The sequence below is a fragment of the Chlamydotis macqueenii genome, chromosome 5 (genome assembly GCF_036417535.1).
Source record: "Chlamydotis macqueenii isolate bChlMac1 chromosome 5, bChlMac1.mat, whole genome shotgun sequence".
In the NCBI taxonomy this organism is placed as follows: domain Eukaryota; kingdom Metazoa; phylum Chordata; class Aves; order Otidiformes; family Otididae; genus Chlamydotis; species Chlamydotis macqueenii.
The window spans coordinates 16969399-17113577 of NC_141560.1; the positions used below are offsets into that span (position 1 = coordinate 16969399).

General features: G+C 39.0%; 4 protein-coding genes across 6 annotated transcripts in view; 3 read left to right on the forward strand and 1 right to left on the reverse strand.

The window, feature by feature from the left end:
* The first annotated feature begins 4862 nt into the window (after positions 1 to 4862).
* LOC104479247 (alpha-1-antiproteinase 2) lies at positions 4863 to 12459 on the forward strand. Its single transcript, XM_086748639.1, has 5 exons — positions 4863 to 4932; positions 7781 to 8446; positions 9412 to 9682; positions 11496 to 11643; positions 12211 to 12459. The coding sequence occupies exons 2-5, from the start codon at positions 7798 to 7800 to the stop codon at positions 12403 to 12405; spliced, it is 1263 nt and encodes a 420-aa protein (XP_086604765.1). The 5' UTR covers positions 4863 to 4932; positions 7781 to 7797; the 3' UTR covers positions 12406 to 12459.
* A 20531-nt stretch (positions 12460 to 32990) lies between these two features.
* SERPINA10 (serpin family A member 10) lies at positions 32991 to 39012 on the forward strand. The gene is made up of 4 exons (XM_010119842.2): positions 32991 to 33784; positions 35243 to 35516; positions 36194 to 36341; positions 38802 to 39012. Exons 1-4 carry the CDS (start codon positions 33076 to 33078, stop codon positions 38991 to 38993), a joined length of 1323 nt encoding a protein of 440 aa, XP_010118144.1. The 5' UTR covers positions 32991 to 33075; the 3' UTR covers positions 38994 to 39012.
* Positions 39013 to 41528: 2516 nt separating this feature from the next.
* Positions 41529 to 117683, reverse strand: PPP4R4 (protein phosphatase 4 regulatory subunit 4). Of its 2 annotated transcripts, XM_086750247.1 has the most exons (25): positions 117505 to 117683; positions 116935 to 117008; positions 92168 to 92270; positions 84093 to 84240; positions 83341 to 83414; positions 80488 to 80594; positions 78680 to 78787; positions 73657 to 73778; positions 70985 to 71107; positions 68412 to 68581; positions 67264 to 67383; positions 65599 to 65676; positions 64015 to 64098; positions 62524 to 62706; positions 61654 to 61759; positions 60702 to 60849; positions 56416 to 56560; positions 55483 to 55524; positions 55317 to 55391; positions 52935 to 53010; positions 52448 to 52528; positions 52014 to 52107; positions 51467 to 51537; positions 50531 to 50669; positions 41529 to 42626 (listed from the first exon to the last, which is right to left on the reverse strand). In XM_086750247.1, exons 1-25 carry the CDS (start codon positions 117619 to 117621, stop codon positions 42602 to 42604), a joined length of 2613 nt encoding a protein of 870 aa, XP_086606373.1. In that variant the 5' UTR covers positions 117622 to 117683; the 3' UTR covers positions 41529 to 42601. The 2 variants fall into 2 exon arrangements, with proteins under 2 accessions (XP_086606373.1, XP_086606375.1); XM_086750249.1 differs by lacking the exon at positions 55317 to 55391.
* Positions 117684 to 130101: 12418 nt separating this feature from the next.
* The window catches only part of DDX24 (DEAD-box helicase 24), a 17448-nt gene continuing 3370 nt past the window's right edge, over positions 130102 to 144179 (forward strand). The window contains exons 1-7 of one of the 2 annotated variants that reach the window (XM_086749702.1): positions 130102 to 130227; positions 130663 to 131409; positions 134409 to 134786; positions 136475 to 136628; positions 137043 to 137558; positions 141331 to 141406; positions 142001 to 142189. In XM_086749702.1, the coding sequence (XP_086605828.1) occupies positions 130680 to 131409; positions 134409 to 134786; positions 136475 to 136628; positions 137043 to 137558; positions 141331 to 141406; positions 142001 to 142189 (2043 nt within the window). In that variant the 5' untranslated portion in view covers positions 130102 to 130227; positions 130663 to 130679. The remainder of the gene's footprint in view (positions 130228 to 130662; positions 131410 to 134408; positions 134787 to 136474; positions 136629 to 137042; positions 137559 to 141330; positions 141407 to 142000; positions 142190 to 144179) is intronic. The other variant, XM_086749703.1, reaches the window with a different exon arrangement.

Consider the following 144179-nt stretch of genomic DNA (forward strand, 5'->3'; position numbering starts at 1 on the left):
AATTGTGTTCTCATTTGTCTCTTGGTGCATGTACAATCCATCTTCAGTCTGGACATGTTCAGAGTAAGGCTCTGTAACTTCAGAGGCTGTTTTAATTTGTTACTTTAAAGAGAAACAGGCTGCATGTGCCCAGCTGCTATTTTGCCAGCTGGTAAACAATTAAAGCATATGTTTTAGCAGCCTGGATGCCATAGTTTAGCTCCACTTGAGACCAAGCTATGCAGTCTCTCACTCCCCCCATCCTCTGAAGGAATAGGGAGAGAAAATATTACAAAAAAAATGGTCAAGGTTTGAGATACGGGCAGGGGGAGATGCTTAAAATTACTGTTACAGGAAAAACAGACTTGACTAGGGGAAAACTAGTTGTTTATTATTAAAAACTGCTCCGATGTGGTCATTTCTTCCACAGGGTGCCATCCCTCCAGAACGGCTGCCCCAGCGCGGGCCCTCCACAGGCCACAGCCTCCTTCAGGCATCCCCCTGCCCCGGCGTGGGGTCCTCCATGGGCTGCAGGTGGATCTCTGTTCCTCCGTGGGCCTCCATGGGCTGCAGGGGCACAGCCGGCCTCACCATGGGCTGCACCACAGGCTCCAGGGGAATCTTGGCCAGGAGCAGCATTACTGCTCCCCCTCCTTCTTACTGACCTTGGCATCTGCAGCCGTTCCTCTCACAAGAAATTCTTCACAACAGGAAGGCAGACACCTCTCAGGTTCTCTTCTCATCTCCTCTCCTCTCCACTTCTTGCCACCGGGCTGGGCCGTATCAAGCCCAGACGGCCGCACAGTGGGAGGCCAGAGGGTGAGGGCTGCAAGGCCCACAAGGCTCGCGCCTCCCCCTCTCTGCCCCCACTCAGCTTCTTCACATTTTTTTTTTCCTGTTTTTCCCCTTCTGAAATACGTTATCACAGATGTGTTATCAGGGAACATTCTGCCACCAATTGGCTCGGCCTTGGCTGGCAGCGGGTCTGAACAAAGGGGAAACTTCCAGCAGCTTCTTACAGAAGCTGCCACCGTAGCCCCCCTCACTAAACAAAACCAACACACTGGATCAAAACTATTACTGAACTGCTCTGCTTACCTTTGCATGGGTAAAAGGCACACACACAGGAGAATGAGAGGAGAAGCTGGGAAAGAAAGCATTTGCAACAGCTCTGCAGCCCTGCATGCATGGAACCCTCCATGATGCACCTACTGGTAGTTTCACATGTGCGAGGATCTATATTGGAAAACAGACAAAAATAAATGCTGCCATTTGCTCCTAAGCCCTGAGGAAAGGCCCAGAGGAAAAGCCTACCAAAACAGTTATCCCATTATTGTAAAGCTTTTCTTTCTGAAAGATTCTTCCTTTTATGTAGACTACAAGAAAATACATTTCCACTACAAGAAAGATCCTGCGGTGCTGGAAGGTGTCCAAAGAGCAACAAAGATGCTGAAGGGTTTAGAGAACAAGCCATATGAGAAGGGGCTGAGGGAACTGGGGTTGTTTAGTCTGGAGAAAACAAGGCTCAGGGAAGACCATACCACTCTCTACAACTACCTGAAAGGAGGTTGTAGCAAGGCGAGCGTTGGTCTCTTCTCCCAAATAACAAGTGATAGGACGGCCTCAAGTTGTGCAGGGGAGGTTTATATTGGATATTAGGAACATTTTTTTCACGGAAAGTTGTCAAGTGTTGTAACAGGCTGCCCAGGGAAGTGGTTGATTCACCATCCCTGGAGGTATTTGAAAGATGTGTAGATGTGGCATTGAGGGACATGGTTTAGTGGTGGACTTGGTGATGTTAGCTTTGCCATTGGACTCTGTGATCTTAAAGTCTTTTCCAACCTAAATTATTCTATGATGTATAGCACCTTTTCTCCTCCAATTCCCTACTTCCAAAGGGGATGCTCCTCCTGAGTGGAAGGTGTTCAGCTGGGCACTGACCTGTGAGATTTTTCCAGTCCCTCAGTTATACCAGCCTTAGCACAGCCCTCTGGCTGCCTGTTCAGTGGCTGCCTGTTCAACTCCTGCATGACAGGAGTTTATGTGAAACACAGGTGGCCCAACCACATTGGTTTACCTCTGTGTGAAAGCTTGCTCTGGTGCACCAGCCTGACACTTCCTTGCCTGTATTTTGGCAGTGCCTGCATCTTGTGCCAGCCCACACTCATGGAACATAGGGCAAGTTTGTCCTTCAGTCCATTGCTGCATGAGGTACCAGGTGACACCAGCCCGACTGGGTCGTGCTGGGTACCATGGGCTCCTGGGTGCTCATCTCTGCCATCATGTTGCCATCCCTATAGCAACTCTTAGCCACTCCAAACATCAGTACTACTTCTTTAATTTTAAGTTTACTAGTGATGTCCCCAGAAATTTGCCTTTATTAATCACAGTGTAGATAATTAAGAAATAGTAGATCATTTAAAACAAATATGCCAAATAAAAGCTATTAAAAGTCTTATGTAGAGGAAGCAAAATATCTCTGTGCAAATTACTAAGATGAGATCTGACTGCAGCATGCATCCAGTTGTCCTTTCTTTAGACTACTGTCTAATATTATGTATGTGTTTAATTCTACTCGTTTCAGTACTTCTACTGCATGAATTACTGCAATTTACAGAAGTTAATGATGCATGTGAAGTATTTGCTAGAGTGTGGGACTGGATTCCCAGCAGGAAGATCTGCAGAAATGCAGAAGGACTCTTAGGATTTTTGTAAGCAAAGGCAGGGTTTGGCCATACATATACAGCAAAAATCAGGAGCCTCTCCCAAAAAATTGTCTTCACTGTTTACTCTGCACCATCCCTAAAGTAATAACACTTGTCTGCTCTGGTTAATGTTTTCTAGAGGACGCTTTGCTTTCATAATGCTATTTAACAGTATAAATAAGAGAGCGAGTGGCAGGGTAGTCCTAGTGAAGACAGCAGGATCCTTGGAAGCTGGTGTAAGTGGTGATTTTTTTTTGTTTTCTAGAGTCTTTAAAAGTGTATCCTCTTGTTGCATGCAACTGATATTAAGTCTTTCCTATGGTTGTATCTTATATTGAAATCTGTCTTAGCAGTTGTTCCAGTGATAAAGAGGCTTTTATTGTGTCAGCTGGATATAAAGGACGTAGACATCACAATTTAGGCATAGAGTCGCCTGCACATTGTCAAGTGGCTGGCAAGAGGAGTAAGAATCTCAAAGCCAGAGTGGTGTGTTTAGTTGCCTTGCAGGGAAGTAAGATGATCTCTGGAGCCAGCAATACAGAGCACCTAAAAGTGAGTCTTTCCCAGATGTAACTCCTGCTAGAGGAAATAGGCTCTGCTCCATTAAAAGCCTGAGAGTGGGTGCCTAGAGCTTTTTTAAGGAATTTTGCTGATTTTTTTAATATTCAAGGCCTACAAGAAATATCTTTGCTTAAGGAATGGAATATCTAAGGTCCCTTTTAGATGAGACATCTTAATATTGCTCTAATCACCAGATTACAGGATCATTGAGAGTGAAGGAGAGAAAACCATGTTCTCCACATGCTCGGGGGAGCTAAGATCACAGTGAGGCCAACATGTTCATGGAGCCAGAGACTGGGCAGTGCTCAGGTACACACTGGAAAGTAGAGACTGGGAACCTGCTCTAATCCGTTCTTGAGACAGCTGCTGTTTTGCAAAGAGACGAAAATCTCCTCTGTCCCACCTGAGTGCCCTAACCACTGCACTGGTCCCTTTTTAGCTTCTTTTTTTATCCTCTGGTGTCAGTGATGCTTCATCTCTGAGTATGTACAGTAACTCAAGTTCAACAGCAAATACTGATGGTGGCCTCGTAGAAGACCGAGAGCTCACGTTCACCTGTTCCCAGGTAAAAAGAGGCCTAGAAGTGTGTGATGCCACTCTTGGAGTGTGCTTCCTGGGTGAGCTCACCAATGCTAAGCTGTCTTACAGATGACAGATGACACTGGGACCAGCTCTGTGAATAGTCACATCCATTTCTAAAGGACAGTATAAACTTGGCTTCCATGTTTCTGCTGCAAAAGCAATAACTTTAAATGAAATAGTCACAGTGGTTGGATTCTTGGCAGAATCCAATGCCCTTGGCTTGTGCTTGCAATCTTCTCAGGGGCCTCAGGCACAGAGGCGTCAAAATTCTGAATAACAGAAGAAGTAAATGTCTAGCTGATCAGTCTGGAAAAGCCCTAGGCATGTCCAAGCACATATAATGTGGTACACAGAGAGCTTTTAGGCCAGCCAGGAAAGAACATGTGAGTTTGGGATGCTACTGTGAGTAGGCAGTCCTGAACAGTAGGCTTCTGAGCTCGTTTTCTCACACACAGGTGTGAGTAGTCATGTGAGTAGTCAAGTCTTCCTTTTGTGACTTTCTTGTGTGCTTGGGTAAGTTTTTTGGCTATGGCCCTGAATAGCTGAGATTAGTTCAGCAGATACCACTAGTGGTGGTGGGGCCATGTCTTGATGTGCCTGGTGCCCTCACAGTGCAGCTTTCAGGATACAAATTTCTTGGATTTCCTCATTTAGAAACAATCAGGAGGGAAGCAGCACCATCTGGTGAGCAAACAGCTTTTCTGTTTTGTGCCTGTATATGCTTTTGAGCACTGCAAAGTTTCATGTTGTCTAAAGTGAGATTATCCATGAGGACCTCTTATGGGAGTAGCATGGGATGAATATTCATCTCCTGGACTATTATGTAGAACTCTAAAGGCAGAAAATCATCTTCAGAATTGTCTCTGCAAATCACAGAGACAAAAATCAGCCCTGAAGTGAACAAATTATCTATATCCACAAAGCAAGTTCCGGCAGCTAGAAAACTTGGTCCCGCTTACCAGGTCTTCTAGTGGAATTATTCTAGGGTAACTTCAGCTAATTCCCATTTTCTTTTTTTTTTTTTTTTCTTCCTAGGATATACTGTCCAAAATAAATACTGTGATTCTGGATTGCATGGTAGGGAAGACTGTGTGATAGAGAAGAGGTAACATATTCAACAAGAGTTATCACCAAATCTATCACAGATCAATTGCTTTGTTGGCATGTTCTTGTGCCATTGTCTGATTTGATTGAAAGCTCTTCATGAAAGCAACATTTTCCTGAATAGTACAAACACATTGTCATTGTGTAACACAGCCAAAGAGATGAAAAGAGGCAGGGAGGTAAACAGGTTTCCTTCCAGCCTATTCAACAAGTCAGTGTAGATTTGGAATTAAAATTGAAGAGCTTTTCACTTCTACTCCCATGTATATGGACAAAGTGTTTTTCTGGAGATTATGTAAGTAAAGGTCTTAAGATAGGAAGCTTCCTGCAAAATTAATCCCTCAGATAAGGGGCTAATTCCCTAAAGGCTTTTTAGCACAGGTTCTCAGTTCTTTGCTTTTTAATAAATTGTTAGCAAGTATGCTTGGTAGGAATATCCCTCAATCATTAAGACCATATGAGAATCTACATCTTCTGCTTCATACTGAAAGTTTCTCTGTAGTCAGTTTACCACTGGCTAACCTACAAGCTACAATAATATCAAATGGAATAGTAAATATCAAGTATGACGTAACAATTCCCAATCATATTCTAAAGGCTTTCAGGATGCAAATTCTATTATAAAAGTACCTTTACATTTCAAAGAAGACCCTAATAGAGTGGGACACTTCTATCTTCAAGGCTTAAAGAACAAAAAAGACCTCTACAAACTGCAGGTTCTGAGTCTTTTATAGTCTTACAATTTTAAAATCAATCATTGTCAAGATTTTTGTGAGGGCTGACTCATGAGTCTTGACTGTTTGTGATTGGCCAGTATTGAGTAACAGATGGATGAGTCAGATTCAGGTTGTGTTTAATTATCTGTGAATTCAGAGCTGTAATAAAATGAAATTAATGCCATGAAAGTATATAAATTAACCACAAAATGCGAACATGTAACTACATAGAGCAAAAATATCAGGATAGGAAAAAAACCTTCAGAGAATTGTAACAGTATTTTACAGAACTCTTACAGCAAAACCATGCTATATCCAGCGATAATTTTGAGGTCAGATCAGTTAAATTTCATGTCTAGTTTGTATTCCAAATAAATAGAAATTGGCAGTTCAATGTATATATAGAAAAGTCCATCTATCTGCTGTGTTTTGTAATAAATATTGCACGTGATTAGATAGGGAACAGGTAGTGACATATTCAAAGTGAAATGTTTCGTTCTTTCATATTCATGTTATTCTTAATAAATTACAACTGCAGCTGAGTAAATAGTTCACAGTGAATAATTTATCCAGAGGCAGCTTCTGAATTGGCCTGCTGCATATGTGGAAATACATAAGGCTTAGCTCTGATGCTTTTGTTTGGGAGTTGATTTCTTTTCAAAGTCTGACTAATACATTGGCTCACTGATAGCTGGTTTTAAATATGCAGAACTGGAGCTCTTATGTTGAGTTACAAGTAGCTAGACATATTGAGAAATATCATTTCAATGTCAAAATCAGAGAAGGCCCAACTATAATTTAAAACTACTGTGCACAGTAATTGAAAATGTAGTTACCAAGAAGCATTATGGATCTTCCATTTGTCAAAAACACAGTAGATGTTATTGCAAACAGACCTGTTTTTTTAGAAATACTTATATCAAACACGTACATATTTTAATATTTGCTTATAGCTTAAAAATGTTTTGTTGTTCTTATGCAGGTCTAACTGTAACTGGATATTCAATTACTAATACAAATTGCTCCCTCTAATGTTATGGAGAAAGCAGGAATGTGAGCATAGCACTGTCTGACAACAGTCTCTTGAGTTGAATCATGCCAGAACAGAAAGGTGCAATTGATTTAATATGCCTCTCCCTGCACAAGCTTTAGTAAATCTGCTCATTATCTCCCCAAATCCTTTGCAACTCTCTCACCATTTCTTTGCCCCAGATTTCTCTTCAGAAATGAAGCCCACTGGGACATTAACATCCACATTTCCAAAGTCCCTTTGTAAGAGCTTATAAAGTGCAGAGCGTCAGCCCTGCAAAGGAATGTAGATACCACAGCCAAGTGGAACAAGTTAAGATAAATGTATTGCCCTTTGACCAGTAGAAAATCTGATAAAAATAAGGCCTTGTTTTTGTTAATGACATTGACTCCTTCTGCTGTGTTGAAAATGAGCTCGCTCCAACGGTTTGGTTTGTCTGTTAAAAAACAACACATTACTTCAGGTTCTTATTTAAAGCATTACATCATTTTTATTCAGAAAGAAAGAGCACCTATTCCTTAGAGACACAGGGCTTGATATTTGGTTTGCTATTGAAAAATGGCCACCACCATTTGTCCTCTCTTGAAATAAGTTGTCTTATCAATCAAACCAAAAGTTTATTTAAAGATCTCCTTCACGCCTTTTTGCTCAAATTCTGTTTGTATGTATGTATTGATTGCTGCCCACTTGCATGAATTTCCTCTTTCTTCCTTTACTCACAAAACATCCCAACTTCTTCTGTGATGTGCTTCCCAGGAATTACCTTAGACCATTTGTGTCAGAAGCACAGCCCTCCAGCCATTAGCCATGGTGTGTTTTCTGATGGGGTATGCTCTGTTCTCTGGCCTGCTGAGGGTGCTGTGTATTCAGCTAATCCATGCTGAATCTTGCTTTTGCAGGTATTTAGGGTGAGAGTTGCAGAAAGAGTGGGGAGAGACTTGCCAGGAGGCCTGGGAAAATAAAATAAAATCTGGCAAGAGTTGGAGAATATGGAAACTGAGGACAAAAGAAAGACATAAGATTTCTTATTCAATGGGAATGACAGAATATTTCTACTTAATTAATTTCCTTATCTTAGTAATAGCTTCTCCTTTTTTCCATAGGATTTTAATACAAGAAGATGAAGACTACATTCTACATAAGTTTGCTACTGGCTGGGCTTCATACTGTTGTCCATGGTCAGCTCCCACCCGACCACCGCAATGGACATGATCCAAATGAACCTAAACACCACGTGCATCACGAAGGTGAAGCAATTGCTTGCCTCAAACTAGTGCCAAACAATGCTGACTTTGCATTTCAGTTTTTTAAAGAGGTTACACTGGAGGCACCTAATAAGAACATTTTCTTCTCTCCTGTAAGCATCTCCACTGCATTTGCAATGCTGGCCCTAGGAGCTAGATCGACCACTCATACTCAGATCCTGGAAGGACTCGCCTTCAACCTTACAGAGATTCAGGAGAAAGAGATACATGAAGGCTTCCACAACCTTTTCCACATGCTGAGCCATCCCGAGAGCGGGGTCCAGCTCAACATGGGGAATGCCATCTTTCTAACAGAGAAACTGAAACCTCTAAAAAAGTTTTTAGATGATGCCAAAGCTCTATATCAGCTGGAGGCTTTTACCACTGACTTCAACAATCCCACAGAGGCTGAAAAGCAGATCAATGATTATATAGAGAGGAAAACATGTGGGAAAATTACTAATTTGGTCAAGGACATGGATCCACAAACTGTAATGCTTCTGGCTAGCTTCGTTTTCTTTAAAGGTAAGTATTCCAGGATTCAAATTCACATTATTCATTCTTACCAACTGAACTAATGTCACCTGCCTCATTTGAAAATTGCTCTGGGGGAAATTTCAAATCCTCTTTGCTGGGCCTGAAGAGCCCCTAATGGCATAATGGAGGTGGTGGAGAGGTGGCAGGACCCCACTTGGCACATGGAGGCAGCCAGGGGCCACATAGGCTTCATTCTTCCTGTGGCAGCCACAGGAGCTCTGCTCCAACCTGTAGCCTCCCATGCAGCCTGAGCTTGCTTTTGTGTGTTTACTCGTAACTCCAATTGCCCCAGAAGCATCCATAACCTAATCCTTTCAATGCATCTCTTTAAATATATGCAGGCTTCAATGGCCTAATTTACTACATATGCCATTTTTCTTCCCTATCATAGTCCTTTATTTATACACACTAACATATTTGTATATGGAAGAAGCTAGTGATGAGCAGGGGAGAACATTTTAAGGAACAAAGAGGAAACAGTGCATTTCTGATGTGGGTTAGATAATGTGCTCTTAAGTCTGACACAGCAGCACTCAGATATGAGATCCTACATTAATTTTGTCTACAAATTGAGGCTTATGATTGAAGCCAATAGAAATAAAATGCATACAATATATGAGTACACAGATGATGTCAGGTAAGCCCTTAAATGACAATTTACAGAAGAGCCACTTAGATCAACTGAACAGAAAAGTAATGTTAGGTACAAAGAAAATGCCTGATTAGTTCATTACTGGCATCTGAAAATAAAGTGACATTAGAATCTAATGCACTCTTTTGACCAGGTAAAAGATTCTTGCCTTACTGTGATACACATTGTTAAATGTTATGTTTGAAAATTCTAAATTTAACAAATGGAGGAATCGGTGAATATTATTACTAGTTACATAAAATTCAATTTATGATGGAATGGGACATGGGATACTCAGTTGCATTCTCCTTGTCTGTATCAGGTAACTGGGAAAAGCCTTTTAAATCAGAGCTTACTGAAGAAAGGGAGTTCTTTGTGGATGCTGAAACCTCTGTGAAAGTCCCTATGATGCAACAGACAGGCAGATTTGACTTCTATTTTGATGAGAAGCTGTCATGCACGGTGGTACGGCTTCATTATAATGGGAGTGCTACTGCATTTCTGGTTCTGCCAGCAAAAGGGAAAATGAAGGAGTTAGAACAAACTCTGGACAAGGAAGTCATCCAGGAATGGTCAGACCGTCTCTTCCAGAGGTAATCTTCTGCCAGTCAGCTGCAGCAGCACCAGGATTTATAGTCTTTTTTATTTTTTGGGAATGCAAACACTATGAACTTGCTGATTCTGGGAACCAAGTAGGTTATTTTTGGCTTGTGTGTCCTAGCTATAAAAGTCTTGCAGCTGGCTGGTATTTAACTTTTCTCTTGTCGGTGCCTGAGTGACTTGCTGCTCCCCCCACCAGCATGGAGACCATCCTGATGGGCTCCCAGGAGTCCCAAATAGCAAACCCAGATTGGCGTTTCTAAACCAGTCCATTGACTGAGTGGGAAGGTGGCAATTCTGAGGCAAATCTCCTATACTGAGGTTTCAGCTAATGTGTTTTAGCTGTCATATGTCATTGACACATTGTGACTCAGATTTATGTCTAAACTTTAAACAAACCATAACTTAAAAACAGTTTGTAGTAATGCATACATAGATAATATGTCCTAGACAAATATCTTCCTTACAAGACCCCTTGCAGCACACAGTGATTGTTAGAACTGGTTAGTGATTAATTGTGAGTGTCTTGATTTTCTGGCATTTTGTTTTTGAAACTATAACAATCTAATGAGGTTCTGTTAGCTCCTAGCATTGACACTAACATCAACTAACACATTTTACAACCTTGTTTGTCTGGGAGGGAAGAGATCTTAGCACCAGCAGCTGAGTAATATCAAGTTAATACATGCCTAATTTACCAAGCTCTGCCCTGATTCACAACTAATAAGGCTGTGCAGTTGACACCCATGATTCTTGGTGCATCATTATAGAAATGCCAGCACAGTTAATAAAAACATAATGGGTACCAAATTGGATATGAGCTAATAATGTGATACCTCAAATATGAAAGATAAAAATGTGTATTTCTTAGCTGCAAAACCAGGAAAATCCTTATCTAAATGAATTCTTGGTGCAAGTTCCTTCAAAATCAACATAGGAATAAGTTCTTCACGGGAGAGGCTGTGAGAACCAAATTACAATTTCAGTGCAATTTATGTTGATGCCAGTGCTAATACGCTTGGTCCCATCACTTTCTAGTGCACTGGGCAGTATCACATAAGGGCTACAGCAGTGGAGTTTGGATTCCATTCATTTTGCTATTTAGCCCAAGCTATCTCTGGGCAAGACAGCAAAAGACTTGAGCTACCTAAAGGGTAATCACTACAGAGGTGACTTGGAGGCTCCAAGGATCACTAGACAATGCATGAAGAGAAATCCAACAGAATAGATACTAAGCAGGGGCTGCGTACAGATAGCTCACAGTCAAAGGCAAACTCGACCATGGCTGGCCAACAGGAGGAAGAAGATAAGACGATAGAGTGTCCAAAGGTGCAGGCAGCCAGGCACAGACCTTCCCTGGGGCCATGCCACGTGCCACAGCTATGCAAAAAAACACTGCTTTGCTTTGAAGTGCTGGGGTTTGTGAAACTTCTCCCTCAGTAGACTCTGTCTGTGCCTCACTTCAGGTCTCTACATGCTTGAGCAACACAGGCTGTCTCCTCCGCACCTCATCTTGACTGTAGAGAGAGGCTCTCATTACTGTCCTCCTTTGCAGAGTGCTCTCAGATTTGCTGAAGCAAAACATCAAATAGATATTAATACTACTATTATTGTTATTATTATGAATGATAGTGCCTGTATCACCATGAAAAGCAGCAGAAATTGAATTAATGCTCATTGTACACTCGGGGCTGGTCAAGCTCCCTGGGGTTTGGCACTCATGAGAATTACATAGCTTTCTCACCATCATTTACCTTGGTGAAAGATCCTTCTCACCACCTTCTGTGTTTCTCTTCTACCTAACAGTCTGATGATCCTCTACTTCCCCAAATTTTCTATTTCTGGGAGCTATGAAATAACGAACACCCTTAGCAAGATGGGAATTGTGGATGTGTTCACTGACCAGGCAGATCTCTCTGGCATCACTGGCGCCCCGGAGCTGAAGGTTTCTAAAGTAAGTCTGTGAAACCACTCTCTGGTAGCATCCAGAAACACCAGCTGAATACAGTTCACAGCTTGCTTGCAGCTCACCCTGGCCTCAGCCTGCAAGCTTACAAGAGGAGTTTGGCCCTGGAGATTAGTTTAGTTTTCTGCACATTTTTTTTTTTTTCCCAAGACTGGTATCGGTTGGGATCTCTTGGAAGGTATCTGGAACATGAGAGAAACATCAACCCCCGGTTCCTTGACAGGAGCCACTAATTGTGCCAGGCACACCACAGCTTGTCCTCCTACCCTGGAGACTCAGTTTTGGAGCTGCAGACAAGCTCTCACAAGTGGAGCCTCCATCCTCCATCCAGTCTTTGGGACAGAGGCAAAATAGTCTGGGACTTTTTTTTTTTTTGAGGAGAGTTCTGCAGTTCCATCTTGGTCCTCATTTAAAAGCAGCCATGACTGGCTCACTGCTGTCTATACTCACTTCTCAGTGGATCCATCAAAGCAGGGCTGCTTTAAAAGGGATCTGATTCATCTCTCAGGTGGCTGTTGTCTGCCCAGAATGACTGTCTGTTTTCTTTCTTCCTAGGTTGTTCATAAGGCTGCTCTGGATGTTGATGAGAGAGGTACTGAGGCAGCAGCAGCAACTGCTGCTGAAATAATGACAGCGTCTCTTCCTCCAACCATTGAATTCAACCATCCCTTCCTCATGCTGATTTTTGATAGAGATACAAACAGTACTCTCTTCATAGGAAAAATAGTTAACCCGACTATTACTAGCTGAAGTGACATATGAGTTCTCCTTGCTGTTACTGATTAAAGCAGATATGAAACTGCATGACATGATTTATTTCCATTTGTGCCAGCTTAGTATATGTTTCCTTTTTAGGAAGAGTTTTCATTCTGTGCCGTTATCAAAAAATATTGGTATTGACCATGACACTTGCTTAAGAGGAAGCAAGAAAAATGTTTTAAATTCAGCTAGCAAATAATGCCTTTTTTACTTGGCTGAAAGCCAAGGAAAGACCTAAGATTTGCCAGCATTCAGGGAGAGTCATTTGTTATACAATGGGAGACTCCTGCTTAATAGGTGGTTGTCAGCCAGAATAACAGATAAAATGATTAACACTCTTGCAAACAAAGCAGAAGTGTTGTAATTTACCATAAGTAAATAAACAAGAGATGGGAAGAGTTGGATCAACATTGGGGTCACCGGAGACTGAAGCATCTAATGGAGACAGCACTGGGAATGTAAAAAGCTGTCTTCAACAGAGAAAGAAATCTCCTTTCTCCACCAGAAACCTTTTATCATGTTTAGTATTAATCAAGCAGCAAATCTTCCTGAGTTTCTTGCAGCTCAAAACAGAGCAGGAGGATGAAATCTGCTCTTGAACCTGAAGACTTTCAACCACGTATTGCCAATTCAACAGACTTAGATAGCCCATGCGAGTAGCTGATTTCTCACATATGTATCCACCAGTGGTCAGAAGGAGGATGTAGCTGGATGGGCAGGTGAGGTATTTGGATGGCAATTACACAAGCATACTGTCAGCTGAGGTTTGTGGAAAATGTGTAATGAGGGTCTAGAAAACTGTAGATATTTCAAGTGCTGTTCTTTTACAGCCAAAGTACATAGATAGCACCGAATAAGCATCACCTGACCCAGGGGATGGTGGCAGGCACCCAGATAGGACATAGAGCTGCTTGACGGCTAGCTGGTGACTGCTTTCAACACACCTGCCTTGGGGACAGGTACCAGAAAAAGCACAGTTGCCCCTTTCTTCCCTACAGTTGTGTTTTTTGGAAGGATATGAAATGGTGTCACGGCATCAGGAATCATGTCAGGAGCAGTCAGGTGGCTTGGGAAGGCACACAGCCTCAGCGAGGTCTTGCGTGCCCTCTGTGAAATTAAAAGCAAATGTGATTTTATCAGTGTGGTGCAAAGCACTTTCTTCCCCTTTCACAGTCAAAAGGAAAGCTCCTTTCCTGCTCTGTATTCCTAGTAAAAAGCTCCTGTGAACTCTCATATATGGTGCTTGACGATATTTTTTGGCTAAATAGACACAGTGTCTGTATAGACAAGTGTATGGACAACTCACAAGCATCGATGGCAGGACTTCCAGTGAAAGAGATGCATGTGCACTACATCATCTTCCTTGCTCCTTCCTGCTCTCACCTGCATCCATTTGGGTGGCTTTGTGGCCTGACATCCACACAGCAACAACTCATAAGGCACCCTATCTGACTGTACAGGTTTCTTGTCTTCCTGAAATATGACGGCACAGTACAGCAACAATAGGGTCAGTCTTAGCTGTTATCACTCCTACTGTTAACTGCTGGTAAAGAATGGGCATTCAGCAAAGAAACAGTAAAGCCTTTAGGGATGAGAGAGCTAAAAAAGGTGAGATCCTTACCTATGTATTGAATTCCCTAGAGCCACACCAGTTTGCACCAGTTGAAAAAACTGACATAATTTATTTTGGTAGAGTGATCCTCAGTTTACATCAAGAAATGCTGAAGAAACAGAGGTCCCAGATGCACAGTTACGTGTGGCAGCTGCAAGACTCAATATTGATCACTCCTTTGTAAACCATTTTGGAGTGGATGGAGACATATACATAGAAATACAGGATAGTAGGAGGAAGGTTGTCGCCGTGTGGGTCTGGGAGAGATTTGAGGATAGAAAATCTCTCACATCAGCTACATCAGCTTTTGCAGGCTCATAATCCACAGTCTGAGGATACTCCTTTTTTTCCTACCCTCAGTATCTTGGTGCTCTCACAGATGCGTTCCCCATTCAGAAGCAGGATGTGGGAATTCTGTTTTCCTCCCATATTCCAGGAAAATGAGCCATAGGAGCAGGGGCAACCGCGCTGCCACACAGAACTGGCACACAACTTCTTGTGCTTCCTGTTTCACTGCATCTCCTATATGATCTCTCTGTGTTTGTAAAACATGTTGGGGAGGTTGCAGGGACAGCAGGCGAGGTCATACCTCTGTGCCAGACATGGGAAGACAGAGCAGTGGTGATGAGGGGATGTCTGCCCTCTGCCAGACTTTCTTCATCAGGCAATAGCTCCCGGTGAATTGACATCGTACTGTGATTTTCCACTGCAGGGTTCACCAGAGACAGTGTTAAAGAAGAGGCAGGCAACACACTTAGCACAAAAGAGCAGCAGACAGCTTGCTCCCTGCCTACGTCCGTGCTGCGCTGTGCCGTTTGTAACGAGGCCTGTTCTCATGTCTCCCCCACCATCCACCAAGTTCTACTTTCCTAATCCTGCTCTCATCGCTGCAAGCAACACCAAACAGATTTTCCCTATTACACTCGCTTTTCGTGTTTCCTCTCTGCACCAGATTTTTTTCACAGCCTCCCACTCTCCCTCCTGCAGACTAACATTTTATCCCTCCCACCTACCGGTACCATTTGTTCCTGCAGGAGGTGGACGCTGCCAGCTCAGCTGCAGCACCTGCTCCAGCAGCAGGTCCTGCTCTGTTCCTTCCCAAGAAATGGAGAGCAGGAAGCAACAGAGCTCCTTTCCTCCCACAGACCACCTCAAGGGCACTCATGGCAGACTGGGGAAGGCTGGGCTTCAGGCCACTGAGCTATTCCCATTCAGTGCAATGGGCAATGTGGTGTGGATATAAATGAGCCAGAGGCACATCCCAGAAGCAATTAAAGACCAGGATCATTAGCCATTGACACAGCTGACACAGCTAATGAGTGTGGAGATGGGACTCACAGCTGCACTTGTGGTGATCCCAGGTTTGGCCGACCTGGTTGTCCCCTGGCCAGGAGGAAAGTCCCGTTTCATCGACTGCACCAGGGCCACACCATTGCTGTAGCCCAACAGCCTCCAAGGCTCGAGGTACCACATCGTAAGACTGCAACAGCCTCTCCAGCTCACGCGCCGTTTCTGGAAGGAGGCGTTTGGCGTACATTTTGCTGTTTTCTCACCACCATCCAAGGTTGTACCTGGAGGAAGGGAACTGAAACTCCCCTCACGTCCCACCACACGTGCTTCAGCCCCCCTACAAAGAAGAGTCAAGGGAGAAACTCCCCATTTACACTTCAGGCAGGGGTAATTGGATAGCTCTTGATCAGCATGAAGACAGACGTGGGTCAGCGTAACCCTTAGCCTTGCAAATACAGCAGTGCTGTTGCTTGTAACACAGGTACCTGCTTCATGTTAAACAGTGCAGGCCTCGGGTCTCTGCACTTGTCAGGCTTTGCTTGGACTTGTGCTGGCCTGCCTGGGGTTTTGTTTTAGCTTCTTTGTTTGTAACAGTAATTATCCAGCAATGAGGTGCAATTACCTAATTTGTTCAAATTTTTACTTAGCTTTATATGATTGTATAGTAAAATGTTTACATATTGTTACAAATATAGATATTTCTGTAACTAGGAGATATTAAGAACAAGTGGTTATTCTGCATAGAGTGGCCCTAGAAGGAAAAATTAAGAAGTACAGGCATGGTTGGATGATAGCAGGGGACTTGAGGGTATAGGCACAGGATGACACTGAAGGCCTCAGGACTATGAACAGCTTGCCAGTGCTCAGTTACTGGTGATCAAAGGATTGCAGCCTTCAGAGCTGGGTAAAACTGGTTTGGGGATAAGTAGAACAGAGATTGAGTAGCCAATGTATTTGAAACAGAGCACAGGTAGTAAACTCAGGTGCAATGTGGACCTGTGAACAAATGAAGGAAGAGTAAGGGGTAAAGCATGCACATAAATGTATCAAAATGACTCCAAGCAGACCCCAGAGCACAGAGGATGCACCCAACACCCTCGTACTCCTTCTGGCAAGGATGCAGGATGTGGCTGTCCTCTCATCCCCTTCCCTCAGGGCTGAAGCCATTGACCTGAAGAACCAGTGAGGCAGAGAAAGGGTGAGCATAACACCAGAGAACGGGGAAGATACTAAAAGGTTTTCATATATTAATTTTAACTATCATAATCTGAACTGTAAGTCTTAGTATTGTAACCACATTAATAATTCTTGTGTAAGATTGTTGTAATTTTAAATATACTACTAACAAATTCTCATCTTTGCATATAAGGCATGCTTTTTTTTTTCACCATAACATAAGCATAAGAAATTGGTGGGAATTCAAGCCACCTACTCTGTTGCTTGGATAAAAAAAAAAAAAAAAGGTAATATCAGGGAGTCCCCTGCACACCTAAGTAGAGCCAAAGGACAGAACAGCCCTATTGCTTTCTTGCTTCCTATGCAATATGAAAATACCCCTGTAGAGCACAGTAATCTCTGAAATGAGAGGATATGGAGGAGGAGCATGACCAGAGCTCTAGCCTTTCAAGAAGAGAGAGTGCTGCCAGAAAACACAGCACTCCCCTGACTGAGAGCCTCAAGGCGGGAGCTGTTGCAGGCCACAGGTATGAACAAGCATGACTAACATCTCACTTGCTCTCTGTCATAATAATTACTGCAGGATGTTCAAGATATCAAGCAAGACACCAGGGCTGGGGAAAAAAAAAAGAGCTTTCAACATGGAGGCACCAGCATCCACTACCCCATGACTGTCTACAGCTTCTCTTCCCTCTGCCAAGCGACACCTGAAGGGCTGACATACCCCATGCAATGATGTACAGGCCTGCCCAACTCATCTCTTTGGCAAAAGGGGAAGGCAGCAGGTGAGAAGCCCTAGGGCACACTGAGGCTGTGGCACCAAAATCTCAATTTCAGCAGTAAGTTGGAGGAGGCCAGTGCCCATGGGGAAGCAGAGAACATGGTATACACAGTGCCCCAGCCATGGGGGGATGATCCCAGAGGTTACTGAGAAGGGAAGGGAGGCAGAAGCCCATGAAGTGTGCAAGAGTCTCACATATGGCCACATTCTGTGTACAGAAAGGGAATGGTAAATCTGCCCTGAATGCCAGGTTTTGTGGTATTTGGAGCAGGAGTACATCAGGGATTTACCCAAAACTGTTTTAGCACAAGATCAGCTTCACAGAATTATACAAGTGTCCCAGAGGTCCCTTCTCCCAGTGCCTAGGTGATGGCACATAAAGAACTGATGTTTTGGAAAGAAAACTCCTCCCCCCCAAAAAAAAATATTTTGCAGTCAGTTAGTGAGCTCTGCCAGCTGCTGAGTTCTTAAAACCTGGTGGACCAATAGGAGACAAAAGGCAAGAGTTGGTGCAAGAGGAGAAAGAGGCATTCAAGGCAAGGAGGCAGCCCTGGGTGACAGCTAGGTCCTCATCCTCCTCCAAGGACCTTTGCCTGGTCTGCCCTCCCATTGAGCCCCTGCCGTGTGCCAGACCACAGGACTTCCAGCTGTTCCCCACAGCTGGGTGGCAAGACCATAGGGGAAGACTTCCACAGGGCTGGCCACGTCATGAAGGGGCGAGATCTGGGCGGCCACAGGAAGGAGACTGTGACCCATCCCACTCCCTCTGGGTGCAAGGGGATGACCCCAGGCTGTGAACTGCAGCCCAGGGGCCTTCTGGGTGACGACTCTGGGGCTAACAGGCTCCCCTCTGCTCCGTTGAGATGGTCAGAGGAGACCTGTCCCTTGGACAGTATTTCAAACTGCTTCATTAGTTTGGAAACTGGGGAAGGGAGTACAACAGGCATCAGTACAACTCCTTTTTCTTTGCCTCCTTATCTTATCTGATATACTTGGACTCTGTTACTCAGTCACTAGATATTTAGCAACTTGACCAAAAGCACCTTTTTTTTTCTTTTTTTTTCCCTGAATAACCATAAGAAGTAAGATTTCATCATTATTTATTCTGTCTTATCTTCAGTAACTGAGCCAGTCAGCTACATATTAGTGGGAGGCGTCAGCAGGCCTATAGTCACTGACACAGGACAGCAGTTCACTGAGAGGTGAAATCACAGCTAAAACCTTTAGTAGATTGCTTTCTTCAGGTTTACATGGAAAAACTATTTAAAAATAAATCTTCCCAGATGTAAATGACTGACTGTCCTTCTGTGACAGCTACACAGAAGCTGCTGTGGCAAAACTCCATGTGCTCATTCACGTGTGTCAAAATCACCACTCCCAGAGTGCCCAGCCTCTAACCAAAATTTACAGTCTTCTTGCTGTTGGGGCATTGATGATAGCCAGCATTTTTAAGGACAGCCCGCAGGTTGCGAATGTGGTTGTGGGCATTATTGGTTGGGAGACTAGTGTGAAAACCTGGTTGTGTTTGTGATCGCTCTCCAGGCAATCTGAAGATATGAATTTGGCTTACTTTTGTTACAGCTTGATTTAGTTCTATTCATTCTTTTATATCCCATGGTTTGTATAATTTTTTACACAAAGAAGCTATTTGCCTTCTAAATTATGCAGTTGAGAGATTATCAGACTATCTAGTGTGTTGAAACAGCTGGCTTCAAAGTGAGTAACATAACTGTTTAACTAACATAGCATGTTTGGCCACAGGTAAAAGTCTAGGATGACTTAGTATTTGTATAACATCCAAAACTTTAACAAAAGCTGTAGCAATATATACTAGAGGGATTTATTTTTCATATATTCTCAAAATATATCCTGAGTTCCTCATATAGCAGCAGGGAGAAGATACACCTCTGGAGTCGCTTTGCAGTGGAAATGAACTCAGCCTGTCACACTGGGCAGCAAGGGTGATGCCATCCCATGCAGCCCACCAACATCAGTCAGGGAAGCCTGACTGACTCCTCAGTCTTCCCAAACAGGCAGATCTCATATGCATTTTTCTTCATGAAGTTGGCTTCCTCTCTTCACAGAAGAAAAACTTTCTGATTATTCCAGTTTTTAGTGAAATACAAATGCAAGGTTCAATAAACAAAGGCTGTGTTTAATCTGGCAGCTGCTAAAACCGTTGAGCAGTGCTGGTGCTGCTTGACGTGCCAGCAGAGCCTCCCTGGCTGGAGCGCGCTCCACCAAGGCGTGCTTTCCTCTCAGCTTCCTTCCCCAGATCTGCTCTCAGGCTGACTGCAATTTGCCATCATTCCTGGGCACACCCTGGCTAACGGGCAAAGGGACACAGCCCAGGGCCTGCCAGCTCTGCACCTGTTAGCTTGACGTCCTGGCATTTAGCTCTGTTCAGCGTCGTTGTATTTCTTTCCTACAGGTGCATTCACACGCAAACACATGCACACACACTCTCTCAGCTTTGTTCTATGTTTTAGGAGTCACAAAAGTGTTAACCACTGTTATTATAATTAAAACAAATACCTCTGTAGGAGATTGTGGCTAAGATGATACTCTCAATGCACAGCAGAGATTCTGTAAGAAAATGTTTCACTAGCTTGTATCTGTTTTCCAGTTTCTCAGGGTAAATGTAAGATAACCCTCATGTTTGCTATGCAGCAAGCATGCTGACTTTGCATATTTCTTCCACCCCTATGCCCTAGTGCTTGATTTTAAACTAGGAGATAAAGCTCCGGGCAAAGACTCCATTGAATGGCTTATTTTTCTTTTCAGCAGAACTGAAAAAGAGATTTCTTGAGTGTTTAGGACCAAATTTCCAGCCTGGCTTCAAGTTTTGCTTTTGCAACCTCATCTGCTAGAGCGTGTGTGCTTGCAGGCTTTCAGTATCATGCTGCAGACTGCCCTCAACACCTGTGTCTGTCACATCTACTTGAACTAGATGGGCTGTTACCAACATAAGCTGTAGCATGTGCATAATTAATTGCTAAATTGGTCTTCGTCTGAGCTAGGACAGTTAAAGCCACAGCCTGCTTAATGAAACAATACAGTTATGTCATTATACAACTGCTTCATATGGAGACTGTTTATGCCACTTCCCCTGAGCAGCACAAGCTGTGCTGCTGTAAGCACAGCTGTACCAGTATAAATGCTCCTACAAGGGGTCTCGCACTGGCTCAGCTCTCAGTGAGAAGTCAAAACCCATCAGACCATGGCTGGTCTGAGCACACCTTGGGTAAGAGCCACTCTGGAAGTCAGGTAAGTATGGGAGTCACACAGACACAGGGTAGGCAATACCTACTCCTCTGTTGCTAGCTAGCAGTGGAAGCTGTGAGTTTTGCAAGGATTCAGATGTTGAATTTTAGTCAAAACAGCAGAAACAGTTGCACTGATTTCCAAAAATTGTATTTGATGAATAATTCCACCTTCACATCAAAATTGTATGCACACAAGAACAAAGTTCTGCTATGATCTAAAGGATTAGTTTAAAGCAATATAGTTCTAGAGTGAAAGTGTTTTGTACAGAAACTTTTGTTCTGGTATAAGACATCCTTTTAAAGTTGTCACCAATTAAGAAGTTAGAATGAAAGTCCACACGAGGATTTAGGGTAGTAACATTTTCCCATCACAGTTCCACTGCATTATTTCCTCATGTAGACAGCCCTATGTCAGTTAAATTTTACTGATACAATGATAAAACATATCCACACTGAAAAGACTGTTAATTTTCCTCTCTTTATTATTGTAATGGTCTGCATCTTATAGGTTTCTCTCTTCAGATGAAAAATACCTGTTCTCTATTTTTCTTGTTCTCTTTAGTCCTTCCAATGCGTCTACTAGCAGATGTCCCTCATTTGTAGCCCATCATGTTACACGTTACCTGGGAAGAACAATTCAGTCTGGTACACAATAGCAGGAGTCTGAGCATCTGAGCATATTGTCACATACGGTCCACATTACTCCTGTACAAGTCTAAGAAGGAGTTGAGACCTGACGTCTGGAGCTGCTAGAAGCAAAGACATTTGCCTACAGAGTTCAACTTGTATGGAGTACAGACAAGGTGGATTACCACTGAGTCTGACCTCCCACAAGTATCAAAGTAGGTCCAATGACTATATTCTTACTATAGAAAGGGATTGCAGAGTATCTTTGAGTCCAAGCTTAGATCTTCCAGTGCTTATTATGGATATGATGTGCCTAAACTATAAGATAACTAAGGTCAAGCTGAAGATCTGAGTTTGGGTCACAAGTGTATGAATCGTGATGCTAAAGGCTAAGGTCTGTTCTCAACCACTGTCTTGATATAGAGTCCTCAATTTCACGCTATTACTGCACTGGTGTTCACAAGAGCACTTATTTTCCTCTTGGTCAGAGAGAGCAAAGTCTTGTTAAATATAGCCACTCACTCAATAAGATGTAGTTGAAATATCATATACACCCTACATTTATCTTCTACTAAATAGAAATGTTGGCTGACAAGAAGTCTGACCACAGGACTGGCTGTCCTCTAGAAGGACAACGACTTGAACTTGAAGACACCATTGGTCACTAAAGAAGAATGGGTGGTGAATTGTAATTTAAACCTCTTGTCAATGCAAATGCTCCCATGCTCGTTACAATGCCAAAAAGAAAAATGAATATCCCCATCAAAGGCAAATTATATGATGCAGAAATCTCACATTCATTCTATAATCAGCCACTGACCAAGGTTACTATCACTCTGTATGCAGTGACTTCAGTGGGATCCAAAAATTGTGTCATTATACAGGGAGGAAAATAGGTGCTTTCAGTCAAAAATGACTAAGAAGGAACAGCTGAAGCTAGATGAGGCCTTCTGGGAGGTAAGAAGGATGTCTTCGATGTGTTCAGTGACTTATTCTGATCTGGCCATAGACCCAGGAAGTGTCTGAAGTAAGACTTCTCCCACACTGGAGACACTACTCTCTTTAAAGGAATATATAATACAGTGTATTACAGGCTTTTAAATGCTTCAGTTTGGCACAAAACCCTGACTGTAGGAAACCAGGAATCTTTCCAAGAAAAGACATACACAGCAGTGCTGATATTGTGCTTAGGGCTGTAGCACAGGAAAGCCAGACTAACCTACAGCTGAGTCTTCACAAAGGCCCTGACAGTGAAGGTGCTTTAAGCTGGCCCATGGTCCACGTCCTGTGGGAACACAACTTTCTGCTCCAAGTGAGTCAGTGTCCCAAGAGACTGCATTGCCAGTGCCAACCATGTGGCAAAATGCTGTCACTAGCCAAAGAATGGGCCTTGAACGGGCAGTTACGCTTCATGGACTGATGAAATCTTGGGCCAGGTTTCAAGTGTCTCCAAGGACAGTTACTATTTCTGAGCACTGATCAATACAGTCTCAGCTTCCTGCTACCTTGATTGTCTTCTTTTTCTTCTCCCCTCCTTCCAGCTGTCCCATCATCCTCTAGGTGTTGTTACTGCTCAGCATGAACATCTCTTGCTACTCTTTATTATCCAGCAAGTGAATACTAAGGTTTCATTTACCTCCAACACATTCATGGGCCTAACCTACCAGCATAAAAATAAATATCCAAAAGCAAGCCTATGCACTACTTTTTGTATACAAATAGTTATCTGCACTACAGAATCAGTGAAACCTGGTTGCCATAGCTGCTCTGGTGTGGATTCTCTGCCATCTAGCAAAGAAAAGCTCTTCAGCTCCTCCCACAGTGCAGGCTCTAAAAGTGTCTCTGTCCTAGACCAAGTCATTCAGCTTCAGTAAATCTGTATGAATTTGGTATGTTTCAGACCTTTATAATTTTGTCAGATTGGATGCAAAATGAATACTTTCAAAATATATAAAATGGAATGGAAAGAAGGTGAGAGAGAGAGAGAGAGAGAATGAGAAAGAGAAAGCATAACCGGAATTTCCTTTAAAAAAGCAAGCTAAAAATTCTCTGAGTCACAGTTGGAAAGTGGGATGGCACTTTAGCCAGAAAATATCAAGAACTGGGAAGAGCAACCAAGTGCTGTAGTGGTCTAAAGGAAACCTCTTAAAAGAATGATAAACTTTTCACCTGGTTCCCATCAGGAATGAAAGACATTCATGCATTTGCTCCATTTTCCAAATATTTTTTCTAATATAAATGGTATTCTCACTAGCAATGTATATGCATCTTTAAAAAGTTCCATTTCAGAGATGAGTAAGGTTGCTAAGTGACATTAGTGCTTAAATCAAGGAAATGAATAATTAACACCTCACATCTGGCACTGCCCACATATTAAATGCAATCTTCTTGTCAAACATAAAGAAAACCATGTGTGAGTCCCCATACAGCTCATAGGCAGGGGTTGCTGTCCATTTAACTGTTTCATTGTCTAAATATTTTTTTTTTGTCATGGGAAAGAAACAATGGACATATTTGTTATAAATTTTCAACTGACAGTGGATTTTAGTAAATATGTCTGTTTCTTGAAAATCAATATTATATATACAATCGAGTGATAGACACAAGTATCCAACGTCTCTGCCCTCACATTTGAGACTGATCATATGGATGTCTCTTGTATGTAGCAGCCTGTAATTTATTATCCTTTTAACTCAAACTCACAAGAACCATGCTGTTGCCATATGACAAATTCATATAGTATTTGAAGAAAATGTTAATGTCTCCTTAAATTTTTTTTTTAATTTGCTCTTACTTCTCCACTTTACTTTTATTGTTTTCAGGTAAACTCATATATTGTCTTTAAAATCTAAAGAAGGGACTGGTCCCAAGACCAGCATGCAGGAATGAAAAGAAGCAGATGGATACTGACTTGTCTCATTGAAAACCAGGTACAAACAAACCCAACCCCACAACGCAGGGCTCTGCCACCCACTCTGGGCAGTGTGGCTAACACTAACGTGCACTCATTTGGTACTTAGTAAATCTTAGCATGTTTCACATGTGCAGGTGGGCATCTTTTTCTTGTCTTTTATGAAGGACAAAGTGCAGAGATTTCTTCAACGCATTGGTTAATTGCTTCAGGCCAGACAGTCAAAGAGCGCAAGTCACAGAACTCAACTTGATTATCGCAGCAGTAAGGCGATGCATGCGCAGTGCATGTAAAGAGGGAATTTGGGTATGGAGTAGTGGGAAAATACATCATAACCCAAGTTCAGGTGATCAGAAATCATTGATGTCTATACTTTTTGCCACTTTGAAGATGCAATAATAACTTTTTTTTCCCCTTAGACATACCAATCTCTTAGACGCTTTGTAATTTCTGCTTTTAAAGTTGTTTTTTTTTCAGGAATTTAAAATAGAAATGCACTTGAATTTCACATCTACTGGAGAAACTTTGAGATGCCCTCCCCAGAGAACAGAAGTATCCTCTAGTGCCAGTTGTTTAAGTTTGTGTCTCCTGCCTGCTTAAGTCCTGCCTCATGATACAGACGTAGCAAGGCACAGAGGAGGGCAGATGCACAAACATACAAACTGTTCCTTCTTCCCATCAGAGAAATAAAGGTTCTGATGACACCTGCTGGCTCCACGGGGACTAGGCAAACACCAGATCCCCCCGCTGCAGCTCTTGCCTTGGGCGTAAAAACACAGGCCAAATACATTACTGAGAATGAAAACATTACTTTGCTGAGTCAGAGAATCACAGAAAACAAGTCTGGGAGTGAATTTAACAGGTCATTTACTCCACTCCCTGGAATAAAGCAGGATTCATGCTCCTTCCATCACACCTCATGGATGATTGTTTTACCTGTTACTGAAAACTGATAGTTCTCCGGACACACTATTACAATGTTTCACCATTTCTGCATTCCCTGTGAAAGCTTCCATAGTAAGATCTCCTATTAACAGACACCTATCATTTTATTTGTGTATTCAAGGACAATTAGACAGTGCTTGACTGAGAAGTTGAAAATAAAACCGATACTTCAGCCCTAGGATATGAAATACTACAGCTTTACTGCTTTGTTCATTAGTATAGTAACAGACCCAACCCACCCCAGGTGAGATGCAGGAGTACACACCTTTCAAAGACGCTTTCCCTACAGGAACCATCCCATATGAACAATTGCATGGGCCTAGTTCTCTACAAAAAGGGTCAGGCTTATAGACAGTGCAGGTATGGAGCCATCAGGGTGCTTGCATCCAGCTGATGACAATGATGATGTGCACTCTTTGAGTGGGAGAAGCAGCAGTCACCTTGATGAATCATCTAGTTGACAAACTCAGTATGTTCAAAAGACTGCATAAAGAGCTCTTTTGTAACTGTTAGAGCATGCTAGTTTATGTGTTGTGAGTAATTTCACAGTGAAACTTCGGAAGAAATACAGATCCTTGAAAACCATCTCTGTGTATCTCCTGCACTACTCCTGGTACACTGGTATTTTGTTTAGTCTAAGGAAAGTTGAAGAGGTTAGATCACATTCAGCACAAATATATTCCTAAATTAACACTTCTTACCTTAATTCTTATCATCAGACTCCAGCCTGGACAGCATTTCTGGCTGATCTCAACTAGCTCCATCAAGACAGAGGTAAATATCCGGAACCAAATGAGTAGCCACTAGCTGGGCACAAAAATTCTCAGGGCCTTGAGTGAAATGTCTCTATTTGGTTACTATCTTGTTTGAATAAGGCAAGAAATTCAGTTCCAAAAAAAAAAAAATCTCTTTCTGGGAACTTGGTACAGATAGACTTTAAAACCACCACCAGTTTCCGCCCCAGAACCTGCTCTCTTGGTATGGCAATCATGCCCATCATAGCTCACAGCCCACCTTGAAGCTCAGCTGTGGTAGTTACAAACATTGCTAAAATGGGGCACGGCATGTAAAACAGTGGCATTACCTAAGCAAGCACTGTTGCTGTACCAAGGAGCTTGTCATTGGAAGGAGCCATAGTTAGCACAGGAGCCTAAGCCCAAAACAAACCAAACATTAAGACGACTGGTTGCTCACTGAAGGTTTCCTAAACCAGACTGGGGAATGTAAGAAAGAGAAAAAGCAGCTGCTGAAGTAGAGGTTGTTGCCAGCCCCATAAGAAAAACTGCAAAAGGATGAAAGGGGTTTATAACAGAAATCATTCGAATATTTGGAAAAAGTGTCCGAGCCTGCCTCTGCAGTATCTACCCCCAGGTACCCAAGAGTCACAGAGACTTTGACAAACAGACTGGTGAGAACCTGGACTGCATAATCACTGCCAAGTTTTGCAGAGTTGCATATGCATCCAAAACCACTTGTCTATTAGAGAACAGACGGTGTTTAGCTTAACTGCTGACATATCAGTTGCCTATTGCTCAGCCTCAGCACTCTGCTGGCACGAGCTCCCAGCAGAGACGCCACTGGGCAGCAGCACACGTAAATTGCCCTTGCTTGTTCTGGCCTCCGGGGCAGTTTTGTCTTAAACTGTGGAAAAGTGCACTTTTGTCAGTGTGACGTATTGGCGATCCTCTCTCCATAAATCACTCTGTGAATATGTATAGTTTGGCAGAGTGTTACCCATATGCTGTGTGGTGTTTTACTGCTCAGAAAGCTCTGTTGAATCCAAGGGGTGACTGACAATATAAATAGTATCTCGTGGGAGGAATACGTTACTCCCAATAGTGTGTGGAGGATACCCTCAGCAAGGTGTTACCCAGCATGAAAACCTAGCAAGGGCTTAGTGATTAACTACAGAGGAAGATAATTCCCTCAGAACTCTGTCCACGGCCAATATGTTTCATAGTAGCCTCCTTCTTCTTACAAATAAAATAGAATTGATGTGGGTTTTGTATTCCAGAAAAGATTTAACTGACAGATTCAAAGACTTCAAGATTTCTTCAAACCCTTCTTTTCACTACATCTATAAACAAGACTTTGGCTTTTGAATATTAAATATCAGTATTGTTGCATCTGAACTCAGGCAGGGCTTTCACTAATGATCATGTGTGTCAGGGTCCTGGTGCAATAGCTTGGAAGAAGCTTCATTGCTATTATTGTTGCTAATAACAATGTTAATTTTGCTAAGCACAAAAGCTGGGTATGGTTTCTATGCATCAGGTTTCCCTTGTCTCATGTTGTACAATACAACCACAGTACAGCAGTCTCCAGAAGATGCACAGATTCAGAAGCACATTGTAGCAATGCAGCTTTATTCGACCATATCAGATGCAAATTTCTTCCATGCAACGGAAGGAATGTAACGAGAGGAAATTTTAATTTCAAATCCAACTGAATTAATCAGAAATAAATATAGACTACGAAGTAAAAAAAAAAAATGCCCAGTCTTCTGGACTGTATGTAATAATTTTTTTTTTTTCAGTTCAATTGAAAAATAGAGACTAGTCTCCTTATCTCAAGTTTTAAGGACAAATTCTTTTTCTTCTACAATTCAAACTAGAATGAAATGTTCTGTTTCTTTTCAGAGTATTTTGAAATGTAATTTAGGAGCATGAGGGGAAGATAAGTAGTTTCATGCTTATATTTTATTTGGAATTAGACCAATGATCAAAATAGTGAAGAGTTTAGATCATGCCCAGACTACAGAAACTGCTGAGTAAACTGTCTGTCTTAAAGAATGTGCTTTGCCCAACTAATAATGCTCAGAATCCAAAACTGGCCTGTCAAATCTGTCCAAGCAAGACCAACTGAAAGTTTAAAAAGTTTATTCTTATTTCTCATAGCTCTGTACAACATTTTCAGGAATGTCAGCAGGGCAAGGCAGCTGACAACACCCCTACAAATGCTCTGTACCTGCTCCCTCCCTCATGTTCCCCCCCTGCCTTGGTAGTGACCTATTCTTTTACAAAAGGGGGTATTTTGAGCAGGATTGGATACTGCCTCCACCACTGAGTAGCCCAGTGCCTGCCTGCAAAATAATTCTCATGGGCGATTGGATGTGCAGGGCCAAATCCTGTCGAGGTGCTGAAGGGTTGGATGCAAAAAGTTTACTGTTCTCTTGTTTCTCATGAAACATGTAACGTATTTACTGGAATAAATCCCTCCCTCATTATGCCATTTATGGGAAAAACAACACCCAGTGTTTATAAAGGAGTTAATGTATAACAGACCAAACCAGATTATCACTCTTTGCAAGAGCAAATATTTGTTGAAAAACTTCTATATGGGACAGACATCTTCATCTCATTTTCAAGCATAGTTGATTGAGAAAAGTAACAGAGGAGCAACATAATAGGTAAGACAAGACTTATATGAAGCATTTAGATTTTAAAGGGAAAGATGATAATACATAATTATACACATCAGCTATTTTCTAGAGGTGATGTTTTAAATGGTTCTAGATCTTAATCAGCATTCTAAGATATTTTATTTTTCTCTTGCTCTAATGCCTTCAGAAGAAAAATGTATCTGAGCAAGAAACTTCTTTGATATCTGAGATCACTAGAAACAAACATTTCTTAAAATTTAAAGAATGTTAACTTTGTTCTAACACTTACATGTTTATTAATGAACTGTCTACTCTACGCATACAGTGAGTTCTCTAAAATTAGCAGTAATTTTCACTCAGGCCTAAAAATACAAGCCTATATCACTTTATTGTTTCCAGAATGTTTTTGCTAGTCCTAGAGGACATGCTTTACTTCTAACTGTTAAGGTGCACGGTAAAGCTGCTGTAATGTTAACTTTAATTTTTGCAATCTCAAATTTGCAGTGAATGCTTAGTGCATTGTGAGGTTCGTATTCCTGTGATGTTCCTAACACCCAAATCAGTAGTATTTGTGTATGCTTGAAGATGCAGGACTCTCTTATTGAGTGCTGAATGGTCTGGGATGTGCCTATAAACAAGGACTTTTGTGTTTGCTCTGTCCTTTGAGTCTGAAACCTATCTGTGTTAGGAAGGCAGAGCCCTCTGGAAGGCAGCTCACCACTCTCCCAATTCAGTCCCTTCACGTCTCCCACGGGGTATCTGGTGGCCCATCTGAGCCAAGTACGCTCCCACAACCTCTCAGAGAGAGTGGCAGCAGTGACATCTGCCAATCGCAACACTGTCATGTTGCACAGGAATTGCACTATCCCGAGAAGAGATGGGGAAGAGCTGGTGCTCTGCAATGTCCAGTCAGCAGTTAGGCCTAATGCTCTTTTAGAGAGACTGCTGTTGTTGCAGAAAGCCCTTTCTCTGTGACTGAATACGATCAAAAGCAAAATTTTCCAATCCCTGTCTCTAATGCTACAGCTGACTCTGCAGCATCCAAGGGTATCTCTTTGAAGCAGGGATAACTCCCAGAGGAAAGGACCTCATTCTTTGCTGCCAGGGCAGGCATAGCACTGTGGCTGGAACAGTACCTCAGTGCCTATGTTACTTGCCACAGAAGTGGGTCACTACACAAAAAGCAGAAACGCCTTGCAGTCAAGGTAATAGCTCTTAGCAGCACAGACTGCAGTCCATCAGGGGCGAGTAGGTACCCCAACCCTGCACCAACTGGCTCACAAGGCTGGAGCTGAAGTCAAGTTATCCCCTTCCCTATCCAATCCTGCAGAATCCAGACACTGGAAATCTCACTGAAAATAAAGCAAGAGTTAACAGGGAAGAAAAAGGGAGAAAAAAATATTCACAACCACAATAAGCTGCACATTTTACTCTGTTCCCTGGCTGCCATGCACTTGAGAGGAGGCATAACATTCAGGGCTTTCACTGCCTCCCGATTAAGTCATTACAGCCCATCTGTGTTGCACCAAGTACAGAACGTGACCTATTATCTCAAAAGAAAATAGCACACCACCTGACTGCCAAAAGTACTCTGTGACTTGGCACCCAAATGTCTCAGTACTCACATCAACATACCTTTTCAGGACTAACTCCCACAGCCTGAATCAGGCAACTGTGAAATTCAGCTGAACTCTGAATAAATGGCAATCAAATAAAACCGACTTTCCCATATGCCAAATCACAAATTATACAATGATCATAATTTGCTGTTACAGATCCTTAACTTAAAAGGAGTAGTTAATAGTTGCCATGTGTTTTCTAGATTGCTGAGTCACTTACTACTTTAGTGATGGGCCATGTAATCCATCTTTTCATCTTATTTATCCATGTGCGTGCCACTGCTAAAACAAAAGGATTCTTGCAGGCCTGGTTGTCTTGAACATCCTGTTTAAATTACAATGGGAAAATGCATCTCCAAAGATTATGGCCATTCAAGATTTTTCCATAAGATGCAATTCAACATTGTCGTATGGGAGAGAAGTTCATACATTGCTTTGATGGAAAGATGAATGATGAGCATATTTGCATTATATGCTTGAAAAGTGCATTTGCATGTGCAAATTTGCACAAGCAATGTCTGATGCTAAAGTGTGCCTGAGGCCTTCTGTAAGATGTGTCCAGTCCTCTCCAAACATTTTGCTGGACAGATGAGAGACAGTGTATTAACTTTGCTCAGAAACTGCAACTTGTGTGAAATACTGTATTTTTAAGCACAGAACAACTGTTTCATCTGTGTGCTATTTGACAATGAAACATGGTATTTTCAGGCAGGAGACAGCAGTGACAAACCTGCTTCAGCATTTGCTGGGCAGTAAAGTAGAAAAGAACAGGAAATCCGATGGCATGTGATCAGAAGAATGACCTGAATGCAGTAATAAACAACCTATAGCCGAAGGACGAAAAGTGAAATGAAATTATGAAAGGCAAGCATTCCTCACAGTGACATTGTCTTTTCAGTCCTGAGCCCCATAATCTTTTCAGGGCTTGGTAACTATGGGCAGTAACACAGAAATTTCACATCGACTTACCAGAAACCACAGCACACGCCAGGCACTCGACAGAAGTACCTTACCAGCTGCGGCACCTCGCTCTGCACAGATACTGAGGTTAGAACCTCAGCCTTGATCTCTTGCTGAGCTAGACGCTGGCCCTCTTGATGCAGCCATATATTAGGATGCAATAACAATATTTATCTAGGTTTTCACAGAACTTTGACCTTCTTTCTGAGGTTGCTTTTGGCAGTGGAGTGCCGATCTGGCTCATTGGAAAAAATTTCCAATGTCTAAATCATTCCAGTTTCTTCATGGTCACACCAGTATACTCCTTCACGCTCACAGAAATGCTTCGCCTGTTGCTTCTATACTAAGCTCCAGATGTTTTATTGATACTAAAATGAACTAGATAGGTTTTTTACACTTGCCGTGAGAGTATCTGAAGCCCAGCTCTCCAATAATCCACAAACACAATTTATCAAGGGAAGAGCTGACCAGGCAAGAGATATTATCACAGATACCATTAAAATCTGGACTGTGTGTCTCATTTTTTCCCCAAATGAACATTTCTGTAAGTGAACCAAAGAGCAAGATAAAAACACTTAACTCTGGGTTTCTTTGAGCACAACCACCTTTCAATAATAGTATCCCTGAAATCATATTTGCTTGACAAAGAGCTACTTGTGCCACATTAACATTAGGATCTTTTGTTTTTCTTCACACATGTGAAAATAGCTCACCTTGACTAGGTGTCATTACTTTGTAGTTCCCTGTTACGCTATGGCTATTTATTTCAAGACTGTATTTTGCACTTGGTTAGATGAATGAGTGGGCAAAAGTCCCAGATTCTGCCTTGCCTTAGACCAGCTTTGTGCAATCTCTACGTCAGTGGAGTTAATCCTGATTTATTCTGATGAGTTTGGCTTAAGGCAGTCTCTTAAAGATAGACTGGTTTTGTCTGATTTTCATTCTACATAACGAGACAAATATATTTTTCTAAAAAATTTCCTGGGAAAACAAGGCGTAAGTTACATGGCAAAACTCTGTTTTTCAGAGTTTGTAGAAGTAATTTGCAGTGTAGAACACTGTAGTCACATCCGAAATATTTTTTAAATATTTACATAAATAAGTATTTTTCTGCATGGTTGTTGGAAGTTACCATTTCTGGAACAAAACCTAGTGGCTGTGGTTTTATTTTTGTATATAACATACAGGTATTTCAGTGTCTGTTTTAAAAAGACAATCTTTAATGTAACGTTCTCTAACTCTCAAAACCAGATTGTTTTCTGGATTGCATTTATCATACTAGAAAATCAGACTCTTTTTGTGCTTCTCAAGGTTTTTTTTTTTTTTCCTTAAGGAGTCGAATCTTGTTGATGCAGCATGCTGCTAATATAAAACATGTAAGGTAACAAATATTAAGGGTCAGCATTTCTACAGAAGAGATGGTAACTGTCAGGCCACTACACTTATCCAGGAAATGACAGATCTAATAGAAATGGCAACCATGATTAAGACATAGACCACAAAGAACACAGTCCATCTGCCAGTGCCAATGAAGTGCAGAAAGGGAGCTACAGGTCTTGCAGCTTTCAGTAGGTCACCATCCAAATTTTCTAGGATTAGTCTGTGTCAGAGCTCTCCAGGGAAAACGTCATTTCCTCCCCATGCTGCCTAGAATTCTTGTGCTTATAGATGACATTCATTTCACAGGAGCAAAAGCTCCTGCAACACAGGTCCAACAAGCTGATTTTTCATCTTTGAGCTGCATATTGTTCTTGTAATCTAGGTTTCATTTTGTAAAGGAATTACCAGTTAGCAAGGAAAAATCAGTGAAATACTTCTGATATGAACCACCAATACCAGAAGATCATAATAGTTCTTCTGGATTCACTTAATCATGTTGGAAGCTTCTCTCTTTCACTGATCTAAATTTGGCCTTTCAGATAGGAACCAGATCTTAAGTTTAGAGTACATACATTGAAGACACAGAAAGACCACCTCACTACATCTATGACCTTTTGCACTGAACAACCTGAAAAGTCATTGTGTTGCTTTTTTTTTTTCCTTTTTCCATTTTCTTTACTAGAAATAAAAGAGCTCACTACTGGATATCAACATGAAAACAGGAATTTACATACTTCTCTTAAGTGAAATATGTGTTGAAATCAGCAAGGCTAACATCAAACCTAAAATTCCAAAGAAGGAAAAAGAGAATAATTTATTGGAAAGAAATAAAAATGTTGATATTTCTGAAGAGTGGCATCATCCTAAAAATATCTCTAAGTCTTTTGAAGAACGAGATCTTGAAGAGTTCACTCTTTACAACTTCACTGAAAAGACTGCAAATTTTGGATTTAACCTATACAGAAAAATTGCAATGACACATGATAACAATGTAATCATCTCTCCTCTTTCTGTATCAGCTCTCATGACTACATATATGCTGGCAGCCAAAGGGGAAACACACAGACAAATAGTAAAAGGTCTAAACCTCCATGCTTTGAAGGACAGACTAGATCGCCATCACTTACCAGCTTTGTTTAAACAACTGAAAGAAAACATCACAATGAATGAAGAACTTCTCCTTGTGCAAGGTACTCTTTCTTTTATCCAAAAGGACTTCAGGCTCAAGGAGACTTTCCTCAACTTATCTAAGCAGTACTTTGATATGGAATTTCTGAGAGTGGACTTTCAAAACTTTACACAGGCAAAATTTGTCATAAATCAAAACATTAAGAAAAAGACCAAAGGAAAAATCCCAGAGCTTTTTGAAGAGCTTGACCGCCATAATAAACTGCTACTTGTGGACTACATTATCTTTAAAGGTAACTTGTTTTTATTTTGCAAAATGATTATTTATTAGAAGAATCAGGACTCTAACTTCAGCTACATTAGGGGAATTCAGATGTCCAGTTTTCTCTACATTTCTGTCTACACTTACTTTCTTCTATTAGGTTTATTTAATAGGAGATTACTTGTCATGATAGAGAACAATTCTTCTATGCTTTCTTCCACACAACAGAGTCTCAAAGAGAACAAAAAGCCCTGCATCAAACTATCTCAATCCTTCTCCGAATGATCCCTCTTTATGACTGAAAAGGATTTTCATTCAGCAATTAAAATGAAAAAGCCTTAATCATAATAGTCTTTTGAATGCTGGTTACTGGGCATAAAATCATTGATTTTACATAGTACACAAAATAATGAAAACAGAAATAATTTATCTATTTCAGTCAAGAATCTTTTCCCCCAGAGAAACAAAAGTACCCCATTATATTACCTGACAGGGGTGAGGGAAAGAAATAGCTGTGATGGGCAGAGACTGTACTGTGGAGAGGTCCCCTACTGCCAAAGATCTTATGCTCCTTTTCCCGTTCTCGGGTGTTTCTGACCGCTGGCTTAGAAGATAGATAAGGGACTCCAAAAGGAGGTCCTGGCAGTGACAGGGAACCTTAGCCCACCCTTTACTCTGAAACAGCCATACAGAAGCCAGAGACACCTGGCTAGGTAAAAAGCACAGACAAAGAGCTAGGCTGACAAAGGGGACAAGAGGAATGTTGTGCAGAGAACCCACAGTCACAGCCACTAGTCCAGTCCAAAGCACCCAGCAGATGCCATCCATGGAAACCCCAATAAAATAAATACACACATGAGAACAAAGAAAATTACCCCTCAGCCATACAGCCTCCCTGTAGACTGAGTTTATTTTTTCCTATTTACAAAAGTGTAGTTTGTCCAATGCCAGAGTTACCTTCCCCCGCACAAAATCAGAGAAAAGAGATAAATGGCTGTGGCTACATTTGAAAGCAACAGTAGAGATCAGAAGCATTAGTATAGACGAGGTCACATTCCAGTGCACTGCTAAATCCTCATCTAAGAGACTGTATAATTAATTTAAAGACAGGATGTTGAACAGCTGTTGAACAGAGAATTTCAAATAAGGTGACATGTTAATAAAAATGGACGCTCATAAGGCATTCTATAAACTAAAAGGATATCAGTTCTGAACTCGATTGGCAACTAATCGACCTTAGAAAAGGATTTCCCTTCTTTCTCTGCAAATGAAGGAGTTTATTTTGTGGATTACTTCCTTCTACTGCTGTAAAAAAAAAATTACAGCATATACACTAAATATACTGCAATTGCCATCCACTTATCCCAGACACAACTGACGCTCACCTTAACTAGATACAGAAAATATCCTATACTTTTTTTTAAAGGGTTTCTGAACATTTTTCTGAACAAGTCTGAATGCACATAATTTTTTTTTTTTTCTTTCTCAGGCAAGTGGGTCTATCCATTTAATTCCAAATTCACAGAAGTTGACACTTTCCACATAAACAAATACAGAAGTGTACAAGTACCCATGATGTTCAAGTCAGATAAAGTTAATTCAACTTTTGATGAGAACTTAAGATGCACTGTGATAAAGCTGCCCTACAAAGGGAAAGCCCACATGCTGATTGTCATCCCAGAAAAGGAGGGAGATTACATTTCACTTGAAGACCATTTGACTATACAGCTTGTGGAATCCTGGCTGGGAAACATGAAAACCAGGTATTTCTTTGACATCCGTTGGCCTTAATGTCTTTTATGTCTACTACAGCAAAGCAACAAAGTACAACAAAGATCAGCTGGTTCTCCTGACCCTTTTCACAGGCTAGTGTCTCTGTGGCACCAGGTATCTAGAGAGTAGAGGTCCTTTAGTGGCCTACCCACAGCCTGGCATGTGAAAGCTTTTACCCTGAGGTGATAAGTCTGTGGTTCGTCTCAGGCTTCTTCCTTAGGCCTTCTCTCTCCTTAAATTTAGCATGGCCAGGAAGAGTGCACAATAAATCTAGATATGCAGTGTATTTATTAAACCTTTCCTAGCAGTGGAAACCCAGGTTAATGGATAAATTTGAATATGAAAATGTAAACCCCAATTACTCCTGTGAAATGTAATTCCTGAAGTGACAATTCTTTCACTAGTCAATAAGCTGGTGTGCCACCCTGGTATCAGGGCACTGTAAGTGCTGGTGGAAGTATTTTATGCAGAGAAGGAAATTATTTCTGGCATCTTTGTCAGTTAGAGATTATATTCTGCCAACCTAAATACCAACAGAGACTCTTTAGTTTTCAGCCCTTCTTTTTCTGCGTAAAGCTTAATTCCTGAGTAGCATGCATTTAAGCAGTAAAGTGATCTACTGTTTAGTCCAAGTTTGCACTGAACTTTTTTTTTTTTCCCCAAATAGAAAACTAGATATTTCATTTCCAAAGTTCAAACTAGAGCAAAAATACAAAATGAAGAAATTGCTTCATGGTCTTGGAATTAAAAATCTCTTTACACATACAGCAGATCTTACTCATCTCTCAGATCAAGGATACGTAGGAGTTTCACAGGTAAGCCTTTTAAAATTATTTCCTATTTGGATTATAATAGTATATAAATGGCCAAGTTAAGAGACTACATCATATACACTTTTATAGAGACACTCATAGGAAAGGACCTCATCTGCCAAGTATATGCAATCTGCACACCTTAATCAGTATGGATCCCACTTCAAGTATCAGATGTATAGAAGTCAGAGGCGGTTACATTTCATATGTCCTCAACACCTTCCAAATCTAACCCATTGCAGGAGGAAAACTCTGCCTCAAGAAGAGTATGGTTGCAAGGAAGGAGTACAATTAAACAAAAACTGTGAACAAGAAAGACATTGTAAATGACAGTCAAATAGCAAAAGTCAGAGCAAGGAAGGAAACTCAAACAGGGAGCCCCTCATACACAGTTCAGAGACAGATATTACTCTTAACAAATAAACAACTTTAGAAAGTTCAAATAATAAAGTCTCAAAAACGTAATACTGAGAGAAAGAAGTCAAAGCAGCCCTGCTTTTCCTTCTGCATACCTTGGCAGAGAAAACCAGAATCTCACAGCAAAGCATTGGCACAACACAGCTGTACTCCAACCCATACAGATGCTTCGCTTCATACAGCAAAACTTTTAAAGATCACTTAAACAAGCAAAGGCAAGAGTGGTGAACAGCCAAGAAGAGAGGAACACAGCCCCACAGAAAAAGAGAAGGAGAAGATAACTCAGTACCACTATTTAAGAGAGAGAAAAGTTGAATTTCAGAAGACTGATAGAAAATGAAGGCAGAACGAGCAGAAAAAAAAAATGGAAGAAAAAGGACTTGACAATCACACCAACATTAAGAAGAAACAAGTATATGTGACCAGAGATGTCCCATTAAGAAGAAACAGCTGGTCTATACAAATTGCAATTTGTTGATGATAAGAGGCATGGTCAAAGAAAGAAGATAAAAGACATACTCTACAGAGAAACTGGTGACCTTAAGAACTCAAGTGTGTGGAACAAGATTAAATACAATTAATGCTAAATGCAAATTCATATATTAGAGTAAAAGTAATAAAATTTCTGCAACAAGATGGATTTATAAGCAGTTGAGGAAAATAATACTCAAATGAGATTAATCTGACACAGAGTTTAAAAATATAGCTCTATAAACCTATGTAAGGAATTTATATAATGCAACTACTTGTGGTTGTACAGGGTTTTGTGGTGTTGATAACCTTGGACCATAACTCTGTGAGAGACTTCACAGAATCACAGCATGGCTGAGGTTGGAAGGGACCTCTGGAAGTCATCTGGTCCAATCTCCTGCTCAAGTAGAGTCACCTAGAGCTGGCTGGTTGAGGACCATGTCCAGATGGCTTCTGAGTATCTCCAAGGAGGGAGAACCCACAACCTCTCTGGGCAACCTGTGCCAGTGCTTGGTCACCCTCCCTTCAGGTATTTGTACCCTCTCAGAAAGAATCCTTCTGAGCTACTGGTGCTGCTGTTACAAGTCTCCCTACACCAAATCTTTACAGAAGCCTTTCTGATTTGCCCACACTGTTAATAGGTGACACCATAAACATTTCTATACAAGTTTCAAAAACTCTAAGCTCTGAACTGCAGTTTTTCAAAATTGTGCTGTTTTAATAAAATAACTTTTCTGGGAAAATGTAACATTCTAAGAATAAATATTTAACAGACAAAATTGCAGTGATTTTCAGTTTTATATAAATGATTTCACTTTTGGGAAATACAATAGCAATCTGCAGCACTTTTCTCCCTTCCTCTTGATCATATAACTATTCATGCTGATTCTCAGCAGTTAACTCTATTGTGTTATGAAAAATCATACATGAGTAGTAGCTGCTAACTGATTTTAAAACAAAAAGGGAAAATAATCAGATCCTGCCAGGCTGCAATTTCAGTGGGAAGGGAAGGTCGTCAGACCAATCCAGGAATGCACTTCATTGCTGTACATATTTACTCTGTGCTACCAAATGTACAAATTAGAAATATACAGGGAAAAGCCAAGATTGGTGCATTTGCCTAAGCTCTCAAAAATCAACTGCGAATGACATATCCAGCCAGTCAGTGTTTGTGACTGATGAAAACACACTTCACACTTCTGAGAGGCTCTCCCTTCTAGAGTTAGGAGTCAAAGAGGAGCACTATCCTAATGAAATGGTTGCTTCATGCTACCAGCTGCAAGAACAAAATCTCTAAGTGAGGCCTATGCTCAGAAATGTGGAAAAGCACAATGACACCTGAACTTGCACCCACACTGTACATACTGTGGTCACGGTGGCTGTACTAACTCCCCTGCTGCTTAAGGAGACAGCATATGGGTCTACCAGTCTAGAAAACATAGCTAGATTGTACAGACCTACTCATTTTAATCCTTAGTAGAAGTCTACTTCAACTGAATGCCTCGCACTTGGAAAAACATTTCTTCATGTTAATATTTACTTGTCACATATTTTATTTTCCTCATTGCATTTCAGGTTGTCCAAAAGGCAGTAATTGAAGTGGATGAAGAAGGAACTGAGGCCACAGCAGCTAGTGGGTCAGAAATAACTGCATTCACAGTGCCTCCTGTCATCAAAGTGAACCGGCCGTTTCTTTTTATGATTTTTGAAGAAACTTTTAAAACATTACTGTTCATTGGCAGGGTGGTTGATCCAACAGAAATGTGAATAAAGGTAACAGTTTCTATTCTGGGGTACGTAAAAGGCTTTATTTCTATTTTATTAATTTACATCAGAATAAAAAGACAGCAAAATATGAAAATTTGAAAACCTGTTTTGTCTCTCCAGCTAGCAGCAGGTCATCCTATTAATGTTTTATTAATGCCCAAGTTACAAGCTAAACTCACTAAGGCTTAAAGTGACAAAAATGTGCCCTGTAAAATCTACCATGCAAATTAAAAAAACTCCACAGAACTGAATTTTTGAAATTCAACATTTTAGTGATAGCTGAATAAAAACCAGAGATTCACATGCCAAAATATTCAGGAAGCTCATTCCCAAACACTGCAGCCTTGATATTCCTCAATGTTATCTTCTATTGCAATGAGACTTAAGAGCCTACTGACCTCAAGGTTAGCAGAATTTTGCTACTTATAAAAACAGAAGCAGGATCAAGCCCCTAAAAGAGAATGTAAAGCCTCTGTCCAGAGATCTTTATTTCACTATTGCACAAAGTGGGCTGAGTCTATCATGAAGTCTGCAGCGTCTGGCAGTATGACCTCTTTCAAAGTGCTTATTCACAGTATCATATCACTTCATTTTTTCACGGTACATGATATGCCTGCTTTTAAAATATTCTATTACAGACAAAATAATTCTGAAAATAACTTAGGTACTCTGAACCTGGAAAATCTGAATCTGTACTACTTCATAACACCAAGCTTGGTCTCTCCTAAAAGCAGAATGTCTGCATGTATTATCATCTAAATATCAGGGTGAACTATGTAACAGGCCTCTATGCCTGAATAAGACAGACTTTGGTAGGAAGAAACACACCTCCATAAAAGCAGAATAAATCTGTTCCCACACTTGATCCCAAAATCCAAAAGGTGTTGCCAAAATGTTTCAGAAAAATATTTCCATGATCTAAATACAATTCAATTTATTCAAGTAGTGCAGTGATTCCAACAGAACAGCAAGATCTTTAACATGTCATAAATTTTAATTAGCAGCAGAGTCCTATATATAAAGTATGAAACAATGCAAAAAGCTACTTCTAGCTATAGATAACTAACAGATCTAAGCATTACTCTACTTGCTCATATAGCCTTCACAAAATGGCTGCCCCAAAGGGGGCAGAAGACTTTTCAAAATCATTTGGCATAGAAGCTTCAAAGGTGTCTATCAGTAAACGCACATAGATAGGTGCATCCCCAAGAGAAGATACAAAACATACATTACAGCGTAAAGCTGGTAAACATATCTAAAAATCACCTCAGTTACCATTTCTACCACCAGCACCCCAGACACTGGTGTAAGCCACTCACAAAAGGATTTAGCAGGCAGACTCTGGTATCTGACTAGACTACGAAGGTGCATCTAACCTAACCCCACACTGCAGTATGAAAGTATCCAGAAAGAAAGAGAATCACGCCTTCCTGCCTCCGAATGAATAATGGGACGAACGCTGCTCTATATAAGAACCACCCAATTCTAACTACACAGTTGAGCTCCAGCTGGTATTCTGAGTTGCAGGTAAGAACAACCCTATGAAGGGTTCAAAAGCATTGATGCTGCCCAACAGAAGTAACCCAGAAGTAACCAGCCCCCAAAAAAAGACTGCTGGGATGGAGGTCTGTAGTGTGAAGGACCGATGAAAGTATACACAAAACACCAAGAGTATTGTACAAGGAAGATATGCAGACCAAAAAATATCTAAATAGAGCATTTAAAGATTACATAGCAGGAATTTAATACATAGTAGGGTTATTGAGTGGAGCACGTGTTATCAGCATTAAATAAATTAATCAGTTAAAAATTATAAACAAATGACAGCCAATAAGAAACAAAAGACAGACTGTATACAGAACTCATAACATGCTTATTAAGGGGAGAAATAGCTTGGATTCAATTTTCTGAACTTACTGACTGTTCTGCATTGCTCCAGTAAAGGCATCAGAGGGTCAAACACAGTTTTGAGTCGTGTTCTGCAGCTGGGTACTGCTGACCTGAGTTTGGTCCCTGGCAGAAGTCAGACTGAGAACAATTGAGCAGTTCCCTGCGGCCCATGAGTGAGCAGCTGTGGCTGGCACATTGAGTTAGTTGTCCCTGGGGAACTGAGAGTATCTCTTTTCATTAATGAGACTAAAGCAGAACCTAGGAGGAGCCAGCATAAGTCATCTGTATACATGGATCAATACTGCATGTTAAACATCATGATACTTGAAGATGCTCTTAAAGAAATCAGTGATTTACAAGATCATACACCAGGCTGCAGAACAAACTGAAAACTCGAGTGTTTCCACAGAATTCAAACAATGTCTGTGACTGAAGACAGAGAATACACCTAAATCCAATTGCAGTGTAAGAAGCTTAAGAATTCAGACAGTAAAACATTGCTAAATCCAAAGACATGTTTTGTATATCACACAAGACAGCATACATCCAGCATTATTACTATTTAAAATAAATATCTTCTATAGGTAAATGCTTTTAATTATAAAAGATGCCCTGAGAAACTTTTTTTTTCCAAGAACATGCATGTACAGCATTGTCTTAGGTTTTATTTTGAGTAAATCATCATATTTTTACATTATAAAAAGTAACCACACACGCATATGCATTCACAGATCAGATCATCTTTATCATACACCAATAAATTTTTAAAAAACACATATTTCTGATATCAATATATTTATGCTGCTTCCATTTTGAAATAGAGAAGCTGACAATAGCTTCATACTCTTGCAGGTATTGGGATATCTAGAACTTTTTAAAATAGAATTGCATGTTTTCCCACAGACAAATTTTGATAGAAACATTAGCATTAATACAAACAAATGCAGATGACATCACTGAAGCATGACAGCTTGCAATAGTAGCTGATTAAAAACTAGATTCATCATTATAAATTATTCAAGTGAAAATACAATCTGAAATACTAAAAATTAAAACAAGTATTTGTACAACAAAACTTATGAAATAAAACTTTTTTTATATCATCTGGAGACATCTGCTTTTAGATTGCTTTGAAACTTACACAGGATTTTTATGAATTTGACTTAGTACTTGTAAAAACATTACCTCCAAATTCACAGCACAACGCTACTAAAGTTTATGGTTTTTACAGACTGATCAATGGTTCTGGACTTTGGTCTTAAATAAGGTTTGAAGATTCTTTAAAATGTGGGATTACTTTTTCATATTCATAACAATTCCTTCTATTTCTTGCATAAAACATGGGTGCTAAGAATTGCTAAAATTGTAAATAAGCCAATTAAGTAATGGATATGTGCATTCTAATTCCAAGAATTTGAACTACAAAGGCATAATTGAAGAAAACAAAATCCTCTCTTTAGCTGCAGCAGTTAAGAGCACATAGCTGAAGTTCTATTTCATAACATTCCACTACAATGTTATAATTCTGCAACCATTACATTACTTATTGGAATATATTTTACAGCTTGGGATTTTACTGAAAAGATATAAAGTTTTCACATTGCAAAAAATGCATTTTATTCATTCCAGGCATTAGAGAGTCCCATCTGCTGCTCCCACCTTATCGCACCAGAATGTGGCTTCCAGTCTCTGGTTCCCTTCTATTTCTGTCAGAAGATCTAAGAGTTTGATTTTCTGTTTTTTCTTCATACAAAAGAAGAAACACACATAATATGTTGTTGCTATATTATTAAATACCATAACATAACAAACTGCTATTGCATGTAACATTGTAATATAACTTCTAGCTGCTGTACTTTAAAAACTACTAGCTGCTCTACTACATCCACTGAAAAAGCCAAATGGACACATCCTGAGGGCATTCTTCACAAGAAGAGTATATTTCTCCATTAAGTTTTCTACAGAAGATCATGTAGAGATCTAAGTGAGATGGTTAAGACAGTACAAGCAGTCTGCTCATGGCTACAAATAATGCCAGAGCTGAACCCACGACAAAATCTGAGGAAAGTGGAGACGGGGAAGACAGAGAAACTTAGATCTCTTTACAGTGTTATTTCTAGGTCTTCTGTTGACCATCATTTGGGCAACTTCTGCATTTTTCATAGTCTTAATTTTTTAATCTTTAAATATACTGTTCTCCAACTTCACAGAGTTGTAGCTATGTCAATTAACAACTGTTTCTATTGGTCAGAAATATTTCAAAGAACAGGGCTTAACCTTTAGAACTCTGAGGAAATATAAATTTGCATGAAAATTTTACAGTATCATTTACAAACAATGCAATATATTGTTCTGTTTCACCCTTTTAAAATATCTGATGGAACCTATCATGATAACGTATCATTGTCAGGATATCTGCTAGCTTCATCTTAGAAATGGGACCCAAATCACATGCCAGTCCCACCAGACCTCAGAACTATTAGCATCTTAAATGGCAGAATGAAAACACGATTAAAAGCCATAAGTAGCCAACTCAAAATGTAGTAGATAGTGGCAGAATTACTTCATCTTGTGCTCTACTTCCTAAGCAATTATATGACTGGATGAAAGACACCACTTCAAGATACTTACACATGTAACTGTTACAACATGGTCACACACACCAATGTGGATGTCTTAAAGGTCAGTTGTGCACATCTTATATAATACCGACAGCAATTTATTATTAAGAAATTTATTTACATGCAACAATAAATCTACTTCCATTTTTTACAGGATGGAAAACCTGTACTCCTCATTCCTGAAGTAAGTTTTAATTGAAAGTGAAATAAAATCAGTCACTATGTCTATAGGCAAGATGCAAAATTTTTAAATGCCATCTATAGAGCTGGGTATTTTTATTGATGAATCTACAAAATTCTGGAAAAGAGTTTTAACCAATTTCATATTGAAATCAGTCATGTTACAGCAATGTAAACTCAAGCAAAACAGCAGTTCTCATCCTAAAAAAAAATCTTTATCTCATAGAAATGAATACATGTAAAAGAAGATAATAAAGCTACATAGCATAATAACACAGGACCGGACTGCTTGACGGAACACAGCGTTTATGAATCCTGTCAGTTTCTACACTAGAATGATTCATGACCTAACTGGCAACTCTTCAACAGAAAGTCAGAAAAGCACATTTGCTCTGCAAAATGACTCAAGTAAGGTCTATTGTGGGATGAAATAATCAACCAGTGATCTTTGTGATTCCTTCCTATTCCATAAGGTGCTTAAAACAGGTATTCATCTCTTTTTTGATTCCAGCATTAAGCTATACAGGTACATCTTCAGCACACATCTTGCATTTTCTATTGCCTGAGTATTACCTAAGGTCTAGCAAATGAGACCAAAGATAATGATCATTTTGTTGTCACCTGCTTGTGAGCACTGGATCAGAATATATTGAGATTTTTTTTCTTGCATCTACATTATTTTTAAAAAAATATTAAATATTTAAATCGGCACACACATGTCTGGAAAGGGACAAACAAAATGTTTGAACTCATGAGTATGGTAAGTAAAGAACTCAGTTCTCCACCAAAGTAACTCTGAAAAATTCCTGGAACAACATTAATATATGAAATCAGAAATTCTTCATCCCTGCAAACTGCACTATCTTGTCAAAACTGAACATTTGCCAATACTCAGTAGAACATTTTTATGGAAAAGATTACACTTAAACAATTAAATAATATTTTGTCCAAACATACACCCCTTTGAACTAAGAATCATTAATTGTATCTGCTGGTATTTTGATTATTAAACAACATATTACTGCCCAGTCTTCCATTCTTCACATACATAATTACATAGAAAAAGAAATGTATTAGAAGTTACCTCACTTATGTTGCAGAGCCAACAAACTGAAAACTAGGACTTGCCAGAATTAAGACGGTCAGTGCAATGTTTAAATAGCACATATGTAAATTTACATTATGATATAGTATAAATATACACCTCATTATTATTTTCTCACAGGTTTTCTGCCTTAGTGAGTCTATAGATGGTGGCACTCATTCATGAGCATCTATTCAATTGCACCACTCGTATAATTTTCAAATTCTTCTCTCAGTAAAAGTCATTTCCATCAACTGCTAATATATTTGGATATAAATTATTTTCTTCATTCAACTTAGGAAATAATGTTTCCTTGAAATTGACTTTTTTTAAATTTTAGTATGTGTATATTTAGCACCAGAGTTGTCTTTCAGAACAAAAGAAAGATAGAAGATGTACACCTAAATATATCTGTGTTCAACAAGGTTATGTGGATGAACACATTTACCACCAAGCAATCCTGTGTCTGTATCTCTTAATTTCTCCTTATAAAGCTGCTTATGAACAAATAAGTACTGGGTCAGATTACAAAATAGAAATTGAGTCTACACTGCAGCAGACATTACTCCAGCTTGAGAGATATGTTTTCCCCACAAGAACATAGAACATTAAAACTCTTATTCAGAACTAAATGTAGGTCATCCTAAGCCTGCTCTTCTTTCTCCAAAGAGGTTTTTCTTCCTCTAGTTTATTCTCTTGGCTTCTGATACTATACAGTTTAGGGACTTTCTGAACCAGACAGAGCATCCAGATCATTGTGTTTGATCAGATATCTACTTTCAAACAGTCTGCTGCTAAGGTATTCACTTGGGAATGGTACATTGAGACTTGAAGCTGAGTCTCTTACATTCTACTTGCCTGCCTGAAGACAAAGGTACAGACTGCTCTGTGTGAGTCTTTTTCTGTCCCTTTGTATTCCAGCAAAATATACCAGTTTTATTTTAAGTGACAAACAGAAATATCTTTGAAATTGGGAAAAGTTTTATGTGATGTAAAAAATATGTCTAACTGAGCTTTGCATCTAACTGCTTCATGAATATTCATCCATTTAGTTTCCTAAAATTCTTGTGAGACAGATGAGTAACTGGAATTTCTACAATGGTTGCTAAAAAGAAATTACATTTAAACTAATTTTCTGGTTTTAAAGAGAGGGAACAGAGGTATGCAGTGATTAGGGTGAAAGCACATGGGGTTTTGAGGGCACCTAATTTTTGAAAGTGCATAGCACTGTATGACATTTTATGTACTCAAGATACATGTCCCATTTACTTTATAGATAGTGGAAAATGTCAGCATGTCTGCTAATCTAACTGTTGACTTTGAAATCATGCACTTTGAAATAAGTGACCACCTAATGATCACTTATAAAAAGTCAGAACTAAGTACTGTGGGTAATATTTAAGAGGAGGCATTAGGCTCTGGCAAAGACAGGGATAGAGTGCAATTTGATTTGGCCACTTAAGGTACTTCTGCTGTGAAACCACCGGCTCAACACAGTGCACCTTCATTCATTACTTATCTTCCAACCTTTTCTACAAAGAAAATGCAGTTTTAAAAACAATAGGTCACTATGCAAGCTTAATTTCATTCCAGAACAAATTTATCTTGTACACTAAAGGTGGTAAAATTCAGCATAAAAAAATTCCATGTAATCACACAGAAAGAGACTGTATCATAATATAATGTATACAAACAGCTGAATGCAAGCTGTTCAGAGAACTTTTTACATTTGTTAAACTTTTAAATATTTTATTTTACAATTTAGGAACTTTATCAACTTACATGTGTGAGTAAAGTTGAGGGGAGTTGTTTTGGTTTGTTTTCTAAAAGAATCTGAAAATACTGAAGTGGAAAAATATTAATTCCTACAGACACTTAACTCACCAGAAAGGACCACTCAAGAGATATCACTGCCACTATTGTTTTCTCTTTATACCTGGCAAACCAGGGTAAGGCGTTTCCTCCTTCCTGTCTGCTGCATTATCATTGACCAGCAAGTCACAGCCTCACATTTTGGACTCTTTTCATGCTTGGTCTCTCATACCTATTCAGACTTCGAAGGCCTGGCTTGCATTTCCCCATACTTTTCAGCTTCTGGTTCTAGTTTCTATTACATTTAAGTCTGCTTTCCCAAACAACCTGCCTTTCTTGCTATAGCTGGCTCCTTTCCCTTCTCCATTCTGCCTTGCTAAGAAAGCAAATCTCTGATAGCAAAGAATAATCTCAGCTTGAGCACCCAAAATTCCAGCTAATCCAATGACAGCCATTTAAAACTACAAGTCATAGTCTAAAAGAAATCTGCAGGGAATTAGCTGCTAGAGTCTACAGAAATTTGACTGAGTAAGTACACATCATAGCTATTTTCTAAGACTGTTATACTTTTATCACAGAAGCAAACAAATTAATCTTTGATTTTCTTTGTGCAAAATGTTGAACAGTTTAGGCTGATGTTTAAGGAAAACTAGCCTGAAGGAGATTCCTAGCATTGAATTTATGATATTTAGATGGTTAAGTACTGCAAAGAAGGCAGGCTTAATAACAAGCAGCAGTACCAGTTCATCATAACTTCAAAATTAATAATAAAATTGTTACATAATAATGCATGATGCCTTGTTGGTGTCACAGAGACGTGGTGGGATGGCTCCTATGACTGGAGCGTTGGGATGGAGGGATACAGGCTCTTTAGGAAGCACAGACGGGAGATGAGGAGGGGGTGTCACCCTCTACGTCAATGACCAGCTGGAATGCATGGAGCTCTGCCTGGGGATGGATGAGGAACTGACAGCTTATGGGTCAGGATCAAAGGGAGGGCAGGGACAGGTGACATTATGCTGGGGGTCTCGTCCTGACCAGGAAGACTGAGTTAATGAGGCCCTCTATAGACAGACAGAAGCAGCCTCACGGTCACAAGCCCTGATCCTCATGGGGGACTTCAGCCACCCCAATATCCGTTGGAAAGACAACAGAGCAAGGCACAAGCAATCCAGGAGGTTCCTGGAATGTGTGGATGACAACTTCCTCCAGCAAATGATAGAGGAGCCAATGAGGAGAGGTGCTATGCTGGACCTTGTTCTCACCCACAAGGAGGGACTGATGGGGAATGTGGAGCTCAAGAGCAGCCTTGGCTGCAGTGACCATGAGATGGTGGAGTTCAAGATCCTTAGGGCAGCGAGAAGGGGGTGCAGCAAGCTCTCTACACTGGACTTCAGTGGAGCAGTCTTTGGCCTCTTCAGGGATCTGCTGGGCAAAGTAGCATGGGATAAAGTCCTGGAAGGAAGAGGGACCCAAGAAAGGTGGTTAATATTCAAGAAGCACCTCCTTCAAGCAATACATCCCCACAAAGAGGAAGTCAGGCAAAAACGCCAGGAGGCCTGAATGGGTGAACAAGGACTTCCTGAACCAACTGAAAAACAAAAAGGAAGTCTGCAGAGGGTGGAAACAAGGATAGGTAGCCTGGGAGAAATACAGAGAGATTGTTTAAGCGGCCAGGTATCAGGTAAGGAAGGCTAAAGCCCTGTCAGAATTAAATCTGGCCAGGGATGTCAAGGACAACAAGAAAAGCTTCTTTATGTACGTCAGGGATAAAAAGATGAGGGAGAATGTGGGCCCTTTCCATAAAGATATGGAAGACCTGGTTACCCGGGACATAGAGAAGGCTGAGGTACTCAATGACTTTTTTGCCTCAGTCTTCACCAGCAAGGGCTCTAGCCACATCACCCAAGTTGCAGAAGGCAAAAGCAGGGACTGGGAGAATGAAGAACTGCCCACTGTACCAGAAGAGCAGGTTCGAGACCATCTAAGGAACATGAAGGTGCACAAGTCCATAGGACCCAATGAGAGATATCTGTGGGTCCTGAGGGAACTGACGGATGAAGTTGCCAAGCCGCAGTCCATCGTATTTGAGAAGTCGTGGCAATCTGCTGAGGTTTCTGCTGACTGGAAAAGCGGAAACATAATACCCATTTTTAAAAAGGAAACAAGGAAAACCTGGGGAACTACAGGCCAGTGAGTCTCACCTCGGTGTCTGGCAAGATCATGGAGCAGATTCTCCTGGAAAGCACGCTAAGGCACACGGAAAATAAGGAGGTGACTGGTGACAGCCAACATTGCTTCTCTAAGGGCAAATCACGCCTGACCAATTTGGTGGCCTATTATGATGTGGTTAAAGCATTGGTGGAAAAGGGACGACCAACTGATGTCATCTACCTGTACTTGTGCAAAGCATTTGACACTGTCCTGCATGACATCCTTGTCTCTAAACTGGAGAGATGTGGATTTGACGGATGGACCACTCAGTGGATAAATAATTGGCTGGATGGCCTCATTCAATCAGATGTGGTCAACAGCTTGATATCCAAGTGAAGACCAGTGACGAGTGGCGTTCCTCGGTGGTCAGTATTGGGACCAGCGCTGTTTAACATCTTTGTCAGTGACACGGATAGAGTGCACCCTCAGCAAGTTTGCTGATGACACCAAGCTGTGTGGTGCAGTTGACACACTGGAAGGGAGGGATGCCATCCAGAGGGACCTTGACGGGCTGGAGAGGTGGGTCTGTGCAAACCTCGTGAAGTTCAATAAGGCCAAGTGCAAGGTCCTGCACATGAGTCGAGGCAATCCCAAGCACAGATACAGGCTGGGCAGAGAATGGATTGAGTGCAGCCCTGAGAAGGACCTGAGAGTGCTGGTGGATGAGAAGCTCAACATGAGCTCACAATGTGCACTTGCAGCCCAGAAAGCCAACCACATCCTGGGCTGCATGAGAAGAAGCATGGCCAGCAGGGCGAGGGAGGTGATTCTCCCCCTCTTTTCTGCTCCCGTGAGACTACACCTGAAGTACTGTGTCCAGTTCTGGGGCCCTCAACATAAGAAAGACACGGACCTGTTTCAGGGAGTCCAGAGGAGGGCCACAAAGATGATCAGAGGGCTGGAGCACCTCTCCTATGAGAACAGGCTGAGAGAGTTGGGGTTGTTCAGCCTGGAGAAGAGAAGGCTACAGGGAGACCTTACAATGGCCTTCCAGTACCTAAAGGGGGCTTATAAGAAAGATGTGGACAAACTCTTTAGCACAGCCTGTTGCAATAGGACATGGGGTAATGTTTTTAAAATAGAAGGAGGTAGATTCAGACTGTAGATTCAGACTGGACATAAGAAAAAAGTTTTTTACAATGAGGGTGGTGGAACACTGGGACAGGTTGCCCAGAGAAGTGGTAGATCCCTTGTCCTTGGAAACATTCAAGGCCAGGTTGGATGAGGCTCTGAGCAACCTGATGTGGTTGGAGATATCCCTGCTTCTTGCAGGGGGGTTGAACTAGATGACGTTTAAAGGTCCCTTCCAACCCTAACTATTCTATGATAAACACATAAGCATATTCTAAGCATAGAAAAATAAGGAAAAGGAAAAACTAATTCATCTAACAATACATGCCTCCTGTTTCTCCAATTGCAGGCAGCTAAATCACTGTGACTGTAGTTATTATATATCAAATGCACTAACCTTCACTTTTTCACTTTCTACCCCCCCATAACATACCAGTTGAATGCAAACATGTGCAGGAGAAATAATGTGATAGATTAATTAAAAGGGAATGCAATCTTAAACACACTTATAATTGCAGACATCACATTTCTACCCTGCTATTTTAGTATTTCAAAATCTGTATGCAGAAGTATCATAAATATAGACTTAATTTTACACGGCTCTTTTGAGTTCCCTTTGAAAACATTATCCATAAGCTTGATTTAACCTCTTGTCAACCACTTACATGCTCATTTTTCGGGACTGACTCTCCTTACTTCCATTGTTCTTTTGGTCAGCTGAGTTAAATAAGCTGCGAGAAGAAGAACTGGAAGGGAAGGCAGCATTCCCACTATTACCAGTAGAATGAGTCCGGAATGAATCATCTGAAATAAAGAATTGCAGTTTAGACAAAGAATTTTGTCTGAAAAAGAAATACACAGAGAGTAAACAGAATGAGTTGTTTTTCCTGTGGCAGTAGTGGTATATTTCCTATGACAATAATCCAAAAGTTTAACTTTCTGTAAGGGAATGGTTTCAACTTAACATTTCTTCAAGTATTTTTATGAAAAAACACTAAATAAAAATAATTCCAAGACACATTTTGGAAGAGAAGATTAATATATTTAATATACTAAAATAGTGGGATTTAGTTCGCCAGTCTTTAGCTGCATAAAATTTAGCTACTTCGTCTACGCTAATTGTCCAGTGTCTATTACTAGTGAATGGAGAAAGGAAGGTTCCTCTAGGAAGCAATTAATTTCATTCTAATATATAATCATTCAAACTCTTCAACAGCAAATGGAGAGAGGGGCGTTTCCAGACAGCAGTTTCTCTCCCGTAATTCACTAGAGGTTACACATAATAACCCTTTTGTCACATAAAATGAGTTGAGGCAAATTGCAAAACCAACCTTTTTATGACATCCAAACTGCCAATCAAGAAATGCTAGATTCATTTTACTTTTACCACTTTTAAATGTAACTTCAAACGAATGTTTAAAAAAAAAAATCTGAAAAATAGACTAACTAGAGTAGCACTTGAGTGCTCAAATTATTGGATATCTATTTTTCTACATTCTTGAAGGAGTATAATATCTTACAGTATGCCTGTTTAACGGGGCCCACATATTCAGCACCCTCACAAAAAACTAATGTAAAATATAATATCATAATCTACTTACCACTAAAGGATAACACACAGCTCTTTCCCATTCCTGATATTGAAGATGTATATCCTGTAGTAGAGCTTTTACTTAAAAAACAAACAAAACAAAACCAAATTCCTTATTGCAGAAAAGTATTCTTCTCAATTGTATCATCCTGCTGTATAATAATATTGGAAGTTATTTCTGAGTTTATATGAAAAAAAATAAATTAGAAAGTTATGCTGAAATTTCTTTAAGAAATGTATGAATTTAGATTTAGCAGTTCATATTGAAAAATATTTTTAATATATGATAAAATGTCACATATATTAACTTAAAAGGAATTCATAACAACTTATAGGCCTCACCCTGCCTTAAAATGGAATTTTTTCCCTCCGTTCAAAACCGCATACCTTAATCAATTAAACAGAAGGCTGAAAATTTAGGTCACAATTCAGTGAGCACATCACTACTTTCATAGATTCATGTGCATATCAATTCACAACAGTTGTCTACTAGGTAAAGAGTTGCCTACTAGGTAAACAGTTGCCTATCAGGTAAGCAATGAAGATAATAAAGATACTTAGGACACTTGTCTATGTTGCTGTATTTTGGATGTAGTGCTTGAGTACTGAAAGACTGGCTTCGAACCAACTTGGATTTCTTGTCTTCTTTGCCTAAAATTGCAAGTAGCAAAAAATTTTCACATGGATATCATTGCATTTCTTAAGTAATTAAGAACACTTTTTAATATAATTTTCTGTCAATCTATACTAGCTGAGGAACTGATTTAAATACTTCAATAATAATTAACAAACCCCATGTCACCCATTTATATACTAAAGAATAAAATAAAACTAAAAATCATAGAAAACACATTCAGTTCTAGGAGCAGAATGTTTTCCTATGTGCAGTAGGTGAAACTCTGGCCCACAAATGCCACTAGCAGCTTTGCTGGGTTTTAACCTGCTGATGTGAGATCAAAGCATTCTAGAATTGTTTTTAAAGAGTTCTTACCTGCTGATGTAGCAGAAGAGCTTCCAGGAGCAGACAGAGTGATGCTTTTTGACAACACTGATGATGTTTTACTGTCTCTGCCTAAATAAAAAAGTCTAGTATAAATACTTCTCTCTTAAAGCTTAAATTTAAATAAAGAAAGAGGACATAACATATCTTAGTCCTGGGGTAAACAGTAATAATATCTAATCCAGTGCTACTAACACTTCAGAAATAGCACAGAGAAGTACTTACATTACATCCCAAAATGAAAAATACCAGAGAACTAAAACTGTCATATTAATAACGACAAAAGTCTTCCTTCTAATATAATGAGGCCAGTTTTCATAAATATCTTTAGAAATATATAGAAAAAAAAGCTTTATTGCCACTTCCTAAAACTCTGCTATTTACTGTATAAAGTGTCTCTTTTCCGTTCCCTTCTCTTCCATCTTTGTAGAAGAGTAATGTACGCACAAACAATGTGTACGCAAACAAACAAACTTACGCTTCTTTTCAAACATTTTATCATTAATATTTGTAGATCTTCCTTCATTTTGCTGCTTCTCTTTTTCTAATTGTTCCTAAAAAAAAATGAATAACTTTCTTAGATATTACTCAGAAAAAAAATTAAATAAATTGTGTTTCAACTTGGGATTGCTTCCAAATCACCAAAATAATAGTTAATTTCTACTGTCTCCTACTATTATTATAACACCTAGTAATATCCAGAGAACTAATAAAATAGTACAGAATGAAATCAGAGTGCATATCCTATATAAAAATCACACCAAATAATGTTTACTTTAATTACAAAGGAACCTCAGAGTTGAAGTTCGCATTTGTAACCTATTATTAAAATTATGCCTGGCCTTTTATAAAAAAAAAATTACAACGTAAAATTTTTGTGCAACACAGATACTCTGATAATAGAAGTGGAAATATTTTTATTCAAACATACAATTCAACAACAATATTTTTCTCAAATGGTAAGATGTCGCATACGCTCAAACTTTTTGTAGTTCTAAATTGAATATCTACAGTTGATAAGCCTTTACACAAAACAAAACCAAGTATTACAATTCTTAAAGTTTAAGGAATTTATTTGCCTTCCTTTAATATTAGCTAGCCTTAGAATACTTTTTGAGAACCCATCTATAGACAGAAGACAGTATTGACACAGTTATATCAATACTTGCCAATACTTTTTTCAGGATTCTTGGTGAATAGATATCACTCTAACTTCAAAAAGCTGTATAACATTGTCTTATTTTCTGTACTATGTTCCTAATAGAAAGTGCCAAGTGAATTGTAATTGTTCTACTTTGCTTTTTTCCATTTCACTCTAATTACTACCCAAGTTAAAAAAAAAAAAAAAAAAAAAGGTTATTAATTCAGGTCAAGGTTACTAGAATATAGTTTCTACTAAGTCAATTACTAAAATTAAGGACACTTATTAACATATTCAGTATCAAAATCTGTGGCAATTAGATACATTTAACTAGGTTTAATGGCTTCTCATCTATCTGAGACTGCAACATGTCACAATTTTTTATCTACATCTCCTGTTCCTCAAAAACATGCCTCTCACAGACAATGCTTAACGAGACCTCTGTGATACAGAAGGTATGCCCATATCAATGGGATATATCAGAAAAATACAAGTGCTCTTCTGATGTCCAGCTGTAGAAACAGGGTAAAAATTAACATTATCATACAGTATACGATAACACAGAGTGCACTGGAGGCTGTTTTACCACAGCCCCAAATGCTTTCACCATAAAAACATTAATTGTATCTAACAAAACACCACTAAAGTGAAGTTCAAGTCTTTGAATATGTGTATGCAGGTCCTAAAAACAAAGTTTGAACCTTTGGCTGAAGCTAATGGGAGGTGGCAGGAAGTACGTGACAGACATCAACTGAGAAAATCAGCTGCTCAAGAGAAGACGTGCAGTACCTATTGGCATCAAAGCGGGTGACAAGTGCAGGCTCTGTAGCAATCCCAAAGAGGAAAAAGTGAAATTTTTTGGACAGTCTTGAAACTGTTCACTACAGAGGAGCTTGATTACTACAAGTTAGAGGAACCATGCTAATGAAATCAGACCTCCTCTAAATCCTATGAGCTTCTTGGCTTCTCCCACCTCAGGCTGCAGAGGAGGCAGCAGAACACAGGTCTGCAGTAATCTAATCTAGGCGTTGTAAAGATGTAGTATGGTATGTGGCAGAGCACCTGCTGCAGCTTTTGCCTACAGCCATGACTGAAGATAAATAGTTTTATAAGTTGGAAAAGCATTCTGCAGACTTCTCTTCCAAATCCCAAGTAACCTGTAGCTCCTTTTGCTCTATAGAACCTGCACTAAGTCTCCCTCCTGCCAGGCTGCAGGATGTCAATGGCCTTTTTTTTTCTGGCTAACAGGAAAGCTTGTAACATACAGAGCCTCCTTTGGCTTCCTTGGCACAAAATAAGTTACAACATTCATTTCTTTGCCTATGGAAGCTCTATGTGAATGCTGAGGTGTTTCATTATTCAATTTATTATGTTATACACACCTGACAAATTGCTAAGGTCCCTCAAATAGATTTCATAAAGGTGTGCTGAAGGGCTTGAGATTTTAGAACTACAGAGGCAATAAGCATGAGTATTTTTCAAGAAATTCCAGTTTCTATTTCTAATTGATACAGCAAAATTTATGTAGCAAAGAAAAGGAAGTTATATGCTACTTTGAAGGACATAACCCTATTGTAAAGTGTAAAATGAAATCACACATAGGTTATGAACCTACCAGGTCTCTCCATAATATGCACTTCCCCTACTTTAAAATAATTGCCTCATTAATGTTTAGCTACAAACTATTAAAAAAGGACAGATTGTACTAATAAAATATACCATTTCCAAAAGGAGATGTTCTTGTCTCTCTTTTTCTTGATCCAATAGATCATTTTCGTAAAATCTTTTCTGTAACTTCAAAATAAAATCAATAAAAATAAAAAATCACTACATGAAAATGGGAATTAAAAGTACTCGGTAAGTATTAAAATTAGTAAGTACTTACAGCATCTACAGAGATCTCCATTCTGTCCAATTCTAACACTGTCTATAAAGAAAATCAAAACATTATTTATTGTTACTCAACAGCATGCCACACTTTCAACTAAAAAACTGTCCAGATAAGAAGCTTAGAATAGTGGCATTCAAAATTAAACATGCCTTTTCTTCCTAAATATTGGAAGCCTATGCTTGTATTTTTATGCTGTATATGTAGTTAAAAACCATCAGAGAGTACTCTCAGAGCCCTGCTGAAACTCACAACAAAAGACTAATAGACTAATATGGAACTCAAAATACAATCAAGGAAGCACAGAAAGATGAATGGCTGGACCATGGACCTAGGAACCAAGACTGAAAAAACAACTCAGGAATCTGTAAATAAGCCAGGATCCTCCATGCAGGTGTTCACCCAATGTCTCCTGCAGACTGGCCCTATAAGGAAGCCATCTACTTTAGCTACTTCACTTCAGAGGCTGAAACTAAGCATGGGCATCCCTTAAAAGTGTATTTTTTTTTTGTGAATATTCACATTACAAATACATATGTAACATTTCCAAATCCTGCAAATACTTTATCTGTACATTGTAAAAAATACAGATATCTCTATCTCAAAGACTTGGTCATATTTACCAGGGTCAATCTTTAATCCTATCTTTAGTCATCTGCTCTTTTTTCACAAATGGTCATGAGGCCAAAATCCTGAATCCCAGACACTAGAAAATAACTGCAATATACGTAATCAAGGAAACATCAACTCTCTTATATTTGATAGAATGCACTATACTACCTCTTCTCTTACTTGTTCAAAATTAAAGAAAAGAATCCCTTAATCTCCTCTTCTTACATTAAGAGAATCAACAAAAAGCTTAACTATTATAATCTCCTCTTTTAATCATAACCCCAAGACAAAATGCAGCTTGAAAAGAAAAATTCTTACTCTTTTCACAATAGTCAGGACATCTTTGTCTTTCTCTTGACACAAAAGTTTCCTTATACATAATTCCAACTGCTGAAGTAAATGCTTATCAGTGGGAATCTTCAGAGTAGATTTCACTTTTGGCAACAAATAGCATAGCTTCATTCTACCAAAAAAAAAGTAAACATTCACATTTTGATGCACATGCTTAATAAGCATTATTGATTTTTGTATTCCATGCTAGCATTTGACATAATATAATTAAGTTAGTAGGTCTTATTTTTCAGAAATTATTGATGCTTATGTGCTGTTTCCAGATACACTGTAACATTTTCAAAAATTTCTCCATAGATTGGGATGACAGCCCTTTATCTGAAAGTCAATAAAGTTTTCTTTGGTTTGTTCTTTTTTTTTTAATCTAGAAAGATAAGCAGACTTCTAGATGTTCAAAACTATCTACACACTTAACTATCAGGTACCTAAATACCCTGGAAACCTGGTCCATCAGTACAAAGGAGCCTAAGTCTCACCAAAATTATGTGACTGCAGATCCGTACAAATGCAAGGATGAAGGTGTATCAGACAGACTAAAAAGATTTAACTATTCAGTGGATCCTTGTTGTGGTTTTGCTTAGTGAGGGGGGACTACGGTGGCAGCTTCTGTAGGAAACTGTTCGAAGTCGCTCCCCTTTGTTCAGTGGACTTGGCCAGGCCTAGGGCGGACCTGTTGCTGGCCAAGGCCGAGCCAATTGGTAGCAGAAAGTTCCATGATAACACCTCAGCGATAATGTATTTAAGAAGGGGAAAACAGAAAAAAAAGAGAGAAGAGAAGATGTGAAGGAGCTGAGCAGAGGCAGAGAGTGGGAGGCGCAGGCCTCATAGGCCTTGCAGGCCTCACTCTCTGGCCTCTCACTGGGTGGCTGTCTGGGCCCAACTCAGCCCGGCCCGGCTGCAAGGACTGGAGAGGAGATGTGAAGAGAACCTGAGAGGTGTCTGTCTGCTGGTTGTGAAGAATTTCTTGTGAGAGGAATGGCTGCAGACACCAAGGTCAGTGAAGAAGGAGGGGGAGGAGTAACGTGGCTCCTGGCCAAGATTCCCCTGCAGCCTGTGGTGCAGCCCATGGTGAGGCAGGCTGTCCCCCTGTGGCCCATGGAGGCCCACAGAGGAGCAGAGATCCACCTGCAGCCCGTGGAGGACCCCACGCTGGGCAGGGGGATGCCTGAAGGAGGCTGTGGCCTGTGGAGGGTCCGCTGGGACAGCTGTTCTGGAGAGACTGCACTCTGTGGAAGAGATGACCCACGCTGGAGCAGTTTCACAAAAGACCGTGGCATGTGGGTGGGACCCCATGATGGAGCAGGGGAGGAATGTGAGGAGTTCTTACCCCAACGATGAAGCAGCGGCATAAAACAACATGTGATGAACTGACTGCAACCCCCATTGCTTCTTCCCAAACTTTGTGCTGCTCGGGGTTGGGGGGAAGTGGTAGAGATAATGTTAAGCTTGGGAAGAGGGAGGGGTGGGGGAGGTTATCTTGTTCCCTGTCTCATTATCCTGCTGGCTTTAGTAATAAATGAATAGTTTTCCCCAAGTCGAGTCTGTTTTGCCCGTAACAGTGACTTTAAGGATTTCTCCCCATCCTTATCTCAAACCTCGAGCCTTTTTTCTTGTATTATCTCTCCCTATTCTCTCAGAGGGTGGGGGGAGTGAGAGAGAGACTGTGTAATCTGGTCCTGATCGGGGCTGAACTACGACAATCCTAAAAGAAGAAAGCCCTTCTTCCCCCTACCCTATCTCCCTGCATCTGTCTGGAGGCTCCCCATGCTTGTGCTGTCTCTGCTACGGGATGGACCTTTCATTAACTAAGCCACCCCAACACTCAACTGACTAATATAGCAGGAAACATACTTGAGAGGGGGAGGGGAGAAAGAGGTGGACAGCTTTCTGATAACTTAGTGAGTTTAATCAGCCTAGCCAAAGGTCCAGTAGGCACTCCTCAAGGCAATGGAAGGAGTGGACAGTGTGGCTAGGAATCAGGATGAAAGAAAAGCAGTAAAGCAGCCTATGATGCTTTCAGAAGCTGTTAGCTGCTCTATTGACTGAGGATGCAATTGTAAATGCAGTAAATTCAGGGAGAAAAATTATTCATATAAAATAACCAAGAATAGAAAGTTCAGATTTAATACCTTTCTGCTCAGACACTGTGTGGATACGTTATTTGTTACAAGAGTACCCCTCTGAAGCTCAACTTTGCCTGCTTTCAAACTGAGTAGCATGAAGTACTTAGGTGAACTTAACCATGTCTTTTCTGTACTAAGGATTGAAATTGTTCTCGAGGTACACAGCTTACTGAGCTGGAAGACAGGTATGGAGATCAGAATGAAGACCACATATTCCAAGGAGAAATGGTTAGCGACCTGCTACACTACTTAGACACACAAAAGTCTATGGGGCCAGATAGAATCCATCCAAGGGTACTGAGGGAGCTGACAGAAGTGCTCACCAAGCCACTTTCAGTCACTTACCAGCAGTCCTGGGTAACCAGGAAGGTCCCAGTGACTGGGAGGTTAGAAAATGTGACGCTGATCTACAAGCGTTGGAAGGAGGATCTGGGGAACTACAAGTCTGACAATCTGACTTTGGTGCTGGGGAAGGTTATGGAGCAGATCAGCTTGACTGCCATCACACAGCAGCAGGTGATCAGGCCCAATCAGTATGAGTTTATGAAAGACAAGTCCTGCTTGATTAACCTGACCTTCTATGACAAGGTGACCCACTTAATGGATGAGGGAAAGGCTGTAGATGTTGTTCACCTGGACTTTAGTAAAGCCTTTGACACCATTTCCCACAGCATTCTCCTGGAGAAACTGGCTGCTCATGGCTTGGACAGGCATACTCTTTGCTGAGAAAATAAACGGCTGGATGACCAGGCCCAAGGAGTTGTGGCGAATGGAGTTAAATCCAGTTGGCAGCCAGTCACAAGTGGTGTTCCCCAGGGCTCAGTATTGGGACCAGTTCTGTTTTAGTATCTTTATCAATGATATGGATGATTGAGTGCTCCCTCAGTAAGTTTGCAGATGACATGATGTTGGGTGGGAGTGTTGATCAGCTTGAAGGTAGGAAGGCTCTACAGAGGGATCTAGACAGGCTGGATTGATGGGCTGTGGCCAACTGTATGAAGTTCAACAAGGCGAAGCACCAGGTCCTGCACTTGGGTCACAACAACCCCATGCAACACTACAGGCTTGGGGAAGAGTGGCTGGAAAGTTACCTGGCAGAAAATGACCTGGGGTTGTTGGTCGACAGCCGACTGAATATGAGCCAGCAGTGTGCCCAAGTGGCCATGAAGGCCAACAGCATCCTGGTTTGTATCAGAAACAGTGTCCAGCAGGACAAGGGAAGTGATTGTTCCCCTCTGCACAGCACTGATGAGACCACACCTCAAATACTATGTTCAATTCTGGCCCCCTCCGTACAAAAAAAGATATTAAGGTGCTGGAGCTTCTCCAAAGAAGAGCAACAAAGTTGGTGGAGGGTCTATACACCGTACAAAAATGAATAACATACCAAATTCTCTTATATTTTTCTACTCTTTTTCAATTTAACAACGAAGTAGAAAACTTTTACATAAGATAAAACCTATGCTAACTTGTTAAACTCAGACCACTGAAAGAATTGCTTGTGCATTTTACTTTACATATAGTGACTTTGAATTGGATGGAAATTAATGAAGACTGTGAAGTTACCTTTCTCTCTCTGCACCCATGAAACAGCATATTACTTTCACAGAATCATAGATTTGTTTGGGTTGGAAGGGACCTTTAAAGGTCATCTAGTCTGACCCCCCTGCAAGGAGCAGGGACAGCTCCAACCAGATCAGGCTCCTCAGAGCCCCATCCAACCTGGCCTTGAATGTTTCCAGGGATGGGCCATCAATCACCTCTCTGGGCAACCTGTTCCAGTGTTTCACCACCCTCATTGAAAAAAAAAAAAAAGTGTTTTCCTTATTTCTAATCTAAATCTACCCTCTTCTTCTCATCTATTGCTAGTTCCTCTGCCTCAGTGCTCCACTCACTCCCAAAACCTGACACTCCATCAATCTCCCGAAAACGGAGACTGACTTGCTTTTGTGGCTTTCTAACGTCATTCCCATAGTCCCCTACACCTTCACCGCTGGTCACCCTGAAGGCGCTGTACCTTTTTACTCAAGTCTCATTAGTTAAACAAAACATAAAATCTGTAACAATGTTTCTTAATATATTATTTAAAGCTTTCTTCCTGTACACTACTGCATACTCTTCGTACAGTACCTCACATTTGCCACGGGATCATGTGTAAGTTCAAGCACAGGTAGAAAGAAGTATTTACAGAAGAATGATTTTGAAAACAGTTCCATAATGAATTCACAAGTATCTAAAAAACGAAGTCTGTTCCAATAACTTTTTCCTTGGCCCAGTTCTGAAAAATAACAATCCACCATTATGATCTATTAAGTTTTCAATGTCAGATAGAAAACATTTCAAAGGTTAATCTTTGACTCACAGACGATAATGACGTTCATCACAAGACACACTTTCTCAGCCTACTTAAATTATTTCATTCAGTGAAAACCTAACCTTCTGAATTCAATTACCATTTCTCTCACTGAGCGTTTTTTTCAGAATATCACCTCTCCCTTTAACCATTTGAAAAAGTGAAAATAGCAAATGAACTAGCTACTGTGTTGAACAACCCTCTGTATGCCTTTCAAACCATGTCACAGGTATATCAAAATACCATGTAAACATTAAGGATTGCTAATGGGAACTGTTCAAACTTCTAACCTACCTTTAAAATATAGCATAGACCAGAAAGTCAACTTTGGTGACTAACTCATTCATAAATCAACTTCTGAGAAGATTTATTCAGGACTTCTTATGCCAAACCCTCTAGAGAATTTTACTTCTATGGAGGAACTCTGCTTTGTATATTGCAGCATCTGCAGCTAAGCAATTTTGGATCCAAGAAGCAGAGCTGGAGGGGTCTTGGCATAGTATCAGTTTCCCCTGTTGGTTCTTTCTCAATTCCTTTGCCTAAGTTTCAGATATATTCCTTGCATATGCACAATATGTTTTGCCTGGTGATAATGTGAGCAACTGAATGTCTTCCAAGTGTAATCCCTCCAACGATGGCAAGAACTTATACTGAATATATATAACCATAAGCAGATCTCCAGTCAAAACTAACTTGCATCTCTAAGTAACCAAGGAAAAATTATCTTACGTTCAATCAGTTTCTGAATAACCTCATGTCTCTGTTCTTGTTTGCGATTATAACGCAAATAAACGCAGAGAGTTCGAGCAGCTGCTTTTTGGACTGGCAGAACATTCTTGAAAGAAATAAAGGGAAGACAATTAAACATACCTGAAGGAATATGACTTAAAATGTATTAAAATTCTTGAAGTAGAAAAAAAAGCTAACAGTTAGACTACTTTTATAAATTTGCGGATAATTGGCATAATGTAAGGGAGAATAAGGAAATTTGTCCAATTCATGAGACACCTACTTCTTTATCCCTTCTGCCTAGCTTTTTTATTCAACTATTTCACAAATGCCTTAAAGTATTCCATGTTTGGAAGGCATCTTCTATATTGCAGGTGTTAGGAAAAAATCTTACATCATCTCCTACAACAAACAGGTTTAATCTTGAATTAATTCAATAAAATTTCAGACTTGTAGCTTTAAATGATCATTCATTTTCAGAATAAAGTGTTCTTTCATAACGAATGGAACACAATGCATAGAAACGTATGGAATTAGGAAAAGAAGGCTTATCTCAGAGAAAAAAGTTTTGATTTACCTAGAAAAAAAACCGATAATGAGCACAAGGAAGGGAAAGAAGTCTTGGGTGGGAGGCAAAATATGATAATCTGTCAACACAAATTTTGCTCCTCAAATTGGGGGCGGGGGGGAGTTTTCAGATCAATTTCTCAGTCTTACATTAAAAATCCACAGCCTGATACACCATATGCAATGAGAAATAGTACTTTAAGATTAATATAGTATATAAAGTACTACACATACCAAATATCTGGTGGTCATTGTTCTAAATAGTATAAACAAATTTTAAAACATGGAAAGAGGCAGGCTTACATTTGTCAAAATGATTGTCAACATTCTGTGAAGAAACCGGTAATAAATCTGATCACTTGATATGATATGAGGGAGACATGCGTATTTTTGTAGTAACTTCTCATGAGTTCTCCATTTTAAAGAAGTTGCTGCTCTCTGTTCTGCTGTTGTTAATGCTGGAATCAAGTCAGGAATAGATAGTAACTAGAAATAAAAATATAAACATTAAAATAATTTTACATGTTCTAGCTGTATGTTATGTTACTATGCTTAAAAAGCACATCGCAATGATCTAAGACGGAAGAGATTTTAACGGGTCAGTTACTTCCCCTCCTCAGACAGGATCAGCTACACTGTGACCATTCTCAGTAGATATTAGTCTAACTTTTCCTTTAAAAACTTTAATGATCAGGATTAAACAATCTCCCCTAATTAGTAAATTCCATTTAACTAGTCAAAAAGCTATTCCAATACCTAAATAAATACATTTTCACTTCCAACTCCACCTGACAACGCAAAACTAATCACTGTTCTTTTTGTAATACCCTTTTACAGATATGAAGACCATTACATCAACACTCCTTAGTCTTCTCTTTCTCAAACCAAATAAATCCTATTTTCTTTCTAGCCTCTTAATCTTTGTAGTTATGCTTCTCACTAATTAATTTTAGGAGGAATTATACACCTTTTCTCAATAGGAGGCAAAGAGTTTATAGGAGCCAAGTTAAATTCTCTTCAGCACTAAGCAAAATGAAACAGACTACCACACTTGACATGGCACTTGTTATATGTTATATACATTTATAGATCTCAACATTTGACAAATTCACATTTTAAATTACACTCTCAACTTTCGTCCATACAAGAAAATATATTTATTCCATTCTTATATTGTTGGAATATCTCAATTTCTCTATACATTTCAGAAGTATGCTCAAAATAGCATCTTGAGGCAGGAGATGATCGTTTATGTTCCATTTTACAGGGGAAGAGGCACTGAATAAACCATCATCCAGAGCCACACACAATTAAATTACCAAAGTTGGGAGCTGAATACAGATCTCCTAAATCCTAACTCAGTGTCTTTACTTCAGGAAATAGGCTTCCTTCTAGCAGAAACTGTGTTTGAAAATGGTAACCATGGGCAGTTGCTACATCAATTTAAAAAAAAAATAAATAAAAAATCAGGTAGTAGCCATCACATCTTTATCATGAAACCAAGTTTTGTTTTAAATGAATGACTGTATTTCAACATTTGATCTACTTCAGCAATTCTGTGGTTAATTATAAAAGGAGCATGAATATACTGTTCGTTATTATATTAAGTCCAATCTTGCAAAACCTTTTTTTTTATTTTAAAGTTTAAAAAGTTAACAACAAAAAACCACAGAAATTTTATATCTCATTAAGGCAGAAACTAATCATCAAAGCCTTTTCCTACAACACATGTCCAAACAGCTTTGCTACTGCTTTCATTTAGAAAGTAAATTTTAAAAACATAAGAATACCCACCTTGCCTTCTGATCCACTGTTTTCTCCTCCATTAGTCATTAGTTCAAGGATTTCAGGAAGGTGACCTACCAGGGCATCTAACACCTATTTAAAGAAAGGCTGCATGAATGAGATCTGTAAATTAACTTGACTCAATTTTTATCTCTCCCAACATATCCCTGCTGACACCTCTTATGTTACAGTTCTCTCACATCCCTGTTAAAAAAAAAAAAAAAAAAAAAAAAAAAAAAAAAAAAAAAGCTGCAACGTGTTTGCATTAATTAACACTGGGATTTAAAATGGATGTTTTAATGTAGTAAGTAATATAAGTATTACAGGTTTCAGTTTAGGAAAACAAACTACAGTTTTGATTTATGTGATTATAACAGTCAATGCTTTCTATACTATTAACAGCATACAATATTTTAAAATGAACATTCATTCTTAAAGATCTATATTTCATAGACAGTTGAGTCTCAACAAACAAACTTTTTTTATATTTGTCAGCTGAATCTTAAAAGCAACTTTTCCTGCTTAATGAAAGACTGCAGTTGATAAATTAAACTAGAACATATTGCCTATATTAACAGAATAACTCTACTTTCAAATGTTGTAATACTTGAAACTAGACTAGAGAAGTCCATAATTAAATATTTTTGGCACCAATTCTGACTGGCCAGGGTGGTATATAAGATAAAGCACCAAATATTTCCTATTATTTAGATAACTGTATAGGGATCAAAACAAGGAATTTTTCAAAATCACTTGCTGCTTCTGAGTCTCAACTTTCAGGTGTTCAACTTGAAAAATCTTTTAAGATGGGTCAGAATTTCATAAACTCTAAGAAGATGTTCTATGAACACTTTTAATTCCCTTGAAAATGTCTAACAAAGGGTACAAAAACAAAAAGGAGCACCTGAAAACAAATTTCATTTTTCCATGCCATATCATATTGAAAGATCCTACATAGAAAACAAAAAAGATCAACTACTGGAATAACTAGTGTCAGATGAAATGGTGATTTTGTCTCAAACATGAATATTTGTCCTTTTCAGTCAAAAAAAAAAGGCTTACTGTATTGTCTGTAACATAGCTAAGTCATTCATGTTTTACTCAGGCTGAAACCAACGTACACTAAACTAAACAGTCTTATAAACACTTGCAGATTCTGTACCAGATCTTGGACTGAAACTCTTTATATAAATTTTGATCTTTGAACCATACACAACTTCTTCACCTCCTCTTCAACTGGAGAAATGAAAATAAAACAGAACAAAACCCCTGAATGCTATCAATGATTAGTTTAATACAGTATCAAAACCAAATCTTCCCACAGAATTTGTAAGATAATAAAAATATAGCAGTTACAACAATTTAGAATGAATATTTTTAAAAGCTAATAAACTCAGTGTGAGTTTGCTGAATTCAAACACCTTTCTATTTTCCTCCTTTTTATTCACAGAAGTTTGCATCTTTATGAAGCATCTGTGAAACAGAAGTAAAAGCTGTTGACCATTTCCAACAGTTACTGTACTGTCTCGTTGCATCAAAATAATTTGCCTCGGTGTAACAAGCAAAAAGAAAGTTCCAATAGAAGTATATTACCTCCAGTGACTCATCCTGTAACAGAGTAACCAATTCTTTATGGATTGTATACACACCAGAATTCAAAAGCTTAGCAACCTAAAAAAAACGACAGTAAGACAGCAAAGTGAAACATCCTGTAGTTCCATGGCACTACAACTACGTGCTTACTGTGCAGCACGAATGAAGAAGGCATGCCGAACACTTGTTTAATATCAGCCTTCTAAAGTTGTGTACTTTCCCATTGATCACATTAAAAATACGCTTATATAAAGAATATGAGTTAAGAAACAGGCCTATTACCTAACCATGAAACATGCTTTTTAAATTAACTCTATTTCACATTTACCAAAAATATTTAAGACTGCACTGCAAGGCTAGAAAAAATTCCTTCTGGAATATTCAAATATTGTACTTCATGCTCCTTAGGAGAGTTAACAGTCAGTGTCCTATATAATTTACAAAAGAAACAATATAAAAATTGGCTTAATCTGTTCTGAATTTTAAGTTTCCTCAACCTTTCCATCCAAAGTTTCCACTCCTTACTTCCTTGTTTTTTTTTTTTACTGTGATTCATAAGTCACATATAAATTTTTAAAAACCACCAAAAGTCCATCTCCACACTGTTAAAAAGGTTTTATAGCAAATATGAAAAAAAAAAGAGGAATTAGATTTTTTTGCCATACGGAGTATTTATATCATGTTTTTAAATGGTTTTCTTGGCTTATAAGCTTATACAAGCCAAGTGGAAATAAGAGCTTACTTCCAATCAACATGAAGCTTTTGAGAAATGGCTACAGAGAGGTTTTGGGTTTTTTTAAAAAAAAAAAAAAAAAAAAAAAATCCACCTAGCAGTGAATGCCACAAATTACTCATTTCTAGCTGTCACATGGTTGAAATTATGATGTTAAAATTAAACCAACCAGCACTAAATTTATATTCAGACCATGGTAAAACTTTACAGGTTTTTTTAAATGAGATAAAATACTTTACTTATATTCAGGCAGTACCTTAGAAGTGTTATAGATCCAATACAAAACATTATGTAGAATTATATGCTAATTTTATACTTTCAACAATTACCTTGGATTATCATCTGTTAAGATAAATCAACAATAACAGTTATAGAGAACTGTAAATCCATCCATCTTCCTTAAGATGGTGGAAATAAAACCACTTTGGCTTCATTTATGCCTCTACTAGTGACTTAAATACTTTCAGCGAGCTGCTCAATTTACTAATTTCTGCAGCAACAACATGGGATAAAAAGCTAGCTCGAGGACTGAAACACAAAGATTCTCAGTAAAACACTATGAAAATCTTGAAGATCTTCCTATGGGTTACAACCATCAGGAGAGTGTATTCATTTCTGGAATTCACCCCATAGAGTTAATAATATCTAGGTAGCTGTACATTTTTGAACGTTCATGAAAACAAGACCATGGAACTTATGAAAAATGGATGGAATAATAAGAACACATATGCTTTCACATCTGCATAAGCTTCCAAGTAGTTTGATATTAAATTTGAGCATTTCACTTAGATTTGATACTTATAAAGGGACTGAACACCTTTGACAAACTAAATAATTTCAACAAGTTCTCTCAAATCTTTTTATTTTGGCTGAACAGTCACAAATGTAAACTTCAAGAGGAAAACAAAATAAAAGAACCATTGTAGACTTACTTCATAGAAGCTTATGGCCATAGTGTATCTGACAGGAACTTCAGGGTCATGACAAAGGCAGAAGAATATAGAATATAGTTCTAAATGGAAGTTCTTTGGATCCACAAAAACAATCATGGCCTGTGGGAAGATAAAGTCTTTTATTAACTGTATAGCTAAAGGATCACGCTATCAGAGATTATCAGGTGAAAATATTGAGTTCCAACCAGCAAGACACTTGGGAGGTAACAGGCTGTCATTTGAAAGAAGTGTGGTATTTTTGATGGCCATGTCAAAACACAGTTACCAGGCAAGTTCTGGAGTTGAGAACTAAATTGGATTTACATATCTTCCAGACATGCTGTAGGCTTTTTTTTTTTCTGAAGACATAGATTAAAAACACAAGCTATAAAACCTTAGTTTTATAAATATTGTTAATGTTTCCATACATTAGTGGAAGCTGCAACCAGAGACCTCAAAAACAAAGAATATTTTTGCAAGTAGCAAAGCAAGCATCTGAAGTTCCACATAATTGTGTGTGTACATACCCTGGTTTTACCTAAATAAATCAACAGGTGTCTACCTACATACAAGATGCTTGTTTTTAAAAGGTAGAATAAAAATAACTGTCTACTGGCTCTCAGTACAAACATATTTTCTTCAAATATAAATGCAGAATGTCCAAATACAAAGTAGATTTAAAGACCTCACTTAAACTTGAAAAAACTTTCTGTGTTCAGGCAGAAACATTATTAAAATACCAATCTAACTATTCAGATTCAATCTTCAACTCCCTGGAATGCCACGACAATGCAAAAACCTAGCTTTGAGTCTTTTGAAACCAGGGACTCTGTTTCACAGACATTTTCTCAATGCTTTTGTGCTAAGGGCTTGGAGAAAATGTGTATGAAAGAATGAGACCGGTAACCTCTTAGAACAGCACACTCTCAGTCAAAACTTGCCAATAATATTTCGAGACTCTGCAAAGAGGAACCTCTCCTGGTAACTCTTCGGACAACACCTACTTTAAGCTATTAAATGAACGTTCCAGAAGAGAATCTAGCTAACAATGTACAATTTGGGAATAACTCCTCCATCACCCATGCAGTCCTATTTAGTGAACTATATGCACAACACAAAGTATTTAAACTTAAATTAATATTACTTACTGGAAAATTGTAAGCACAGTTCTTCCTCACTGAGATATACTTCTTTTCCTGTTCCAGAGTTTGAAGTTGTAGTTGATTATCATTGTGTCCATTTTCCTGTTGTAAACCCAGTGTGGAAAGCTTCTTATAAAATTCCAAAAACCGTAAGTGCTGTTCAGGAGTAAAAATGCCTCAAAAAAAAAAAGTTTACTTTCCTCATTATAAAATCTCTTAATAATGTCCCAAAACAAATCTTATTTACAAATCTATCAAATATTATCCCTCCTCTCCCTTGCCTTGAGTCTAGCAGAGTATCATCAGCAGACATTATACAGAAAAAGTGATTACAGAAAAATAACAGCTAACTGTAACAGAGTGAATCTTAATTTCTGTTTACATAATTCTTGACATAGTCAGGATTTTAACTGCAAGACTGTGATTCTACTTGCTTGATCCACTAGTACTGGTTTCTTCTTGATTAAATTTTTATATCTTTATGGAACTCAGTCACATGAAGAATGTGTGTCTGCAGAAAGCTGAAAAATTAGGCCATGTTGCTACAGATAATAAAGAGGTATAAGAATAAAATTAGAAAACTCAGAACAAACTGGAATGCAGCTAGCAAGATTAATTAAAAAATCACAAGTCATTTTATAAGTACATTAGTAGCAAGAGAACAATCAAGAAAAGGCCCAGTTTTCTATCAAGAGAGAGAAGAAAGCTACCAGCCATTGGTACCAAGAAGGTTGAAATGCTTTTATTTTCTTTCTCAAATTCCACTGGTATCATCAGGTTCAGAACAATTGTAACAGCTTTAAAGATTCAGTCTTTAAGTAGAGGAGGAACAGGTCAGTGAATACTTAAACATGAGAGTTTTCCAAAATGTGCAGGGTCAGATGTGCTTCATTCCAGTACTGAAAAGTATTTAAAGTAGCAGCTGCTGAAATTTTAAGTAAGTGAGATATCAGAATGGAAAAGGGTTGAAGTGATACTGGTATTTAGTAGCTGGAGAGAGGAAGGACAAGTCATATAATTACAGATCAGTCAGACTATTTTCACGTTTTTGGAAAGAACAGAACAAAAATTTAAATAATCTACTTGCAAATCAAGAAAACTAGTAGCAGCCAACATGGCAAAAGCAAAACTTGTCACACTGATTCGATTTCCTTCTAGTACTGGATAACAGAACTTGTGAACACAGAACACACAGTAAAGCTCATGTTATTCACAAGCAAAATAAGGGATCAGGAAAGAGAGATGAAAAACTACAAAGATGCTGCAAAACTGCTCGGAACACCAGTTAAGAGAAAGTTACCCAGGGCTCACTGACATGACTCCTATCCTAGTGCTGGTACTATTCAGTATTTAATTGGTTTTTTAGACGTTGGATTAGAGACTTCGCTTATTAAAAATTCTGATAACATCAACTTAGGAGGAAGCCTGCTTATTCTTCAGAAGATAATGTTTAATATTATCTTCAGAAACTGGACATATGGTCTTAAAACTTTAGACTATTCCATTAAGGCAGGTACCATGCTTAGCCAGATCCGCATCACCTGGACAAGGCCAGAAAAGAGAAAGATTAACTGGCTGCCAGATTTATTTAAAAAGAAAAAATCTCCATAGGCTGCACTTGAACAAATAATGCCAAACTATTGCAAACTGTTGGAAAAAAAAAAAGCGGGGGAGGAGGTAGTTTTTCATACTGAAAAAAGTAAACAGCAATAAAGCTTGCAAGACACATGAAGTAAACCTGTCACTTTGTTCAGCTCTCTTAATGCGCAACACTTCAAGAAAAACATGAACTTGCCAGACAGAGATCAAAGGTGAAGAGTGATCAGCAATTAAAGTCATTTAACCTAGAGAAAGGAAGACTAGGAAGACATGACAAAAACAGGATGGACTGTCCTAGCTCTGCTCCTGTAAATAACAGTTTGGCACTGTGGAACAGCCCTTTCGAGTTATTTGCAGTGAGCAACGGTCGCTTTGGTAGCCTCTAACACAATCATAAAGGATCACTTTAAAGATCTGTAAGAAAGACCAAAGGGTTTAAGAGTCTAAGGGGAAATTCAATATAAAGTAAACCCATTATTCTCTGCTGTCCCTCCCCAGATAAGCTCTATGTAGAGGCTATACGGTGAGCAGAATGATCAAGAAAAGATCTGCTGTGTTCAAGTGAAAACCACACAATTATGGGTATTGATATGGCCTCAGTTGCAGCTGGGAACCCACATGCCATTAGGTCTCCTTTCTCCCCTGAAGTTCCTTTTGGGCCACACTCTGTACTGTGCCTCAAAAAGCATATCAAGCACAGAAGCAAGCACACACCGTTAACATCATACTGTGTTTTCAAAGGTTTTGAGTTTCAAAAATACAGTCATCCATCTCACAAGCTTCAAAATACCCAAGAAGGAATCAAAATAAATGAATCAAATCAATAAACACAAACACCGTGTTTCCATATCTGACTCTTTCTAAGCAAAAACTCTGTCCCTGTCGAAACATAAAAACCCCAACAAACAGATGGGCACCCAAAGAGGAAATTCACAAAATCCTCATGTAAAAGATTTTTTAAAAAGAATATTAAATCATACCATATAATCCATTACACAGTTTCCCTAAATGGAAAGATAAAGAAACTAGGATAGATTCATCTGCTTTGAAGGATTTTTCACAGAATGACTTCACTAAGGGGAGCACAGTTTGACTCCTATCATCTGAAAAACAAAAGACATTTTTAAAGTTAGCCATATGTCAACATCTAAAAAAGAGCACAGAGAGTGGACTTCCGTAATACATTAAGAAAAATATAATTTAACTTGCTCAAGAGTGTTTTTGGCAGGCGCTTACTGGAGGTAGAAAACAAGAGGTATAGAGAATAACAAACATACTACTATAAAACAGGTTCTAAATTTTAACATCTTACCTGTTTAGTTGGTTTGTTTTTAGGGAAAAGGCATCCTCCAGTAAAGGATGAGACAGAGAATAAATGAACAGTCACTAACTTCTCCATTCACCAAGAATATAAGGAGAGGAAGCATACTGCAATACTTCTACAATAAGACTTCCTACAACAGTAGGAATACAGGGAGATCAAGATCAAACATGACCACAACAGCAAAAAGAAAAATCTGGAAGTGAATTTTTTCAACCTACTGAGAAAAATAGGTTGGAAATCTTTTGGTACACAATAAAGTCACAAAATAATCAAGGGATTAGGAAAGAAATAAAACAATTTGGAAATTCAAGTCAAATCCAAGCACTCTGCCTCCTTATAAAAAAAAAAAAAAAAAAAAAGGAGTCAATGTTCAAAGAAATGGATGTGTTTTGACTTGTTTTAAATAAAACCATTGTATTTTAAAATGTCCAAGTTTTAAAGCCACTAGGATTTTTTAATGGTAGATCAACATCAAAGTTCAGCAAATAATAATGGCTCAAGGAAATACTTAAGTTCGCCTGAAGAAATATTTTTATATTGTGGGAAAAAAAATTCTAGCATATCATTCTGGGTCATCTCATTCAAAATGTTAATTTTCTAGTTCAGCCACAAAATTAAAAGATACACAAACTAAATTTCTAGAAATACATTTCTTATAAACCTGTAAATAATCCCTGATTGCTTTCTTTAAGCTATTTTCAATAGCTAAAAGCTGTAGTTACAGCAATTGGTGGAGGTGGGAAAGAGTGAAGACTGGGAAGTGCAGAGAAGCACAAACTTGACAGCATCAATGCAAAGGCTCAATAATTTGAAGAATAACCTACTATCACACTAACTGCTAAAAAGTCCATTTATGGTATTCTCACCGAAACTATCTTAGTGCTTTACATACTCCTCCATATGGCTTATATGCAATCATGTATTTTACTAATTCCTCACCAAGCTCCTGTACAGTAAATATTTGCTCCTCGCTTATGTATCAGGAAGAAGTAGTAGAGTCAGTAAGATGGGAGTGGGAGTGAGAAATGTGGTGCATAATACAGACTTGCTAATGAAGATAAACAACTGCAGAGTTTGGAAAAAGACAGTATAAAGACTAAAGTGGCAAATATTGAGTAGTGATCAACAACAAAAAATATTTTTTATATATATACTATAGCAATGACCTATCATGTACTTTGCTGCTTTGTACATTTCCAGTTGTGAAAACAAACAAACAAACAAACACAAACAAAAACAGCAGATACAGAGCCAGAAAAGCAGGCTGTTATATTGTCTTCTACATCCCTCTGATAAAATCTAAGCAGAGCAGTTGATTGGAAGACAAGGCCCAGCAGTTATCCAGAACATTCCCCTATGCTGCAGCAGTCACAGTAGCTCTCCTTAAAGCTTGCCCCAATCAGTGTTTAACTGAACCTATGATGAGAACCCAAGATCCATGCATGTAGGTAACCCACCATCACTATGCCAAAAGAACTGGATATAACAGAGGATTTCTCCTTCCTCACACAAAGACACAGACACTCATCCCTACGTGTGGAGAAGCATGAAATATGCATGTTGCTCATAGGAAAAATATAAAGCACTGAGGAAAATACAAGCATTTGCATTTTTTGTTTTAAATACAGAAAAGCTTTATAAAATACACACATTTTGTCATTGCAAAGAAGAAAGCTTTCAGTGCCATATAGCCACAAGTTTAAAGATATTTCAATAGTAATTGATTATGCTTAGTATCTCTAAAATCGATAAATTGTGCGCACTGCAGTTTATGGGACATTAAGAAATAATATTCTGCTCCAAAATTTACAAATGTATTTGACACATAATACTGGATGTTAAAATCTGCAAGGTTTACTGATACACACACAAATATCCTATCATTGCCCCAGTCTGGGTTCTTCAGCTCAGAAGTGTGTAGTTAGGACTAGCTCTACTTCAGTTAAGAGACAAAAGCTAGTTAACAGCAAAAAAAAGCACAAGCAGTGGCATCTGTTGAGCTAACATTTTGTATTCTGTGTATTGCTAGTATTAAGTAAAAACTAACAACATAATATTCCTATCATTTATACAGCAATTTTACTAATTTCATTTAGCCACATTACTTTAGAAACCCGGAATAAGAAAACTGATTTCATGGACAACTTCCTTAAAACTTACTATGTATAAAGCACTGCAAGACATGAAATATATAAAAGATAAAACAATAAACAAAATAAAATCAGAAATGCCTGAAGAATGCAGATAGAAGAAAAAGCATTTAAAGACATTTATAAGATGCACTAAAGCATTAAGAATTGGACTAGTAAGTCTAAATTAAATTCTTACCTGCATCAAACATATCAAGCAGATTCACTAATGTCTCAAAAGCTGCAAGGCGTACACTGCTGCCCTCATCTCTTGCCAGTTCTACTAACTCAGGAAGCACCACAGTTTTTGTTAGTTCTGTCCTGCAAAGCGAGGCAAGCAGTCAAGAGAAAACATATAATGAAACAATATTGCTACAGCAAAATCGAATTCTTTCTTGAAGTACTCATTGAGATATTTTTTGGGTAGTCAAGAAGGAAAAATTGACAAAGTTGTAAGGAAATAAAAATTAAATAAAAACCTCCAGTCAATCTCAGGACTTTTTTCTTTGTCAGATAAAGAAACATGCAAGTTTAAAATGCAAACTTCATCACTAAAAAAAGCACTCAAATTAGCTCAAAATAAATCAGAGAAAACGCAGTCTGAAAAAACTCAAAGGAGTCCAGCTACATCACTATGTCACTAAGAAAACTCTTCGATCAAATACACAGACACTGCTCAATGTGATGATCCAAAGCTAAAAATTATTAAATATGAGTCATGTTGGATTGCAGTGTCTGGAAATCTTATGCTTCAAAGATGAGCCTTCTTTACAGAGGGTAAGCAAATACTGCTCAGAGAAAACATGGTTTCCCAAGTAGTCCAGACACTGGCTTTCAGGCTTGTTTTAAAGTAGTAAAGAAAGGGTTCTGCTTGTCTCTTCTTGCCTCTGTCATCACTAGCACTATCTGCATGTGTGACAGTCCTGACAACTGGAATCTATACATCAACAGCAGAATGCTGTATTAGGGACTGACTTAGAAACCAGAGTTCAATCAGAGAGGAGACTAAGGAGGAGTGAAATACTCTTGATGGAGAAACATTTGCACAGTAAGGTGACTTGCATAAGATGAAAAGAAATTAGCTTCTCGGAGTAAAAGTATAGCTTCTGTAGATGTTACCAACCAGCATAATTTCCCATGTCCCAGTGTATAACTGACTCTTGACTGCTTTAAGAGATTAGAAAGATCTTTTCTGCAGCCCTCTTATCAATAAGAACTGGGAAGACACACCTAGTGTTTCCACTTCTTTTTTTCTGTCATGTTGATTTTTTTATTTATAGTAATCAAGATTTCTAGTGTTTGAATTTGTCTAGATTTGAGTAAAGAAGCACACTTTGTCCTGTTCTCAAGGACAAGTTCTTGGTCTGCTCGTCAATTAGTGAAAGCTGTTCTAAGCACCACGTCTCAAGAATGGAACCTCAGCAATTTCTAATAGAGATCTGTCTCTCAATGCTTATACTGCCCAAAACATAAAACTGCAGGGCAACACTCTGATAAAACCACACTATGTGAGCATTAACCAAGACGACAAAATCAAAACTATGTTTGACACTTTGAGCAACAGTGTACAAAGAGTTTAGACTCTGTCATTTCAGTCAGAGTTTTTAATACAGAACTAGTCACAACCTCCAGGATTCCAGATTTTTACTGAAATAAAAATGTGCAAAACACCCCTTCCAATCAGACTAAACAAGTAACAGCTGTCCCTTTTTCAAATCAACATGAACAATAATGCTTTCAAACGTTTATAATCAGCATCAAAGTGATTTGCACCTTACAGAGTTTATTATTGTTACCAGCAAATCAAGATGTAGCTTAACAGCATTCTTCCAAACAGATGATTAATCATTCGTATAAAATTATGAGAAAATGACATTATATCATTTAGTGGTAACATCACTAAATAGTAAAAATAAGCATTGGGACTGTTGTCACATTAAGCCTTCAACATTTACCTGTTGAAGTGTGCTTATTTCTGTTTATTTGTCTTTATTTCCCTACTACCTATTCATCCTCAACATGAAATACGGCAATAGTTTACATACCAAAAATACCAACTGTTCACCATTTCTTATGAGATTAAAGCATCTAAATCATTGGGATGGGACTAGGCAAAAACCTCAGGGAGAGCTCAGTGTATATGGATACATTAAAGCTAAAAATAAAAGTTGAGGAGAAAAGAATTAAAGAAAAATATACAGAATAGACGACTAATTGATAACTATTTATTCAGCCCTTTTAAATCACTGTTCTGAGGCTGGATAAATTGCCAGCAGTACTGTAATTTGCCACTGCATGACACCTATTCTGTTTTAAGACTTCTTAATCAGCACCCAGGTATAATAAATGCAATTTATTTCATTTTAAAAACACTAAACAGAATGAAAAAACTTTTATTTCCTTTCCAAAATGGTCATTCATTAGTATAAAACAGTCACCTTGTTATAAATGAAAACAACAGTTTTGCCTCTTCTTTCACACTGCGTAGTATATGTTGAACTTAAAGAGCATTTGGAGGAAGAGTTGAGGAAAACGACACAAATGCACACATTTAGTCATTATTTTAACATCTGGCTGTACATATACCTATCTTAAATGTAAAATAAAACTGCTGAAAGCAAATTCACAAAAGATTCACACAATCTGTGAGTGCTCTCTAAAGAGTACCACCCAACCCATTTTCTGTTTCTCAACAGACTGAGCCACAAAGGAAATTTGTGCAGTTGTACATTCTTAAAACATAAAAAATATTTTGGTAATATATCAAGGGAATATTTTCTAACTATATGTATAACCTAGATATGAGTTATTTTAGTCAGAATAGCATACTTATAATACTTTTTTAAAAAATATTTTCATAGAATCACAGAATGGTTAGGGTTGGAAGGGACCTTTAAAGGTCATCTGGTCCAACCCCCCTGCAAGGAGCAGGGACAGCTCCAACCAGATCAGGTTGCTTCGAGCCCTCTCCAACCTGGCCTTGAATGTTTCCAGGGTTGGGGCATCTACCACCTCTCTGGGCACCCTGTGCCAGTGTTCCACCAGCCTCATTTTTACCTTATGTCCAGTCTAAATCCACCTCCTCCTATTTTAAAGCCATTACCTCTCATCCTATCACAACAGGCTGTGCTAAAGAGTTTCTCCCCATCTTTCCTGTAAGGCCCCTTTAGGAACTGGAAGGCTGCTATAAGGTCTCCCTAGAGCCTCCTCTTCTCCAGGCTGAACAGCCCCAACTCTCTCAGCCTGTCCTCATAGGAGAGGTGCTCCAGCCCATTTTGCTCTATTACATGTTATAAATCATTTTCAAAGCCAAATTCACATGTTTACTTCTCAGCTCTTGACTACAACAGAGGTTAGCTGAGAAGGTTAGAGGAATCCATGGAAATGCAGACAGTATCTCAAATAAGACAGCAAAAAATCTCATGGAATTGGGAAATAAGAAATGAGAAAAGAGGAAGGAAGGTGATTGAGATAGGCAAGAACACACAGCCTAGACAGGGTCAGGGGAGAGAACAGTAGGACTATATCCTAAATCAAGACCCAGAAATCGGGGGGGCAGGGGAGAAAGAAAACAAAAAAAAAAAAAAAAAAGAAAAAAAATGCTTTGCAAATATGTTTCTGTGTATTTCCATTTTGATGGCATCAAAAATCTTCAAATTAGTATGATCGTTAGACCATCCCTCCCTTCAAAAATCTATAGTTATGGAAAAAAAAAACACCAACTTGTCACTGCTTGAAGATAAACAGAATCCTCTCTTTCACTCATCTTTAATCTCTCATTTAACAGAATTCAATTTTAAGATACATGAGATACATGCATACAGTAAAAATAAATGCAAGCTCAAATTATTCAGTAATTCAGTTTAGTAAAATCAATGTTAAATTTCTAGTTTTACAAATATCAACAATATTGACAAATACTACCTTTCTTTTCTGTAATCAGAAGTTCTTTTAAATTCAAAGCCATTCAATATGAAAAATGTTAAAATTATTTACTATACTAACCTACATTTTGTTATAACGAAAGAAAGTAAAAAACCAAATGAGTAACTTTATTGAGCTGAGTAATATTGTGCTTTAACGTGATTCACATCCTCTGAACATTTGCATGGCAGGGGCCTCACAGAAGAGGTGCCTAAAGCACATACATGGAATTATTTTGTATGTGATATAGAGATGTTTATCTAGGAATCTAGAAATTACTATCCTGCATGACCTTACCAAAACAGAGTTAAATTAAGTACATGGCAGTAATGCTTATTTCTTGCTATGAATATTCATTCCCTATATCTGCTTGAACATACACTCCTCCAGTATTCCATGGCTGAGAGGTAAATCGCATTGCTTCAGGAACTTCTGGTGGTTTGTTTTTGTTTGTTTTTTTTTAAATAACTCCAAATCTAAACCACAGCATGACTCTCTGTTTTAAAAAATGGCATCTTTTCCACAAACATCAGTACTAACAAACTGAAGTGCACATTTACCATATGTTTCAAATTATATTTCAGTTTCAGCATCATCCTCGAATTTTCTCATAAATTCACAATTCTAAAAGCCAGAGGGACTCTTAAGATCTAATCTATCCCCGCTGTGTAACACAGGACAGGGAACCTTACTTGATAATTTCCTTCAAGTCTTTAAGAGAAGTTATTGCTTTCTTGTCTTCCTGACACAATAATAGGCGGATAGACCTGGAATTTTAAAATATTTTTTCACTCACAGACCAATCCTGTGTGAGTAATTAACATGTGCTATTTATTAAAATAAAAGTTCCAGACTTTTTCTATTGCTTTATGTGCAATATTGAGGGTCTTCAAGCTTAGAGTAAAAGCTGATAGTGAACTGAAATTTGCTTAAAAAACACATTTAGTATCCTTTCACAAAAAAAAATGCACAGTAATTATTAGAAACTGCTAAGATTTGACATAATCCTCTCCCATTTTTAAATAAGCCAATGACATCAATGGATAATTGGAATTATTTCCAGAAGCTGTACATGAACTCATGGTTCAGCAACTTTACTATCAGAAAGCAACAAAAATCTGAAAATGGAAGAGAGCCAACTGCCAACAGCTGTTTGCTAGGAACACATCTGTACACTCCAAATTCTTTATTGAGTAAGCATGAATTAGGTTAGAAATCTTAAAAGGAGTTTTTAGGTTACATTAAATATTTTGGAGAAATATTTTGAGTTTAGAAGCAGTTACGCAAATTGTACTCACCCTATTCCTTGAGCTATATGTTCTAGTTGCCGACAAATGCAAGTTCTAACTTCATGTTCCACATCCTGGCACAGTGATTTTACCAATGGAATAATCTCTCTTTTAATACTAAAAATGTGAACATTTTTATTAATATACAGAACAAGAATAGATAAAATCCATTCTGTAGTACTCAAATTTTGCCCATATATTACGTCTAATGGTAATTTTTAAAAAACTAATATATTACATACAGTAAATTATTTTTCTGAGAATTCGCAATTATAAAAGAATACTGTACATGAGACACAAATATGTGCTAAAAAGAATCAGAAAAAAGATTATTTACAGTCATTATAATTTCCTCATATTTCATCTTTTTTTTTAAACTACAAAAATAGCAGGCAGGCTTAGAGATGTTGTCCTCATTTAATAACCACCTTCAGTACAATTTCTGAACAGCCACTGTAAGAACACAAAGAATTATATAAGTGGAAGTGCAAATTGCAATGAAATGTCTCTAACACCTTCTATTTTCTATGCATATATCACCAAAGATATACTTGGGAAGAAAGTAGAAGAATTTAAGATTAAAAGCTTCAGTAGTGCAATGCCTTTAGGCAAGTAGACCCAAGTATTCATGTTAAACAACAGCAGAGACAAAATAAGTATTTTGAACACTATTTAGTAAAAACACATACTACAACTTGGCAGAATCAGCCACTGTGTTTCCTTCCACTGTGCAAGATACTGTCATGAGTATTCATAAAATATCTCTACCCAAATCCTTATGTTGTTGAAGAACTGAAGAGAAACAATACCAAGTCGCAGACAAGCAAATTTTCAGACCAGTTTGCACAGCCTCCACTCATCCCAGTGAAAATTAATTTACTTCTTACAGCAAAATTTGGCCTCAAGTTTCAAAAATTGTAGAAAGTCTTGAGAGTTTGGCATTTTATAATACTCTGAAGGAGGTACTACTTCCAGAAAATACTTGTTTTTAACTAGCTGTTGGAACAGAGGGTAGAAAAACTAATGTTCTATTCCAAGCTCGAGACTTTTTCAATATGCTATAAAATAACCGGGGAGTCACGTGAAATACAAAAGAAAGTTTTTCAATTAAAGAATAAATTTTATGAAGATAAATGGTGCCATTCTGAAGAAGAATGTGAAGATATATATACCTATACCATGACTGCTTCTCAAGGGAATGAGAGTGTGTCATGAATCATTCTCAGCCTGCCACATTCTAAACCTGTGGATCCAGGTCTCTTTTCAGTATTCTGAACTGCCCTCAGAGCCCTCTACCAGAGGATGAGTATGTCCCAGAAAATTCTCAGCCAACTTCTTAACATGTAGCTTCTGTACAGAAATGGTGCTACTGTCTGTTCACCAAAATGAGAGGATTCCTTTTTCTAAAGAACAAGGAATTATATTAAAGAAACTCAACAAAATAAGGTATGATTATTTGAACTTATTATGGCTAACACTATAATAACTTCTCTTAAGATTCTAAGTGATGTGTAAATTCACTTTATTTTCATTAAAAAGTAACATAAATAAAAGGAATTGTGATTCTGCTAGAACCCTACAGATTTTTAAGGTAAAGATTTCATAAAATCATATCATCATTAGGTTGAAAAAGACCTTTAAGAATTGAGTTCAACTGTTAACCTAACACTGCTAAGTCCACTAATAATCCATGTCCCTAAGTCTACTTTCCTTGTAGTAATTTTTGCCCACTAGGAAAGAAATACTGGTATATACTATGAATATATATGGATATATATATATATATATGAATGAATATATATGTACAGTTTACTTACATATGAGCTTCAAACTTGTTAGCTAATTTTCCCATTATTTTACAACTAACTAAGCGGGACTGAAGTGTTTGAGAAAGCTGTGCTTTGGAAACAAGTGGATTCAGGATCTATATGAAAGAAAAAAGGAAGAAATGTGAGGAGTAAATAAGGTATCCCTCTTCCTAAAAAAAAAAAAAACAAACAAAAAAAAACAAACAAAAAAAACCCCACCAAACCTAGAAAATCATATCCCAAATGTCATGTAGTCCTTTCATGGAATTAATGAGTACTAACAATAATAATGTCTATGTACATTAACAGTCTACTGGAAGCCCGCCATTTAATATTCAGTGCTAATTATACCATATTAAACCCATATCTTGGCCCAAATAGCAGTTCATGATTCATATCACAGCCACAGTTTTACATCTGCCTACTTGTGTCTTTATTTTGAGACTAAGCTGTATATGGATATTTATAGCTATTAGCTGGTAATTTTCACAAGAGTCATTAAATATGTTCTTGCACAATAAAAAAAAAAAATATGCAGAGAAAGGACCTCAGAGAGACTTCCTTTTCCTTTCTCGTAAGTTTTCCCAGGAAACACCACTTTTGATGTAAAGTTTTGAGGCAATAATGCGTCTCGATTATACTTACTTCGGGGAAGAAGTATCTGTAGGGACAAAGTTTCATTTCCATATAGATGCAGAAAGCCTGCATCTTTACTGGAGTTCTGCTCTCATTTGCTGGATGACCTCTATGGTGCCAGAACCAAACTAAGAAAGGCCTGCAGAACCCTATATTTAGATATACCATTTTTTTTACCTAGAAATCCACCTGCCAGGCCAAGAGGAACATTACAGAGAGGTATCACCTGTGGTCTGTCACAGTTCCTCACTCAAAGCTCTTTTGCAGAGCTACATAAAAGGATGACCTACAGGGCAGCAAAGTCCAACAATATTCTAAAAGCATTTTTCTCCTCTTACCAGCTGAATTTTTGAGATAAGACAGTCTTACCAATGTAAGGAAAAACAGATCACCCAGACTAGAATTAGTATACACGATATGCTTCTAACTATAACACTGCATAAAGAAACGTGTCATTAGTTATCTACAAAACTGTGTATTACTTATTTGGTCTTTGAACTATGACAGCTAACACACCATGTCTAGTAATACTAACTCCAACTACTGACCTAGACACAGTCTCTCCCATGATGTGACCATTGCCAGAGACTGGAAGGATACTGGGTTAGGCTGACCTTTGGTCTGACACACACACCTTTCCTTACGTCCTTGGAATCTATGATTGTCCTATGATTTTTACTTACAAAAAAGAAATAACAACTAGAATATTCCAAGTTTTCTGATACAAAGATCCTTCAAGTAATACGGAAGGCTGCTTCTCAGACTCAGGTTTCCGTATAGCTGCTGAATCAACACTGCTTTATCAGTTGTGATCTTCCCAAAACAAATTTTTCTGGAAACTTACTGTCCTGGTTCTGGGTAGGATAGAGTTAACTTTTACCTGAGCTGGGAGAGGGACTGGAGCTGGTGGCCTCTATGGCTGGGGCACTCAGCTGGGATAGGTTACTAATTTTCAACGCAGCTTGCACAGCCTCCATTCATCCCAGTGAAAATTAATTTACTTCTTACAGCAAAATTTGGCCACCAGCTGGGATAGTTTACCCAAATTGGCCAAAGGGTTCTTCCATACCCTGTGACAACATGCTCATTGTATCAGTGAGGAGGATGCTAAGGGGAGGTTCCTGCTAGTTGGGAGGAAGGTGGGCATTGGGATTTGCTGTGAGCTATTGTACTGTAATTGTTTTCCATCTCTGGGGTTTTTTTTTTTTTCTGTTTTCTTAAATTATTTTTTTTTCTTTTCCATTGCAACCCATGAGTTTTGCCCTCTTTTCCTTACCAATTCTCCTCCCCATCCCACTGGAGGGTGGGGGGAGCGAGTGAGAGACTGTGTAGCTCTGTCCTGAGCAGGATTAAACTAGGACATGTACAAATGTGTTCCCAGAGACAAATCAGGGGAGAAACTTCATCATCTTTAAACAGCATATTTAAAATTACATTACAATTAGATTTTGGAGGTTAATAGAGTAATTACTCTTTTTTTCCCAAACCTAACTTTTCACCCTTTAAAAGCTTATTTTTTTAAGTGCTGGATTTCAATTACCCACTAATTTTAATGAGTATTTTTATACTACACAAACTGTCATATATTTAAATCTCTATTTTTTTTAAATTATAAACTCAGTAAAATATGCCTGTTTTAAAGGTTTTTAATTTAACAATGAAATATGAATACTCAAAACAAAATTGAATAAGTTATCTGAGTAAAGGGGAATGACATTATGACTAAGTGACAGATTTCCTCCCTCTTTCTTGAGCTACACAGTGAAAAATTAAGAGTGTTTGCAGGGCATTAGCTTTTTTGGTACATCAAGTACAACGAAAATATGCAATGAAATTAATCTCTAGCATTCAGTCCGATTTAGCAGAAATTGGAATTCTAGTCCAGTAGCAAACAAAAGGTAGTTTCTTCATGAAGACACAGTATGTGACACTACCCTGTAAACCAAAATAGGATACGTGAAAACATGTTACTGACAATACTAATTGCAGTGGAAGTGTTACAGTAAATACTCTTTATTTGGTAAGAACACTAACATTTTTTAGGGTGACTTTCCTGTCTTGCCTTTTAACACATTCCTCTTCTTACTGTATGTTCCACAAGCATTACCATTTTCACAGGCATAGAACTTCCACAAATCTTACTGAAGTGAATGAGTCTTGCAGGAAAATATAGTCTTACAAAATATTATTAATTTGTTGTTAGCATAAGTGGAGGATTATTATTACCTCATGTCTGATAGTTTCTTTCGGTAAAGCTTCTATTACAGCAAGAAGAGTTTCTAGCCATGCATTGCTGACACCTGTCAGAAATAAATGAGTTATATGTTATATTGTACATACAATGAGTATAACAGAACACACAAGTATTACAAAATTATTTACTTTTTACGCGCACCTCTTCAAGGAGCTATGTATCTAAAATCCACTAAATTAACATTCAAGACTTCAAACTAAGAAGTAGGACAGGTGACAATCAAATTCTGTCCCTATTTCTTTTACCTTTTCAATTCCTGTACAAAAAGAATAATGATCCTTTTTGCCTTGATTCCCTCAATTAGAAGCATGTTCTTTTCTCATGCTCACTGAAACTTTCTAGTTTTACAAGAGGCCATTTTCCTTCCCGTTGTATCCTAAAAATAGTCTCAAAGTTGTTAAGAAAAACTAATCATCACAAAGGAAACATCAACCATCCTCCCTCTGCTTTCTCAGCCACAGAATTCTGGAACTTCAGTAGAAGCTCAGATTCAGTAACAACTTAGGGATTTAGTCCTTCAGACAAAGCATTTCTGTTTGCTTCAATCAGAATCACATTAAAATATCAGTATGTAAGTGGTCAGCATGTAAAAATATTTTCATCCAAACAAGTCTAGATACAAAGTCACAGTGATTGCACTCACTGCTTCACATAGTATGGCACAGCTGCTAAGGAAACAAAACAAAGAAGTAATCGGTCACCAGCGTAGTTGTACAGCCCTGACCTGTGTCTCTGTGTTCCAGGTTCTGGAGAATGATGTGCAGGAAGGAGTGGGAGTACGTATGAATGGACACCGACTCCTCTTGCAGAACAGTCAAAAATGAAACAGCAGCTGTTAACTGCATTTCCACTCCTGCAACATGCAGCACCTCCTGTATAATTACAAATTATACCAATTTAGAGCATGAGGCAGAAATGTACTGAAAGAACATTCAAATCTTTATTTCACTTTCAAAAGTGAATATGCAACAACCTGGGTAAACTACAAAATTGGCTGTAAAATTATTTTCTCTGTCTTTAACAGCAATTACTTGGAGATATTAAAATCTCTTACAGCATGAACCTTTTAAGAAAAACAAAGTTAATTACAATTATTTTTGTGACTGCCAGTTTCATCAATTCATATGTGTGGATTTTTCTGCTTTACAAAATGAGAGGTAAAACCAGACCAGCCAACAACTGCACTTCTGCTGTTTATGCACAGGAATTAAGATGAAATATTTCATTCATCCAGTGACAGATAGTAAAACAGCAGAAGGCAATTTAAATTTCATCCCTTGCCAACTGACAAGGAAACAAATGAAAATATATACATATATAGTCTTATGAATAAAGCAAGGTGTACTAGAATATTTATCTAGGTAACTCAGCATTTACTAGTATTATAAACTATATTATATATATAAGAAAATAATTAATTAGGCTGTCTTTAAAAGCATCGAAGTTGAACAAAGATAATATGGGAATGCAATATTACTTTTTTTTTAATTAAACAAAAAGAAAATTTAAATTTCAGATATATGCACACACCAAAGAGCTTGCAGGATACAATCTATGACATAGCAATCACTGTAAGTATGTAGATATCTATCAGCTAGATGAACATTCAATTTGTTTACTTCTCTAAACATATCTCTCTATCTCAGGAGAAAATAAAGTGCATTATTCTACTAGTACAACATTACACTTATTTTACAAGTGATTCCAAACTCAGTAGGAGTTTAACGCCCATAGTTCCTATTTAACACTTTATATACGTAGTTTTGTTTTTCTGGGTTTTTTTTTCTTTTTTTTTTTGAAGTGCTTGACATGAACAGTGTTTTCCCAGATCATATAACAAAAAGCAATGATAAGCTGATATTTTATTTTTTTTTAATCAGCCTTAACTAGACTAAGAAATTATCCATTATGTAACTAAGTATGATATAGCAGAGGAATTTTGCTGAGAAAATACAGTTTACAGAGAATATCTGAGAAATTATTTAGTACACTTTGCTTACATCAAAGTAAAACAAGTTTTCATTACACAAATGTCCGCCAGTTTGTGTGTACAAATGTGTAATTTTTAGTTTACCTATTTTCAAAGATAACCTTTACTTATCTCTCAATAGCTGTCTCAGTTTACAGCCACGAATATTTGTAAAAGCATTCATTGTGACCCTGCTCTCCCAAATGAAAAAAAAGAAACTCTACTGCACAATTTACCAATCCAGTGTAATAAAATATTTGCATTCAACAGCCATGGAAACCACCCTCTTGTTATTTTCACAGCCTGTCTCTGTCCTTCTTCCTCCATCATTATTACAACAGCCACAGTCAAGACCAGAATACCTGTGCATACTGTTCTGGGATTCTGGCTTACACTTCTTCAAAAAAACATCCCAAAAATAATCAGAAGAACCCTATACACACTGTGGATGCTAGGACTCCACTGCAGACCAGAACGTAATGGAGCTGATTTCAATTTCAGGTACATATTCACTTTGTATGCAGTGCAAACAGGGTTACTTACCATCAAACAGTTTCCAAATAGTCTCCTTCACAGATCCACACAACTCTGGATAATCATGTGTGAGAACACATTCTCTGGATGTGCCTCCTCATGGACCTCGGGAGACACTGAAACGTAAATTTCCAGATCGCTTACACACCTGCCTGCACTGATGTTTGCACCCAGAACCCTACAGATCCACCTATGGAAACCTACGGGTCTCCCCTTCTCATTCCAGTTTCACTGATCTCAAGTTGAGGGAGTTAAATTTACGTAAGACAAATTTGTTTACTTAGAAAGTAATGTATTTTTCTATACATGGATCCTCCACAGGCTCTCACTGTGGAGGAAAAAGCTTTTCCCGTCTATCTTAAGCAGACAACTGTATTTAATGGAATTTAAGAGTATTAGCATGTTCTTGAACTAGCCTAATGTCTACAAGTTAAACTCAGGCATCAAAACTTGCAAAATTTAGAAAGCCTGGCTTATTCTATTAATGGGAAAACAGAAAATTCCCCTCTAGTTTAATGCACGTCATGTTCTGCAGCAACAGAATTCTCTTGAAAGAATGCTGCAAGCAGAAACATAGTCAATCGTTTTAGTAACTGGCTTGATAGGACAGCAATCTTCATTTAGGACTAGAAAGACACAGAAATAATGGGGATTACAGAAGCTCAAAGACACCTTAAAATCAATGTTATGTATAAGACAAGGTAAAAATCACCCCACCTCTTATTAAACTATAAAATCAACTGGGAAAAATAAAAAGTTTTCAAGGGCAGACTGATATATATATTCACAGCAACTGTGAAAAGGAGTTTGGAACTAATCAGACACCATCAAATAAGGCTTGCTAACATCAAGCTTTAGCTATACTGCTAACATCATTTGAAAGGAACCACTTCGTGCACAAGAAGTGGTGAGAAGAATGTCTAAGCTTTCCCTAAATCTGCATTTCAATGACTTCCAAGGTTCATGAGGAGGTGCACGCAGAAATCCAGAGAGTGGGGATCCCTATGCAAAAGAACCCATACAAGGGTGACCCTTCATTTTAACTGCAGAATTTTTTTTTTTAAATTCATAATCTCATTTCTACGTTAACATCTAAATGATATACAACATATTTATTTTATTAGCATAACCAAAATACTGACATCAAATTTAATCATTACTTAGATCTGGCATATTTATTGACATATTGTATGTTTGATTTCACTCATCTCAGACCTAAAACACTTATGTTAAACATATAAACCATCTTTCACACAATTTTAATGTAATTAGGTTTTAAAGAATTAGAAGCAATTTGCATATATCCATTTCTATATTTATTTATAAAAGTAAATAGGTTTATCAATTTCTCACAAGTGAAATAAAAATTTGTAATGTATCCAGCCAGAACATTCCTTGCATTTGTTTCTTCCTGTAGCTGTTTTATCCTTAGCTCTAATAAAAACAGTATTTATTTTTGCATTTGGGTTTCTGCAAGTATGCTAAATAAGCCTAGTTGTTTCCTTACCCAGTCATACAGTCACAATACTTCCAGATAAATAGCACTCTGAAACTACTATACAACTCATTTTCATGTGCAAATTTGAATTCACCAATTATTTTTCCCAATCTACAGAAGTGAAACCAAGTGCAGTAATTGAAGTCAGTTTATTTCCCTGCAATGTCAGACTACCTTTGCAAGACACTAATCGCAGTCAAGTTCAATTACGCCTTTATAGACTATAACAGTTTGCATTTAATGGTCAGGACTATCCCTCCAATAAAAATAATAATAAGAGGGAAAAAAAAAAAAAAAGTCAAGTGCCTAATGACACCAGACACTGTTTTGCACTTAAAAGTGCAGTGAACAAGGGTACAACAGAACTGTTCTTCTACTACAGATTAAATAAATATTAGAAAACAGAGCACCATTTATAAGAATATAGCCACAGAAAGAAATTTAACTTATATATATTCCAGAAAGCTTTAATTTATAAAGCTTAAACCTGAAAGCAACACTTAGATTTAGACTGACCTTATTATACTTCACTCTTTTACCTCTGCCTTCAGCCCATTAACTTAAGTTTCATTTAATTTATCATCTAGAAAGACATTTAGTTTGGATTTAAATGACACTGCAAGATGAAAAACACACTACTTTTCTCAGTTATTTGCTCAAAGATTGACTAGATTTATTATTAAAGTTGTCTACTTCATTTCTAATATTTCTGTCATCACCTCTTAACTATTCTTTCTTCATATACTGTTTTCAGTTGAATTTTCTTTAATATTATGCAGGAAGATACTTTAACAAAGTAATTAAGGACTGCTTGATCTAAACACACAGAGCTCCAACTCCCACCATACAAATATTTTCCAGGCCCTAGGCCCTGATCATGCTAATGATCATCCTTTTAAATTTTTTCTCCATCTCTATTTAAAAAGAACCCTAAGACTGGACTAAAAAAATATATTCCCATATTAGACTTTTTATTAAAGGCAGAGAGGCAAAGACTACCATTTCTTTACACTCTGACAAATAAGGGTAGAAAACCCCCAGTGTTTAATATTACTCCTTTATTTCAGGAAGAACTCCTGCTCTCAAAGCAGAAACACCAGAGACAAAAAAAAAAAAAAAAAGGATTCAGTATGTTAAACAGAAAATTAATAAAGAATTTTATTGAAGCCAGTAGCTTGGTTTAGGAAAGAATGTACTATGAATGTCAGAATAACATGTAGTAGTAACTGCAGAAAATTGGTGTTAAGTTAAAGGGTTTTCAATTACTTCGCAATTTCAAGTCATTCTTTCTCTCAAAGCATTTTTTATACACATATATATATTTAAACAAAATGCCTATTGACCTGCATCTTATAGCACAGAATATGGTACTTAGAAGTACTTTAATGTTTTCTAAACAATCTGTCAGTCTATACTAGTCCTCAGTTCCAAAGACAGTTATTTCTTGGCCATTTGTGGAATTTAAATAATCAAAAGCTGAAACAGCTCCTCTTAAGAAACAGAAGTCTCCTGAGATCACAGAAGTTTCAGGAGACAATATGAAGTTGAAAGGTGATGTCTGATATTCACAGAAGCACAGAATGGTTGAGGCTGGAAGGGTCCTCTGGAGGTAATTTTGTCCAATCCTCCTGCTTAAGCAGGGCCACCTAGAGCCAGAACACGTCCAAACAGATTTTGAATACCTCCAACGAGGGAGACCACAACCCCTCTGGGCAACCTGTGCCAGTGCTCGGTCATCTTCAGTGTGAGAAAGAGTTTCCTGATGTTCAGAGGGAGCCTTCTGTGTTTCAGTTTGTGCCCGCTGCCTCTGGTCCTGTCACTGGGCACCACTGAAAAGAGCCTGGCTCCACCATCTTTGCACTCTCCCTTCAGGTGTTTGTATACATTGGTAAGATCCTCTCCAAGCCTTCTCTTCTGGAGGCTGAACAGCCTCAGCCCTCTCATCCTTTCCTCATAGGAGAGACACTCCAGCCACTTAATCCTCTTCATGGCCCTTCATTGTACTCTCTTCAGTACGTCCAGGGAGCCCAGAAATGGACACAATGCTCCACGTGTAGCAGAGCAGAAAGTAGAGTAGAGGGAAGGATCACCTTCCTCGAACTGCTGGCAATGTTTTGACTAATGAAGCCCAGAACGCTTTGCAGCAGGGGCGCATTGCTGGCTCACGTTCAACTTGGTGTCCACCAGGACCTCCACGTCGTTTTCTGCAAAGCTGCTTTCCAGCTGGGTGGCCCCCAGGATCTATCAGTGCATGGAATATTACTGAGTACATCTATCACATGGAACCTAAGACTCCTCTGCAGTAGGGCTTGTATTTAACTATCCTACAAAAGAGTATTTGCTAAGTAATCATGCTGAGGACTATATTCATAACAAATGAGCAGAATATAACTCATTAAATTAGCTTTTCACAAATACTGAATTGTCCCTTAAGCAGCCTCTTTCTTAAGATTAGGAGATAAAGGGAGTATTCAATTTAAGACCAATTCCTCAGACACTAAGAAATACACCAAGGAATTTTTCATAATATGATTTTTTTTTCCTGGAATTCTTTTATTAATATAATGTTAAGGTAGCTGCCTTAAAAGTTAAAAAAAAAAAAACAAACAAAAACCAAGAGAGATATAACCACACAGCTTTTCAATAAAAGAAGCCATTAATTTCTTCAAAATTTCAGCAAAGAAAACAAATGAAATAGAAAAGTCACTGGAACAAAGAAGCATCATTTTCACATGGGCCCACTTCGCTATTTAGTAATCATCTCCTCGGTAGATAGAAAACTGTAATGTAAGCATGCGACTCAGTCATCTCACCTTTGTTACTAAGATAATTATATACTTTCTTACACCTGGCAGTGAGAACCTGATTCAGGTAATGCAAAAAAAGCTCACAGCAGCTACCGCAAAAGACTTTTTCTTCTCATCCCTAATGTGCTCGAGACAGAGAGGACATGGTAGCCAAGGAGATTGTTAACATAACTCAAACTTTCAGTTTAGTGTATTTTAGATCATCAAATTCATATTTACCTTGAGTCAGTAAATAGTTAAACTCTTTCCATCTTTCTGAAGTAAGTGATCTAAATACTCTTCTTAAGCATTAGTTGTTTGCAACAAGAAAATAACATTCCTGTTGGCAAATTGTGTTAAAGGGGGAAGGATTTTTAAACTATACAGGGAAAAAAAAAACCTCTAAATTCTACAAAGTGTCCTGGTAAAATCATTACTGAATCACACTACTGAAAATGTCAAACACATCTCTAAGAATGTATGGGGAAACAGAGTCTGTCCATAAAATGATGAACACAACTCAATTCTTGGAATATAAAAATTCTACAAGAAACTCTTGTGATTTTTACCTCTTTTCCCATAGAGAAAAATATACATTCAAACAGCTACAAACAAACACAAATTTCCTTTAGCTGACAATTTGTATAAATTAGAATCAGGTGGATATCAAAGTGATCAATTGCATGAGTTCAGGCCAGAGACTGTCCCAAATCAAAACTTTGATTTAATCATATAAAAACTGTCAACGGTATCAGTTGAAGATTGACAAAACACTGATCCAATGAAAAGAACCCTCAGAAATTTGCTTTTACCAAAATAAAAACTTACAGACTTTTTGATAGCCAAAACCAATGTATTTTTCCACTCAGCTTTTAAAATCACTGAAAACCACTGTAACAAGCAAGCTAATGTAATCAAAGTCTTAATTCTTGTTGTAGCCTTACACAGACTTATCAGAGGTAGAGTTATCTAGCTTTAGAATTACAAGGCTTCGTATTTGCATTTCTGATGCAGTTTGTTCTTATTTAGCTAAAGCTGCTCCTTAAATCAGACCTTAAATTAACTTTTTCATTTCTTCCAGGCAAGGGGTCACACCTCGGGCAGAGTGCAAATACAGAGATATTTGTCTTCCTTAAAATCAGAGAATGGTTTGGGTTGGAAGGGACCTTTAAAGGTCATCTAGTCCAACCCCCTGCAAGGAACAGGGACATCTCCAACCAGATCAGGTTGCTCAGAGCCTCATCCAACCTGGCTTTGAATGTTTCCAGGGATCGGGCATCCACCACCTCTCTGGGCAACCTGTTCCAGCATTTCACCACCCTCACTATAAAAAATTCTTCCTTGTATTTAGTCTGAATCTACCCTCTTGTTGTTTAAAGCCATTACTCCTTGTCCTATTGCAACAGGCTCTACTAAAAAGTCTGTCCCCATCTTTCTTATAAGCCCCCTTCAAGTTCTGAAAGGCTGCAACAAGGTCTCCTCAGAGCCTTCTCTTCTCCAGGTTAAACAACCCAAATATCCTTTATGCAGACATATCTGTATGTAAAATCACTATGTAACATTACGTGGCCAGCAGGCATCTACCACAGCCAGCAGTGACTTACTAAAAATGTGCATGGCAGCACATGAAACTTCAGACAGCTTAAAGCAATGCATACTTTTCTGGATAGCTGCATGAAAATCTTAATATTTGGATGGAAGGAGATTGAGAACATCAAAATGAGCCATTATGACTAGCTAGTCCTCAAAAAGAGTTCTCAAAAAGCTGTCAAAATACTGGTAAATCTTCAGAATATGTAAATAGTTTTAATTTGGCTTTCTTTTCCTGTTGTAACATTTTCAAAAAATACAATATCTGCAATAATTTGTAAATTCAGTGAATTTATGTGGAAGATCTGCTGGATATACTTCTCCTAGAGAGGAAGTTAGCAATAAAAGTGGGATTTTGTTGCCTCTGTTAACATACTGGCAGAAAAAAAAGATGCGTTCAAACCTCATTACACACAACTTACTCTGATTTTTGGTAAAACCCGACGTAGTGTTTCTGCAGGATTCTGTCGCATCAGGACTGGAAGATTTGCCACCACACTTGTTCCTTGGAGATCCTGGCCAGAACTTACAAAAATATATACATACAATACATTATTATCTATGATGGTTACAAGCTCACAGCTTTCATTAAAAAAAAAAAAAAACCACAACCCACCACCAAACCCACACTACTCAGGTTATTCATACAATAAGTAAAGGCAGGCATTTTTTTTATATATAATATGTAGTAGAAAATAACATTAAAAATATCAACCATAAAAGCTGTTATGTATCATTTCTAGTATGGAATGTTCTAATTCTTAGCGCAGGTTTGGAAAAAAAATATACAAAGTTTGTAGAAGCTTTTATAGCATAACAATACAAGTGATAAAGCATAGAAAGGGGACAAATAGAAGATATGAATTAAAACTACACTCTTCATACAACATTTTAACAGAAATCTACCATTGTTTCCTTTTAGTAGGGAAAATAGTCAGATGTATAATCAGATGTACATTGACAAACATGATTGATTAAAGAAGGATGCAAAAACTTGGTCAGATTACAGATCTTGTACCCTTCTCCTCATCCTGTCTCTCTCAGTGGTATCCCATAATTGAAAAAGGGAAAAAAAAAAAAAAAGCAGGATGGGAGGGAAATGGTAGGCAGCAATGAAGAAAAGGCATGAGATGAAAACAAAAACTACCCAAGTGGATAAACTTCTAGAACAGAATAAGAAAGAGAAAGGGTCTGGATGCTAAAATTAAAAATAAAACTAAACAGCAACATATCTTTTTTCCTCTTTAAATGCATAAAATCCATTTTACTAAACAAATTTAGATTTGTTCCAACAGCAAAGCAGTCCATTTTAAAATAAGCATGCAAAGCTCAACTGTATACATACAAGCATTTTTCTTAGTGTGACATTACAATTACATGTACAATATGATTATACACATAATTTTAAAAGAAATTCATACTAAAACTTCTTTTAAATACTCCCATATACCACTCCCCACTCCGTTGTCATTCCAGGTTTTCTTAGTGAAACATATGAGCTCAGGAAGGGGACTAGGTACATAAACTGGTCCCAGGACAATAGATTTGCACAACCACCTCCAGTTTGGTTCTGCCTCCTAAGTATATTAGGGAATTCTCAGTTAAGATGCAAAGCCTTTCTGCAGCATTTATAGCTGAAAAGATCTTTACACATTCCTTTGACGCTCTGTAGCTTCCTCAACATTCATGTCTTTCAGAAGATCCAATGAAATTACAGGTACAGTCAAGTAGGCCAATTTAGATCTGTTTTGTTAAATGCATACAAATCTGCTTTTAAAGATCAGGGTATGTTCACATAATAAGCAAAAGTAAAAGCTTAGGTTAAAATCAATAAAGACTAAAATAACCCAACAGAAATACTGCAATATCCTACTGGAAAGATTTTTTTTTTTTCTTTGCACTTGTGCTGATTTTGGCTGGGATAGAGTTAATTTTCTTCATTGTATCTAGTATGGGGCTAAATTTTGGATTAGTGCTGGAAACAGCATTGATAACACAGGGATGTTTTAGTTACTGCTGAGCAGTGCTTACACACAGTCAAGGCCTTTTCTGCTTTTCGCACCACCCCACCAGTGAGCAGGCTGAGGGTGCACAAGAACTTGGGAGGGGACACAGCTGGGACAGCTGACCCCAACTGGGTAAAGGGATATTCCATACCATCTGATGTCATGCTCAGCACACAAAGCTGAGGGAAGAAGAAGGAAAGGGGGACATTCAGAATTACGGCATTTGTCTTCCCAAGTAACCATCACACATGATGGAGCCCTGCTTTCCTGGGGATGGTTGAACACCTGCCTGCCGATGAGAAGGAGCGAATGAATTCCTTGGTTTGCTTTGCTTGTGTGCCCGGCTTTTGATTTACCTATTAAATTGTCTTTATTTTAACCCACAAGTTTTCTCACTTTCACTTCTGACTCTCTCTCCCATCCCAGCGAGGTGGGAATGAGCGAGTGGCTGTGTGGTGCTCAGTTGCCAGCTGGGGTTAAACCATGACAGCACTCTATAATTTCACAGTGAAAATATTCAATCAGTAATTAGGTGTCACCAACATTAACTTAATCGCATGTGGCAAACTGCAATTTCAGTGTAATTTTGAAATAAAGTATTCTTCATTATCCTTGCAAAGATAATTTTCCATGCTAGAAAGCAGTACATTCTGGAAGATTATGTACAGGCTGGAAGGTAGAAATCCAGGAACTTAAATCCTCTTTGCAAAGTGGAGAGTCATACATACTCCAGTTCACTTCTGCGTTAGGTTTCCATTCTGCAGATGGGTGTAATTACCTAACTCGCCAACTACAAACTATCACTCTGTATAAAGGTTTTAACATGGAAAAACCTCTAAATCAATAAAACCTTCCCCTTCCAGAAAGAATAAATCTTGCTATGGATAATGCGTCTCATTTTTTGTACCCAATAACACAAAGTGCCTCTAATTTGAAAGCATGTGTCTAAAGCATATATAACGGAATTAACCCTGTCTTAGATTGTGTGTGTCTGCCTCTAAGATAATTTTGCTTTAAAATCAATAGAGATAAATGAAACTCAATAAAGAGCAATTTCTGTCAGCCTAAACAGATGAGACAGACCGTGCTCCTGAAGTGCCTGTTTCCCTGGAGCGCCTATAAAGGCAGACACAAAGACTAGCTCTCCTGCATGTACCTAGACTGTAAGTAAATGACGGCTCCTGCCCACAGAAACACATTACAAGCCTTAGTCCTACAGCCATTCATGTTTATGCTTAAGTTCAGCATTGCAAGTAGTCCCATTGATTTTTCACATAGTAATACATTACAATCATAGACAATCAAGTTGGAAGGGACCTATAAGGACGATCGAGTTCAACTCCCTGCTCCTCACAGGACTAGCTAAAACCAAACCATATGACTAAGAGCATCGTCCAGATGCCCCTTGAACTCTGACAGGCTTGGTGCCATGACCACCTTTCTGGGGAGCCTGTTCCACTGAGCAATCACCCTCTCAGTGAAGAATTGTTTCCCAACGTCCAATCTCAACCTGAATTAACATTTTTAGAAATGCTTGCGTGGTTACAGCACCCAAGTAATACAACTGCTTTGGGACAAAATAAAACATTCCTACTTCCCTAAGTTCCAGAGCAATTAAGAACAATCCATCACAAACTTAGTCATGGCAATAACACTTCTACACACCACAAATGCCAGGAACCAGTATTTTTGTCTTTTTTTTTTTAGTGGACCATATGCACCTTAAATATTAGAAAGATAAGAACCCAAACAAAAGAGTTATCACAAATCCTAAGATGAGTAACAAACGAGCAGAAAGCTGTGACCACTGTACTGAGGTTATCACACATTGCTGTCATCAGGGCTGCAACATTCTGACCCGCTGAGCAAAATCTGGGAATCATTCCCAGAGTGGAGACTTCCCCTTTGTTGTGCCTACACATTTACAACAATAAAGAGCAAACGGACATTACAGCTGGAGATGGAGCTTAACACAGACGTAAAAAAAAGAACACATTGAAATTCACAATATCAGTGTGTAATAACAAAAATATTAATTAAAAAAACCTCATGCGCTGAAAACAAGACAAATTTAAGATCCACAATTTCAAGGTCAAGAAGAAAAGTCTTAACAGAACCTAAAAGCAACCACCGTCTCCCGTATTTTTTTTAATATCGGTTACCTTTTTCTCTTGGTACGTAGCTTACTTTAGGAATACAGAAATCCAGTATTGTATGTCTTTTAAAACACAGCGTGTATTCCAACTGAGAAAGTGTAGCAGTATTTTTTTAGTTTTTTAATCCTCTGTTAAAACTACTACTGATGTAAAATTAAGCTGATGTGATTGTCACAAAAAGTATTAGGAACCAATTCTCTAGTCGGTTACCATGTACACCCCTCTATATTTTTAACTGTTGTCTGTAAACACAAGAATGTTGACAAGTTTTGACAGGGCAAAGCTACACCAAAGCCCTTTTTAATGCCACTCAAAACCAGCAAGAATGGATCAGAGTACAGATTTTCAGACTAGTTTTAATATTAGCATCCCTGCAATCTTATTTAGTAAACATGTACAAGCTCTCTCAATAAAACGTCTCCCAGTAGCATCTAAACTCAAGTCAAAGGACAGTATTCTGTCAACTACTGAAAATGGACTTAAATTAATGATTAATAACTGATCTACTTACAGCTTGCATTATTTTTGCATTATTCAAAATCATTTTATGATCTAATTTAAAGCCATGAATATTAAAGCCTTTCATGCTTATGGCAGATTTCTCTGAGTTATTACATGCTAATCCCAACAAAGCTTTAAAGCAGAACTGAGAAATCCAGAGCTCCCAGAGTGGAAAAGGGTCACAGGGTGGACGAGGCCCACAACTTCTCACAACTTGCAAGGAAAAGATGTGCATCTCTGTTACTCAGCATTAATGCAGAGGTCAAGGTAACTCGGAGAAGCTACTTAATTAAAAGTTTTATTCACATTGTATCAAGATGGAAGAAACCCTAACTGCCACAAAACGCAACCAAAATGCAACCTTTATCCATCAGAACTTTAAAGAAAAGAGGAATATTTCCCTTTAAATCAGAAATGGTTAGTATCTGGCTTGCTGCCAATGAAGAATGTGAAGCAGGAGGCATTTCAACACCTACACAGCCTGTAATTTTCCAACTGCAGAAGATTTTTCCTCTATTTCTACCAAAGAAGCTGCACCATAGATTTTCTTTAAATAATAAAGACTTCAGCATTATAGTGAATTATTGCTAAATGCTCACATTTTTTGTACTAATAAATACATTAAAATAAATGCTAAATCTTTTCTTCAGAGTCACAGTAAGCTCAATGAAATGAAGATGCTATTCCTTTATTAACAGTGCTAACTATAGAAGAACTCAACAGAGCCCTATACTTAGAAGCAGTTTATCTCAACCTCTTTTGTGCTAGCAAAATCCACATAGATAATATCATTTAAACATAAAACTTCAGGGCTCATCTTCTGAGCCCATCCTAGAGGAGATCCCAGTGACTTTACAGAGCTGGGAATCCTCAACCAGGAGGGAAAGCTCTCATGCCTGAACACTTCTGTCCAAATACTCACTGACTCCGCAACACCAGCTGCTCACTGCCAGCTGGCTGTACCAGACCTCACAGAATCATAGAATCATAGAATAGTTTGGGTTGGAAGGGACCTTTAAAGGTTGTCTCATCTCTATCTACAAGGCTTATTGGAGAGCTGGCATTTCTTAAGCACAAGCATAGCACTAAGCCTCTCCCTCTAGCCTCTGCATTTGGTTGCATTTGTTTTTTCTACCCTCATAAACTGAAGTCTACATTATATTTGACTGCCTTGAAACTGGAGCAAATCCTCCTAGAAACCATTTACAAACATACAAAGGACAAAAAAAAAGTGACTGGGAGTAGTGAGACTGGATTTACGGAGGGGAAATCACTCCTGACAAACGAACTTGACAGCCTTCTACAATGAGATAACTGGCTTGGATGGTGGAATTTGCTTAACTTGTTTTAGTATCTTCATAGATAAACTGGTGAAGTACAAGCTAGATAAATGGAAGGGGATGTGGACGGAAAACTGGCTGAACAATCAAGCTTAAAGGGTTGTGACCAATGGTAAGGCAGCGCCAGCCACTAGCGGTTTACCTCAGGGGTCTACACAGGGGGCAATAGTGTTTAATCTTTTTATGAATGACCTGGACGATGGGACAGGGTACACTCTCAGCTAGTATGCAGATGACACAAAACCAGGAGGAGGGGTTGGTAGACCAGATGGTTGTGCTGCCTCAACAAGCTGGAGAAATAAACCTACAGGGATCTTACGAAGTTCAACAGCACAAAATGCAAGTCCTGCAGCTGTGGAGGAACAATCCCATGCACCAGAACAGGCTGGGGTCTAGCCAACTGGAGGGCAGCTTGGCAGGAAAGTACATGGAGATTCCTTGGGCACCGAGCTGACCAGGAGCCAGTAATGCATCCTTATGGCAAAGGTGGCTGACAGCATCCTGAGCTGTACTAGGAAGAGCATCACCAGCAGTTCAAGTAAGGCAATTATTCTTCTCTATTCAGCACAAGAAACTCAGACAGACAGGAGTGAGTCCATCAAAGGGCCACTAAAATGATTAAAAGCTTACAGCATTTAATATTTGAGTAGAAGCTTAGACAACAGGGATTTTTAGTCTCAAGAAGATAAGGCTTAGGGGTCTTATTTGATATGTATAAAATCTGATGTGAGGTAGTAAAAAAGATGGAGGTAGATTCTTCCCAGTGGTGCCTAGTGACAGGACAAGAGGCAATGGGCACAAACTGAATACACAGGAAATTCCACTTAAAACTTAAAAAAAAATTCCTCAACATCAGAGTGCTCAAACATTGGAAATAATTGCCCAGACAGGTGGTGGAGCCTCCATTCTTAGCATTCAAAATCCTGGGTTCAGGACAAGACCCTGAATATATTGTCTAACTGACACTGCTTTGAGTAGGGAAGTGGACTAGATGGATCTCCAGAGGTCTCTTCCCACCACAACTACACCATGATTCTCATGTTCAGGATAGGTGTTCCCAGGTTTACAAACTTTCAGTAAGCTCCGGGCAGACAATAAGATTTCTTATATTTAACAAAAATCTACTTAAAGTAGATGCTTAAAAATCCAATTTGAGTTTAACTTTAAAAGCATTCTTAAAAACAGATTCTGCAGAATAAGAACAAAAAAAAGTTTTAAAAGTCCCTGGGTACTCAATTAGGAAAATTTGTATCTGGAAATGGAATGAAGGACTACAGCTCCTTCTACAGCATGAAGAAAGATTAGTCACTGAACGTTCCCCAAGAGAATATTACCACAAAGGAGTTTGAAAAGCAGAAGATAGATTTCCATCTCTCTCCTTCATTTGCACTAACCTGCAAAACACGATGACAGGAGCAGAATACAGCATTGTGAAGAAGACTGAGATACACTGTTTATCCAAGCTCTAAAGTCCTGTGTTTATGAACTGACTTTTCTTTAACACTGTAGCTAATTGTATCAGCTCAGCAAAAAACAATTTGCTACACAGCCATTGTTGAATCAACCACTGAAGTCCTTGCTTTGCGTAACTTAGTTTTACAAACCTCAAGTTATGATGGATGGCTGCAGGGGATTACAATGTTAATTCAACACCCCGCAAGTGAGGTTATTTTCACTGCAAGATTCCAGAATGCTCTGTGTTTTTTCATTCGTTGAAAACAAGTAAAAATTTACCAACTTCAATGAGCGAGGGACTAGAATAACATGATGAAAATAATATTCAATAACTAATTAGGTATTAGGAAAAACAAATTCACAAAGAACATTGTCACACATTGAAAAAGGGTGCCCAGAGGTTGGGGGGATCTTTGGAAACATTCAAAACTCATCTGGACAATGTCTTGAGCAACCTGATCTAACACCAAATTACATTAGACTGGGAAGCTAGCCCTGCTTTGCGCAGGGCGTTAGACAAATGATCTCCAGAGGTCCTCAACCACCTAAACTATTCTGTGATCACGATGCGTAAATCCTAAACTTAACTTTCTATTAAAAATTTCCTATAAACCTGAATTCCTATAAAAGCTCAGTATCTGACAGGATTTAGCCTATGCAGAATGATTCAATATCAGTGTTCCTTCCAGGATTTCTGTTCTCCTGTATAATATACTAGTTGCCAAGGCAAACTAGAAATTCAGATAAATATTTCTATCAATAACATAAAAGCACTTGGCCTGTAAGACTTCCTTAGAGAATCGTCTTTACTTTTACTGTGAAGATTTTTATATAGCAATCTTTCCTATGCAAACAGGTAGACACAGATTTAAAATTTATTAAACTGCTTTCTACGTACTACTCTTGCTAAGTAAAAACTAACACTTTTATTAGTTTTATTTTTTAATTTTGTCTTTGATTGTATAATTTCAGGTTTTTGGTAACAAAGAGGGGAAAAATATACAAAGTAGCAAAATGTCTTGAAATCACAAATACTGACGTGTTATTTTAAGACTAATTTCAATTTTATTTCAAGGTGAATACTCCTTCAATAAAATACAACCTGGTATTTTCTGTTAAAGTATAATCCTTCCTTAACACCAGTGTAAAGCAGTAACTTTCCTTTAATGTTATGTATGCTTACATTTTAAGTATAGTTCCGTAAACATAGATTATATAACGAGTGTCTGAGCATTTATTTGACATGTATTGTAGTAAGTATATTATAAACAGAGCCAGTCCCATGGAAGGATCTGTCATTTCATTAAAATAACTTCCTTTAAGAGCCTCAGTTGAACAAAGACTGAGAAGCATGAACTGTACAAATATTAACACACTCTTGCAACTATAGATTACAAGGGAGATTTTATAAATCGTAAGTGCTGTACAAAACTGTTTGCACATTATCCTCTACCATGTTGCAAATGAAATATAAAAGTATCTGGAATCAAAATAATGGTTTATCTGATAATTTGCCCTAGGATTTGAAACTGCACAGATACACAAGATATTTGGGATATATTTTTAAAATCAGATATATGATGTATCAAAATGCTTACATTTCTGGCATTGCACAGTAACTGCTAAAAAAAAAGATGCTTCCTTCTTTAAAAAAGCAAGTATAATAATTTTTAAAACATTACTCATTTAGACACACACATATACCTAATTACAGATCTACATATCATATTAACTATTTTATATATTATAACCAATGTTACATATTAAAATACAAATATTGGGACTCCTAAGCTGTGTGCTGCACTTTCTTCACTGTCAGAACACCTTTTGAAGCTGGGCACCATATGTAAAACCTCAGAACTAATTTAAACTGCTCTAGAAGCCAACAGTCTTTTTCTGCATGTACTAAGATGCTACAGCATCTATGTATGCAAGCCTTCATATGAAATTTATTATAATATGCAGGATTCTAGAGTAGCGATATAAACAAGACTAAGTAAGTCCAAAACTGTGATGGGGCCAAAGTAGCATTAAGCAGCTTTGTCCTTTAACCCTTCCCTCCCTCCTTCAGTTACCTGTCTAGCCAGAGCAATTAAAAGAGAAGAAACTTTATTTTCAGGCTTCTGTAATTTTGCTGAAAATAAGACAGAATAAAAATTCAGGAGTCCTGACAATATCATGGTATGAACACCTGCTTGTAATTGACATTGTAACCCTTTTCTATTAAAATCTCATTTTCAAAACCACTTTATCATCCTGATCTTCTACTGCAGACATATGAGCCCATGGTCATTTAACAGCACATCTGAATTAAATCTACATGATCTATATATTTAAAAAAGAAGAAATTAAGCTGATCTTAGTACATATCTGAACATGCACCACTACACGTGCAACTTCTACTGCAATTACAGTAAGAACGGAAAATCCAGTACTTTTGTATTCATAGTAACCTTGTTTACCCAGATCAGTTTGGTCAACTGAAGCTTCTTATTTCTATTTGTTTGCTGAACAACTGTCAAAAAGAGAGAAAGGATTTCTAATTCATACAAATACTCCTTTCTGTTCCAGAGCCAAAACAAATGTACTATAATGGCACAATAACTTCATTCTTCCTGATATCATCAGTTTCTATGAGGTTACACACTAATTACTATGAGAAAATATTAAGCTTTTCTCCCTTGAATTTTAAGAAAAGTTTCAAGATGATAGGAAGGAAAGGAACACATTCTTCTTCTCAAACATCACCCTAGCATCAACGTTACTACCTCCTAGAAGATAAGTGTTTCATCTTCCTTAGATGACTTAAAACACATTGCATTTTGTATTGTCTCTGAGTAGAATTCTTCTTGGTATTTTTTATTTCGAGTCTAAATTTGAAAAGTAAAAGCAGTCTTTGCAATTCAAGATCAAGATAATGCAATTTCCAATTCCTAGGTAATATAACAAAAATGAGCTAGTAGTTGGTATTATTTTTTCCCCTGCCCAGTCCTCATTCACTGATTCAGAATTCATAATTCTCACTTTCAACAAGATTTGTCATTTCACAGCATGCATTATATGATATAAGAAGTCTTCTGAAAAAGTACAAGGCCTGTAATTTTTCTACACAGAAGTGAGAAAAAAAATCACAGATGCTAACCAAATTCTAGAAGGGTAGATTACTTCTGGTGACCTAAATTTATCTTACAGTCTAATTTAAACACAGGATCTCTTTTCATTTTCCAGTCTTATTTTTCATATCAGTATATTTCACCCACAGAGTCAGTTATTTGTGGCTTGAAAGACATGAACAGTTCAAATGACCTAACAAGTATTAAAATCTACTTCGGAGTCTGCTTCAACTCATGGGTCTTGTAAGTGTGGGGCATTATACACAACAGATCCAAAAGCTCCCACTTTATTATCTGTGTGTCTATCCCGCATTCTCATCCTTTCTGACCATAACAGCTTCCATTTTGTGTTAATTCCATATTTTTTTTCATAGCAACTCTAATCCTATAGTCTGAGAAGATGAGAATCTTCTCAGAAATATTTAAAAGTTCTTGATCCAGAAAGCAGTATCCATATATTTCAACCTCTCCTTTAGAAAATGGACTCATAGATGTAAAAAAATTACTATTTTTTCAAGATTTATTGACTGCTCTAACAGAAGATATCACTTCCCTTCACCTCAACCCTTGCTATGAGTCCCTTCAATCATTTAAAACTGAACTATACTATAGTAATTCCATTAGGAATTTCTCTGCATACCATTAGGAAAAGCACAACAAAGGTTAGGAAAGCAATGGTTACTGGTCTATTTTTCCGTATCTGCATTGCTACATAAAAAAAAAAAAAAAAAGCTTTTCTGTATAATCAAGAGTTTGTTTTATATTGAAGACCATGGTAAAACCCTGGTCTTATCCTGTAAATAACCACAGCCTTTTAAGACTTAAAGTACAAGCTGGACTTTTGAGCCATCTTCCAAAAAATCCCAACTTTTTAGAATAGGCTTGTAAGATGCAGAAAAACAAAACCTAAGTTGCTGCATCAACGACTGTAACACAGACAAATGGTACATAAAAAATACTTTATACATGAGTTGACCATCCATTTTCAAAATCACAGAGACTGGATCAAAAGGAAATGCAAACGTAAAAGACCAGTAGACACACTGTAAAGAATGCTGAGTACAGAATGAATGAAAATACAGTGTATGAGTACAGTGAATGGATGAAAAGCCACAAGGAAAAGAAAACTGAAAAAAGGTAGAGACTGAACCCAAGGGTTTGATGCTATTGCTCAGATAATTTTTTCCAATATGCAAGAGACATATATCTATATATCTCTAGAGATATTGTAAGTAGATAGATAGATAATAATATAAGCTGAACTCATGTTTCAATTTGAAAAATATGGTAGTAGAATTGTGAGCACTGAAAATATATATCTGAAATTTTAGAAATTCTTTTGAAGCTTTAGCTGCAGAAGCTGTTCTTTTTTCCCCACCAAGGAAACCTGACTGCGACCTCAGAATGTCTTCAAACAGTTAACACTAGATTTTTACCAAATTATTACTGTCATACTCAAAGGGCCTAGTGATTCAAAAGAAAAAAAAAATTAGAAAACTAATATAAAACTGTGAACTTACTCCTCATACAAGCGAGTTTTTAGACAGCTCAGAAGTGGAAAGCCTTGCTTGTTCCCCTTCTGTTCATTATTCAAATACTTTAAAGTAGCATTGGACATCTACTTCAGACTGATGTAGTCACATGCATCAGCAATACAATGTCAAAGAGCTAACTCTAGTGGTTTTTTCTCATCCAGCAGAAGCAATCATAGATCAAAGGCAGTTTCCTGAGGTAAACATGCAAATAACTAAAAAATTACTTCAATTCCAAGCTCTTGCTGATTCACATTCTGTCAAACAAACAAAAAAAAAGTGCTTTACTTGATTCATGCTTACTTTGAAAAGGCTGATGAAATTCAGCTACTTCATTAAAATGAAGGAAGAGTCAGAATCATGTCTCTCAGAAATATATGAGATTTGTTCCATTGATGGCATACAACTTGGAGTGGACAGATAATCAAAACAGATAATACAATTAACATCATAAACAAACTGAAGTGATGGCATAAGTCTTGTAGATTTCCAGCTCTCTGGCAGAATAATTTCAAACAGTAGATAAAAATGAGTATTGTATATTCAGATAATTCATCTGTATTTACAGTCCTGTTAAAATCATTACAAGCACACCATCAGAATCCTCCTCCCTACCCCACCAAGTTTCAGTAATTATAATCCACATAACATTCCCTGCCTTCAAAATCACTACAATGATCTTAAACAGCCTTTTGTTAGACTATTTTTTCCTCACATATTCGTATTTTAACTTATTTCTAATGGTGCAATTATCCAAAAAAGAGCTTGACATTCTGGAATGGGAAGAATAAATAAAGCATTTACCAGTAATTCCGCCCACATTTACTAAAATTAGTTCAGAATCATCTCTGGAAGAAAAGAATATCTCTTTCCTTTGAATGCACGTCAAATATGCTCAACTGCGTAGATCCTTCACAGCATATCAATGTTAACCATCAGAATATCTGGCTTATCTATTTACTATGTTAGTATCAATACCCTTCTACAGAAGTAAAAGTAACATGGAAAAAGAAAAATCACAGTAAAAGGCAACAATCGCATAGTATCATTTGCACAACACTTCCTCCTCCCACCTTTAGTTTTTTTTTTATTGAAAATAAACAGAATGAACTGAATACTAAAAGGTGTGGGACAGTAAATTTTTAGCCTAAATTAATTGTGGAATATTAACACAATGTATTATTTTCATGAATAATACTTTTATTAGTTATCTGATATGGCATCCATGCAAACAGGTATCGACAAGTAGAATTTACCTTAAAAACAGCACACGGTGCTTAGAGTATCAACATTATTTCAGTGCATCCAGAACTCCAAAGTTCTGTGCGAGTATCACAGGGCCAACGTAGTCTTTACAGGCATCACATAAATCATCTCAACTAGTATTCAGTGTGTAGTGTCCTGAAGATAACAAGCTTAAGGCAAACCTTCAGTCATAGGGATGATGACAAAGAAAAGCAAAATAAGATGTATCCACTTGCAAGGGAAGAAATAGCGTTTTGGGTAAAATCAAATCAATCTTCTGAATGCTGGACTCAAAAACGGGGAGTAACAGAATAAAAAAAAATACCTAGTACTTGCATCCTTCACCAAAAAGCATGTAAAGTGAGTCATGAACACTTCAAATGACCTAACAAGTACCAAACTCCACTTAGAATCTTCTTCAATTCATGGGTCTTACAGGTGTGAGGCATTATACGCAACAGATCCAAAAACTGCCACTTTCCAATTGCTCATTTGAAGAAAAAAAAAAAAAAAAAAAATCATCCTCTCCATTTAATCACAAAGTAAGAAGAGGCACTGAAAAGTAAGTACTTCAAGCCTTCAGAACTGGCAATAAGATACAAAGACCCAGACATTAATTTTATTGACCTATCTAGTCTCTAACACATCACTTTCAAACAGGTGGGACAGCATAAGTGATCAAAGTGCAAGTGTATTTATCTGCCATCAAGAGTTGATTTTTCCATACCAGGATGCACCTACTCATTTATTACAAACTCATAGTGTAAGTATTTTTTTCATGTGCAAACAGACATGCAAGGTTCAAGAGAAGTTACAAGTAACCCTTAAAATGCACTTACGGTTGGCCTTACATGGTGATAAGAATAAGAGGAAACAGACATACGCTTGGGTTAAAACCCGTACTAAAGAAGCAGGTTAATTTTAAGTAGTCATCATTATTTTCTCCATGGATTTAGTGATTAGCACTTGATGCAGTCATAAAAAGAAAAAAAAAGAATCTTGTCCTGAAGATTATACCCTAAATAACTTATAGCTCCCAAAGTGGCAGAAAAATAGGTATACTAATCCTGAGCTTTTAAACAAAATTACATAAAAGAGATTAACTGCCTATAACAGAAGAATTTTGGTGCAAGCAGTAATGAGGCTGTGACTCATGTTTTGCTATTTAATATGGACATAAATCCTCCTCTTCAAAAAGCTTGGTTACAATTTCAGCAGTGAAAATGGCATCTTTTCTGTTTCTCCCTTTAAAGTCAGCATTTTTATCTCGAGGCCTGCACAACAGTGTAAGTAATATTACCATGTAAAAATCTATATTAAAGCAGATGTCCTTCACATTTCTCTTTTACATATGTTTGTTCTGTCAGAGACAATCAATTAATATTCACAACAAAAACATAGTTAGCATTTTTAAAGCATTTCTTTACTGTCCCTAGTCCAGCCTTCTCAACAGCCTCTCAGTAACAGAAGTTACCAAGCAATTTCACTGAGAGGGGGAAAGAGAAAAAGGAATTTAAAAAGAGAGCATATACTACTTTGGCAAGTCAGACCACAAGCTGGTCAGCTGCACTTCTCACACAGCACAGGCAAACAGTAAATCATCCCATTTTGCAGACATAACCCCTTGCACTGGTATTACTGAGCGCAACAGTGCTTCTGCTGTGCAGCTCTGTTTATACCAATTGAGTTACCAATGCACTGACCCAGCTTGAATCCAACTTCCTTGCCCTTCTTCAGCTGGTAAACAGAAGTGTGGTGGAGTTATACAGGCAGCTTTGAACAACTTCTGTTTAATCTTAGCATAAACTAACAGCTCCAGTGCTTAATGTTGTTTGTTGTTCAACAATAGTCATTGAGGGATGCAGGGTGCGGGGGGGAGCTAAGTGATAACTACACAAATTAATTAACTGGTTTTACTTCAAGAAACTTGGACTCAAGGCTTTTTACTATGGGCATAATCAACAATTTGTACACAAACCTATTCTCATAAGCAAAAAATCCAGGGACATAATTGACAATTTATACGCAGAGCTATTCCCATAATCAAAACACCAGGGGCTCCCAGACTTTCTGCGTATACCCTTCCCCAAGCTCCTGGACTGCTACAGAAAACTCTGTGGCAACTTTTGCAATTTTATTAAAAGTCACGTTGCATTGCTGCTTAAAAACAAACCAACCAACCAACCATCCACCAAATTGTATCATTCTGATTTAACATACACTAAGGAAAGAAAAAAAAAAAAAAAAGTCTACGTATTTTTTTCCACAATCAAGTGGAATATTTAACTTTAAAAATCTATGAGAAAAATGTCTTAGGAAAAAAAACCCTCTGTATTGATCTCTTTGCAAAGCCAGAAGAATTCTCTTAAAACTGGATGATTATTGAAAAATGCAGAAGGACAAGAAGAATGGATAAATGATTTTTTTTCCCCCATTAGAAAGAATGTAAGACTATGCTCTTTGAGACTTCAGTCTTTCTTCAGCATTATACATTATTTGGTGATGTTGGTCACCTTTATTTATATAATCTTACAGATAACTTAAGTTTAAAAAAAAAAATTATCTGAAGACCTACAGATACCTTCCTGGCTCTTCTAAGCAGATAAATTCAACAAAACAAGACCCCTAGTTAACATACTCAGCTTCGATTCATAAACACCTAAAATGATACAATTCCATTCATATCAGTTCAGTTCATCTATCCCTGCTTACACACAGCCTGAAACTGACTTTTCTATGCTATAGTAAATTTAAGAACAGTGGAAGAACAGGAAAGCAGAAATTACAGAGAAACACTGGGACTAAAATCACACTGTAGCATGTTTCTGTCAACAAAAAGTGTGTAATGTCGGAGTTAAAAATTGACTAAGAAGTATTGTCCATCCATAGAGTTTGTCAGGAAAGGGGTAGGTACCTAACAGCCATGAGTATGTAAGGGGTAGATGGGCAAGATGTTTCCAGCAATAGTTAACGAGTTCAAGAAAGCGTAACAATTCCCAGGTCCTGCTGTGAATGGATAGACTGACAAGGAATGACTCAGCTAATCCGCACATGAGAGTTGTACACATTCTCAGAACCCACAGCCACGCAATAACATACAATAAAGAAAACTGCTCCTGAAACAACTGCTATCAAGATACAGAGGACTATATCCGGAGCCTGATACTTTTATTCCCTGATGTTAACCTCTCATAGAGTAATGCTTTGCAAAAAGAAACACACAGAAACATTTATCTGAATGCACAATAAGCTAAAATGTAGAATTTAAATAAGAATACTGCATTACCAAGAGTCCATTCAAATAATAACATGGATATGAAATATCTGGTACATTTTCCTGCTTGTATAAAAGTATCAGCCAGAGGCAATAAAGCACGCCTCAGACAGACGTATCTAAGAGATCTAGCCGAAGTTTCCAAGTGATTCTTTGTCTCTTTTCTCATTCTGTTTTATTACAACTCATAAAGTAAAAAGACATTTTTCTTCCGCAGACAGTGGTGTTCATCTGATAGGCCATAGGGAGTCCACATTCAATGGGAAAGACTCCATCTTGTCAAAAAGTGTCTCCACGAAACCAGCAAGGTTATTCATGGACAGAGGAGCAACTTCAAGAACTGCAGTGAATGCGATAGCCACGTAAAACTAGTTTTAACAGACTAGAGTTAAAGAGTAACTAAAGAGTCAGAGAACCTTTATTTTCAAAGCCTGCAAAGGATACTGTTATTGTTCAGGTTGGAAAGTCCCATACACAGTCTGATCGCGGAAGGGAATTATACATAGTGAAGGGAGGATGGGGGAAGCAAGATGTTAAGAAGGCTTCTCAAAGAGTGAGTTTGAGAACAACTCAGTTACTTAGCATCCCCATCACCGTCATGTTCAAATGAAAAGATTCTGCCTACTTTTGCATCACTACCCTATCTTTAAAAAACTTTCCCTGAGGGCATAACTCTGTCTTTGGCTAGAGATGTTACCTGTGGTATCAGTTTTCGAATCTGAAGCGACCTTCTTTTTCAGGCACAGAGTGCTATAATTGTGTGTAATTTAAACAGTTGGTTCTTTAGCTGAAATATGGGTCTTGCCAGACTATGTCAACAGAAATCCCCACTAAGAAATCACTTCCAATTTCCTTTTCAGTTTTGTCTTTGAGACCTAAAGAGAACTTTTCTTATACAAAAAGCCACCCTTGAAAGATAAAAAAAGACACCTCTACCAAAGCAGGGAAACTTCTCTATGAATAATGGAGACCTCCTTGAATTGCTTAGTCTCAAGAACTGTCTACGTTCCCATTCTGTTTTCCCAGTGTAAAAATTTCTGTTTAAGTGATCAAATAATCTTGGTTTCTTTTCCTGTGACAGAAAGCTTTGGGCTCTGAGGCTTGACAAAGATCCAGGGTAACTTTATACAGTGTTGGCATTTAGACTACCAGCTGGTCAAAGACAAAAATATTAATATTACTAAAGTGAACTCTGAAAATACCTAAATAAAACAGTACTACAAGTATACTCCAGAGAACAGGATTAATATTAAATCTCAAAGCTATTTCTTGTCTCATTCCAAATTATTCCTGTCATAGCATATCAGCTGAGGCACAGACACAGGCCCTAATTCCTGAAGTCCTAGCTCCTGAAGTGCTAAAATTACAATCAGAATTCCCCAGTAAAACAACTTCCCTTGACACAAAGTTTACAAAGTGCAGCAATGTGAACCAACACATAGTGGAGTGTTAACTGTCTGACTTTGTGGAGATTCAGAAGAGTATCTGAAAGAGCTCTGAATGTAAAAATATGTGATGTATCCACACTAAGAATCACTGTTCTGAAGAGTCTCGGACTACTCAGATTCTTTGGGACAGGTAATGGTGCATGCTACTACCCTGATACAAAACTGAAAAGTCTACTACTGCTTTTAGGGCAAGAGTAGCTGGACCAGGACTAACTGCTGCTTCTTCCCACTGTCGCAAGAAATGGAGTCAGAGTGCAGGGCCAGGGCCATGGAAGTATGACACGTGACATGGCATCACACCTATACCTAACATAAAGTAGTCCTCAAAACACCAGGAATTTGCAAGCAAATCCACTAGATACTTGTTTCAGTGACCTGCATATGACAGTCATTATATTACAGGGCACCATCACATGAAAGTGTTCTCAGACTTGCCATAAACAGGCACCTTGACCTACTCTTTGAGGAGATTGTACCTTTGACATATTCTAACACAGAACATTACATTTTCCCGTCTACATCCTCAAGCAGTTTCCATTGGTTGTATATACAGCTCCTGACATAAACTAACAATACCATCATCTCTTGCCAAATCAAGCAAAGGATACAAACATAAATTAGCAATATTGAGCAAGCATAAGCATAAAAGCTCCTTACAAGTACAAAACATTTTTGTAAAGACCTAGAGCTTTCTATGGAAGGTGACATAAAGGAGAATTATTATACTTACACATTAATTATGTGCCGTCTCAAAAATGAGCTGTGCGCCTGTTAAAGGTATTTATTAAATGCCAGTGCTCAACTAAACAAAAACAAAACAAATGCAGTCTCCTGCTGGGCAACATGCTATTCCTGCACAAGACTTGTCATGTAGAAAAAAAGAAACATCATAAATATTTAGCTGGATATTTCTATGTAGATCTTTTCTAGGAGAACATGATAAGGTTTTCCCAGGGCAACAGAATAATTTTTAGAGGTTAAGAAAACCTACAGTTCTTTCAATGGTGTTTACTATGAAAAAAGGCATCCACACAGCTCCCTAGTTTCTTGTTATTATGTCCTGCACAAAGATGCTCTGAAACATAAATATAACTGACCTCTTCAGAGAAGAATTTGACAATGCATAAGGAAGACCTACCACTGATCTCACTCATCGCAGCTCTCATGTAGGATTCCAGAAGTTCATTTAATGTCAAAGAACTCATTAAATACACTACAGCTGATACTTCATACTCTCTCATAATTTCAACCAGTACTTGACTTCACAGATTCAAAGTAAAGATTCAAGATTAGCATAACCTGAACTAAATCTGTTCTGCCATTGATGAGAGAGTGATCTACCAGTTGCATCATCTTCTCTGCTCATGCTCCTGCTTACAGTAGGATGAGCAGTCATGTAGTTGCACATTTTGTTGGAAGCAAGCATCTGAAAAATTCGGTAGAGTTAGTACTAGTTCCCTAACCTGACCGAAACTGCGTGGCTGCAACAGCATTAGTGCTGGCACACAAAACATATCAGAAACATGCAGTCACATAAAAGAAAGGAGAGAAGAGCTACTCTTTCTGATATAGGAAGAGCTTCATTCAGCTTAATATACTTGTGAAACTATACACCAGGAAACCTCAGCTTCTTGAATACCGTAAGCCAGCCAAACGTAGCATTAAGTCTTTGAAGCCATTTGACCCACTCCCAAGCCCTGTTCCCATGCTGCTGCACACTTCTCTTGTGCTGGCACAATGCTTTTTTCAGGTGCACGAAGTCCTGGGTCACACAGTCAATCTGTTTTAAACTGTTATTTTCACGGTTTGCCTCAGATAAATTCCCCAACGTGCTGTGCAGGCACAAGGACAAATGTAGCACAAACGCTAGAACAGAGAGAGGACTGGCACTGCCATCTTCCTGCACTGACTGTGGCCTGAGAAAGAAAACTGAAATTAAGATTTTTTTCTCTCCTCTTCTTTTTTTTTTTTTTTTTTATTTTTCAGGTGTCTCAGACCACTATATTAGCTCTGTCCTTAATATTTACAGCTGGGTCCTCAGCTGTAGTTTCAACTCAGCAAACATGATCAACAGAAATATCTGCACAAATCTAAATTTTAATAAAAGTATGTGACTTAGCATCAGTTCAGAAGACTATAGGTACACCTTTCACTTTAAGGTGAAAGAATCATTTCCATATACACTAATTCATTTGCATAACAGAGTCAAGGTCAAGCAACTAATTCATCCATCCAGCTAAGTGAAACAGGAATGAAACCTTTATAAAATTTAAGTCGTAAACAAAATAAAAGACACTATTAAATTACACCCAGGGAAAAAAAAAAAAAAGGAATAAATACTTTTAATGTCAGTATTTACAGCTTGCCAGTATAGTTGGAAGCACTATTGTCCAACATACTTAGCATGACAGCTGTATCTTTCAGTATACAATGTATGCACCAGGATCATAAACTGAGAAGTTGTATAATCTGAATAGAGCGGTCAGTTTTCACGATTATGTAACAAGAAAAAAAAAAAAAAGACACAATGTTTATATTATAAAATCAGCTCCCAAAGTTACATCTAAATGAAAGCTTTCGTTTAAATTCAAAGGTGAGCTGCCTGCACCTACAAAGAAAACAAAATCTCCAAAACCAACATGATGAAGACTAAAAACTAAAAAGAACATTTTTAAAAAAATTTAAGTAGTAGTGGTTTTAACACTCACAATTAACAACATATACTACATACAAAGATGTTTAGAATTTGAGACTACTCTAGCTAATCAAAGACAGCTACAATAAAATAAAACTTTTTTTTTAAGGCATGCTAAGTTCACAGGCATTGAATTCTTTCCAATCTAGATAAAGTATCTATTGTGTCTCTGTGCTAAATGTTGGGGGGGTTGTACTGTTCGCTAAGCTGAGAGATAGGATCACTCCAAAGCCAAAGCACAGTATGTTCCCAAAAGGGTGAATACCTCAATCTCACACCTTGATAACTCATTATTACCCTGCTACTTTGAATATGACAGAAGTGTCAAGGCCTGGAAACTGTAACACTAAGCAGGCACAAACAAATAAAAAGTAGCTGAATACAAAATAATACAGTACACACAACAATGTAAACACCCCTAGAGAAATCTATCAGAAAAGTCCTCAGAAAACAAAACACGCTGCAGTGTGCATGCCAGCAAGCATCCTTGTATCCAAACCAAAGTCACATCAGGCAAATAACTCACATTTGGCTACTGACTGTATGCCATAAAAGAGTGATGTATGCCATAAAAGAGTGAGCTACAGTAAGACAAATGAAAATAAGTAATAACATCAAACATCGGCAAACACGGAAACTAAGACTACAGGCAGCAGTAGGAGTAAAAATTCATAGCAGGAGTAAAAATTACTGTCCCTGAGCTGCTTATTGCCACCATCCTAGTAGAGGTCACGATGCCCTGAAGTGGAATGCAAACTATTCATTTGCTTCGCTGCAAAGTCTGGCAGCTTGCCTTAACCTGCTGATGGTTTTATGACAAGCCATCAATCTTGACACTGACATGGTTGAGATGTACATAGCTATTTCGCTCTCCTCGTCCTTCTGTTTGGCCAGCAACGTCCAAATGCAGTCACAATACAACTCTTCAGTGACTCCAGTTAGACCCTCCAGAAACCCCCAAGCACTAAGGCTGAAGCTCCAAAACATAAATTCTAGACACTCAGATGCCTCTCCCTCTTTAGGTACCTAAATCCATTTGATTTCCATGGCAAGCTCATAAACATCCCCAACAACCTGGTCTAAGGAAGCCCAGTTCCTCAGCCAGAATCAAGGTTAATTGAGATTACAACAAATGACAGTCCAATTTGCTACCGTATTCTTATTAAATTAGAACTCGCTCAGTCTAATTGCAGAATATTACCTAATTAAAACTGAGTACTCTGGGCAACAATGATCTAAAGCTGAAGTTCACCCATGCTTATTTCGCATTCAAGTAACTCTGGCTGGAAGGAGAGCTACTGAGTCCTTTCCTTTTGCTTGCACAATGGTTCCTACATCCACATGATGAGCCAAATCAAGGAGCTGATTTAGCTGAAAACTAATCTGACTAAAAATGCTCAACTTTAGCTAGATCATCTTGTCAGTCTACTTCATTGCACAGTTATCTGAAGAACAGTACTGGCAGAAAAGGGGAGGCTGAAACCAAAGTGATCCCTTGAAAAAAAAAAAAAAATATATATATATATACACGCACACTTGCTAGGATTATCAAAATTACAATTAGCACTTTAGAATGTAAAACCAAACTGTGCTAGGTAACAATAGAAAACCAATTAAAATGAAGCCACATTCCTGTGAAAGTGAGGTTTCAACAGGAATGTGTCAACATACTCACCATGTGCTAAGAACATCTGTAGATATATATTTATCTCATACTTACCAGAAGACAACAAACAGAAATTTACAAAATCTATGACAATACATCATGGCTAGATACAGACAGACAAGACATTGCAGAAATAAGAAATAATCATTAGATGGATATGAATACATACTAGATGACCAAAAAAAACCAAACAACTTCACAATATCAAGAAGTAAAAGAGCGTGCCAGAAACTCCATAGTACTACTGATAAATGAGAAGTAATACAAGAGCTAAAAAAAGAATGAACTGATGAAACTGATTAGAGTTGGGAAATTAATACCTCCTCATATACACTCTATAACAAGAATCAGTCACAAGAAAAAAAAAAAAAAGCCACAAAACTAAAACCAAAAAACTCCCCTATTCAGGCACCAAAAATCTCATACAGTAACAAGGTGTACTACTCTTTCCAACTAGGATGTCAATGCATCTGTTTTCAGACTACAAAAGTAAAAGACTTCAGAAGCAGAAATCTAGAAAAAGTAAGTACCTACTAAACATACAACAACTCTGCATACAAGCAGATCAGAGTACCCAAGTTCAAAGATGGGGAGAAGAAGCTGGGGGCGGGTTTTGCAGGGAAAGAAGAATGCAAAAAGAGAAGAAAGTGGCTGGGCTTTTTTCTTCAGAATGAAAGCCGTTAAAGGGTGAGGACTCATTCTGGGCTTTCACAGAAAGCAATTACTAAACATTAGCTTTGTTGTATCATACAAAGGTTTCACTCAGTATTAGGCAGCTCTGTTGTACTGTACAAGCAACACTAAAGATATCCTCCTCTGTAAATTAAGTCTCCAACTTGCAGATTAGGGTTACATAAATAGGTCACAATATAAAAGACAATGTGACACAACATCAAGTATTTTGATACTATCTGTAGATATTTAAGGCAAGAGATTTGCTTTCTATTATTGTTCTTGCACATTTTGAAATGTATATGGAGATAGCACCATCCTTTCCAAATGGAGAAGAACACAGACATCATTAACAATTCATTTTAGTCTCACCAAAGCAATTTTTATAGTGGATTTTCAGAAAAGTTTCTTTTTGGGAAACATCAAGGAGAGCCCCACATAAGGGACAACCTGAAGAACAGCAAATAATGGATCTATGTGAGAAAATGAGGCATGAAAAGACTAGACTGACATTATTGTCAAACAGGAACATGCAGGGGTATTATAATATAATAGATTAAAAAACATCAGACAAACCAAAAATATATACCTTTGTACATTTATATAAAAGGATACTACCTGTGTTACAGGCAGCTTTTCAACTCTGCTTATACTCCACTCAGTAGAGGGAAGGCAATATACTATTGAACAGCAAAAGCTTCCACTGGATTGTTGTATTAACATACCTGGACAATCACAGCAAGTGATTGCCTTACAAAAACTTATCGAGCGGAGATGAAGCTACCTTTCAGCAATGAGAACAATGCAGAGGCAAAAATGAAAACTTCATCACAAGGAAAAGACTATTATGTCCCCAGAACAGCTGCTCAAGTAGAGAGAAAGCAGATGAACATGTCAGGAGAAGTTCAAGGCCAGGTTGAAAAGTAATTAGTAAGATGAAAGATATGAAGTGAAACCTTTTATGTTTTAACAAGGCAATGATCCAGTAAAGACATATTGCTGGAAACATGATCTTTAGTTGGGAAAAGAGCAAAGAAATTTGCTGCCACACAAGGAAAAAAAAAAGAAAAGTCAACTATGCTGACTCTGTGAGGTAAAAACCAAAATTGATATGCATCCTTTGCAATGGTATGCACCACATGCAAACTGTTTCCTCTGAATTTTCCTAGAGCCAACAGACTGCTTTGAACCATTAGCAAAGCAACTTTTAAAATCCACTACTTAATAAAGTAGTTCATCAATGAAAAAAAAACATAAACAAAATTCAGTATCAAAAGCAATACTAGTGGACAAAATTACTTACCTAAAAATAATGCCACACACCGCAAAAAGAAGAAAATAAAGCATTGAGAATATGTACTCTAAACATTGAGGACAGGCATAGACTAGAAGAGCACTTAAAATAGCAGAATAAGCAAACTGAGAGGGAGCTGCAGCTGGTTCTCCAATTACTAAGTATTGTTTAAAAACACATATTCAAATCAAAATCTCTCAGAACATTTGTACTGTCAAATATGACTTACAGAGTAGTTGAAAGATCTGTATTTAAAACTATCAAAATTTAACTTATTCAAGTAGCTGCAGGGAAGAATTAAAATAGTATCTTCTACAGTATTTCCTAAGGACAAGAAAACTAATCTCTCAAGTTTTCTCTTCTGAAAAGAGAAAGAGCAAGCCCAGTATGCTCCAACAGCTCTGTTATCAGTCTGTGGTAACTGCTCACGCCTCAGAGTGGATATGAAGTCACTGAATGATTGGTGTTATTAATATTAACACTCAGGGAACGTTGCAAAATCAACTGCAGGGGGAACGAAGATGAAGTACAACTCAGTGTTGGTGAGGGCCATATTAGAAACTCAGAAAAGAAATGTTTACACATCCACACAGGAATCCTATTCTATGCATGTAAAAAAAAAATACAGTACCTATTTTTATCTTGTCTATATGTAGCAGAACTACCAAAAAAAAAAACCCAAAAACTACTACCAAAAGACAGAAAATAAAAGGAGTGAAGAGTAAAGCAGTAAAAAAGCTGTATATAAACATGATGGTCAGCAATGTTTCACAGTAGTATTTTAGGAAATACCTGAGTAGGTAAACAGCCCTTTCAATATCACTGAGTTCTTCATCAACTGTCAATCTTTCTATTTCTTCTGGTGTCTGTCAAGCACGAAATAGAGATTATGAGTTTGCAATGCCTTACTATTTCCTCATTTTAATCTTCTTAAAACAACCCCTTCCTCCCCACATCCAGGGATAGTTCCATGAGTAATTTGAATTTAATCCTTGAAATCTCTAGCCAACATTTCAAATACAATCAAATAAATCTTTCACCAGGAAAAGATGGGATGTAACAGAAGTATAGTTCCACGTAAAACACTATCACTATCACTTAAGGTATAAACAAGTAACATATAAATTAATCTGAAGAGCTAAGTTAGCATATTTTTTTTCTGGCTTAATAGTCTTACACTGAAAATATTAAGTCCCTGGTATATAGAATTCAAGACTGTTTATTCCAAAATGAGACTGAGAACATTTTTTAGTATCCTGGTGCTGTAAAAACCAAGCTGCCTATTTAGTCAGCTGTGCATACACAAAACAGACATGATTTCGAATGGATCCCAAAGCATCGTTCCAATTTCGAAGCAGATACCTTCAGGCTCCTGCGTACTGGCCTCTCTATAATAGTAAGTTCCTGCAGGTCTTCTATGTATCCAAATAAATTGCTCTGACTAAAATCCATGTCGGAGAGGAGGGTTATCGGACGCATGTAACAACTCCAGCCCCTGCCAGCCGCCGCTCGCCCCGAGCCTCACACCGCGCCGGGGGAGGCCGGGCCGGCTCCGCGCTGCACCCCTCCGAGCGCGCCCGCCGCCCCCCCGCCACCGGGAGGCCGCCGCCGCCGCCTGCCTCGCCTCAGCGCACACTGCGGCAGCGGCCGCTCGCCCCCGCCGGGCCTCCCGCCGGGAAACTTTCTCCGCTTTGGCCCGGGCGAGCAGGGAGCGGGGCCAGCGCCTGCAGTCCCCGCTGCCCGGAGACCGGTGCAGCCGCTGTGGGGGGCGGGAGTTTCGAGCCAAGTTTCCCCTCGTAGCGGGTCGGCCCCACAGGGCGGGCGCGGGGAGGGGACGGCGGAGCCTCTGCGCGCAGCGCCCGGACTGCGGGGCTCGCTCCGCACCGGCGGGGCAGGGCGCGGAGCGGAGCAGCCCCCTGCCGCGGTGCCCGGGTGCCGCCTCCGCCCCCCCCCCTTGGGAGGAGGGACGGTCGCTGTGGTGCAGTGACGCTGCCCGCCCCCGTCCCGCTCCCGCGGTGCAGCCCACACCCCCTGCTCCCCCCACCCCGGCTGCCTCCCCAGCAGCGCGGGGGCGAGCGCCGCCGCAGCCGGGGCAGCCCCGCGGCCGGCACGGCGGTGGGGCGGCCCCAGCATCTCCGAGCCGGTCGCCGGGGCAACGCGGCGCTACAGCGGCCTCCGCGGAGCAAAACAGCCCCTGAGCGCGGCCACATGCGGGCGCGGGGGTCGCCGCCGCGCCCTCCGCGGACCGTTATCCGCACGCGGAGCCGCGCCGGGGTCCCCCTGGCCTGCGGTGGCCGCCCGCGGGGCCGCTCCGCCACGGCCGTGGCCTCCACGGGCTGTCCCCTCCCGCAGCTGCGGCCTCCCCCGCGGGGTTCCTCGTCCAGTGCCACCGTCCCCGCAGCTCGGGCAGCGTCTCCTTCCCAGCTGTGCCGGGAGACCGCACCCGCATCCTGCCCCGCCGCCACAGATGTTTCGGAGCAGAATTGCACAGAAGAAACCTGGAAACATGCTGATTTTAATGAAGAGTCCAAAGCGGGTTCCTCCCCAATGAATACTTTTATATTAACCTGGAAAAAAAAAAAAAAACAAAACCAAAAAAAAAAACCCCAAACCCTTTTACTTCCTTGGCTGTGATCTGTGAATTTACACCGAAGGCATTGCTCCCACTCTTCATAACTTCTTCACCTTTACCCTCCTTTTCCGTGGCTCGGGTTACACACCACTCGTACTGACAGCAGGGCAGGCTCCAGTGTGGATGTTCTTCCTGCTACCCCTTGGATGCTGTAGCATTTCTCATTCTGGCTCACAGCGTACATTGTGGGTACAAGGCATAGTATTTATTTCAAAATAACAGTATGCCATTTTACCCCATATTGGACAAATAAGCATGGAAAAGGCTATCTGTTTAAAAAATTTAGTAAGATAGCTTCTAGTGTAATGGGTATTTCTAGAAGTAGTGATGCAAAATACATGCAGGACAAGAATCAACACGCACAGTTGCACTCAGCACTTACTGAGCTAGCTAATTCTCCAGGCCTCAAGACAGTGGCCTTTGCAATGATTATATGGAACACAACAATCGCACTCACACCGGGAGTTAAAAAAACCCAGTAAATATTGTACAAGGGCTACCTGAGTGGGTGCAATGTTTGGCTATTACTGTGAAATGCTCGCATGACCCAGTAAGTTTTATTGATACAGTATAAAAATAATTCCAGAAATAGCAAGGATTAGATAATACTATATAGTATGTTGCCCAGAATTTGACTGACTTTTATTTTATGATTGGTAAGTACCTCGGTTTTTATTTAGCAAACAATGAATACGGATGTTTGTGTGTTACTTCTCTGTGTACCAGTTACGCCAAATCCTGTGCTCAGTTAAACCAGTAAAAGAGTAAAAAATTAAAGCATCTTCATTAATTTCAAATGTACAACTGAATTACTAGCAGAAAAATCTAATCCAAAGTACATATAAATAATTAAACTCTTATGTAATAAAAACCCAAAACCATTTAGAGTTTCTAAGGCATGATGGCAAATTAAAAAGAGAAATGCTATTTTGAACAGCTCCTTTGCATTATCCTTTTAACCAGGGAACATCATTGTAGTTATAACTGAACATAAGTCCTCTCAGAGTAGTTAACTATCTAGCTCCACAAGGAAAAAAGAAAATAATAAGCTTTATAAAATGTTCTCTTCTCAAATTCAGAATCCTGACATGCAGGCTTCTGGCAACGATAAGTATCAGGAAAGCATACTGAAATCCCAATCTCAGTTCGTTAGGAAAATCTTCTTGCAAGTTCTTTCACAGCCAGTTTGTGGCTATTTCACCTTGCCAATAGTTCTCATGAATCTTAAAGATCTTACAAGATCTCATTTTCTTTTCTGTGCCTTGAATTAGGGACTCGTTGCAGTTTTCAAATCAGGTATTTCATAACTCAGTTTTAGAGACTGAAGAATGTGGAGTTCAGATATACAATCAGGCTGATTTATCATATTATGTTTTACATAAGTTTTGTAAGCCATCAAAGAAGAGAGTTTTTTATAAACATGTAAACAGCTCGCTTCATGCCATTAAAAATCTGTCCTTGTAACTCAGTCCAGGAAACACTGTGCAGGAATGACTTCTATTAATTTAAAAATCAGTTGCTATGTCAAAGAGGTCCTGGATATGTGAAAAGCAGAATAAAAATAAGATTTTTTTTTTCTATAAATTGAATACTGGGCCAGAATAAAGATCACAGAAGGAATTAGCTGGCCCAGATTCAATATAAACATCTCTCTTTTTGACCCACACATTTGGCAAATAGAAGAAAAAAACTCTTGCATATTTTTTTCCAAATCCACCCATATAAAAATTAATCCCCTCTGACAGTAGATCTGCAAGCATAGTGTCCACAATGGTCTGTCGTTCTCATCTGTGATGAAAGTCATGCACGACTTCCCTTCCACTGCTGCTGCTTTCAGCTCCTGCCTCTTCCACTACTCTCTTCTCTCAAATAAAGCTCTACTGTCAGCTCCATTCTAACCTTGTCATAGCTATTGTAATAGAATGAAGAGCTATTTCATACTGCTTTTGTGAAATCTAGAGTGAACTGGAACCTCAATTTTAACAGAGGAGCTTTGTAAGCTTGCAAAGGCAAAACAGGGCTGATTTTAAATCATCCTTCATTGATGGAGACAACTGCAGAGCACGCGGGAAAATGGCACTCATACCTAGTGGAAGAAGAGAAATTGTGTTATTCATGCCTTCTAAAGCCATAAATTCTAAATGCATTACAGACTAAGATCAAAAAAGACAAAATAGATCGGAGGACTTCGCAATTCTTCAGGTACGCTGACTCAACCTAAGGACTCTTGGGTGAAGGGATCTGTCACGTTGCACAGATGCAAGTTCTCCTTTGCTACCCAGCAGTTAGGTCTCTGCCTTCTGGAAATGGCTGTGAAAAGGTTGTGATTCTTGCTTTACCTGTTACACATTCCCGAAGAATGAACCTGTAAATCAAATTGTTTGCAGAAAAGGGAAATTCAGAAAATCTCAGCATATATTGGCAATGCCTGAATCAGCTGGAATATGAAGGAATTGGTCTGGGGGATGTAGAAGGATATGCCGAGAAATGCTTTCAGGCAAAATGTGTCCACTCCAGATTAAAAGCCAGAATTTCTTATGCAATGGCCAAACCAAAAAAGGAGGAAAAATTCAGCAGAGTATTTTTTATTATGTTGGGGAAAAAAAAAAAAACAACAATACATTTAGAGTCAACTTGAAAGTAATGCTTTCTTTCCAGGGTGGCTTTTTAAATTATTATTTTTTTTTTTAATTTGGACTCCTGAGCAGTTTCCATAAAGGTCAAAATTAAGTTAAACATTTCATCCTTCATTTCCCCATTTTTCTGTTAATTTAATATTCCACAAAAAAATAAATACACTTCCCTAATGTACACTATGTAGATTATGCAGTGTGTAATCACAGTTCTCCTTAGGACTCGGCACCTAAACTGTGTAGAAGTTCAGTTCAGTCTGTTCACCACTACCGAGAGACTGCCAGAGCTGGATCAGCTGTCGCTCACCAGTTCCAAACGAGGAACCTCTGACTGGAATGGTTTGCTAAAGTTCACCAAACCCTTAAAAAAGTGCAGCTTTAATGTTCCATCTAATGCCTTAGCCTTACAAAACAAGATTTTTTTTTTTATTCCATTTGTACTGCAAGTAAGAAAGCCTTCACGAACAGTAGTTCTTCAGAAAAACTCCATGTCATGGCAAAAGTGTAAGAACATTAATCTAAAAGAACCACACAGAAAAACCTGGGTCTACTTCAGAACAATGCTTGGAACATAGCATACACAAACCTCAGCAGAAAAAAAAATTATTTAGTATATTTTCCAGTTTGTTGCTAAGAAACTGTTGCTTCATTTTACTGTTGTCATTTGCAGAAAATTTCTGATTGTTCTTTTGCCACTTTGGCCATCTCATTGTAACAGCTATATAATTAAAAGGAAAAAACACTGGAATGTACTCACTGTGCTTTCATTGTCTGTAAACTGGTCTCCCATATTCCCTTCTGTAACTTAGTGCCCTCCAGTAAGGTCTAAAAAACCAAAAAGATTATTTTACAAGAACACGGAAAAGATCCTTACATTTGTTTTCATGTAATATAGAAAATTTGTAAGATTGCAGTCAGCACATTCTTCGTATCTTTTTGTAAGAACTAGTAATGTTTTTCTTCTACATTGTCTGATCTGCTATCCTCGTCCAAAAGGAGTTAATAGCATATGCACAAAGACAGACTAACAACAGGGCAAATAGAAAGTGCTATTTTTCCTTTTTTCCTTGGATGCTGTAGGATTTCTCATTCTGGCTCACAGACTACATTGTGGGTAGAAGGCAGAGTATTTATTTCAAAATAACAGTATGCCATTTTACCCCATATTGGACAAATAAGCAAATTACTTCTTTAAAAAGGCAAATTACTTTAAAAAGTTCAAGTGAATTATTTTCTATTATTAAAAACACCCACTTTTTTCCACCAGGTTTACTATTTTTTTTTTCAAATATGCATATAAAGCAGAATTTATTTACATTTTAGAATCAGGAACAATAACAGCAAAAATCTCAGTGACATCAGTATTTCGGTAGGGAGGTCTATACCATATTCTACCAGGAATTTTCTCAAACCTTTACAATGAGCAGAAAAGAGAAAACATCTCTGGAACCAGTAACAGATTAAACAATACTGGGCATGGTACAGGGACTGGAGCTCTATCTTTCACACAGTGATATTGCCAGCATGGTCCCCGAGGCCAGCCTGCCTGCTCCCACACAGTTCCCTGGGTTAGTGCCAGCCCAGACACTTTCCTGTCGGCAATGAGGATGCAAGCACCCTAATTCAGGAGACTGTACCAGTATGGACATGGTGAAGCAAGTTTGCAGATGATGCCAAACTGGGCGGGAGTGTCGATTTGCTTGAGGGTAGGAAGGCTCTGCAGAAGGATCTGGACAGGCTGGACCGATGGGCTGAGGTGAACTGTATGAGGTTCAACAAGGCCACGTGCCAGGTCCTGCACTTGGGTCACAACAACCCCATGCAACACTACAGGCTTGGAGAAGAGTGGCTGGAAAGCTGCCTGGTGGAAAGGGACCTGGGGGTGGTGGTAGACAGCTGGCTGAACATGAGCCAGCAGTGTGCCCAGGTGGCCAAGAAGGCCAACAGCATCTTGGCTTGCATCAGGAACAGTGTGGCCAGCAGGAGTAGGGAAGTGATTGTGCCACTGTACTTGGCACTGGTGAGGCTGCACCTCGAGTACTGTGTGCAGTTTTGGGCCCCTCAGTATAAGAAGGATGTTGAGTTGCTGGAGCGTGTCCAGAGCAGGGCAACAAAGCTGGTGAAGGGTCTGGGGCACAAGTCTTATGAGGAGTGGCTGAGGCAACTGGCATGGTTTAGTCTGGAGAAGAGGAGGCTGAGGGGAGACCTCATTGCTCTCTACAACTACCTGAAAGGAGGTTGGAGGGAGGCGGGTATTGGTGTCTTCTCACAAGTAACCAGTGATAGTACAAGAGGAAATGGCCTCAAGTTATGTCAGAGGGGGTTTAGGTTGGATATTAGGAAAAATTTCTTCACCAAAAGTGTTGTCAAGCACTGGAACAGGCTGCCCAAGGAAGTCCTGGAGTCACCATCCCTGGAGGTGTTCAAAAAATGTGCAGATGTGGCACTTAGGGACATGATTTAGGAGGCATGGTAGTGTTGGGTTGATGGTTGGACTTGATGGTCTTGGACATCTTTTCCAACCGTAATGATTCTATTATTTGACAGACCAGTCTATGATTTGGTAGACATCAGTCTGCCTCAGAGCCAAAGACTGGCACTGCTATATTCATAACATAGAGGTAGCCGATGAGTCCAGTTCCTTGCTATGACAACCATGAACACTATCTGTCAGATGCATGTCAAACTTTGTATTAAAACTAACAACTTTTTGCCTTCAAGTATTCTTTACTCATCGGTTGCCATAGAAACTTCAGATTTCCTACCTAAAATTACTGTTGGCCAGTTTACTGAGTTTCTTCTTGTGCCAGTGTTGTCCTTTACTTTCAATTATTCTTCCTTTCCTGGTATTTAAAGACTGCAGTCATATCTGCTCTGATCCTGGGTTAAACAAACTAAGCTCAGCATTCAGTCTTCACTCCTAAAACATGCTCTTCATTCCTCTGATCACCCTAGCAATCCCCTTGGCATCTGCTGCAGTTTGACTTCACCCCTCTTGAATTAAGGTGGGCAGAATGTAGTATTGCAAATAAAAATTTCATGGAAGTAATGCCTCCAGTGAAGAATGAATGTCTGTACAGGAATTAGTTTACCAAATATACTACACTAGCAGCTCACAGTTATCTTGTGACTGATTAATACGTGAGGTCATTCTCATCCACAGTCACCTAAATCAAATTAACTCCCATCTTAGTAGTATAAACTCTCACTATTAGCCTTAGTTGAATGGTGCTGCACTTTGTGTAAGTAAATTCATCCAATTATTCTGATCCTTGAGGTCCTTTCAATTTGCCTGATAATTCCCCTCTGCATTAATAACTGTGTCATCAGCCAATTTAATGTTGTATCACAGTTATTGATGATATTCTTAAAGTCCGCAAGACTTTAAGAAACTCTTTGAGTAAACTCCATACACCTGCTAGATTAATCTATCAATATACAGACTGATGTGCTCCTCCAAATGAAACAGGCATTTCCCTTCCTCTTTAGCCAACTCCTTTCACCTCAAAATTTCTCTCCTATTCCTTGTTACTAGTAATTACTCATATAAAAAATATTTTCAGGATGACCAGATAGATTAGATGAACTTACTTTTTCTGCCCAGAAAACTAGTTACCCAATCAAGTGGCATGACCTGATTTCCCATTTCCCCTTCGTTAACCAGTACAGCCTTTTCTTTAATTCCCTGTTATCTTCATAACTTCCTTTATCACTCTTCCCTTCAAAATACATTCTGAAGTTATCTATTGCACCTGACCGCATTTGCAACCACTGCAAATGTTTCCCTCATCTTAAATGAAGGTGCCTTTGCTATTCTTAAATCAGACAGTAAAATCTTGACCTTGATATATCTGTACTTGAAAAAGTCTTTGCTATTATAACTAAATGTGCCAGTACTCTTAAATCTCGTTCCTGGAGATTATCTTGTTCTCCCAGCTTTGTGAACGCACTAGCTGAAGAAGCAGCACTAGGTCTTTGATAAAGCATACTACATACCAAAAATGCTTCACAGATATAAGTAAGCAACTCATCTGCAAAGTTAGAAGAAAGAACAGAGAGAGAAAAAGAAAAAAAAAAAAGCAGTGCAGGCAAAAGGGTATATGTTTTCAAATTGGTTTTAACAATAGAGAACTAATAAATTGGAGAAACTTAGGAAAAATGTTCTAGAATGCTGGAGAAGACAGAAAGAAGAATCCAACCTAAAACTCTTGTCCAGTTAACAACCCATCTCCCAGAGTTATTATTTTTATGGTGCTGTGTCTTAGGATCTTGTCAGTCCTAGAACGATATTCCAGTACTTCTGAATATAAGAGCCTTGAGCCCGAAAGAACCAAGATTTTTACCTTCCCACTTCAGACCAGGACAATGGGCTTCATCTGTCATACTAGCAGTAATGGCTATTAAAAATCAGTAGTTAAGCAGATACTGATCTTCCTGCAGGAGACAAAGAAAAAACAAGAGAGAAAACAAAGAATTTGATTACTAAGTGAAAGCCTACATCAGCTGCTCACATGCAGATTCAGCTGTTCCTGGCGCTGATTTCAGCCACCTGAACCCCAGAATTAGAGGTATCGGTCAAAAAGATCTCTGGTTTGACCTAGCACCTTAGGAGAAGTCTTTTATATTTTACAGAACATCAAAATATTCATTGACAAAAAATATAATATCTGATATTATCTACTGCATAGTAGAGACCAAATCATAATCTCTGAGCTGCTGATCTGCAGGACTGTAAGTTTGCAGCTGGGAAGAACAGAAGGATCTGTTGTCAGCTGAAGTTCTGTAATAGAGACATCAAACCCCACGATTTCTATTGGGCCCTCAGACATATTGGCTTAAATCGTTTGGAAGTTATTGATAAAATTATCAAATATGTATGTACTAACATGAGTTATGCAAGCATACAAATGCCATGGTTCATTAACTATTATCAATACATGTTACTATTTTCAAGTTACAATTTCCTGGTATTTAAATAACACTTGATCTAAAGAAGTCTTGGGGCGGGGGGGCGGAAATCAGACTTCTGCTTCATTTGTTGTTGGTATTTTAACCAAGAGTCAATACTGTAATTTTACTTACCAAGAGTTTAACAGCCAGCTCTCTGGTAAGACACAAATGTGCACTTCTCCTTGACAAAGCCGTGTCGCAACATACCAAAACTGTGCCACTTGCGGATTACAGAGGCTCAGGAAGATTAATGTTACTCTAAAACTAAGCAAATGTTTAGTTCCCTGGGTTATGCTTTTTCAAAGCAACTCACAAAATGAATGCCTCTTGTACAAGTTCACACCATGGCAGTAAGAAGAGGTGCCACCTCTGTGTAGGTAAGACCGTTCTGAACCTCCACACTCATTACAAATAGGCATGTGCTTTCTTTCTAATTAAGATTTAGGGCTGTAACTCAGACCCTTAGTCTATAAATAGTATATAGAGCTCAATACTGATTCAGGAGGAAACTCAGCTGCATTCACAAATGGATTCTTGAGGAAAAAACCACAATACTTCTATGCCCTGTAAAAATATGTCCATAATTACATTAAAAAGCATAATTCAGCATAATTTGGCAAGCCATTTCCCTGTTAAATCTTTATTTCAGGACAGAGCTGCAAACTCTGAAACTATGTAAGCACAGATTAACGGCTAAGAACTCTCCATTTTTTTTTCTCTTTATTTTCTTTCTCTTTTTTTTTCAGGGATCAGCATTAAGTCAGCCATGCCAGAATTTGAGAGTGTAAGTTTCTTTAGCTTCTGCAAATTTGCTTTTGCTAATATCCAGTAAAATAAAAAGAGATAAAGTGTAAAAATTGGCAACTAGCAAAATTGTGACTTACAAATTTGAATCTACACAACCTGGAAGTAAAAGTACATTTAATGAAGGAATGCATAAAGACTGCAGGAGCCCTCATTAAACTTGACCATGAAGAGGCAGTCCCAGCTCCTATCAGCGAGCTAGCGCTATCAGTCACCTCTGTCTCTAGGTCAGTGCTACCTACATAAGGTTTGCTGGTTGAAGTGTTAAAGCCACCGTATCAAATCCCGCTCCCTGAACTCACTTAGGGACTCTCACTGATTTCAATTAATTTCTTACACAACATGAGGACAAAGCATCCAACGCTCTTTAGACTTGCTCATGTGAGGATATGAATTGGAAGCAACTCCTCATGTTGTGCATTGACAGCTCATTAACAATGATTACTGGGAACTGAAATAGTCCTTGACAACATTTCATGTGCTTATTTCTGCCCTTGGCCTTAATGCATTAAAAAAAAAAAAAGAAGAAAAGAAAAGAAAAGAATCCTCCATTTTCCCATCTTCTCACAGAACCAAGAAGCACCTGCAGATATCACAGAGAAGAAATAATTGTAATTGTTGCTGTAATTGCACCTTAATCTACTGTCCTGGTCTCTGTCACCTAGAAACCTGGTTTTTTTTCCTCTCTTTCCCATGTCTCACAGCAAAAGAAGCTGTTCAGAGCATCTGCCAATCTTTTAGCAGAAATAAAAATCTTCCATTATCATAGTAGATAATTTGACGTCCTCTTCCTACACCAAGGTAATGCTGCAAAGAGCATTTGATCACACAGGAGGAAAAAAATCATGCTGTGACCCCAGTGGTATGCTTGCTTCTACAGCTATTGCAACTTCTCTCCAAATTGCATTTCTCTACGCACAATACTCTTCTAAACAGGGAGTAATAAAGAACACATTAACACATAAGCAAGAGTGAATAACAAGTTTTTTATTGAATGAGCAATGCTGATGACATTCAATCTTAGCTGCTAATTTTAGAGTTGAAACTTAAGTGGCCCTTTATATGTTCTTTCGTGAATGAGATGTATTACACACCCAGTAATACACAAATGATCTATAGAGATGTTGATTATATTTCAAAATAAAAATTTCAGTTGCAAGAAGGAATTTTCCAATTCCTTCTTTGTCAGAGCTGCAGCAGTGTGTGTAATCTATCCTTTAGTATTATTTATGTGAAAGATAAAGGCAGTGCCTGATTAGAGAAAAGGACTATCCTCTTCTGCGCTGCTGAAGTAGCTGTCACGATCAGCACTGTCAGTCCAAGGAGATTGCAAGACAGAGCTAGGCGGCTCTTTTCTTTGTTTAAAACGTAGGCTGCAGTAACAAGTCAAGTTGATAGTAACAGAAGCAAGTAGATGTTGCTTTCTAGTAACCTAAAAACTGGAAAGAATCATAGAATGGTTAGAGTTGGAAGGGACCTTCAAAGGTCATCTAGTCCAACCCCCCTGCAAGGAGCAGGGACATCCCCGACTAGGTCAGGTTGCTCTGATCCAGAGCCCTGTCCAACCTGGCCTTGAACGTTTCCAGGGATGGGGCATCCACCACCTTTCTGGGCAACCTGTTCCAGTGTTTCATCACCCACATTGTAGAAAATTTTTTCCTAATATCCAATCTAAATCTACCTCCCTCTATTTTAAAACTATTACCCCTCGTCCTGTCACAACAGGCCCTACTGAACAGCCTCTCCCCGTCTTTCTTGTAGGCCCCCTTGAGGTACTGGAAGACCGCTATCACGTCTCCCTGTAGTCTTCTCTTCTCCAGGCTGAACAGCCCCAACTCTTTCAGCCTGTCCTCATAAGAGAGGTGCTCCAGCCCTCTGATCATCTTTGTGGCCCTCCTCTGGACCCTCTCCAACTGGTCCATGTCCTTCTTATGCTGGGGGCTCCAGAACTGGACACAGTACTCCAGGTGGGGTCTCAGCAGGGCAGAGTAGAGGGGAAGAATCACCTCCCTTGACCTGCTGGCCATGCTCCTCTTGATGCAGCCCAGGATGTGGTTGGCCTTCTGGGCCACAAGAGCACAGTGTCAGCTCATGATGAGCTTCTCATCCACCAGCACTCCCAAGTCCTTCTCCTCAGAGCTGCTCTCCATCCTTTCTCCGCCCAGCCTGTATTTGTGCCTGGGATTGCCCTGACCCAGGTGCAGGACCTTGCACTTGGCCTGGTTGAATTTCATGAGGCTGGCACGGGCCCACCTCTCCAGCCTGTCAAGGTCCCTCTGGATGGCATCCCTCCCTTCCAGCGTGTCGACCGCACCACACAGCTTGGTGTCATCGGCGAACTTGCTGAGGGTGCACTCTATCCCACTGTCCATGTTGCTGACAAAGATAACAGGGCCAGGCCCAACACGGACCCCTGAGGGACGTACCCCTAAAGGAGCATCCGCATTCCTTCATGTTAGGTGCTTCCATGCTAGAAAGCTTGTCTCCTTAAGCTCATCATATAGCCACGTAGAGAGAGTCTAGAGCACTCTTGGGGGACATGTTAGGGCACCTAAATCAAGGCCTTGCTGCGGTTAACCCTCGCCCTTGCCCAGCACGCAGCCTTCACCTCTGCGAGAAGCAGCAGACGCCACCGGCGACACCGCACCTCCCCGCAGGGCCCCGCCAGCCGCACACCCCCCGCCAGCTGCCTCGGCGAGGGGCAAGCCGGGCCAGCGGGCTGCCAGCTCGCCCGCCCCACGAAGAAAGGGCACCTCAGAACCCTCTCCCGCAGGGCCGAGCACCGGTACGCGCAGGAGTGGAGACCGGGGAACCGAGAACAAGGGCCAAGGCAGCCCCCCCCCCCCAGGCCGCCACCGGCCTCACACCAGGACCCTCCGCCCCGCCACCGCGGGGGCGCATGCGCACGCCGCCTCCTCCCACCGCCCCGGCACCGCCGCCTGGAAACGCGCTGGCGGGCGCGGGGCAGTGACGCCACTCAGTAATGGCGGCACCCGCGAGCGCACGCGGCGCGCGGTAGCATTAGCGGCTGCTGGGGCCTCGCCCGTCCCGGGGCTGCAGAGCGCGGTAAGCGCCGGGGGGAGGCCGGCGGGAGGCCCGGGGGAGGCCCGGGGGAGGCCCTCGCCCCGGAGCGGCAGGCCAGCGGGGTGCCTTGGGCTACCCGCGGGTCCCGGCAGGTACCCGGAGCTCCCGTGTGCGGCAGCGGGGGTCGGGCCGTGCCGGGCCGTGCCGTGCCGTGCCGGTCGTTGGGCGGTGGTACTCGGGGCAGGCGGGGGCGGGAGCGGGAGCGCTTCGCGGGGATTTATTCCGGCGATTTCAGTTTTATTCTCGGAGCTGTTCCAGGAGCGAGGCTGTAGGCCTGGCCTGCTGTAGTTACATTCAAGGCCGTTTGTATAATTTCTCCTCAGGGTAAAGAATCACGGCTTGCGTTCCCGTGTGCTTGAATATCGTCAGTGTAATCCTCATTCTGGTGATCTGATGCCCTGCTTTCTTACCTCCTAGTTTATTTTTAGGTAAAAATGAAGACCAAAAAAGGAAGGAGATTTAAGCCTTCCTTTAAATTGAAACAAAAAGGCATTGAAGTAACAGGAAAATGGAAAACTGTGCAAATCGACCCCAATCTGTTTGCTGATGAGGAGTTTCAAAATATAGTATGCTTGGAGGAACTTACAGACTACAAACTAGTAAGTTCATCCAAAGTGGGGAAAGTAAAAGAGAAGAAGAGAAAGGCTGAGAGTGTTTCAGAAGAAGGCAGCGAGGTGGAGGAAGAACCTGTTGTCCCTCCCAAAAAGAAAAAGAAAAACAAAGATTTGAGAAGCAAACCAGATAAAAGTGACAATTCTAATGCAGCAGAAATTGATGCGCTGGTTGAGAAAAAGGCAAAATGTAATGAAATAATTGAGGTCGCAAATTGTGAGGACCGTGGACATGTGGTTGAGAGCACTTCAAGCACAGAAGATGCTCCAAAGAAGAAGAAAAAGAAGGTAGCTAAAACTAAGGCTTCTCAAGCTCTGGAAGCTCTTCCATCAGTACCTACTTCTAAAAAAGTTAAAAACTGGACAACAGGTGTTTTATCTGCCTCAGCTGATCGCAGAGCTGATGTGTCTGCATGGAAAAACCTGTTTGTACCTGAACCAGTGCTGCGGGCCTTGAGCTATCTGGGATTCAGTGCTCCAACTCCTATTCAAGCCTTAGCCTTGCCTTCCGCTATCCGGGATAATATGGATGTTCTTGGTGCTGCAGAAACAGGTACAAATCTGTTAAACTGGCTGTATATGCTGTGAGCTTCCCTTCTTTAAATGCAGCTTATTGTTACAAGTTTTTATGTGTAGCACAAGCATTTATATGTAGAAAAGCTTGTAGCTTCTGCATATCCAATATATTAGTAATGATTTATTGTAATTTATTAGAACTTTGTAACTTGCAAACACATGACCTTGCATCTTAAAAGTACAGTGTGCAAAACTTTGAGGTCTCAATGAGTTGTTACGCTTTTGACAGAAGTCTCTTTTTCTGTTCTTTCTCAAATTGTTTCCTATTTTGAGAACTGTAAGGCAATAGATTGCAAAGGGCAGAATTACTGAAACAGAGTCATGTTCCGACAGCTTAGCTTCTGTGGATGTCCCTGTGTCCAAGGCAAAGCAGAGAACTAGGTTTCTCTGAAGAGGATTCAGTACTGACTTGGAGCGATAAAAAAGTACTAGCCACAGTGTTAGGCGTTGTGAATACGGCCTAGGCCTTTATCAGAGCAAAACAGCCCCACTCTGTGCCCTGTCTGTGTGCTTGGTCTGTACGTTGACACTAGCCCTTCTTACTGCCTGTGCTTGAAGTGAGTATTGAATTGATAACCGGAGGGGTACTGTCTCTTGTCCAGCTTGTGATCAGCTCATGCCTTTGAGCATTGCTAGCCTTTGTGGAATTTGATATAGCTTCTTTTTTACTTAATGCTGTGAAGTCTCAGAGCATTACCTTCCCTCTGACTTTTTTTTGCTGTTTATGCCTTTGAAGTTTTGTCTTCTTTAGCAGTGCAACATTTTTTTTTCCTCCATAAAAAATAAAAATAGGAAGCACAATTGGAAGCTGCCTTGGTTTAAAGGCTCCCTTTGCATTCTTTTCATCTGTTCCAGTTGCCTTATCTCACTGCTTGTCTTGTAAAGCCATTTACTGCTCTCAAGCACGGAGGTATAGTAACTAATAAGATACGAAGTCACTTGCATTTTTATTTTAATTAGAAGCTAGGCTGGTGCTATTAGCTTTAATAAGATTAGAAAGCCCCGCGGGGAGTGTTTTTGAAAAAGGAATTGAAAATCTAAATAGTGTTTTTGTGCTGCAAGAAAGTGCCATTTTGGCAGTGCTGGAAAGCAACTCCCTCTCTAGCTGCAGAATGGAGAGCATGATTGGTGGCAGGTTGTGTTGTTGCTGCCTATTTTTGTATAGCCCTGAGGTAGCAGGACTGTAGTTTACTCATTTATTTTCTTTGAGAGAAAGCCACGTTCTCCCCAGAGAGCCCAGTGAGTCATTGGTGTTCCTGTAGAAACTTGAAACAAGATGTGGACAATTATCTGTTAGGATAGTGCTGCAGCTGGGAGAGGCTGAAACTTTTTTCCACATCCTACAATTTCCCTTAGCATTGGCCCTGGGAGAGGAAGGTGACAGGTGAAACAATTTTTCATCTTCCCTTGTTGGTAGGAACATAGGGGAGAATGGCGAGATTTTGATTTGGCAGTAGATCCCTGTAGAAGTCAGATGCAGGAAATGTCAAGGCTTGTTGTTTTTCCAGTGGCTCTAACCAGTTCTGTTCATTACGTGTAGAACTAGTGAACTTTTTGTGTAAGGAACCAAATTTTATCTCTGCAAAATCTTACAATCTAAAACTGTTTTAAAAAATATGAATTAGCTTGAGCTGTAGTATCTGTGAGTACCAAGATATACTTTTCTCCTGGTTTTGCAGGGCTGGCTATGGTATGTTATTTGTGTGTTGGGAAGATAACGTACCTTGTGAGGTGATGATTTGTTTAATTTGCCAATGAATCTAATGCCTGCAGAATAGTCTTGATTATTACAGCCATAATCTAGCTGGGTGCAGTACTGACACTTGGACCAGCCAAACTGCATTACATTTAATTTGAGATCAGCAGTGTTCTTCACCTTAAAAACAGATGTTCTTGTAATACAGAATCTTAAAGAATCAGAGCTCTGCATATGCAAATGAGAAACATTTTCTGCTTCAAGTGCAGAAGTCAGAAGAAACCTCCCAGACATGCAGAAAGGTTGGCAAGTGGATATAAGGAGACTTTGCAGCAGTTTTGGTCAGGATAATGATACTGGGCTTAGCTGTTAATTGACTAATATTAAGGTTCTCCCTAAATAGGCAAAATTCTGTGTTGCTGAATGTGGCAAATCATTATGGGTTTGTGATATGGACAAACGGTGCTCAAGGAATTGAGATGAGATTTCCAGAGGACTGCTTCCCAGCAGTGGCCTGTTACAGAAATGGTGTAATAGTGTTGCACTCTGGATGCTGCTTTTGTGATCAATGAACAGATGTTTATGAGAACCTTAACTGGGGTGGATGTGCTGCCTGGCTTCTCCTAACATCTTTTTGGTACAGTGAACCCTTGAAATAAAGGTTAGGGGAGCATTTTTGTATTTGACTGCCCCCTTGTCTCTAAAGTGGATTATCTGTTTTAAATCAGATTTAAGAGTTTCGATTATAAAAATGTGCGCTGGTGATAGATCAGGAAATTAGATGCTGGAGTATGTCAAAATACAGTGTCTTAGAAAGTTGTAAACACAGTACTGTAAATTAAAGATGGAAGTGAATCCTTCAAGTACATTGCAGTTTGTCCTTGGCCTCATTTGCGATTCCTTTATTTGGAGAACATTGATCAGAACTGTCAATTAGGGCATGGTATTCTCCTTACGGGCATACAGTTCTTTAAAAATATCTTGGCTGCAACTGCAGCTTTTAAAAACCACCTTCAGAACAAATGAATCTGCCTGACCTGCTAGAGACTGGGAAAATACCTGTTCCTCAGGAAGTACACTACTGGTGACCTCAAGGAGATTTATAAAGGGAACAGGAGAAAATGTGCTATTGCTGCAAGTTTCTGGTCTTCTAAAGATCAAGAGTTTGTGTCTGTTACAACTGTATGTTTTAGGAACAATGTGTGATTGGCTGTTGCTTTTCTCATCTTTTCAAATAAATGACTTGCCAGTATGTGCTGTTATTCTTGTTTGTTTTTCAGGAAGCGGCAAAACGCTTGCATTTGCAATTCCAATGATTCACTCTGTGCTGCAGTGGCAAAAATCAAATAGCTCAACATCCAGAAATGGCAGTGTTTCTAAAGACTCCCATCAGCATCATGATGAAACAAGATGGGAAAATGAGGATGAAGCAGAAAAACTAACCCATCAGCAGGTTGAAGATAGCGGAGATGAAGATAATGCATCTTTCACAACAGGCTGTGTGAAGGTGCTGGAAAATTTTGAATTTGATTCTGGTGACGAGATACATACTGTTGGCTCCCATAAAAAGAGACCTCTTTTAGGACTGGTCCTTACTCCCACGAGAGAATTAGCTGTACAAGTAAAACATCACATTGATGCAGTTGCAAAGTTTACAGGTATGTAGACCCCACGGGCCATGTCCCAGATTACACTGTGTTTGCATCTTGGCATTGGTGTTGAGCCAGAATGTGTGCTGCAGTTTCTTCCACATCATAAAATTGGGGTGGCTTTTGAAGAGTTAGGGTTCGTACTCACTGATATTTGAGAAATGCATTAAGATTCTTCAGTGAGATGCATGTGGAAGTGAACAGTTAATGTGGGACATTTTGCTTTAAAATGTTTCTTCCTTCAGACAGCTATTGAGTTGTGCTTTAGCAACAGAGAATCAGTACTAGATACCCAGGCACAGCTAACTTTGTTCTGGTTTTGGATAATGTAGGTTATATATAAAAAGTAATTTCATTTTATATATTTATAATTTTTAAATATGAATATCTCATAATTTCCTTCTTTGACAGGTATATCCATTTATATAGATAATAGATATAGATATATCTGTATATATTATGTTGCTCAGTATAAAAAAAAGAAATTATGGCCACAAATTTTACGGGTAGAAGGCATTACTGGATTGTCTGACTTACCTCCTACAGCACTCAGGCTACAGCATATTGCTGGGTTACATGCCTGATGAAAGCAATTCAACTTTGGTCCTTTCTCTTCCAAACCAGGGGTCAGCGCATCTGCGGAGTAAATGAGTGAGGATGTGAAACTGTTAAAGATGGGGAGAACTGGGAAACAACTTACCACTTCTCCAATAGTAGTAATTGTTTATTTATTGAAGAGGATATGTAGTGCAGTGAACTGCTTTTAAGCACATCTTCCTTTTGGTGTCTATAAGTCTCCTGCTGTGCTCATCAGTCTACAGCTGATTACAAGGCTATTTTTAACTCCTAGCTTGAAATAATCAATTTATGTCAGTGCAGTTCTGATAGGAGCAGTCCGATTTGTGTGTAAAAATCTGCTGCCCAAATGATGAATAGTTGGTGCAGCAGGAGAGAAAATATGTTTTGCTGTCAGCTTTTTTTATTGTCCCAAACTCACTTTGAAAAAATCTCCAACTGGAAGCATGGAGTCCTACAAGTAGTAGGGAAGAGAGATCTGTGGTAGCTTGGATGCTGGAGGAATCTTGCACAGTAGCATTGAGTTTGTAATGCGCCAGTGTATTCTTTGAAGAAGTAGGGTGAAATAAGCCATGTGTGGAGTCTGTGCTTCCAAAGCTAAACTCCTTTTAGTACCTGAGCAATTGCTTGAAGCTAACTTAGGGTCTCTGCGCTACTGTGCAGTCCAGGGAATCATTAATTGAGAGAGAGCATTCTTGTTAAGATTATTCCATAGCAAATGAGCGGTTACTAGCAAGACAAGCATTTCTCAGTCTTATTCTTGGAGAGGCCTGCTGGTTATTCATAACAGGAACATGCTTGTTCATGCAGGTATAATTGGCAAAACATGAGATTCTGAACTACGGGTAAACAAAGCTAACAGCTATGGAGGACATACATGATTCTTCCTGCTATTGGAAGACAGGTGCACTAAAAGAAAGACTACTTTATTTTTGATGTCTAGTTATAATGAGGATTTTTCTGTAAAATTGAGGGCATTGCTGTGTCTTCAGTGTTATATAAAACCCTTGAAGTTTGCTGAAAGTTGCAGTATAGGCTTTTAAAAATATTTCTTTGAGTGGATGTATGTAAAGGCATTCACTGATAAATTAGTGAGAAAAAAACTCATTTATATGTTCTAGGCATTAAGACTGCAATTCTAGTTGGAGGCATGGCTGCACAGAAGCAAGAACGTGTACTGAATCAAAAGCCAGAAATTGTAATTGCAACCCCAGGCCGTCTGTGGGAGTTAATTAAAGAGAGACATCCACATCTTTCAAATCTTCGGCAGCTCAGGTAATGGTGCCTTTTAGACTAACTGCTGGATACTGAACTGGGTGTCACCATGTACTAAAATATGTACATAAACATACGGTTTATGTTTACTAACTGATTAAATAGTTTAGACTATGTAAGATCACTTATTTCTTTGCCAGATTATTTTATTGAAATGTACAGTGCTTATATGTATGGAAGGAAATGACAATTAAACCTAGTAGCAAAAACCTCATTTTTCCTTTAGAAACCTGGTATTTTCAATAAGAAATGTGGAAGGCTACTGTAGCTACCCCAGAATACCTGATGTTCTGTTGTGTTTTACATGCAGAACTTCCCTTAGGTGTTTAGCAGGAAAAGTTATTTTGTTGAAGTGTGTCAGATCTGTGTTTCTCTGCACAAGTGTATTCTTACTGTGTGTTTTCTATTTGACAGATGCCTTGTGATTGATGAAGCAGACCGAATGGTTGAGAAAGGTCACTTCTTAGAGCTGTCTCAGTTGCTGGAAGTCTTAAATGATTCACAGTATAACCCTAAACGACAGACTTTTGTTTTTTCTGCCACTTTGACTTTAGTCCATCAGACTCCCACAAGAGTTTTACAGAAAAAGAATGCTAAAAAGATGGACAAGAAGACCAAACTAGAATTGTTAATGGAAAAAGTAGGAATAAAGGGCAAACCCAAAGTGATAGACTTAACAAGGAAAGAGGCTACTGTTGAGACTCTGACAGAAACCAGAATCCACTGTAATACAGATGAGAAGGATTATTATCTCTATTACTTTCTTCTCCAATATCCAGGAAGAAGCATGGTCTTTGCAAACAGCATAGACTGTGTAAAACGCCTCAGTTCTCTCCTTACAATCTTAAATTGCGATCCTCTTCCTTTGCATGCCAACATGCACCAAAAGCAAAGGCTGAAAAACCTGGAAAGGTTTGCTGAGCGAGAAAGGTGAGTTGATTTTCTACTTCCTAGTAGAGAAAAAGAGAACTCGTGTAAAATGATGGAACAGGTTGCCCGGAGAGGTGGTAGATGTCCCATCCCTGGAAACATTCAAGGCCAGGTTGGACGGGGCTGTGAGCAATCTGATCTGGTTGAAGATGTCCCTGCTCCTTGCAGGGGGGTTGGACTAGATGACCTTTAAAGGTCCCTTCCAAGCCAAACCATTCTATGATTCTGTGTACTGGGGAGAGGAAGCAGCTCTGTTAGAGCAGGAGCAGGCTGAGCGAGTTAGCTGGGGATGTGAGCCTCCCATTAAGGATGAGGTTTTACTGGGTAGTTGAGGTGATGAACTGGAATGAGTTCAGTGGAAGGCCACCAAGATGGTCATGAAGCATTTGCTTTGCAAGGGGAGAGGCTGAGGGCATGGGGTTTGTATTGCCTGGGAAAGACTTTGTGGGAACCTAATGGCAGACCTCAGATATCTTAAAAGAAGGTTATGAAGAAGATGGAGCCAGGCTCTTCACAGTGGTGTGTGGTAGGAGGATGAGGGATAGTAGGTGCAAGTTGAAATGAGAGGTTTGGGCTGGATAAAAGAAAGAGCCTTTTCTCTGTGAGGACAGTCAGGCATTGGAACAGGCTACTCGTTCTTGGAGGTTTCCAAGGCTCAATTGAATAAAGCCCTGAGCAACCTGGTCTGCCCTTATAGTTCATCCTGCTTTGAGGAGGAGGTTGGACTAGAGACCTTCTGAGGTCCCTTGGAGCCTGAGTTATCCTGTGGTCTGGCAACTCATTGCTATTGAAGGAGGTGTCACTTGCCCTGTTTTCAGCCATACACTTTTATAACCGTCCAGCACACCACTCTGCACTTGTGCTCTGGCTCTGCAGCTCACTTGATCCTTCTGTAAGTTGTTTCATCTCATTAAGCCATCAGAAAGCTAACCACTTTTTGCTGGGTTAGAGTTTTGTGGGTTTAGTTAGATGAATTAGCTTCCTGAGGGTCAAGGTATCCTAGAGCAATGCAAGGGGCTGTTTTGCCTTTGAGAAGCAGTGGCAGTCAGGTTTACTTAGGCCTGCCATTTTCATAGAATGTTTGGGTTGGAAGGGACTTTAAAGATCATCTAGTTCTAACCTCCCTGCCCTGGACAGGGACACCTTCCAGTAGACCAGGTTGCTAAAAGGTGCATCCAGACTGGCCTTGGACACTTCAGGGATGGGGCATCCACAACTTTTTTGGGCAACATCTTTCAGTACCTAATCTAAATCTACCCTCTTTCACTTTAAAGCCATTACCCCTTGTCTAGTCACTACGTGCCCTTGTCAAAAGTCCCTCTCTGGCTTATAAGCCCCCTTTAGGTACTGGAAGGCTGCAATAAGGTCTCCTCAGAGCCTTCTCATCTCCAGACTGAACAGCCCCAACTCTCTCAGCCTGTGCTCATAGAAAAGGTGCTTCAGCCCTTTTATCCTCTTTGTGGCCCTCCTCTGGACCCTCTCCAACAGATCCATGTCCTTCTTATGTAGGGGGGCCCAGAACTGGATGCAGTACTCCAGGTGGGATCTCACCAGAGCAGAGTATCATAGAATCATAGAATGGTTAGAGTTGGAAGGGACCTTCAAAGGTCATCTAGTCCAATCCCCCTGCAAGGAGCAGAGGCATCCCCGACTAGATCAGGTTGCTCAGAGCCTCATCCAGCCTGGCCTTGAACATTTCCAGGGATGGGGCATCCACCACCTCTCTGGGCAACCTGCTCCAGTGTTCTACAACTCGCATTGTAAAAAAATTTTTTCCTACTATCCAATCTAAATCTACCTCCCTCTGTTTTAAAACCATTGCCCCTCGTCCTATCACAACAGGCCCTACTGAACAGCCTCTCCCCATCTTGTAGGCCCCCTTGAGGTACTGGAAGACCGCTATCACGTCTCCCTGGAGCCTTCTCTTCTCCAGGCTGAACAGCCCCAACTCTCTCAGCCTGTCCTCATAGGAAAGGTGCTCCAGCCCTCTTACCATCTTCGTGGCCCTCCTCTGGACCCTCTCCAACTGGTCCATGTCCTTCTTATGCTGGGGGCTCCAGAACTGGACACAGTACTCCAGGTGGGGTCTCAGCAGGGCAGAGTAGAGGGGAAGAATCACCTCCCTCGACCTGCTGGCCATGCTTCTTCTCATGCAGCCCAGGATGTGGTTGGCTTTCTGGGCCACAAGAGCACAGTGTCAGCTCATGATGAGCTTCTCATCCGCCAGTGCTCCCAAGTCCTTCTCCTCAGGGCTGCTCTCCATCCATTCTCCGCCCAGCCTGTATTTGTGCCTGGGATTGCCCTGACCCAGGTGCAGGACCTTGCACTTGGCCTTACTGAACTTCATGAGGTTTGCACAGACCCACCTCTCCAGCATGTCCAGGTCCCTCTGGATGGCATCCCGTCTCGGGCATGTGAACCGCACTTCTCAGCTTCGTGTTGTCTGCAAACTTGCTGAGAGTGCATTCAATCCCACTATCCATGTCGCCGCCGACGGTTAAACGGCGCTGGTCCAAATACCGGCCCCTGAAGAACGCCACTCATGTCTGATTTTAAGAATTATTGTTTCCTGCTGGATTTGGGATGGCCTTTGGGAGGAGGTTGGTGGTCTCAGTAGTTCCATAATCTGGAAGCCTCACAGTTTAGTCTTGCTGTGAAGTGCTGCGTGCTGTCTGATTGCATGGGAATTTGTACCTTGGTAATAGACTAAGGGAGAACAGAGGCTGAATTGCCTTGATAGATCTGCAGTATTTCTTGGCAAAATGTAATATCGATAGCATTGGCTGAGACCAGACGAGGCGTTTTCAGAGACTGCAGATTTTCAAGGCAAGAAGAAATTTGAGACCGTCTATCAGAGCCTTCTGCAGACTGCAAGCCGTGGACTTTTCTGTTTATTTCTGCTTTGAACCTTGTTACAATAGAGTATGCAGTCAGATGCCGTAAAATCTTAATAAATTCCCATTACCTACAAGTAACTTGTTTCAGTTGCTGGGAATTTTTTTTTAAAACCAATTGTTCCATATCCTAGAGAGACTTTCATCTCTATAGTAGACTCTTTATATAGAAGAGTGACTTTTTTGAGTAGTTCTTTGTTTCTAGGGATAAGGAGAAATACTAATTGGCAGAACAGAATCCCTCCCCTTGTATTTCTAGCTTTTACTGAGGAGAATTTATTTGAGTGCAACTTGGTAGAAGATATTTCAGCATCAAAAAGCTATTAATTAAATCTATAATAATGTTATTAATGTGATTTTTCTCAACTGGTGAAAATTGTAATAACCTGTCTGTCCTGCCAAAAGATCAGCTCTGTTGTAAATGATTATCGTCATATCAAGCTCAAAGTATTTTTAAACCCAGCCTGGGCAGAGCACTGAAAAATGTAATGAAGGGGAGCATACCCGCCTTCCAAGTGGCTGGATTAGGTCTTTGAACAGCAATTTGTGCTAGCATTCCTGTGAAGTGGGAGAGAATAAATGCATAGGATCCAGCAAGGTAGTGAATTTCTTTATTGGAAACAGAATAGACCTGCTGAAGGTAACATTTGCATTTTTTTCTTTTACTTTTAAGAATTGCTGTTTCAAGACTGCCTCTCGTGTAGTATTGGCTGTCGTTTTCTGTAAGGGCAAACAAGTAGTGTATTTTCAGCAGATGATATAGTACAAATCTGTTCCTTAAATTGCTGTGGTAGAATCCTAGGTCGCTGTATTTTATGTTCCTTGGCAGATAGTTTACTCTTCAATTTTATGTTCATTAAATGTTATTGCTTTCTCAGCTGTGTCCTCCTGACAACAGATGTTGCAGCTCGTGGTCTTGATATTCCCAACGTGCAGCATGTCATCCACTACCAGGTTAAATATTTTTAATATTTTTGCTTTTACTGTTTTGGTTTTGAAATAAGCTTTTGCTGATCCAAGCCATGAACACTGTAAAGCTGTGATTCTCGGTCTTGTGTAGAGTATAGTCCTGAGTATAGAGATCTAATCATTATTCATTTAGCTGTCCTTACTGCTTTGTACATAAGGATCTCATTGCTGCAGTGACTGACTGTGGTAGGTAGCACTTCGTCAATGTATGATTATATATGAGAAATGACATAACAGATTCTCCTTGCTTTTTGCTTAACTTCGATATTTAAAGTTGACATATGACTCAGCCCTATACCTCTTCTCTGAGGATACATACAATTTTTCCTGCTTTGCAAATTAAGTGGCAGAGGGTCAGAAGTTAAGAAAAGTCTCAGAAAAGATTATGCAAGGAAGACTACTGGACCAAAGAACAGAGTGTCTCCAGACATCATCTTTTACTTTACCTTTAGCTGTGTTACATGCAATGTACCATGTGTATGTAAAAAACAATATTCTGTGGCAGCCTCTTGGCCAAAGCAGGACAGACTGCTGCTAGCTTTTCATGGCCAGCTTCATGGTTTTTCTGAATATTTGCAGGTCCCTCGTACTTCTGAGTTGTACGTACACAGAAGTGGCAGAACAGCCCGAGCTACCAATGAAGGTCTTAGCCTATTGCTGATAGGCCCTAATGACCTGATCAATTTTAGGAAAATCTATAAAACATTGGAGAAGAGTGAAGAGCTGCCGTTTTTCCCAGTTGAAACCAAGTACATGACTTCTATCAAGGTAAAGAAACAACAATCTCTTTGCAGCCTGAGTAGTTGCTTGCTTGCTTATATTATTGCATTGGCCATCACGTTCTTTCCAGATTTCAGATGAAATTTACTGTTCAGGACCTGAATTTGAAAATGAAGTTAATCACACTTCATCTTTTTTTGAAGCAAACTGTGTGATTTCTCTTCAATAACTGGCCCCCACTTACGTTTTTTCTTGCATGTTGTCATGTAGAGCTGACTAGATTCCCAAAAGCAGTGCAGGGAAGTGAGTATGGTTTTCTGCTGGGGAGCTTGAATGGCTTTGTGAAGTCTGTTCTTTAAAGCCGCTTGTGTTAGGAACACACTAGAGAACAGTAGCAGGTCCAGGGATCTTCAGTGGTCTTCATTTGCCTCATCTCAGTTGATGCAGTGAGTTGTCTCCTTTTCTGTTTGTGTACTGTGATGCTGCAGTTGGTTTTGAACTCTGTCAAACCTGATATGTTTTCTTTTTCTAGGTTATTGCCCATTTTAAGGAGAATTCAGTCATTCACGAACTTACAAGATAGACAATGGTTAGAATTTACAAAACAATATATTATGGAAAGCATCTAGTCATCACAGATTGTCTACTTCTTGAACAAGAGGCTACTTAGTGTCTCAGCATTCTCTTAACAGTTTGGGTGATACCAGCCATGTACAAATGGGACATATTTAAATATTGCATTTGAAAGTAATCTAGCTGGAACTGGAGTGTCTGAATATTACATAGTCATTGAGCATAGGAGAAAAATGCAAGCAGTCAGATAATGCAAAAGATGCCTTCCTTACGGTATTCTGGTTCGTGCCTGTCCTGTTTGCTTGGATTGAGCCCAGGGTCCACCCCAGCAGCAATAGCGATATCCCCACCTTGGGAGTAATGTCAGCAAGTTTCAAAGCCTAGGCTTGCTGCAAATGGGGTATTTAGCATGAATCTTTCAGGAGATGCAGTTTTCTGAAAGAGGAAGAAAATCAAAGATGCTTCCACATTTTTCTTCTCTTGGTAGTAACAAAGAGAATTTTGACCTCCCCCCCACCCCATCTCCCTGCCCCTCCTCCCTCCACTGCCAAATGTTTCTGGTTACTGTTGTTTTTAGAGTGTTTCTTCAGGGTTCCCTTCTGTGTTTCTTGATGAATAGTGCTTGGCTCTTATCATGCTCTGTCAATTAATGGGCATATAAATATTGTTTCCACACTTATCCATAATAGTGCTTCTCTCCTCAGAAAATGGTGTCTTTGCCCTGGGCTTAATCACAAAGCCATTGTAGTTGAAACTAACAGTGCTACTGGTTTTTTATGTCTGTCCTTTTGGCACACTCCTTCCCTGGTTCTGCATGCCTTCATTCAATTTCAGGAAAAGTGTGAAGGGATTTCACACTTGAGAGGAATAGAATTGGTGAACCAGTGTAGAGGGGAGACCAAAAGAGGACTCAAGTTTTACAAAGATGGAAAAATTATTTAAAAATTCTTGTTATGGCCTAAGAAGTGACTGACTTGTTTTATCAGTGAACTACACATTTAATTTCCTCTCTCTCTGTCTCTTAATTGTCCTGGCAGTTCTGACTGGTGCTGTTACTGTGTAGCACCAGACTATTCAGTTGGGACAGTCAGTGTGTCCTGCACAGAGTATGTGTTGTGCAAGTGCAGGCACATTCCAAACAGCAGAACTTGATGCTGAATTTATTATTATTTACTGTCAGTGCAGATTTTTTCCATAATGAATTAGTTATTTAAGACAGCTTGGCCCAGCTGGTCAGGATAGGTTTGCTGGATATCTTTGTTCCACCTGTGTACAGCTGGGAAGAAGGACAGCACATTTTGTCCTCTGCCTAGACAAGATCCAGGTGCATTTCTGAAAACATGAGTAACTCCCTCCCTATGGCCTGCAGGACCTTACTTCTTCAGAATGGAATGAAGCTAGCGACTGCCCCTTATTGCTGAGACTAGTAACTTTAAGATCCAGCTGTACTATGTAAATATGTAAC

What these genes read in the sequence shown, in the direction of transcription:
- LOC104479247 (XM_086748639.1), top strand. Translation starts at nt 7,798, where the DNA reads ATGAAGACTACATTCTACATAAGTTTGCTACTGGCTGGGCTTCATACT. An exon ending in TAGCTTCGTTTTCTTTAAAG is followed by an intron (nt 8,447 to 9,411) that starts GTAAGTATTCCA and finishes TGTCTGTATCAG; the next exon opens with GTAACTGGGAAAAGCCTTTT. An exon ending in CGGAGCTGAAGGTTTCTAAA is followed by an intron (nt 11,644 to 12,210) that starts GTAAGTCTGTGA and finishes CTTTCTTCCTAG; the next exon opens with GTTGTTCATAAGGCTGCTCT.
- PPP4R4 (XM_086750247.1), bottom strand. Translation starts at nt 117,621, where the DNA reads ATGCGTCCGATAACCCTCCTCTCCGACATGGATTTTAGTCAGAGCAAT. An exon ending in CAGTACGCAGGAGCCTGAAG is followed by an intron (nt 117,009 to 117,504) that starts GTATCTGCTTCG and finishes CGTGCTTGACAG; the next exon opens with ACACCAGAAGAAATAGAAAG. An exon ending in AACATCTCCTTTTGGAAATG is followed by an intron (nt 53,011 to 55,316) that starts GTATATTTTATT and finishes ATTTTTTTTTAG; the next exon opens with GAACAATTAGAAAAAGAGAA.
- SERPINA10 (XM_010119842.2), top strand. Translation starts at nt 33,076, where the DNA reads ATGAAAACAGGAATTTACATACTTCTCTTAAGTGAAATATGTGTTGAA. An exon ending in CTGGGAAACATGAAAACCAG is followed by an intron (nt 35,517 to 36,193) that starts GTATTTCTTTGA and finishes TTCCCCAAATAG; the next exon opens with AAAACTAGATATTTCATTTC. An exon ending in GATACGTAGGAGTTTCACAG is followed by an intron (nt 36,342 to 38,801) that starts GTAAGCCTTTTA and finishes ATTGCATTTCAG; the next exon opens with GTTGTCCAAAAGGCAGTAAT.